Source organism: Amblyomma americanum, chromosome 10 (assembly GCF_052857255.1).
Source record: "Amblyomma americanum isolate KBUSLIRL-KWMA chromosome 10, ASM5285725v1, whole genome shotgun sequence".
Taxonomy (NCBI): Eukaryota; Metazoa; Arthropoda; class Arachnida; order Ixodida; family Ixodidae; genus Amblyomma; species Amblyomma americanum.
The window spans coordinates 58,443,379-58,584,681 of record NC_135506.1 but is presented as its reverse complement, the minus strand read 5'-3'; the positions used below and the strand labels follow the sequence as shown (position 1 = coordinate 58,584,681).

General features: G+C 45.8%; 1 protein-coding gene and 1 long non-coding RNA gene across 2 annotated transcripts; both read left to right on the top strand.

Moving 5' to 3' along the window:
- Positions 1-29,148: 29,148 nt before the first annotated feature.
- On the top strand, positions 29,149-30,210 carry LOC144108336 (kelch domain-containing protein 3-like). Its single transcript, XM_077641594.1, has one exon. The coding sequence runs from the start codon at positions 29,149-29,151 to the stop codon at positions 30,208-30,210; it is 1,062 nt and encodes a 353-aa protein (XP_077497720.1).
- A 10,467-nt stretch (positions 30,211-40,677) lies between these two features.
- LOC144106802 (uncharacterized) lies at positions 40,678-133,218 on the top strand. Its single transcript, XR_013309118.1, has 10 exons — positions 40,678-41,076; positions 43,768-43,885; positions 44,127-44,282; positions 47,747-47,854; positions 52,247-52,291; positions 62,212-62,282; positions 126,330-126,433; positions 129,129-129,246; positions 129,488-129,643; positions 133,108-133,218. It is a non-coding gene; the product is annotated as an uncharacterized LOC144106802 (long non-coding RNA).
- The last annotated feature ends 8,085 nt before the right edge of the window (positions 133,219-141,303 follow it).

Genomic DNA, 141,303 nt, shown 5'->3' with positions numbered 1-141,303 from the left:
ACGGAGAAACATTGTGTAATCATTATCACGATTTTTAAAGGGAGCTGTAACTACAGTAATGAGTACTTAATTATTACTCTCGTCATGTATTCTTGTTGGTTGGTTTGTTTGTAGCTGAAAGACCATCCATTATTCCCTCTGAATGTTTAGTCTGTTCGTCGTTTTATCGAATCAATAAAAAAATTACTCGGGAGGTGATAGCATAAAGAAGCACTTGATATTTCTAGACACCGTGCTACTATTCAAGAATGCTTTGTAGTCTGTCATGCAAAACTAGCGGGAAGAAGAAAAAGAGAAATTTCTGAAAATCACCCCCGCATCAAAAGTATGTAAAACGATCAAGAACGTATGTCCACCAACTAATCTATGACACAAATGAGGGGGAAATAAAAAAATTAACGGGTATTTACTCTTGGGTCCGTTTTCCGGAATTAGTTCATCCCTAGTCAATTTAAAGTTTGAATGAAACGCGGAGAGTGTTTCCTGTTTATTCCTAGCCTTCTCTACGTTGTGCACTTTGGAGCAGACAAGAAAGTGGTGCTCTTCAATGCGAAGAGTCGCTCCCTCCACGAGGTGTTTGAATTTTTTGCTGGCTCGGTAGTGAAATAAGAAAAATGCGTTGTGGGTTAGGCTTTCGCTATTTATCAGCTTTTCGGCACTGTAAAGTTTTCAGAGAAGGTATGCCGGAAAATTAAGCTCTCGCTTTCATTTGTTTCGAAACCACGCACAGGTTAAATCTACCCCAAGAGATAAACTGCATTGTAATGGGTCCTTGTACCACAATAAAAAAATTTGAAACATCAAACCTCTGTTTTTTTTACATTCGGATGAGTACAAGACCTCAATGAAGCATGCAGACCCTTCACTTGAACATTATAACGAATATTTGTTCCTTAGGAACACAACCTAGAAAGGTGAAAGGCAGACACCCTTCCATTTTGATTATACAGGTAAGTGGACAGAGCTGTTGCACTACAGCACCAATTTTTTTTCAACAGTTCTTGAAAACATATTTGAATAATAGCCTCAAGAAGGCTTCGAATGTCTGCTTGGATTGGTTTCTCTGTACTCCCTTTTGCGGCTCACGTTTTTGATAGCATCGACGCCAACTGATGAGCATCTACTGCAGCCTTCCCACAGGGTACTGTTCTCGTAATATATTGAAAGAATATTTAGAAGCGTATTCTGCGATTTTGGGGACTTCATTTCATTGAAAGGCGTGAAATAGGCAGTAGCCTGTGGGGTGACAGTTATTGTTGGAGTAAAAGAAAAAATATCAAACTAATCAATAAACTGCTTCCAGTATTACAGCTTACCCTTTAATCACGTAAAACCAAAAATATTATACTCAGGACTTGTGTCGCAAAAGTAATCCCTATATCGACTCGTAAGCTTTTAAAGATGCCGCAATGTTTGAAACGACACAAAAAAGGCCCGCAAGATGAAAGAAAAACAAAATTTTAGCTAATTAAAATCACCAAAACTCTCCTTGGGGCATTACTAACGTCATATTCTTTTTAATTCATGCAAATTTCTTAAAACAATGAAACTGAAAGAATTAAAAACAAATATGACGTTAGATATGTCCCCAGGCCCAGTGAGCTTTCATACATGACCTACCAAAAAAAAGAATGAATCGTAGGAAGTGTCATCTTTTTCGGACAAAAAATTTCTATTACAGTAGTGGCATAACACGACCATCGAAACGTATTCCATTTCTTTGTTCCTGCTGTAGTGTAGGTCCCTCGAACGATCATCACGCAGCCAAACATTTCATCACCGCAGCTGTTCGCATTGCTTTTCTTTGCCATGAAATGTCTGTACAACGCGAAAAGTAATCTCAAAGACAGCAAGAACCTTTTGGGAAATTTGACAGCCCAACCGTATTTTCTTCGGTGCATTTGGAAATTATCAAGGGATCATTTTTTGAAACGAAATTAACAACTAAACAAACATAACTGAAAATTGCTTCTCGTTTTCTTCACTGCTTCCACAGTCGTTCTCCCTCGTTTTTTTCCGCCAGAAACACTTTAGGCTTCACAGAAGCAATGCTTGAGAATGATAATAATAATTGGTTTTTTGGGAAAGGAAATGGCACAGTATCTGTCTCATATTGTTGGACACCTGAACCACGCCGTAAGGGAAGGGATAAAGGAGGGAGTGAGAAGGGGTGCCGTAGTGGAGGGCTCCGGAGCAATTTCGACCACCTGGGGATCTTTTAACGTGCACTGCACAGCACACGGGCTCCTTAGCGTTTTGCGTCCATAACGCAGCCGCCGCCGTCGCGTTCGAACGCGGGAACTCTGGATTAGTAGCCGAGCGCCATAACCACTGAGCCACCGCGGCGGGTTGCTTGAGAAGGCAAATGCATAAGAAACGAACTTGACCTTCCCCACTTTCATTTCCGTTCCTGATCTTGCTTCTCTGCATGGGGAAGGAAATGAGGGATATGAAGACGGAAGGAGAGCTTTTAAAGGGTATCTTTCTCTCTCCCCTGATCTAGGTCAAGCAAAGATGGCGAAGTTGCTGGATACCTCGAGCCCATAGCAATTTTTCCAGCCATTAAGCGTCCTAACAGTCGAGGAGCTGAGGTCGTTATCACATTTTGGAAAAGGAGGGCGAAAGCAAAGTGAAGCAATCGAAGCATACGCTATGGTTTTTGCGGTGCCCGGACACGTTGTCTTTTTTTTCTAAAAAAATGAAAATTGGTTTTTGGGGAAAGGAAATGGCGCAGTATCTGTCTCACATATCGACGGACCCCCGAATCACGCCATAAGGGAAGGGATATAACGGAGGGACTGAGAGAAGAAAGGAAGAGGTACCTTTGTGGAGGCTCTGCAATAATTTCAACCACCTGGGGATCTTTAACGTGCACTGACATTTTTTCTGCAACATTTTCTATTGATTAATGAACTCATTAGCACAGAGCAGCTCAGTATTTCCATACCGCTTTTTAGCTACATTTTCAGCTCATTTCCTGTTTTAATTTGCGTGTGCCTTCTTGATGTTTTCTTTCAGATAGTCGGTGCGAGCTCTTCGCCGCAACGCAGAAACCATGCAGTTGTGTTTTTCACTGCTGGTCTCTGTTCTTTTCCTCCTCTTTTTAGTGAGCAAGAAAGTTCGCTTCCTTGAAGCGATCGCAAGGATAAAAAATAGATTGCATCGCATTGTGAAGATCACTGACCTTCAGTGGGTGAGTGATTAACCGAATCCAGGACTGTTCGAAGCAGGATGCCCTTAGGGAAGCACACAGCAGGCACCAACAATGCGATTTGAACGCCATGCACCGCTTAATTCATTTATTTAACCATACTGCAGGCCAATGCTTTGGCCCTAGCAGGAGGGGCATTTTTTACAAAGAATGCAAAGTAAAAAGGCTACACAAACAAAAGAAAAATGTCCAGAAATTCAACACCAGTAAGTCTGGCAACAAATGAATACTTGTCCACAATAAAATTTGGAACAAAACTATACAAGAAAAAGGACATCAGTCCAAGATACAAAAGTACAATTCATGAAGGAGGCGACCACTCGCTCTTCATGTACATAAATACCGCACCGTGCGCATTCAGCTATACTTCTACGTACAGCAGCATGTCGCTGAATGGAGTAAAGGCTAGGAAACTTTATATATTTTTTGGCGATGGAGCCTTGTAGCCGGTGGTTGTAACGTGCAACGTGTGTATAAACACGGGCAGGCAGTACGGCGTGCCTGCTTCGTCTCAGACGACGTGCTGGGGGGCTCTTTTGCCACTTATTGACATGCAAAGGTTCCATTTTACGTAAACCAGGGTTCCACCAATTTTCCACATAACTGAAGCAATGGAGTGAGCCCCCGCCTCGCATGCCGGAGGTGTGGAGCTGAATCTCTGGTGCCGCCGAGGGCCTACCAATTTTCCTAGCGCTTCGCTTCTCGGGCGGTTTAAAATGCTTCAGAACATTGGCCCTTGGCACTATCTTAGTGTTGGCCTCAAAAATGTTAGTTGCGGCATTTTCTTGCTTTGTGCCATTCCGCTTGAAATCATCTTCGAATTTATCGCAAATTTAAAAGACCGTGCTATTTACTCTCCATATTCCGGCAGCGTCGTCATATGAAACAAAAGAGGGTTTGCAAACAGTGTACTTTCGAGACAGTATAAAATTGGAACGCGCAGATTTCCTAACGGACTCAAACATGAAGACTGAAGTTAGAAACAGAATTGAATAAGAATCGACAAGGGATAAAACTGAATTGAATATTGTCACCGATAAACGATCGAAGCACAGAGACCGGGTTTAACTATGTTCAACGTGCTGGGCGAGAAAGACAGCAGGGCGCTCGAGCTAGGAAGATGAGAATCATCTAGCCCCTAGAATGCGCAAGGCATGGCAAGTCCCAGCTAAAACAGTTCGGCCGCGGTATGACGCCACTGGATGGATTGGTAATGTGGCATTACTCTTCCTCTCTGAAGGGCAACGACTCGGTGCCGCAGCAATAAGAACCAGGAAGGCAAAGTACACCGCATGTGTCTTGCGGCTGGTGTAGACACGCCTTAAGCGCTAGCGGCCGTGGTACGGCTTCATCCGTGCGACATGGACAACTTGGACGTCGGCCGTCTAGAGGAGCGAACTGTTCCCTGGGGAAGAGCTTCATGCAAAGTTCACCTCACTGGCGCATAAGCTTTTCGGAGCTCCCTCGCTTGCGCATTGGGCTCCAAACCTAGACTTGTTCGCCATGATGGTAACTAACAGCTCTGTGGCGGAGGTTACAGCGGCGAGCGTCGAGGGTTTGCTGGTGCCGGATGCTCTGTCGGGCGAGTTGGCGTGAAGAGCGAATTGGGCAGCACCCATAACAGATGAAGTACTAGTCGGAAGCAACATGGCGCCCAGCATGGTTGTGGCTTCGCGACCATTCACTAAAGGAAATGCAGTGAAGTGCGTCGTTTCTTGTAGAGCAGTGTTATACGCAAATGTGATGGAAGGGAGTATGGCGTGCCAGGTACGGTGGTCGGCGTCGACATGCATAGAAATCATGTCGGCGGTCGTTTTGTTGAGCTTTTAGGTGAGTCCGTTCGTTTGAGGGTATTAGGCGGTTGTTTTGCGGTGACTTAATTGTGCCGCTAAGGCGCATAACCTCCTGCGTAAGGGCCGAGAAGAACGCCGTTCCCCTGTCAGTTACAACGATGATGGGTGCACCGTGACGAAGCACAATATTTTGAACAAAAAAGTTCCCAATTTCGTCAGCGGTACTACGGGGAAGAGCTTTTGTTTCACAGTACCGGCTGAGGTAGTCGGTGGCGACCACAATGTAGCGGTTACCCAGCGAGGACTCCGGAAATGGGCCAAGTATGTCCATGCCGACTTGATAGGCTGGAGAAGGACGGCTGGCTTAGTCGGCGGAGTCTTGCGACGCTGGCCCTCTCATCAAGTTCTGACGTAAAGCTGGGCTACTGCAGCAACTCTGGGCCAGTAGTACTTTTGGCGTATCCGCGCCAAAGTACGGGAAAAACTCAGGTGACCAGAAGATGGTTCGTCATGGCACGACTGCAGGACTTCGTCGCGGAAGACCGCAAGTACGACGAGCAGATGGCAGCTTCCGTCGGGTTGTAGTTTATCTTATACAGAACTCCATCCCGCAAATAGAATGACCACAGTCCACGTGACAATATTCGTGGGGGCGACTCAGCGCTTCCTTCAAGATACTCAATGAGAGGCCGTAGTTCACTGCCGTCTCTTTGGTGTCGAGCGAGGACGGACGTGCAGATGGCGCCGAGAAAGACAGAATTGGCGTCGAGATCAGCTCGGTTGTCCTCGATAGGAGCACGAGACAGACAGTCGGCATCACTGTGCTACCTACCGGACTTATAAACAGTTGTGACATCGAACTCTTGAAGGCACAGGCTCCAGCGTGCAAGCCGTCCCGAGGGACCTTTGAGGTTCGCCAGCCAACACGAGTGGTGATCACTGACGACTCTAAAATGGGCGGCCATATAAATAGAGCGAAATTTGGTCACTGCCGGCACAATTGCCAGGCATTCTTTTTCAGTGGTAGAATAGTTCGCCTCCGAGCGTGACAATGTGCTGCTTGCGTATGCGATGACGCGTTCGAGACCATCCTGCCACTGCACAAGCACCGAACCGAGGCCGATGTTGCTGGCGTCTGCAGCTCAGTGTCGGGTGACTCGTCGAAGTGGCCAAGAATGGGCGTACTTTGGAGACGAGTGCGGAGATTTTCGAAGGCCTGTTGTTGCTCCTGGCCCCAGGACGGTTCGGCATCTTTCGTGAGGCGGGTGGGGCTCAGCGACTTAGGGAAGTTCGGCACAAAACGACGATAATAGGCGCAGACCCAGAAAGCAGCGCACACTTCACTTATCGTTTGGCACGGGAAAAGCAGCGACGGCGGCTGTCTTATCTGTGTCAGGGCTGACTCAGAGCTCACAATGTGTCCGAGAAGCTTCAACATCTTGGAAAGTGAAGTGACACTTTTCGGACTTGACGGAAAGACCGGCAGTAAATGTTTGCCGGTGGTGTTGGTCCGGTGATTTCCAGAAACTGGATGCACCGCTTGAAGGCTTCTCGATGATATGACTTGCAGGCGAAGCGATTTAGTGAGCAACGAACTTTTATACAGGCTATTTACAGATGGGTACAAACAAAAGTCCGTATACGGCCACAACTATCCGCGACCGGCCTAGCCGACCGCCTGCACAGAGGCGAGGGACACCGCGTCCCAACAGTCAAACTGGCGCGCCTCGCACCAGCTCTCAACGGTCACTCCCTCCGCACTCGGCCAGACCGAGCTCCTGCCAGCTAGGAGTCGCTAGAGACAAAAGCACACGGGCGCGGCTCCTTTCTCGGGTACACCCCGAAGATGCCCGCGCCCCTTTCTACACGTAAAAATAAACTGCTAACTGCGGCTCATCAGTTTTGACGAATAGGAAAGCTCAGAACTGATGTCAGCGTTTTTCCTTACCCACGAGTTGCTCCCTAGGTGGTCTCGCAATCTTTCGCCAAGGGGACAGGGGTCCAAGGTCGAGGCCGGCAGATAGCCCCGCCGTCCGGAGAGGTGAAGGAAACCGCAAGGACGAATGGGGAGACTAACCAAAAAGGCATGAGTGCCCTTCTAACGGCGTGCACCAAAGCAAAACAAAATGAAACAAAACCGGACGCGCAGCCTAGGTCACTGCCCTCTCGCGGAATATTCGCAACACATGTACAAAAAGATGCGACAGCGCGCCGAACCCTACACCGGCCGAACAAATTGCTGCGAACACAAAGCGCAGGCGCCTTCGGTGCTCTTCGAACGCGGCGGAGATGACTACGCCATCCAGATACACGATGTCTATCACGATGTCTATCAAGCACGGTGTCTATCATCCGCTGGGAGGCGGCAGGATCCGAGCACAGGCCGAAAGGGAGCACCCAGAATTCGTACGGACCATCCGGTGTAATAAAGGCGGTCTTTTTTCGGTCGTGTTCGGCTACCTCGATTTGCCAATAGCCTCTGCGTAAATCTAGCGACGAGAAGTACGTGGCGTAGCCGGTCCAGGAAGTCATCAATGCGTGGCAGAGGATAAACCTCCTTTTTGGTGACTTTGTTTAGACGTCTGCAATCAACACGGAACCGTAGGGTTCCATCTTTCTTCGCCACTAGAACAACAGGCGATGCCCACGGGCTCGTCGGCGGCTGTATCACGTCGTCTTGAACTTGTCGGCGAATGGCATCACGTTCCTTCGAAAAGATCCGATTAGGCGGCTAGCATAAAGGTCGCTGCTTTGCATCAACGATAATGCGGTGCTTTGTAAGCGGAGTGTGCCTATCCTTGGAGGTCAAGGCAAAACAGTCACGGAAAGATCTCATAATGCTCTCTAGATAGCGATTCTAATTAAACGGGAGGTTCGGGTTCACATCGGTTTTTATGGGAGTGGTCGGTGCCTCCACTGATGCCGAGAATTCGTAAAATGCGTGCGTTCCCGCGAATTTGCTAAGTTCTTCGATATACGCAATAGCTGTTTTGCCAGGCAAACACTGAGTTTCAGAAGCAAAATTGGTCACCAGAAGTGCGGTTCGCCCCCTGTTCAATTCGATAATTCCGCAAGCTACACAGACTTCTGCCGTATTTTGCTCATATCGTGCAAACGTCTAATTAAAACATGATCGTAGTGGCGGAGATTTATATTGATTTTTTGGGGAAAGGAAATGGCGCAGTATCTGTCTCATATATCGTTGGACACCTGAACCGCGCCATAAGGGAAGGGTAAAAGAGGGAGTGAAAGAAGAAAGGAAGAGAGAGGTGCCGTAGTGGAGGGCTCCGGAATAATTTCGACCACCTGGAGATCTTTAACGTGCGCTGACATCGCACAGCACACGGGCGCCTTAGCGTTTTTCCTCCATAAAAACGCAGCCGCCGCGGTCGGGTTCGAACCCGGGAACTCCGGATCAGTAGTCGAGCGCCCTAACCACTGAGCCACCGCGGCGGGGTCATTACACAGACTTGCCGACCCAGGTGCAGCGAGATGTTAGTTTCAGCGATGCCACGAGTGCTGGGGCTGTTATCGCACTCTACAGTAACATGTTGGCTCTTGACAGGATCAATACGTGGTCGTCACAGACGCATAACTTAGCCCTCGCGTGGCTCGGTGTCGTCGACAGATCCTTGGATGTAAAACGACACGAATAGCTCCTGAAGGTTGATAACGACACCGTTCTCCTGAAGGAAATCAAAACCGAGTATGAGGTCCTTAGAGCACTCGTGTAACACAGCAAAGCAACCAGGGAAAGCAACACCGCGGATCGGGACTCGCGAAGTGGAGACACCGATCGGAGTTACCACATTGCCACCAGCTGTCCGGAACTGCGGCCCAGACCAAGGGTTCAGAATCTTCCTCAAGGCCGTGGCTAACCGTCTGCTTATTACAGAAAACTCTGCGCCGGTATCCACGAGTGCGGTAACGTCAAGGTTGTCGGCGCATAGCGGAATTTCGGCGGAAACCAGTCGGTCGCAGCGCATCGTCGAGGTCGTGGTCGGTCGGAGCGTCGCGGCGAATCGTCGGGTGGAGGCTCTGGACTCGGTCCACTAGCGGCGACCTTACCCCCTGAGGACGCAGTCTTCAGTTTTCTCGACGTGGGGACGTACCTCTGAACTGGCCAGAGGACAACGGGCGGCCGGGCGAAGGGAACCGCCTTGGGGATGGCGATCGGGACTGGCGTCGCTGCGAGGTCGAGGGCTGCACGTTATCAGCCAGGTACTCCTCAATATCCCGTGGTCGTTCACAGTAGCGCGGTCGAGGTGCGTCAGGTGAGAACCCTCTTAAACCCATTCTGTGGCAGGGGCAGTGGCGGAGGGTGTGGCCGGGCTCCCGCAGTGGTAACAGAGCGGTCGATTGCTTGGCATACTCCACACGTACGCTTTGCTCATGGTGGGCCTGGACTCCTGCGGCACAGAGAGTACTGTTGCAATCCAGTACTGCAGAGGTGGCACAAGAGCGACGGGGGAAAAGGCTCGCATCGCTGGCAAGGGACTTCGTAGCGCGTCGCTGTACGTCATAACGGAGTGCGCCGGGTGTGGAGCTGGGGGTGACTTCACAGCTCGTTAGATTTCTTCACCGACCACGTCCGTTACGGCAGCGACGCTGACCTGTGGAGCTTCAAAGCGAAGTTTCGCCAGTTCCTCGAGCACGAGGCCTCTTACAAGTTCCCGGAGCTCCTCGGCGGGCATCGACGTATGCGTGTACTGGGAAGCAGCAAACAGCTGCTCTTTTACGCCGCGCATTAAGTGGTGTACCTTCTTGGCTTCGGGCATAGCAGGGTCAGCCCGACTGAACAGTCCCGTCATGTCCTCTATGAACATCGCGACACTCTCGTTCGGCTGATGTGATCTCGAATGCAGGGCGAGTTCAGCTTTCTCTTTTCTTTCGCTGCTGGTAAATGTCGCTAGCAGCTCTCTACGAAAAGCCTCACAGGTGGTAATGGAAGCTTCGTGGTTCTCAAACCACATTTTTGCTGAGTCCTGCAGCGCAAACTAGTCGTTGCGCAATTTGCGCTCGCCGTCCCACTCATTGAAACCCGCCACTCGCTCAAAGCTGGCCAACCAGTCTTCGACGTCCTCGAACCTGTCTCCGTGGAACGGTGGCGGTGACCAAGGTTTGTGAAGGACGAAAGGCGGGACATTCCCGGAATGCTGAGTCGTCTGGCTAGCCGTTGTGGATGTCACGGCGCAGTTTAGTCTGCACCGTTTTACACCTTAATGCTAATAACTAATACCAGCTCAAATCACCTGTTTGCTGAATTAAGGCCCGAGTTGCCACTGCTCTTTCTGTTATCAGCTAATCCCACATGTATTAAACAACGTTTAGTCACGGGTCGTTTCTCTTCGCAGGCAGGTCTTCCGTTACGGTGCTCCGGCTCGACGTCCTGGAAGGCGAGCAGACATCGCGGTGGCCTGTCTCGGCCGTCTGGAATCAGTTTGCCACCACTTACCCGTGCAAACACGACCACTCGCTTCAGAATAGCAGTGTCCATTGGGAAGCGAAAAAAGCTTACGCGCTCGTGGCAACAGCTGCCTCCTCAACCCCGGTGCTAGCCGGAAGCACCGGGCTAGTGGATGGCACCCACTGGAAGCAGCAGTCATGGTCGGGGAGGTGTTATTTTATTTGCTCAGCGACCTACCAGCATTGCTGCTGAACTGGCCGGAACGTAGCGACACAGCAAATTTCATCGTCAACGTCACGTACCGCGATGACGATGACAGTGCAAATTTTCCCGTGTCTGGCAACGAGGCTGGGGTTGAGCCATAGACTTTCTTACTATTAACTAGAGGGAAGATAGCGGCGCCGCACCTCAGCCACCATAGGCGCTCAAAGCATCATGGGGCGATGAGCTACTTGGTGTGGGTCAGTAGGTTTTTTCAAGAACACAGAGTGGCGTTAATGAGATGTCCCGTTCCGTCCACGGCGCAGACGATTTTGGCGCAAGCGTAGTGCCTAAAAGCTATAGAAGCGAAAAGGCAACATCACACGACATCAATAAAATGTTTTTGGTTTCCGAAGTGTCATGAAAAAACCTCTTGAAGAGTTTAAACAACATTTTTTTTTGCAAACATGTTTCTTTTTAAAAGTGCGCCTGTTAAGCACGAAGTATTGGTTTTTGTGGTGTGCAATACTTGGCCAATAGCAGAGCAAGCCACCGCTTATTTTGGGCAGATTTTACATTTACATGCTTTTCTGCTCCTTTGTTGCAATTTATAGACAGGATATTGAATGTTAGGACATTCTTTATTATCGAACAACGTTTGTTTTTTCATTATTTGTTAGCCAAAATTTGTGGTTTTGCAGTCGGTAGCTCTCCGCCCCATGATGCTTAGTGCGCCCACAGTGGCTCAGGTGGTCTCGAAGAAGATCGATGCAAACTCCCATACGCGGGGCGCCAGCTTTCCCTCTTGTTAATTGTAAGAAACTCTATGGGTTGAACTCTTCGTCGCAGGTAAGCATATTTTATTTATCGTAAAAACCACCCTGGCCCGCTACAAACCATATCTCACTTGGCCATTACTTCACGTTCTTATTGAAACATGTATTAGTGTGATGATTTGCGCTGTTCGAATTAGAATGAACAAGTGATACACTCTTCGAGAGGTCGTGTACAAAAACATCTGCGGTGCCGACAGCCAACGCAGCCGAATAATTGCGAGTGAACGAGTTTGCCTTACACGCCTTGCCACAGACCGCATTCAGCTGTAGATCTTTCTTTATCAGAGCAAGCCGGTATGATTTCTTAGCTGCTATGGCTTTCGGCGGCATAGTTCAACGTCGTGGTTCCGCAACTTGGCATTGGCGACCGCCTTTCGGTGGAGGTCAAATGTAAAACCTCCTGTGTGCTGTTCGATGTCAGTGCGCGTTCAAGGACCCCGGGTGGTAGAAATTAACGAGGAGCTCTCCACTACGGAGTCCCTCAGTGCGTAAGCGTAGCTTTGCGGTGACGATTATCCCCAAGTACCGTAGCATCTCTTCATTACAAAAATAAAGCCTGATGTCCTCCGTGGCGGCAAGTGTCGTGGTGGCATGTGCATATTTTTACCGCGTACTTTTGCGCAGTGCGTTCGTTGCTCGAACGAAGCCGCAGCCAGTTGAAGCAGGTTGCATAAACTACAAGTCAAGATGACCAATTTGCCTTTCATGTTTCTATGAGTATTCAGCAGAAAGAAAAACATATAAACAGAGTCATTTCTTCCTCTGGTTCGTCTCAGAGTTGCCTTGCGAGCCGAATTTTCTTTCGTTAAAGATGTGCGTGCTATCCATGTAGCAAAATATCTTGAAGGTTTGCTAGGACCGCACTGTGAACAGTTGTATGGCACAGTAAAAAGGAAACCTTTTTTCTTGTTGCAAAAGTGCGAAATTTCTTTCGTATAAAATGGGCTCTCAATCGAACACTACTTCATCACAATGTGGAGCCCGTTCATCTGAACTACGTTTTGGAGAAAAATGGTCTTTTTTTCAGATCAGAATTTTCGTTCTTTGTTTTGTGTAACTTTTCTTTGCATTCCCCTTATATTTGGCGGCTGTCGGGAAGATGAAAGGGCTCTTGTATACAAGAACTTCGAACAAACTGGCCCAAACTGCTGCTGCATGAAAGGGCCATGTTTGAAATTCAGAGCATGATGCCTGCTTACTTCCTACGAATAAAAGTGACGTCAATTTTTTAGAACCTCTCAGGAAGATAAAATTTTTTTGCTGCTATTCAAGTGAAGATTACGTTCTCAATTTCTTCCATTCCTGGCGGTTTTTTTTCTTTGGAGGGTCTTCTTTTTCAGAGGCACATGTTGAGCTGGTTATCGTTTTGTTCTTATGGGATTTAACGCCCCAAAGTGACTCGGGCTACGAGGAACGCCGTAGTGGAGTTCTCCGGATTAATTTCGACCAGCTGGGGTTCTTTAGCGTGCACTGACACTGAATGGTACAAGGGCCTGCAACATTTCACCTCCATCGAGATCGAACCTGCCTCTTTCGGGTCAGCTGCCCAGCACCATAACCACTGAACCACAGCCGCGACTATTGAGGCGGTTACTGAGGAGGTTTTTGCTTCTAGCCTTCTCTACGTTTTACACTTTGTAGCAGATTTGGTGAAATGTTTAGAGAAAACCACCAAGGTGGATTGTATTTGTAATAAGAGAGTAATTACTCATTGGCATCCACCCGAGCGCAGCCATACGGCTACAAAGAAAGCTATGTAGTTTTCTCAGAAACTTCGTAGTTAAAGAAATTCGTCTTGGTCCGGGGTCTTAGAAAGTACGAGGTTTCTGAGAAAGCTGTATAGCTTTCCTTTGTAGCCGTATGGCTGCGCTCGGGTGGATGCCAATGAGTAATTACTCTCTAATTACTTTGTAGCAGAGAGAAAAGTTGTGCTCTTCAATGCGAAGAGTCGCTCCCTCTTCGAGGTGCTTAATGTGTTCGCTGTCTTGGTTCTGATATAATAAAAATGCATTGTGCGTTAGGCTTTTGCTCTTTATCCGCTTTTCTGCACTCTGAAGTTTTCAGAAAAGGTATGCCGGAAAACGTCCCAATTTCATCTGTATCTTTAAAGCATAAATATTTGGAATAATGTCCTCAAGAATTAAGGCTTCGGGTGGCTGCTTCGATTGGTTGCTCTGCCCGCCCTTCTGCGGCTGATGTTTATGATAGCATAGACGCCAACTGACGAGCAGCTACTGCAGCCTGCCGGCAGGGCACAGTTCTCGTAGTATATTGAAAGTATATTTAGAAGCGTATCCTGCGAATATGGGAACTTCATATTATTCAAAGGCATGAAATAGGCAGTAGTCTTTGTGGTGAGAATCTTTGCTGGAGTGAAAGCAAAATTATTAAATCAATCAATAAATTCCATGCAGTATTAAAGCTTACGCTTTAGTCCCGTAAAACGAAAGATATTTCACTCAGGATCGCTATCAGAAAAGCATTGTCATCAACACGTAAGCTTTTCAAGGGTGCCGCAGAACTTTAAAGCGACACATAAATAGGGCCACAAAATGAAAGAAAAGCAAACTCTTTCTAATTGTATCCCCGCCGTGGTGCCTCAGTGGTTAGGGCGCTCGGCCACTGATCCGGGGTTCCCGGGTTCAAACCCGACCACGGCGGCTGCGTTTTTATGGAGGCAAAACGCTAAGGCGCCCGTGTGCTGTGCGATGTCACTGCACGATAAAGATCCCCGGGTGGTCGAAATTATTCCGGAGCCCCCCACTACGGCACCTCTTACTTCCTTTCTTCTTTCACTCCCTACTTTATCCCTTCCCTTACGGCGCGGTTCGGGGGCCAACGATATATGAGGCAGATACTGCGCCATTTGCTTTCCCCAAAAACCAATTATTATTATTATTATTCTTACTAATTGCAATCTCGAAAATTCTGAACTGTCCTTGGGATATATCTAACACCATAATGTGTTTAATTCACTGAGACAGTGAAGCTGCGGGAATAAAAAAAACGAATATGACGTTAGATACGTCCCCAGGACTGATGAGTTTTCAGGCATGACCTATGAAAAAAAGACTTAGTCAAAGGAAGTGTCAACTTTTCCTGAATAAAAATTTCGATTACAGTAGTGACCTAATACGACAAGCGAAACATATTCCATTTCTTACCTCGATCCCCGCTAATGAGCGTGTTCATGCGCTGACCCGAGAACTCTCCTCCCGGACCCCTGACGATCAGGCACTAAACCCTGCGCAAGAGGCCCCATCAGTCTTTTATACATATCATCAAATCACCACAATCTACAAACTCAGCCGCATGACATTACTACCAGGCCAACAGTACCTTGTCGCCCTTATATCCAGCGCCACATGGCGACAATTACAGACGGGCTGCTTTATTTCACCTTACCGGCTCTCACGCTTTCACCCCACCTTTCCTCCTCATTGTAACACCTGTGGCGTGCCCAGATCCACACTTTTCCACTACCTTTTGGAATGTCCTTTACCACAGGCAGTCCCCCCCCACCCCTAATCCCACTCATTTTTCCGGGGAGGCTGCTTTATGGACCGCTCAGCCCGCCGGCCACAAATGGCTGGTGGATCGCGCTTTATCTGAAGCACAAGCCCGTGCACTCCTGGACCAGTAGAGGACCACCCTGGAAGATTTTTTTTCGTCTTATAAAAGTTGTTTCCATCCATCTGTATGTCCTTTCTATGTTATTCCCCTAGTTTAGGTTCGTCGAACGATCATCACGCAGCCAAACATTTCATCGCCGCAGCTGTTCGCACTGCTTTTCTTCGCCGTGAAATGCCTGCACAATGCGAAAAAATAATATCAATGATGAAATATCCTTTCAGTGCATTTAGCATTTATGAAGGGATTTTTTTCAACCCAATGAACAAGTAAAATGCATAATTTAAAATTGCTTGCCTCTCGTTTTCTTCACTGCCTCCACAGTCGTTCTCCGAATTGTTTTTTTCGTTAGAAACACTGTTTACGTTTGAAAGGCACAGTGTTTGAGAACACAGCTAGATATGAAACGAACGAGAGCTTTCATTTCGTTAAAGAAGCATGTAAGGCTTCTTTACGCAGAAGGTTACGGCCGGCTTTAGGTTTCCGATCTCGTTGCGTCCCACCTCTTCTGCCTCCTCGAGAGCCTGTTCTTCCTCGCGCCGGCTTCGGTGACCGGTCACCGCGTGTCCGGCCTGGTTGACCACCTTTTGTCCGCAGGCTTCGGCAACCATCGTGTTGTAGTCGTCCACTTCTTTGTTGCTGAAGAAGAGACGCACGGCCGTCGGGCACATCATGGCGGCCGTTTCTAGGGTGACGAAGCGAGCGGGGCGCATGCGGAGTTCCTCGTCGACAACAATGCCATGAACATGAAAGCGACGTCGAGGTGTGCCCTGACCGAGGGAGCCAGCTGTGTACCTTTACTTTCGTGAAAATGAACGGCTCTGCAACCCAATGAATGTCCGCGGTTTGCTTGTTTTGTTTGGTATTTGAGGAAAAGAAGTGGCTCATTAAGTGTCACATCTTGGTAGGCACCCGAACAGCGCCGTAAGAGACGGGATAAAAGAGGGAGGGAAAGAAGAAAGCTGGACAGAAGAAATTTAGATGTAAAAATAGGTTTTTGAGAAAAGACGCGGCGCAGCGGCGGAAAACCTGTGTAAGTGAGCAGCTGGTTGTCATCGTTACGGTGCATGCGCAACTGTGGCCTCGGACAGACGAAACTAAAAGCAAAAGGTTTTTTTAAAGCTAAATCTTTACTGGCCGCGTACTTGCGATTTCGCTGTGGCGGTGCTCCGAGGAGGCACATGACGCCACAACGCGCGCCTCGCCGCGTATATTATTGCGAAATCTTTACAGGCCGCGAACTTGCTATTTCACCTTGGCAGTGCTCTGAGGGGGCACATGACGGCACAACGCGCGCCTTGCCGCGGAGCCGAACCGGTCTGGATGGGCCGGCAGCGGCTGGCGCACTCGGCGCGAAATATAGACATGCTCCAAGTCTCCGTCAGTGCGGTCAGAGTGCGCCGAAGCCGCCGAACGCGTCGGCGGTCAAGCGCAGTTGGAGTATAGAGGGTCTTGCTTTAGCCGACGTGACGTCGCCGCGCAGCGCGCGCGCACGCGTTGCGATAGAGTATAAACGCGCCTTAACAGAGCCTGCGCTTAGCCGCTAACCAACGTATTCTGTGGCGGCATCTACTAGAGCCACTGAAAGCCCACGCTCACACACTGAATAAAAAAAAAAAACTTGTGCCGAGGCTCGGAACCAAACCAGGGCCTTTGGCGCTTGAGGCGGAGACGCTACCACTCCGCCATGACGGATCAAGCTTTAGCCACGAATAAAGGCGCATCTAGTAAAAGCACTCCTCCGATTCAGAAGTCGCCGCGCTTTCGCTACGTATATCCTGGCCTAACAGAGCTAGTCAAACAGCAATTTTTTCTTCATAAAACATCAGGCGCAGGATGTCAGCATTGCACTGGTATGCCGCCTAAGCTTCGCAACGCGGCGCTTCACTGCGCAAGAGGGGGAAGAGGAGGAGGTAGGAGCGCGAGGACTCGGGCTGTGACTAGCCATCGTTTTTGACTGTGGCTGTGGAAGTGTGGTTGTGTGCACGTGAGGACGTGAAGGATCGTCAAACTTACCTTCAGCAGTTTTCCGAGGGTCGACCGACGTGGACTGCTGTCTTCCTTCTTCGGTGAGGCCGTTACATGTGTGGGGTTTTGGCCTGGTTTTTTTATTTTTGGTGCTGTACCGATAGTTAAGGGCAATGTCCCCTTAGGCCTAACGGCATGTCAACTTCCCTGCGTGGGTTTCCGGCACCCTGGTTCGCCAGCCTGCCGGCCCAAAGTTTGCCCTTAAACGCTTTTGGTAGAAATGGTGTCACGGACATCCCAGTGGCGCTTGTACTCTTTGGAGACGGGGAAATTAAACTGAAAAATTCAAAATTGATCCAGGAGCAGCTGAAGGCTGTAACCAACCGCCACTTATAAATCTCCGAAGTGCGTCCTTTCGGCCGTAGAGGCATATTGTGCCGATCATCGGATGTGCAGTGCGTGTCAGAGTTGCTGCAATGCACATTTTCGCGTCATTGCCAGTCAAACCTTTCATACCAGAACAACTTGCACGTTCGAAAGGAATCATCCGCGAAGTGGACCCATCGGCGTCTCCTCAGGAACTACTTGATGACCTTCAGGACGCCGTTGTTGGCGTAATATCAGTTTACCGCTGCACCAGGGATGCTAATGGCTCACGTGTACCTACGGAATCTGTGATCGCTACATTTGCAGGATCTTTGTGCCCTTCTGAGCTAAAGGTGTGGCCTATAGTGTACCGCGTCGACCCGTTACATCCTCGTCCGTTGCAATGCAAGAATTGCTGGCGCTTTGGTCACAGCGGTAAAGCTTGCAAATCTGCGACGCGTTGCCGACTGTGCGGGGAGAACCATTCCGCAGACCACTGGGCATCTGAAAGTCCCATTTGTACTCTATGCGGCCGCAGTCATTCGGCTGATGATGCTGGCTGTCCAAAGCGTTCAGAAGAACAGAATGTTCTGGACATCATTCAACAGAGAAGGTGTTCTAGAGCGGATGCTTATGCACAACTAGACAGAAAGAAGCATTCTTATGCGGGCATGGAAAAATCAGCTGGTTCTGAGGCAGAAGCGTTGCTGACAAAGTCCGTGGTGTCAGTGGTCGAGAAGGCGCTTGCAGGTGTTGTGGACCGTATGCTGACTACATTCACTGAAGCTCTGTCCCAGGTTATTGCAATTCAGGTTGCTCATCCAACTGTTGACATTACTGTTCCATCAACCAGTTCTTCTCATTGCTTCCCTGATGTCTCCCCCATGGCTCCTATGCCTGCTGAATCCTCGTCTGTGTCTGTACGTGGTACCGGGGATACCAGCATTTCTACGGCTTGCACTACCGACGTAAAGATGCGGAATCCTTCCCACAAGCGTCGTGCTGCGTCTTCTCCTTCGAACTCTGCCCTCCCAAGCAAGAAAGGTTCCCCTAGAATTCCACATAAAGCTGATTTGTTACAGGAGGCTGTCACGGCCTCTCTGCTTTTACAGTAAAAATGGCGGGGTTAAAAGTACTACAGTGGAATTGCCATTCAGTGGTATCTTCTTTTCACGATTTACACCACCTTGCCTCACAATTAGATCCCGACATAATTTTACTTCAGGAAACTTGGCTTACTTCTATTAGGTTATTCTCTCTAACAAATTTCCAGGTATTCCGAGCCGATCGCAATTACGGTCGGGGTGGTGGCTTGTTAACACTAATTTTTTCTAAATTTGTTCATCGGGTGCAGGTAGCACACCAAATTCAAACACCTGACTGCGAATTGTTGGCTGTTGATATCGCAATTCCACAGTGTGCTCCCCTTACCGTTGCTAATGTTTTTCTTCCTTCAGGTGTACACAACACTTATCATTTAAATGTTCTTTTGCGGTCCAACAATAGAGTGGTGATTGCTGGAGATTTCAATTCACACCACGTAATTTGAGCTTTTCATACTGATGCATGTGGCCAGCCTCTATGGTCATGGTTGTCGGCAAGGAACGTGCGTTGCTGTAACAGTCCAGGAGTAACTTTCTTGCGTTCCGACTCTCGGTCTGTCATTGACCTAACACTGTCTGTGGACGGGGCGCAGGTTTCTTCGTGATCTACAGTGGACTGCGGTACTTCCACTGACCACTTTTCGATATCTTTCACAATAGCAGCTTCTCCCCCAAGGACGACTGCGTCTCCACAAAAATTCGTAAACCACACACTTTTCAAAAAACTTGTGCAATCCTCTTTCTCCTCCATTGCATCATCGGATAACTTGGATCGCGCTAACCAAGTTCTCGGTTCTGTGTTAGGGCCTCTGAGCGTTCTGTGTTCACGGTGCAGTGTACGGTCAAGAACAAACAGCCCTCCCTGTGGTGGAATGATGACGTGAGAGAGCATATCGCCTTAGAAAAGCTGCTTGGAAAACCCTCTCTCATAACCACTGCTCGCGGAATTGGATAAATTACAAATTTCTATCGGCTTCATTTAAGAGGACCATTGGTAAAGCGACGGAGGAGTTCAATGAGAAATTGAACAGTTATCTTTCCAGCCCTAATGACCGCAAAGCTCTTTACCGATTCATGGAATGTACCCATAAAACACCGACCTCTCATGTTACACAGTCCGTGGTGCGCGAGCGAGCACTTCAGTCCCTGGGCGGGCACCGACCTGGCACCTTGCAGGAATGGGTCGATCCACCATTACACATCGGATCATCGGACGCACTCCGGCTCTGGCGGGCTTTTCTCCTATACTTCAAGGAAGAAGAAGGGCCTGGCCGTTTCTTCGCAGAGCCGACCACAGGACCACCCCACTTCGAAGAAGAAGTGGAGACCGGCCCTCATCCAGCTCCCCACCTTCACCCCCTTCATATGAAGCCCCTCATTTCTGCCGCAAGGCTAGGCCTATTTTATGCAGAAATAAAGACGTTTAAAAAAAACACCAGAGGATGCAAAAAATCAACTTGACCAGATAGCACAAGGCCTTGCTTTGCACTTTCAGGCGCGGTTGGTGCACGGTTCCATTCGTACTACCCCCTCCGCGCGCAGACTTCACTGCGGTTACACCCTATGAAATATTTGCCATTGTGAATGGCCTCAAACCTGCAGCTCCCTGATGCGATGGGATCTCTATCGGAATGTTGAAGTCGCTTGTAGAAGAATTTACCTAGGATGTATTGCATATGGTTAATGTGTCCCTGGAGAAAGCATGGCTCCCTCCTGAATGGAAAATTACGAAAATAATCTTACTTTTCAAGGATCCAAAAAAGGGTTTAGAAATTGACAACATTCGGCCCATTTCCCTCTTGTCTATTTTAGTTAAAATTATTGAACGAATTGTGCACAGCCGTCTTACAGATCATGTTCTAGCGGTACAAGCCTTCAGTGCTTCTCAGATAGAGTTTCGTCGGGGGTGCTCGATTTGTTCCGCACACTTGGATTTCGAAAGTAGAATTATGATGGCAATGGAGAAGAAAGAGGTCGAGACGTTAGTCACCTTGGATATCGCTAAAGCGTATGACAGCGTAGAGCATTCGATTTTATTGCACAAGCTGGACGAAATTCGGCCGCCTTTTTATATTCTTGCATGGGTTTAGGAATTCCTGAAAGAAAGGCGGTTCTTCTGTTCGGACGGTTCCTTTACCTCCGGGTCTTTTTCGCAGACTAGAGGTGTGCCGCATGGTTCCGTGCTGTCTCCGTTACTTTTTAACATACTTGTGCGAGATATACCTATTCAGGGTGACGTCAAGGTGTATGTCTATGTGGACGACATCGCCTTTTTCGCTTCTTCCAGAGACATACATTCATTCTACCAGCTTTTGCAGACCTACCCAAATGCACTGGACGTATGGCTGGGCAAGTTGCACCTAACTCTAAACGTGAACAAATCTTCAGTTCTCATTTTTCCTCCAGCGTCTCCTATTTATATAAGTCTACATTATTGTGGCGCCCAAATCCCGCAAGTGGAGTCCCTAAAGTATCTAGATGTCATTTACGACCCTCACCTCGACTGGCGACCTCATATCAAAAGCATAGTCTTAAATGGTGAGCGAGCTCTCGGTCGCCTTATGCGAATCAGCAATAAGAAGTTTGGTATGCGCAGAGAATAATAATAATTGGTTTTTTGGGGAAAGCAAATGCCGCAGTATCTGTCTCATATATCGTTGGACACCTGAACCGCGCCGTAAGGGAAGGGATAAAGGAGGGAGTGAAAGAAGAAAGGAAGAATAGGTACCGTAGTGGAGGGCTCCGGAATAATTTCGACCACCTGGGGATCTTTAACGTGCACTGACATCGCACAGCACACGGGCGCCTTAGCGTGTTTCCTCCATAAAAACGCAGCCGCCGCGGTCGGGTTCGAACCCGGGAACTCCGGATCAGTAGTCGAGACACTCTCTTATTTCTTTATAAAACTTACGTAAGACCAATTTTGGAGTTCGGTTGCGTTCTATTCTCCGGTTGCCCTAGATATAAAATTCAACCGCTGATTCTTTTGGAGAGGAGTGCTCTACGGCTATGCCTGGGTTTACCAAAATCAGTGGTGAATTGTGTCCTCTTTCTGGAAGCTCGCATACGGGACTCTCGCTTCCAACTTCTCACAGTGCACACCTTCTTACGGGGACTTGAGCCAATGCCTGGAGTGGCTCCTCCAATTTTTTTGACAACCCCAGCATTCTTTCTAGATAAACACTGGCCCATTTACAAACTGCATCAATTTGTGTTTGCCGAGCACCTTCTGTCTAGAATTGCAGTCTCGCTTAGGTCTGTGCAATGCGTCAGCAATTTGCAGGCTGCACCAGCTGTTTGTTTCGACCATGTGCTGCCACATTACGCAAAGCAACTACCTGCCAACGTGCTAAATGGTCTCCTGGAGGAATATCTATTGCAGTATCCGAGCCATGCTGCAATTTTCACAGATGCCTCTCAACAAGCCGAAAAGGCAGGAGCAGGTGTTTATTCACAAACACTAGATTGGCGTTATTCTCTCCGGATCCCTGATTATACACCAAATTTCACTGCTGAATTTCTCGCTATTGGTTTGGCCTTTCAAAATATTCTCAGCAATATTCATCACGTCATCATTCTCTCGGACAGCCGCTCACTCTTGGCTGCACTAAAAAGCTCGCAAACTACTCTCCTGTACCGATCCCTTCTGTACTTTGTGCCTCGTCATGTCCTAGAGGTACGTTTTCAGTTGATCTCAGGACACTGTGGCATTTCTTCAAATTCTATGGCGGATTTGTTAGCGAAATCTGCTATCAATGGCCCTGTTGCCCAGGGCGTTCCAAACTTCACACTTCTGACCACGTCCCGTTATGAACGTTTCCAAATTCACCATTACCTGAGCCATGAGCCCAACCTTGGTACAGCGGATTTCGAACATTTGAAATTCGCATGGAATATACGTTACTGCGCACGAAGACAATGTGAGGTTTCTAGGACGCTGCTGCGTTGTAGGATTCCTCGCCTTAATCTATATTTATGCCGTATGGTGTTCACGCTGTCGACTCTGTGTGCTTCATGCGGGGACGTGAATCAATAGCTCATTTCATCCTCTACTGCCGCAGGTTTGCACGGCAGAGAATTCAGTTTGTGGTAAATCCTCTCGCTCAATTAGGTCTGCCGTTTACTCTTCCCGTCCTCCTCTCATTCGGTGCAACCGTCAAAGGGCATGCCATTTGGCAGGTGTGTCAGATACTCCACAAGTATATCATTGTAACCGGGAGATTTTTGTGCTAACCTCTCGTTACCTTTTCTTCTCTCTCAAACTTTTTTGCTTTCTTATTAAACCTCAAAATTCAGTAATTCTACTCGCACCGCTTGTTTCCTTGATTTTCAATTCGATTTCTTCATGCTCAATCTGATTAAGGATTTCCTTTTCATTCATAATCTTCTTAATTGATAAGCCGTTTGAGATTCGCTTGGATTAGAACTTCCCTGTTTGGATCTGCACACAACCCTGGCCAATCCCCCACCGTGGGCATGTGCCATCATCTTTCAGGCAACAACAACAACGACTAGCCTGACGCTGGCAGTATTCTGTTCTGGAAAAGGCCCTAATGATGAAATCCTGGGGAACGCGGAACTACCAGTGTGCGGCTAGTGTCAGCCAGAGTCCTCGCGCACCGTAAAAATGTAATTCACATGCTTTTTAAAGGAAAAGCATCACTGGCCTAGTCAAGCCAACGTAATCGGCGCCGCAGTTTGGCCTTGAAGTGGAGGAGCGATGGTGGTATGGCAGCCTCGTGACATTCACGTCATTCCATGCCCAGCCGGGAGAGAGAGAGAGAGAGAGAGAGAGAGAGAGAGAAAACTTTATTGTCAGGAATAAGATTGTTGCGGCGAACAAACGGCTGCCCAGCCGGGAGCTTTGGCTCTGGCCGACCGGGCGTCGAGTGAGTGAGTGAAAACTTTATTGGATCTTCCAAGGGTTTCGCGGTTATGAAGTCTCCGTCGTCCTCTCTGGCGCTGGCGACTTGAGGATTCTCGTCAGCAAGGGTGGGCCCCTATTCCAAGGCTCCACTGAGTCGTGCTGCATCATTCGCGTGCTGCACTAAGGCCCTTTGGGTCGTGAGCTCGCCGCTGGTGAGCCGACTCTCCCATTGCTCCGCACCCGGGTGTTCGTGTTGGTGGAATGCTTTGTTGCGTTCGCGCTCCCACGTGATACGGTAAAGTGTAGGTGTGGCATCGCACCAAGGGCATCGAATCGAATTCAACCAGCGTCCCGCCGAACGCGTCAAAGTGCACCGGCGTCCTACGCAGAACCCACATTCATGCTCTGCGCATGCGACACCGCCAGACGCTTTCCCGCTCCACTCGGTCAACGTATGTGACGTCACGTCACGGAGGGAGTAGGCAGCACACCTGGGATGACTCCTTTCCTCTCTCAACGCGGCGACGGAGCACAGATCAGCCAGAGCTCTCCACGGCGGGCGTTGCATCGAACACAACCAGCGTTCCGTCGAACGCATCAAAGTGCACCTGCGTAGGTTCTGTGCAGAACCCACTTTCATGCACTGCGCATGAAATGCCGCGTCTGTAAGTCTAAACAGTCAGGAACAATCAGGTCTTGCTGCTTCAGAAAGACGCCGCGCGACGCCGCCACCATCGCTAGAACGACCGATCCTCGTTTCTGATAGTGTTGTCTGCCTGCAGGGTCCCTAGAAATACTTGCTAGTATGGCGCACGCCGGCTGCGGTGGGGTCTGCTGCAGAATGACCGCTGCGGCGGCGCTGCGAGCAATCGGTGTGCCTTGACAGCCACGGCGTCTGTGGTAGGCGCGCGCGTTTCGCCCCGCGAAACGAATTCCCTGCGTGTTTTCAGATGACTTGTGCATGCGATTGCACTGATTTTTTATTTCAGCTTAGCCGTGGTTTTTCAATGCGCAGTTCAGTCATCGGCGTAGCGACGCAAACGATTGTTTTTGCGAACAAATTTTGTGCGCGTACTCCAGAGTCGAAGGCGAAACGAACCCACTTATTTTTACACCCTATTCCCCTTTCTGAATACTGCTTCCATGCCGTATTATATACTGTCTTCTGAAGAATTTAAATAAAAATATTATTGCATCAAGAACGTTACCCACGATTCTAAATCACATGATCGTGTGTTCGCGCAAAGAGTGCTATTGACAGCGGCATTTTCATTCATACTATTGATCCGAACTCAACTTCTACGGACTCTGAAGCTGAAAAAGACTGAACACTGGAAACTTCTAGATGCACGCACAATTAAAACATGTGAGATGAGAACCTGAGTCCTGTAAATCATGTGCTTTAGGCAAACTGCAGGAACGCATTCCTTAGTGCTTAGGCAACCGAGTTACAGAAGTAATGAACACAAGCATGCATTTTAGTAATAATAATAATTGGTTTTGGGGTGAAAGGAAATGGCGCAGTATCTGTCTCATATATCGTTGGACACCTGAACCGCGCCGTAAGGCAAGGGATAAAGGAGGGAGTGAAAGAAGGAAGGAAGAAGAGGTGCCGTAGTGGAGGGCTCCGGAATAATTTCGACCACCTGGGGATCTTTAACGTACACTGACATCGCACAGCGCAGGTGCGCCTTGGCGTTTTTCTTCCATAAAAACGCAGCCGCCGCGGTCGGGTTCGAACCCGGGAACTCCGGATCAGCAGTCGAGCGCCCTAACCACTGAAGCATTTTAAGCAGTTCTTAGAATCCCGTGCTTCGTAAAATAGCATTATTAGCCCATGCTGTGTAGGTCACATGACCTGTCAGGGAAAAGGATACCAAAGCATCTGTAATGTATAGCACAAAATAAAAATAATTGTTAAACACATTTATTTCCATCACTTTGCACTCAGGCTGCCCACATTTTTGTTTGCACCACCTCCTGGCATCTTCTCATCTTTAACTGCTTCGGCTGCTCTTTTTTGGCAGCCCTCTCAACATTGATTGACTTCATGTAGAAGCGCAGGCGAAGCAGAATATAAAATTTGAATATGGCGTTAACAATTCCACGTCCATGTTTCACACAGCCCAGAGGTGGAAAATGTACATGTGTTAAAAAATCAGCGAATTCAACTATATGCTTTTCTCGTGCAACTTGTTCAGACTAAAATAAGTGGTGAAGCTGTCTTCAAGGACGGTGATAATTATGTTATTCAAGGGGTCAGACGGATACAGTAAGCCACCATTATCAAATTTTGCAGTGAAAGCTTCAACCTGATCATTTTCTGTATAGCCACTGCTTTTAAGTCATCAAGGTGGAAGCATAGTCTATGCACTGGCTTTTTTTCAGTGCTTTTATAGCCCGAGATACCATAAATTAACATCTCGTGGCTTTTTCCTGTCACACAGGCACTGTCGTCAGAGGTAATACTTGTACATGGCGCACAAGAAACCAATGCAGTTTTTACATCATGAGCGCTCCTTTATCAATTAGTCTGTCGAGTATAGGCAGCATATTCTCGCTGCACGGCTGTTTCTTCGCCACCGAAACTGAGGGAGTGACCACTTCTGGAGCACAGTTTCCCGATGGTGGTAGTTTCGCAAGATTGTAGAATGTGATTACATTAACAGTAACCAAATACTGAGCGGCATTCAGATAGTCAAAGATCCTGATTATTGCCGAACAATGCTAAATACGCTTTCAAGTCTGTCTTGGCTCAAGTTTGCAGTCATCATTTACTTAAAATGATGCGTGCTGAGATCTGCATCTGCGACTAAGTGTGCTCTGAATTGAAACACGAAGTCTTTCACTCCCTCCTTTATCCCTTTCCTTACTGCGCGGTTCAGGTGTCAAACCATATATGAGACAGATACTGCGCCATTTCCTTTCCCCAAAAAACCAATTATTAATATTATTATTAAGTCCCTCTGCTATGCTGTTGCTCAAAAACCCGCCGATTGTGGCCTTTGCATGAATTTCCGACTTTGTGAGGTGTTTAAGGAACTCCTTTAAAATAAAAAGTTTATTGACTGCGGGTATATAACGCTGCTTTTGGCACACGCGCAGTCATTATCCTGATAAGCTTATTTATTCTTTTGTAAAAGATTCAGTGCCTTCCACGAAATCATAATAGTGTCCTAATGGGGTGCAATAAATAAAAAGACCTTTAATTATATGATCACCAAATAGCTGGAATGCTGGAGCAACTCTCGTTTTCTCAAAAGAATTGGGATTCAGGTGCATGCTGGTGATCTTCGGCATGGCTTTAAGCGAAACACTCTGGCTGTCCATTTTCCAAGCTTATCGGATCGGTTTGAACGTGCACCCGACCCTTAGGTGCGTTAAACCATTTGCCTGAAAATGCATTTCGCACGTTTTTAACTAGATGGTGGAAATCAGAAGGAAAGTCAGATGGCGAATTGAGCTGGCAAGATGTGGCACTTGTCACGTTGTCTAGACATGACGCGATCACACATATATAAGAACACACACACCAACACACAAGAGAGTCAGCTTTCATGGATTTCGCAAAAAAAAAAACACCAGTATTATGGGCTCGCGACCAAGAAGCAGCGCGCAACACTACCGCAGCCACGGCACGACCGCTCCAGCAGGTACGACGTGGATGGATGGATGGAAGGTAGGAGCATCCCCTTTGAAACGAGGCAGTGGTTGTTGCCACTATGTTCAATTTTTTTCCTTTATTTTTGTTTACTCTGCTGTAAGTTGTTAATACAATTCGCCATTTCCTTTAAAAAACCGTCTTCCTACACTTTAAAACTTATGTCACCTCACTGCTTTTGTACCACCAATCCTCCAATCGCTTTGCTAATTTCCACCGCAGATTTATCTACATGCCTATTGTTATATCTAAACCCTAAGACCTCAGGAAGAGTGACGGTGCCTGCATCGACATCGGGATGGATACCATCGCATTTTAGGATGAGGTGTTCTATTGTTTCTACAGATTTACCACACACAGCAGATGTGTCATCTTCTTCGTTAAATTTTTTTTTCTGTAGCTGCGCGTTCTAAGACACCCTGACCTAGCTTCAAAGAGGAGGGCGCTGCCTCTTGAGTTATCATAACACGTTTCCTTCCTGATCTGCCTTTTCCAGTATCGATATAGTTCTACACTATGCTTCTTTTCCATTGAACCTATCCAATTTTTACCTTCGACGTTTTTAAACTGTCGTTTAATGCTCTTTCTTTCTCCTTCCTCGTCTCCGGCAAACTTACTGGTCAGCTTTCTTGTTCGTTTCCGCCACTGCGTGTCAACGCTCTTTCTGTACAGGTATTTAAATACCTTAGCTGCCCACCGGTTATCATCCAATTTCCTCAGGCGTTCTTCGTATAGTACTTTACTCTGAGCTTCTCGTGCTTCGAACGTTGCCCAGCCCATGTCCCCCTGTACTGCCTCGTTTGTGGTTTTCCCGTGGGCACCTAGGCTGCGTTCAAATAGTCCCAAGTAGACGGCTACTTAGACGTCTAGCCGGACAGCCGCCATCTTGGGACGCGTTCCATTTCTCGGCGAGCAGTCTCATAAGACTGCTTCGCCGAAGTCCACATCGATGCAGGCCAACTTGCTGTCTAAAGATGGCGGAGCTGATGTACGCGGATGAGCGAGTCGTGCTCTAGCAGGCGTCGGACTGTACACGAAGTATAGGAAAGGAAAAATGTGAGTAATTCCATTATGTTATTTGGTACGCAAACTAGAGGCTAATTAATCTTCGTGGACGTGCGATTCCTAGCAGTGAATCACGCAGGAGAAAATCGTGCAGTTGAGAGCTTTGCTACAGCAGCGGACGCTGTAGGTCTGTTTACGTGAGCCGGCATCGTTAGCACCTTGATTTTAGAGAATACTCGTCGCTGTCGTTGGTTTCCTCGACGGGCGTTAAGACGGCTGGCGTGACGGTTAACAAATGTGTTCTTCTGTTGTTGTATTAGTTGCATCAACTCTTTCGCGTGCATTCCATTTTATCTCTACACTCTCAGAACAAATACACCGGCATGTTGCGAATTGATTTTAGTCTTTGCAGGATTAAAGATCGCTGCTGTATTTAGGTCTCTCGCTGTCTCCGAGGCCACGTACGGCAGACAGCAGGTTTAATGTCACGTATGTGTTTTCCTGTTGAAGTGTATATTAGCCGTATCACATTTCGCGCATATTGATTACAGTCTTTCGTATTCTTTCTTATGTTTACAGGACCGTCTGGACGAGCACGTTCGAAGAGCATGTACAGTTTAGCATCAATAATAAAAGAAAAATCGCATATCTCTTAAGCGTCGTCTTCGGAAAGCGGCCCCGTCTGCTACAAGTAGACTGACCGATAGGCACATCCACCAGTCCGGTTTACGCGCAAAGTCATTGCAGAAGAAATGTGTAAACTTGTTGAAAACACGTTTTTAATTATCGTTATTGCTCAGTTTGTGAAAAATAGTAGTACAACTGTTCATAAGCTTTAGTTCCATTATTATGCCGCGAGGCGGCGTGAGCAGTAGACAAGTTCCACTACATGGACATGTAGACTGCTTCCTAGACGTCACACTAGACGCCTTGTCTAGAGCATTGGAACGCAGCCCTAGTGCTAATCTTCCGGCGTTCCGAATGTGTGCAGCGCCCCCTGCGCATTCATCCGAGGCGCGGCCAACCGGTTCTGTAGAGAGCTCCACGCGAACGGCAGACTAGCAAATAATTTAGGGACCCTACTGCCCGTGTTGGATAAGATGTGGACTGTGCGGCTTCACGGCGTTCCAGAGCGCGTTACTCAAAGGGTTGTCGCCATCAACGGCAAGCTCTACTCGTTCCGTAGCTCCCTCGCGACCAGGAATCACAACTTACAGAACCGCGTCGACGTGTTCATATTCGACACCGCATCATACCGGTGGCATACAGTGCAGACGCAACTCCCCGACGGCGAGCCGACTGACATTTCCAGCCACACCGTTACAGCTTACGGCCACTGCGCGTACCTGTGGGGCGGCCGATGCATCTCGGCGCGGAGCCACGTCTACCGCTTCGACACCAACACCTTGACATGGAGCCGTCCGCAGGTGTTCGGTGGGCAGCCTCCATCGCTTTACGGCAAAGCAGCATGCGCAGTAGGTAACCGCATGCATATCGTTGGGACCTGGAACCGCAGGTTAGACATGTGGTTCCTTGACTTAGACACAATGGAATGGCATCGTGTCCCAACCAGTGGACAGGCTCCGGCTCGTTTCTTTTTCACTGCATCTGCCATTGGAACCCGCATATATGTTTGGGGTGGTGTCCAGATTCAGGAAAACCATTCTCTCGGTGGTCGTGTCTGCGACAACTCGTTGTACTACCTGGAAACGACCACCTCGACCTGGGTGCGCCCACGCGTACAAGGCACTCCTCCCGTCGGACGGATAGGGCATGCAGCCTTCGTGTACAAAGAAGAGCTGTATATTTTCGGAGGGAGCACGTTACAGCAGGGCCCTTTTTTTGCAGACATGCACAAGTACGAACCCGAGACTTCGTGCTGGACCGAAGTGAGGCCATTTGGCTCAGGCCCGTCGGCGAGGTGCTTCCCCGGCTGCGCTACTACTGGTGAAAGAGTGTTTGTCTTTGGTGGGTGTGGTCTGATACTCAACCAGGAAAATGGAGAGGAGACCGGATGGCTGACGAATCTGCACGTATTGCACTTGGCCCCGACACTGGAGAACTTGTGCCTACTTGCAGCCATCGATGCACGGCTTGATGTCAGCAACTTACCAACAATCATAAGAAAGAAGATTAGCGACATCACTTCACACCAACCGTAGTCGATGCGAAGATGCTGCAACTCAAGCCAATGAAGTGCTTTTGACGAAGCCAGTGAGGTGGGGCGATGATAAGATTTCGACGCCGCTGCTTAGCACGAGAATAAACATTTGTCCTACTCCGATACATTTTGCTTCCCGATCAATTTTCACATGAACAACACAGTCGATAGCGTTTTCTTCACGTTCCTGTCGCAAAGGTGCTTTACTTGTTTCTTGAATAACTCGAACTAATGTGCCTAATATGTAGTCCCTCATAGACGTTTGAAGGTTCAACAACGTGATGGTTTCTTCAAACGACTCACATTAATATCACTTAAGCTTCCAGCAACTGATCTGTTGTAGGTCGTCACGTAGCACTTTCTCGTGACCTTTTCACTGCAGAATGCAGATACGCCTGCTCGAGGTGGCTGTAGACATAGATTTGAGGGCGCAGCCAGGAAAATGTGCATCTGCAATAGCTTCAGAAAGCCGCATGGTTTGCATTCGTTTCTGCCTTCCTGCTCTTAGGTTGACGCTGTTTGTAAATTTTCGTTCATTTAAAATACAGTATTTTCTCTAATTTTTCTATATGTATATATATATATATATTGCAACATCAGGTGTATTTCGTACTGAAGGCAGCCGAAAGCATGCTTGCCATAACAAGAGTCACTTTATTTCTGGACATCGCATTTGCATGCACCTTATACCGCCCCAGGTGCCCTGCCCATGCCAGATACATTCTCGAGAAATCATCACACGGTCGTGATAAAAGTCAGCCGTGGACTTGATGGGCAATGCGATCCGATGTAAGAAGACAGACATACAGGGCTATTTGTGTTTGGTTTAGATGCCACGGTGTGAACGTAAATAGAATGTGCGTGTATCGTGGCTCGTGGGAACCACTTCTTCATTGTTGCTTGTCTTTACTTTATTCCTAAGGTTCGGAACTAAAACAAATTTTATTTCTGATCAAGACTAGTGTAAGAAGAGATAAATGGATCCCCTCTCTTTATAATCAATACAGTTATCATGTCACTGATTAGGTATGTCCGAGACCAATTAATGTTAATCACGCATTGTAAAATGTAGCCCAGTGGTGTGAAGGAATGAGGCGGTGGCTCGTTAAAACGCCTACGCTGGAATTACTTCGAGTAGCACCTACTGCTTTCTTCTAAATTTGACAACCGCCCCCACTCCGAGGTTTCATTCTGTTTGTCTAAAGCTATTTGTCCTAAAAATCATATTCGAACTAAAAAAACACGGGTATAATTATCGACGTTAGCCAGTGGTTGGGTAGCGACAGCGACGACTGCATCGCTCCGACGTTTGTTCCTTCTCCTCCTCATCAGTCTGACAGCACCCACTGTACTGCAAACGCCTCTTCCATGTCTCTCCAATTAACCCAGACCTTTGTAAGCTGCACCCACCCTATGCCTGCAAACTTCCTGATCTCATCCACCCACCTGACCTTCTGCTGCCCCATGCTACGCTTGCCTTGTCTTGGAATCTATGAGCATGTCTAATGTGATTAACACCATGTGCAAAGTTGAAGATCCGAGTAAGGGTGATAACGCATTATGTTGCTTCAAGGTTGAGTGATTGGTAAAAATTGTGAGCAACGTTAAATAACAAAGGCCTTAATTTGTTATAATGTTAAAAGTTGACATGATAAATGTTTTTGCTATGTTGCTAGCCACATCACAGAGTTATGTTTATAAAAATTTTATGGCAACATTTGCATTCTGTGAGAAATGCTGCATAATGAGGTCAACTGTTAGAAAACATTTAGACACAGACAATGGTTACACAACTTCTCCAAAGTGAAATTGAACACCAGCTGAAAGTACATTGCAAACATGATGAAAGTACACAATTTGAAGGCCGAATTTCCATCTGCCATTTGGTAAGGAAACGAACCACTGAGAAGACAAAAAACACGGGCAAACAAATCTGTGAATGCAGTGCAATGTAGCAGTTGCATCTTTGCTACACAACCACTAATCAATACCGCTAACTCCTTCATGGAAAATAAAAGCACAGGCACAAAATATTGTTCACTGCAATGTTTAATTTAGTAGGTACATATTGCCACGAATTCATGCCTGCTCTTCCTGCAGATAAATGAAACACTGCCAAAAAGCAGCGAGCAGCCATAATTGCTGCAGTGACAAGGAGGATGTGCACCATCAATGCTGTTCTTCCATCCTGAGTAGGAAATAAAAGCTGTTTTTTCTGGAAATACTCTGAAAGTATGAATTTTCTATCCATCTTTTACTTAGCTTGCACTGACACGACCCATTGTGTACTTGGCAGCTTTGACAAACAAGTGGGCCAGCCAATAGGCATAGAAGACTGTAGAACCTTGCTAACTTGCAAAAGATCAATGCTCAAAAAGAAAAAGCTGACAAAAAAATGAGGAATTCCTTATTTTCGCTACATTGTATAAGGTACTAAGAATATGGCTCAGATATAGCATGAACATTTTTTTCTGTTCACTTACAAACTTTCTAGCCAGTGCTAGCATATTACTGCGATGTAAATAATGAAACATGCCAGCACTGTACAATATGCTGTAACATTTATGAAATACTCCCCCTACAAGGGTACCACATGCCTCCTGCATGTGGTAAAGTTTACATCTGCCAAACTAGATAGTCTGTAGGATGAGGCACCAAGCCTCTGACATCTGGAGAAGTGTACCTCCCATGCAATTAGTGACTGGAGATGCTCCTTTTTGATGGCATTTTAGTTGCTGGGTGTGGAAGGACGAGATAAGAAGGGGAACCACTAGACATCAACTTTTTAGGCAACATCACAATAAGCAATGTGCCAGAGCTTTCCTTCTGTCCAAAAAGGTGTTTCTTTTTCCATGTTCTTTGTTCACATAACTGCTTGCATGTGCTCATTTCGGCTTGCAGGGAAGTTTTAACTCTGGCCTCAGTCCTCTGCGCCTTCTTAACTTTTTGCTAGCGTTCACATTAAGTCGTGTACAAACTCATGCAGATCTCTACTTTTCTACGTTTCCAACTGTGACATCTCTGCTTTCATCGTGTCCATCTCTGCATCCGATGCCTTCAAGTCAGCTGCGTATAATCATCTTAATTAATCAGCGTACACATGTATTTATTTTAGTAACCCACTCCTCAGTTTGATGCCGATCGGCCCTGAGAGTAAATAAGTGAAATGTAGTCTTAAGCCAGCTCTGAGCAAGCACGCATTATGTTCAGTTTATTTTACCATGTTGACCAGAAGAGAGTGGAGGGAAAAAAGCTGTTAAGTGGAGCTTGACATGCGTCTCGCCCCTACACTGGAAAGCAGCACGCGCCCCCCCCCCCCCCCCCCCCAAGGCATACGTAACCACAACAGAACAGGCCAAGTGTGAAGTAATTCAGTAACATTCCTCACATTTACCACAGTGCATACTTGCTGCTCAGTAATTTATTACCCCATTAGACATTCTGCAAGGAAGTGTACAATCATGTGTTTTATTTGAACATGGCACCACAGTACGACAATCAATAACCTTGTGCCAACACAACAGCAAATAAACTTCTGCCCAATAAATGCATTGCTTACAGTGCAACCAAGAGGTGAGAATGTGCCACCACGGCAGAAATTTAGAAAATAAGCTCAAAATAATAGTGACATTAAATTTGAGCAGACGGTAATTCCACCCCACCCCTCCCTAAAAAAAAAACGAAAAAGGGTGCTCTTCAGACGGTACGTTTAAACGATGCGGCTGTAATATTTGCGATAGTTCAACTACGTGTGACATTCAGATATAATTAACGCCACAGCATGCGGTTGAATGCGAGGCGCCAGGGCGCGCACAATCAGTAATCGTTGTCAGGTATCCACTGGTGCCACGCCCTGTGGGCCGCTGCTCGACGAATACCACTCATGGCAACGTTCACACCCAACAAGCTTGTAACAAACATCGCACAGGTGCTTATCATGATGCAGCAGCAGCTCATCAGTGCTGAATACTTTGGCGTGATAAACGGAATCATCCACCGAAACGCGCGTCGACTGTTACTCGTCAGATTCTTGCAGTCCTACGAGGGAGAGCAGCTTTTCCGTCGGCTTCAAGTCTCCTCTTTCGTGCAGGGCCACTGGCATTGTAACGCACATTCTGCATGATCGTTTTACTACGCACCGATGCTGTATGGGACAGCAAGCGGTTGTACACTCCAATGCAGCGTTCGGGCCACACAAACACACACACTAACGACATACAACACGCAAGACGCACGCAGCGAACACAGAAGAACAAAAACCATTCCAGAGCACCTGTTCGTTCATTTCCACACTGCGCTAACTACGCACATGGTTCCGACTTCGGGCTTGGCTAGCGCTTCGACTTCGCCAGGCTAGTCATGGCCAAGCTGCGCTGCAGCTGGTGGTAATAACGTTCATGCAACGAAAAGAAAAAAAAAACTTAATATATCAAATCATTCAGGGTGTCAGCTAAAAAAGCTACCGTAACATTAAATACATCTTATATGTTTTTGCCGTTGTGCGCCTTTTCGACGTGGGTGACGTGAGCATAAACGCGAATACGCGAATGGCACTATGAATTTCCCGTGCCACTCTGTAAAATGCAAATAGCGTGGATGCGCGCTTAACTTGTTGACATGCTTGCAGAGGCGAATAATTGTAAGTTTAATCGACTGAATTTTGCTCAACGAAAGTCAGCGGCACTGCATTTTTATTGTTTCTGTGCATTGCGAGTGACATTGGCGGCAGCCACTCGGCAACGTCTCCGGTTTGGCGAACTTGTGAGAATGTCAGCCTTTCTCAAATTTTGAAAGCGGTTTTTTGTTTGTTTTGTAACTCGGCGTCTCGTCGGATGTAATGTGCACGATAACATCAGTACAACGTGCATGCGCTTTCTTTCTCTATTTGAAGTAACATTGGTCGATCAGCGTAAACGTTTGGATTCAATTAAGCACAAACTGGCCATGTTGGTACTGCGTGTCGAATGTGTTTTGAGATGATTCTGCGCACGAGATGGTCCTTTGATAATTTGTTTACTACCAGATATTGTCTACAGATTTGAAACCATCTCACTGAAACAACGTTGGCAAACTGTTGTGTTCATGCATCTGCTGCCTAAACTTAGCTTTTCGGCAATCATTTGCATGGTTCCTTTGGATCTGGACAATGGGCTACTGTTGCTAGGGGCGCCTGGAAGCAGAGCCCCTGGGGACGCCCAGTGGGTCTGCTGTTAGTCCAAGTGCCGAGTACCAAAGGTACCATTCCTTACTTTTTTTCACAGTCCATTAACCTCATATTCCTTGCAAAGATTACAGTATGTAATCAGGTAGTAAAAAAAATTTGTAACTTCCGCATATTTCAGAACAGTTCAGAGAAATGTACATGCAGCATCAGTATTCTCTCGGTAGATTTTCTGAGACCTGGATTCATTTCTTCTAGGACAGTGGCAAGCAGTAGGTCAACTGTACACAAATATTTTCTCCTCTGGTGCAAGGAAAAGAGTGCAAACATAAGACAAGTCTCTAGTCTTGTTTCATTCTCACTGCATTTGGCCAAAGCGTAATATGAAATGCTGTATTTTTTATACCCTAGTTTCCTTTACCTTGAGCAGTAGATATTGACAATGAACAGCAAGGCAACTCCACTCGCTGACGTTTTTGCCTTCGGCAGCAAAACAGGGAATACCTTACCCTATGTGTTATCTCGCAGACTCAAAACTGCGATGGACATGTGTCCACAGCTGCTATCACCTCTCAAGTACATGCACTCGTAAGACACATAATAGTCATTCAGTCTATAAATTCCTATTCTTTGTCCAGTGAATCCTCTTACCTCGTTTTCAAGCCACTGAGTCATGGCTCCTTTCCCTCGGCCGCCCCAGACCAAGACTACAGTGTTTGTCATCATCAGCAACAGCGGCCTGGCTACTTTCACTGCAGGACAAAGGCCTCTCCCATACCTCTCCAGTTAATCATGTCCTGTGCCAGCTGTGGCCACCTTATCCGGACAAACATCTTCATCTTATCCACTTAGTTATCATGCTTTCTTTCATGATGCAGATATTGATTGATATTTAATGTGTTCAGGTACCGCGAAGTGTCAGGGGATAGATTAATGGCAAACAAGTGCCACATCGTCCTGGATGCTGTGAGTTACTTCTTAGTACTTTGACATGGAAGTGCTTTGAGGGCTGATCACAGTTTAGAGTGAAGCCACCAGTCATTCTAATGCCAGGGACAAGGGAGCTAGAATAACTTCCTCCCTTTCAGTTACTCATAAAACTTTAAGCTATAGCTAGTTTAAGCAGCATTGACTATAACTGCCTGTTCTTTTGATAGAAAAAATGAAAAATAGTGATTTTTTTTCTGTGGCCGCACATGATACTCTTCATGATGATATTTCGAGCATTCATCTCAGCATGAAGGAATTCTGTAGAGCTTCTGCGATGGCTTAGTGGTTATGGCACTTGGCTGCTGACCCAAAAGACTTGGGCTCAATCCCAGCTGCAGTGGTCGAATTTCAATAGAGGCGAAATTCTAGAGGCCCTTGTACTGTGAGATGTCAGTGCAAGTTAAAGAGCCCCAGGTGGTCGAAATTTCTGGAGCCCTTCCCTACGGCGTCCCTCATATTCTTAGTCGCTTTGTGATGTTAAATACCCATAAACCATAAACGAATTCTGTAGCCTTCTGAGAACAAAAAAACCTAGTGGTTTTTAAACTTTTTCGTTATGTTCTCAATCAGTCTTTAACACCCATCTTTCTTCGTTACTGATGCCTTGATGTTTGTGCACAGGCAGTGGCCAGAAAAGGTCACTGTACAAATAATATCGGGTGAATGGAATGAGCAAGAAGCATGAACTCTCAGGAATATTGAAAATCACTGAAGTGACCCAGTATCACAGCATGGCAAATAAAATTTGATTGATAACCTGATGCCTTATCATAGGGTGCTGAAAGGACTATAGACACTTAATTTTATTGAGCATTTTTTTCTGTCAAATGATTTGTTGGACATAATACATGGATTACTGTGTGGTAGTTTCATACAATTGCTAAATAATTTATAATTGAATTTCTTCGCTTATGCTGTTTTGATTTCGTCAAGTGAAGGACGACTGTGACATCAGGTTGATATTTTGGTCGCGTGATGCACTAGAAAACTAATATAAGTGCCAATATGTTGTTTTAATTCACTACGACATTTAAACCATCCTCTTCCAGTACCTGGAATGGCGAAAACTGAGGTGTCAGCAATTATATAGCCCGTTTTTTATGCCCCATGTGACCTAAACACCAACTACGTGTCACAGTAATTGTTCGACTGATTAAACCGAAACAGCGTTCAGAAGAAATTCAATTATAAATGATTTAGTGGTCATACACGAATACCACAGGGTACTCCATGTATACGAATTCCTAACGCATCGTTTGTAAGAAGAAAACGCGCAAGGAAAAATTTGGTGTCTATAGCCCCTTAAGAAGTGAAACAATGTAACCATCAAATTTGTCCTCTTTTACTTCACGTGCTTACTGTTGGTTGAAAGATTCAGGCTACTTTTAGCACTACCTTGGTACTGGGCATAGTGCTGGACTTGCAAGGGGTAAAGCTATTCTGCTTCAGGTATGATTGGTACAGTATCATTTTGTTGCTAAAGTAATGACGGCCATTCCACTCAGATCCCAGACTAGGTCTCAATTGAATTGCGCTTCTGATTTTCTGCAACTCTGGATTGCAATTTACATAGCGTTGCTCATTGCAGTTACCGATAAACACCTCATGAGTGGTACTGTCAGGCACTCTTTTCTTTGGCACTATGTATGAGCTTCTGTTCTCGCGCTTTCTAGAAATAATGCATGCAATTTTTAAGTGCGAAAAGGGAATTTACGTTTAACTAGATTGTCATGTTAGGGCTTGTATGTTGCAGCTTGTATGTTGCAGCCAAATTGTACATTGATGTCAATGCTGGTGGTTTCTTTTCATTATTTTAGGAGAATGTTATAATTTTTCCTTTAGCAAATAATAGGCCTCACTAACTAGCTGTTTTTGTCATGTCCAGTATTTTGATATACTAAGCCACCAAAGCATGATTCAGAATGTGGTCAGTACTAAAGGCAATGAGTCTTTCGTGTCACATAGAAATGTGCTTTATACCCCTGGCGCACGGCATTCCTCGAAGGCTTTTCCAGCATAGGCACCATTTTTCACCAAAGGAGTGAAAGCTTAAAGGAGCAGTGACGCAGCTGCACGGTACAGCCTAAGGGGGAAACAGTCGTTCAGGCTTCGTACCTGCTGCTGTGCTCGAGGTGGCTGAAGTGAGTGTTTTAAAATTAAAGTGCCGTATTCTGTTCATTCATTGAGCTTAGACAATTTTTTAAATTCTGATTGCTTCTTTAAATCTACTGCAACAGCTACTCTCATCAGCAGCAGCAGGTTTTGTACGTGTATTGCATTGGCCACTAAGGTTGCTAGATTTTGCTGCACTTTCACTGTCTTGAAATCTGAACATATAACATAAACACCCATACAAAAACCAAAGCCAGACACACCTTTCATATTTAAAAAAATTATTTTCAAACATTATTAGCTGTATCTATTTTTTTATTGCTTTTACATTCCGACGTTGGATGGCACTGCAATCACAGGTTCTCGAAGGCGCCTTTCCGCTCGAAAGGTCTTTGACGAGCGCCTTCGCCTCCAAAGCCCTTAGGGGCAAAGGCGCAACATTTGTGCCATGTAGCTGCACTCCTTAATCCTTTGGATATAAGGACCTGTTTCTCAAAGGCCTTTGCAGTGCCCGTGTGACGGGTATTAGTGTGGTATGGCTGCTTGAACACCTATTCCTGGTATCTCACAAACTGAATAAGGGAGGGAAAAGCCTCGGTGCTTGCTGACGTTTCGACAAGAGGACTTGTCTTTGTCTGGAAAAGCGTTCATCATTGGTGGAGTTCAAATAAGGTTTTCACTTCAAGGAGAAAGGCCTGGTGTGTGTGATGAGGGTGCGATATGGGAAGGGCGTTAGGATGGGGAGTGTGAACCTAGTCCAGGCATGATGGCTGCTAAAGAAGATTAACCGGCTGACCTGCAAAACTGTGAAAAGAAAAGGCCAGCTCAGTAGAAAGGAATTCCGGGGTGTTGAGCGTGGAGATAGTGGGCTTGAAAGGATTTGTGTCCAGCCGCTACAGGTGGCTTGGTATGGCTGGCTGCCTTTACCTGAAAAACTAGGATAAAGGAATTAAGCAGCATGGCAGAATAAAATACCATGGGGGGGGGGGGCAAAATAATTTCAAGGAAACAGAGAAAATGAGGGCAGGTTCGCAGAAAAGGCAAAAAAAAGGGGGGGGGGGGGGGAGTGGGGAAGCCAAGTTTTGGAGAAGTGGCATCAGGAGGTGCAGGGCGTAAGGTTAAAGTATAACAATAAATTAAAAAAAGCAGGATTGTAGGGGGAAATTATGGGTTGGGAAACCTGTGACCATGTGCAAGGCCTTTTTAAATAATTACGCCAATTCCGGAATGTGCAGCGCTGGCCACATTTAGTGCAAACATGCGAGCACATGGCTGCACTCTTTAGAGGTCCACTGCGTGCGACACAGCCACTCGTCGCTGCAGAATGGCGCAGGAGGAGATGCACCTGGATGTGGTGCTTCGTGTCATCTGTTACTTCACTTCGATGTGCGGCAATGTCAGACGCAGTTGCGCTGCAAAGAGTTCAGCCATGTGCTCGCATGTTTGCACTAAGAGTGGGCAACCCTGTACTTGAGGGATTCTAAGTTTTCTCTGGATATGTTGATCCCAGACAAAAATAATTCGGCTTGTCAAAACGTCGGCAAGCAAGCACCCTGAGATTTTTCCTTCCCTTGTTCACTTTGTGAGTGTCAAGAAACCATGAGCCTACTGTCTACCATGCACTCCACATCTTGTACGGTTATCTTTGTATGTATACACCAGTGATAAATCATGAAGGAAATCAAAGGAATTGTATTTGTATTGCTTAACACTTACTTTAAAGGTACATCATTAGCGTATAGTTGAAAAAGTGCTATGGGGGCTTGGTTGTGCGTCGTGACTGGTTTCTGTTTATCAGGGCTCCTTGACAGCAGCCATGAAACGCAGGCTTTTGAAAAGTCGTTCCTCAAATAAGAGATCGTTTCCGTTGTTACAATGGAAATGTTATTTCCTGAAACTTCAATCATTGCAGGTTGGGGATTGATATTTTTCAAATAACTAGCCTGAAGTTCAAAACCTCAGAACATACTTTGTAAATTCTTTCCCACCTTAAAAACCCAGTATTTATTTGTTGGTTTCTGCAAGCAGAGGTGTGTTTTATGGCAGATACTTTTCACTACCTTTCGTAAAAATTGTGCAATACAGACCTACCATAAAACTTGGGGTATAGTATACAAATTGCTTGTATGCAACTACTTTTGTGTTAGAGCATGCATAGCGTGGTCTTAAAGTCAGATTCTTTACATTTGCAACTGGTTCATAAAAGGCCTATTCTGGCAAATGGCATTTAACACAGTTGTCTTCCTCTGAATGCTCCTAAGGATAACTTTAGTTCATTCAGGAGAATGTGTATTGAAAATATCTCTTAAAGGCATGATTGTTCATATTAGCTCTTGTTACGTCACAATATTTAGTTTTGTGCCTGCAGCATCACTGACCTCCATGATATGTTAGAGTAGTAAAATGCTCGCTATTAGTTTAAACCACAACTCATCATGGGGCTGTGCACTTTTTGTTGTGTTGCATGAAATATACTTATGTATGAAACAATTTCTTTCAGCTGCACTTCACATGATTCAAATTCCTCCAGAAAAAAGGCTGCAATACATTGCTCACCAACTGTTTCTTTCACAGCACATAACAGTCCATGACAGCACATAGCAGGTAAGGTATGAACAAAAACAGGGCATGCATCTGTTCTGCACATGCATTTCGTGTACTACCAACACTATGATACGATTGACTGATGTCATGTAAGAGAGAGCACAAAAATAATTTTCTGTATATACTGGAGCATGTTTATTTCAAGTTTTAAACTGGCCATTTAAACGACCCATTTCTCAAGCATTTCACCCTAAATAAGCCGAGCACCAGATAAGGGGAAAGCTTGTACCCACTCTATCACCGCTGGTTACCCGGTGGCACTGGGGATCGAACCCCACACCTCCCGCTTGCGAGGCAGATGCTGATACCACTAGGCCACTGCTGCGGTCCCACTACTGATGTTGCTTACACCAGGTGCTGTTAAAGCCCCTGTATGTATGTTAAATGCATTTTAGAAAGCCATTCACTTCCCAAGTATCATTTCATCTTTATTGCAAAACCACAATTCACCTACCTAGACAAACCTGCTGCATACAAGCCAGCAGAAGGGTTGCAGGTATATGCTACATTTGGAAAACAAAAATCAAGCAGAGCCTACCCTTCATGGTGCATTATACTCTGATTTCGAGCAATGATCAAGATGGGCAGATGGTCATTTCATTGAACACTTGCGTGTTACATTCGTAGAGTCGAAAAGACAAGTATTATTTCAAAACCCTCTAGCAGTGTTTATTCTTAGAGAAAACACGAAAAAAGTGTTGGATTAGTTATGGTGTACCTTGTATGGTGAAAGGGGCTCCCACTTTTTGAAAGGCTTAATTTTGGAATAACGGCAGTGTTTACGCTAGTTGGGTAACCATGTTTAGATCGTGGACGAGCTCAAAAAGACACTGGAAATAAGCGCACTGTGTGGCCATCTCTTTCTGTATGCTTGTCTTTTTGAGCGCTTTCACGATCTAAACATAATTTTGCAAGGGAGCAAGGAAAACAAACATATTTAAATTCTGATAAGGATAAAAGGTCATGTTTTGCTGTGTTGCTTAAAGTACATTCTGTTGCTGTATTGCAGCACTTTTGTCGTGACATTGCATTGCAGCCTCTTGACTGTTGTTTATAAAATAGGCAGCCGTTTTTTTGCATTCGATTGCAACACTTTAGGAGTTATCTCAGAGTTGCGTGCTAGCAAACTCTCAGGTTAACGGTTTGCATTATTAAGCCAGCATAATTGCTAAGTGCTTCACTGCAGTCTTGTTACTAGAAGAGCCTCTTGAAAGCATTCAGCATCGTGGTCATTGAGGGTTACTGTTCACATATCAAAATGCCGGATCAACTGTATACTCTTTACAGCTACCAGAAATAAGGTACATTTCATGACATGCTGGCTGATGAGTGCTGGAGCACCAGACTGGGGATTTGGGTGAAACAATTTTCAAATGTGTGCTCGGTATCACCTCGTTTGCTTCCAGTTGTGGAAAGGTTTTCTTTTCATTTTTGTTCTGTCAAACATTTAAGTTTTTGGCAATTTGTGATTACATTTTTCTTGTGTTCTCTTTGTTGTTGAGGATTAGTTTTAGTGACACAAACACTCCACTCTATTACTTTTCAGTATACTTAAAAACTTGTAGGGCACACCATGAACAATAAAACTTCTACTTGAGTAGCCTGCATTTGTGATTAAGTTCTTCATTGTTGCTATAGAAACTAAGTTGAGGCAGCTTGTAGTTTAGCTCTGGCTATAATGTTTAGGAGAGCCTCACTAACGTAATCACATGACCAACACACACTGGGTATAATTGTTTGTGCAATGAAAAACAGTTTTAAAATATTTAAGAGCTGTCAGTGTAGGATTGGCCTAAAATGCTTTGTGCTCTATGTAGCTCTTCTCTGAGGCAGGGTTAATTCATCTGCACCTGCAGCCTGATACCGTAAGATACCAGTTCTTCGGTGAACTTATATTTTTTTTTCTCGCACTAAGCAAACTTGCCTCTTTTTGAAGCACGAAACATGAGCTGATTCTGAACAGCTCGAGCAGGAGTGTAGCGAATTTCATTATCCTCATCCCTTAGTTTACATTCACCTCATGACAATGGCCTCTTCCAGCTTAGTGTCTGTGTCTTGCACCAGCTGCATGCCACACTATCCTAAGAAATCTCCTAATCTTATCTAGGGAGCGTATAATCAGCTAGATCCTGCTATACTTTTTTCGGGTGAAATTCATTTTGTTGCGATAAAATGTGTGCAAGCTGTTTCCAGGCCTGGTGCTCGGCTTACCTGGATTGAAATGCTTGGGAAATGGGTCTCTGATCTCACATTGAGTTGACGAAATTAACTTGTGCTGGGGCACTCCTTGGCCACAGATGCCCTTTTGCCATTAAAATCCATTGAAGTCATTCTGTTGCCCTATGATACCATTGGTGATTGATTCTCTGCATCGTATGCCCTGGAAAGTCCATTTTCTTCTTTTAATTTCTATATTGACTTCCCTGTTCATCCCTATTTTGGTTTCGCTCGGTCAGTTATGCTATTAATAATTATAATCACTTTATCGCACAACTATATTGAAAACATATTTTGGGCTAAATGACGTCAAGTTTTCTACTCTGCACAATGATATATATGGTTTGTCCTGTGTGTCTTTACTTGTGTGGTAATGTTTATTTTGTGCTTACTGTCTAAACAACCTTATTTGCCTCTCATATCTTAAGTCCTTCTATACCTATCTTCCTTCCCCCTGGCTCTTTCTCTTTTCAGTCATTCGTCCTCTTTCCTTTACACTGGCCATTGGTCACAAGCCTGCTGTGGGAATGACACGGAGCAATGGGGCCCCCTTTTTGTCATGGAACCTGCACTGCTACTATTAACACTAATAGTACTGTATCAGTATTTTTGTGATACTGAATTTTTGTTATTTATGAAGTAGTTGGCTAAGGCAATGGTAGCAGTGTTAAATATCACAATATATCATGCATATATCTTGCATGCAATATATCAGTGTGTTCACAATTACACTACCCTCTATTTCTTTCAGTTCAGTTATTTTGCTATATATATTTTGTGCTTCTTTCCTAGTTTAGTTCACTCAGACTGAAACATTGCTTTCTGTGTCGGAGGTAGAATCTACAATGAATGCTGCTCTGTGTCTTGTAAGCAGGATGCAGTGTTAAATGGAGCCATGAACTTTTCTTGGAATTGGCAAGCCTTTGCTGTATTATGCGCTGAACCTCGAGTGTGAAGAGGAAAATGTCATGTCTTGGATTTCTGCAGATGTGAGTCATCGCGGTGAATCTACCAGTGCGAAAGACAGGGACGAGAAAGGAGACAAGACAGGCATTGACCCACGACTTAAGTTTATTGATGTGAACACAGAATATATATAAAGCCAAGCAACACCACAAAACCACACAGTTACAGATAAGCATACAGGACTACATGAGTCAAAAATCGCCCTCAACATTTTCCTGATTGAGATAGTCCAACTCAATTGCATGTTTACACGATAGACAACACACTCACACATTCGTCATGGAGTCATAAGATGTGTCTAGCCTTGATAATCTCCCATTTTATCTCTCCAAATTTACTTCCAAAATGTGTGTTGCCAAAAGGAAAGGGTAGCAGCCTTCACATCCCTTACAATGTACAGGCAAGTTAGCCCCTACCCTCTTGTGCTCCTGTAGTCTTACATTCATACACCTTCCAGTTTCACCTACGTAAACCTGACCACAAGATGATAGTATGATACCACATTCATTTTACAAGGTACATATACATTTCACTCTACACGTGTACTTTTATTTAGCCACATTGACTGAATTATTCTTAAAATTTTACATATTTTAGACAACATAATCGGGGCGGTGAAAGCCACTTTTACATTGTACGTCCTCGCCACATTTTTCAAATTGTGCGACAATCTATGTACACAGGTAACACAACCGGTCTTTTGGCATCTCGCTGGCTGGGCCCAGCCTGATTGTGCCGGTCATTGCAAAATTGTTTCAGCTTTTTAACAATTTATCATATGCTCTTGCAGTAACATGGTTGGGAAATCCTGCGTTCATTAACTTTAAATTCTGCTCTTGGAAACTTGTTGTCATGCTGTGAAAGGATAACTTAATCAATTCTGAGCCCAGGCTAGAAAGTGCAATGCTATCTTTCACTAGCTTGGAATGCTCGACCTGTAGCCAAGTAGCAACTTAACACTCCTAGGTGAATATGCAAGTTCTTGACGAATATTCTATCCACCTTGCTTAAGAACATATCGCTTAGCACAAGGCCAACATTCCAACCACTACATATAGCAGATTTTAGAACACGTGCCGCACTGCGATACTCTACAGATATGCTCTTCAAATAAATGCTATACAATAACATGCTCTTCAGAAAAATTTCAGAAAAGGGTTCATGCAAAGTTGTTTCCGCTTATTAGCAAAAGCATCTGTCTATTTCGCGTCTTGAAGATCCATTTCATGTACTTAATTCGCAGTGTGGTTGAGTATCTTAAGAATGAGAATCCAGCGGATTGTCTTGCGATTAGTGTCGGTGTAGAACTGTTTTACTCTATCCCGTATGAAGACCTTGTGAAAGCTTATGAATGTGTATATCGGAGGACAACAATAAGCTTGTCTTTAGGAACGGGTGTCTAATATTTTTTATTTGAAGTTAAGAGCATGTTTGTGGAGTATGGCTGTGCGGCATAGGTTCAAAAGTCTGCTAAATGTATCGATTCGAAGGTTGCCCCTGTGCTAAGCAATATTCTCTTAAGCAGGGTGGATGGAATGATTGCCAAGAAAATCTTTCGCTACATCTATGATTTTCTGGTCTTTTACAAAGGTTGCGATAGTGTGGGACCTGTACATATTGTGAAGTTGTTTAAGGAGCAAGGCCTTTGTCTTAGGTTTACCTTGGAGAAAATATCCCAACAAAAAAAGCTGCGGTTTCTGAACCTTAACTTGATGTTCTGCACATGCCATTTGTGCTGGCGATATTCACCCAGGAGTGTTTATTAGCTACTTGACTTGGTCGAACCATTCTAAGCTAGTGAAAGATAGCATTGTGTTGTCAAGTCTAGGCTCGGTATTGGTGAAGCCATGCTTTCACAGCATGACAACTGATTTTCAAGTTAAAATTTTAAGCTTAACGAAAGCATGATTTCCCAACCATGCTGTTGCAGGAGCATTCAATAAATTGTAAAAGCTGAGCTTATAAGATTGGGCAAGTTGGTCAGACATGCTAAAGGTAAGAATGGCACTGCATCAAGTAACGAGGGCAACAGGAGAGCACACCCATGCACAAGTGCCAACCTTGGAGCGGATACAGAATCCAAGAGCGCGTGCTTGACATCCAGCGTTGGCAGCCAAGGATCAGGCTCGTTCAATCTTGAGTGTTCAAATCCGTGTTTCCTCGTTTCCTTGACTATCAACGCTGAATGTCAAGCACGTACTCTTGGATTCTGTATCTGCTTCATGGTTGGCACTTGTGTGTGTGCGTGCTGTCCTTGTTACCTGATGCTGCGCCATTATTTCCTTTAGCATGTTAAAACTGAAAAACCCCTTCGCAGAGACTGGCAGAATCAGGCTGGGGCCAGCCAGTGAGATGCCAAAAGACTGACTGTGTTACTGTACCTATATAGACTGTCGCAAAATTTGAAAAATGTGGCCAGAAGCTATGACAAAAAAAAAATGGTGTTCTCGGCGCCTAATAAGTTGTCTAGAATGTGTAAAATTGTTAATAACGTTTTTAATTTAATTCGGGAAAAGCACGTGTAGAGTGAAACATGGCAACATATATGTGCCTTGCTAAATGTATGTGGTGTGTTGGATACCATTATCATGTGGTTGGGTTTATGTTGTTGGAACTTGAAGGTGTATCAATGTGAGACTACAGGAGTACAAGAGGTATTTGGATATTAGTAGCTTTTCTACCTTATCTGTATATTGCAAAGGGGATGTGAAAGCTGCTAGCCATTCCTTTCGTCAACATGCATATTGGCGATACGTTCAGAGCAAATTAACCGGAAATTCATTGAGGCTAGACACGTCTTATGACTCGGTTTAAAATGTGTGAGTGTGCTGTCATCCATAGCGTTAACACGTAGCGAGTTGGACTATCTAAGTGAGAGAAATATTCAGTGCAATCTTTTACTTACGTTGTGATGTAGCTTATGAGTGATTGTGTGGTTTGTGGTGTTGTTTGGCTTTTCTGTATACTCCCTGTTCACTTCAATAAACTTCAGTTGCGAGTCAGTGCCTGTTCTGTTTCCTTTCTCGTCCCTGTCTCGTGCTGATAGATTCACGTACTTGTAGAGTAGATTCACTGAGCTGTGCACTTGCAGAAGCTTGTGAAAAAAACCAGAGGAATTTTATTTCCTTTATACATGATTGAAGGTTGAAATTTTTTTCACCTAGATGTTTGCAGCATGAAATTCCGTTCGTAAAAGTGAAACCCGCTAGATTGTACATTTTGTGCAACTGAAAGTATTTGTCCAGGTTATCTGGCTAGGGTCTTTCGTTATGCCAGATTTTCTGAAATAATATTTTGTCACGTTTATGTCAATCAGAATTTCTAAGAACATATTAATTACACCAAATTTTCTGATCATATAAGAATATTTTCAAAGCGTGATGATCATTGGTATTGTTTTGTCTGTGGCAGTACAATGATAAGTACGTAGTGTATAGTAAAATTAAATATGACCAGTCTAACGTAAACAAAACTACTCTTTTTTTAGAGGAAAATTGCTACCAAAGTGCTGGAGTGGCATGGCATGATGAAGACGTGGGTAGTGTGCTCTGTTCATGATGGCACGAGAACTTGTGCACAGTTCTTCAGGCAATTGGTGAGTACCTTGATGCTGTGCTTCTGCTTATGTAGGCAAATTATGTTTTAATCTAAGGGTGTATCTTAAAAATTTAAGCAAAATGTGAGTAGCATTTAGATATTGCATGAGATACCGCTGTGAGAATTGGTTATTAATGATGTGTCTCACATGTACACTTATCTACTGAATATAGTAAGCAATGCTTTCGAGCTGAGTGCCTCCGATGAATGAAAAAAATGGCCAGGTTACTGCACGACGCGTGGAGCTGCCCAGTGTAGCACATTCAGGCTTCATGAAGTGGAGAATGACGGTAATAAATATTTTAATAGTAGAAAACACAGCAGGAATTACGGGAGCAGGAAGCTAACAGAACATACTGACCCTGATGACACTCTGTGCCTGAAGGGTGTTATAAAGTTGCCTGTCATGTAATGCAAGACGGTCGTACAGGTTGGGTGTTTAACATGAGTTGATGCAGACACCTTCTGTCATTACGTAGTACTCACTGTAGAACTCGAGCTAGAAGCAAAGGCAACGGCTAAGCATGGCCAGACTTGTTCTTTTCTTTGCAAGAAATCTGGAAGTGCACTTAGATAACCTTTGAAAGCGCTGCGACAGGGGACACTAAGAGAAAGACACGAAGGACAAGCGCCTTCGTGTCTTTCTCTTTGTGTCCCCTGTTGCAGCGCTTTTGAAAGTTTGCAAAGAAGTACCGACTAGCTCAATTGTCCGTGTTGCATTTATTAGAAGTTTTTTATGCTTTCGCTTGACATATACATCATTACTGCATGTAGCGAGGAAAAGTACATACCCTTGATGTCAAATGACAGTGCACTCACAGGGCCCGGCAACAGCTCACTGAGGTGTTGTGATATATCTACAGGGCACCTAATCAGAAATTGTTAGGCTTCAACTTCATAGCACGGAGCCCTTGCAGAAATTCTCTCAAAGTTTGTTGCCTCATGGACCTCTTCGTAATCGATGACCATAAAAGGCGAGCCTTCCTTTAGTGTCACAAAAAAAGGCGTAGGATATGGGTCTTTTTTGCTTCTCCATTACTGTCAAAATGTTTGCTAGCGAGATATTTCTCCAATATAACAATTTTTTACAATATGTTTGTAGGAGGATACTGAAACTGCGGCAAGCAGTACCCGTAAAAAACGTATCACAGCTGTTCAAGAAGCAGAAAGACTCATGCCTCCATCCTTCTTTTGTGTCAGACACATGAGGAAACTTCGTCTTTCTGGGTAATCATTTTGAAAAGGTTCACATGGCAACAGCCTTCGGTTAAATTTCTGCAAAGAGCCCTTTCTGGAAACAGCATCCATTCCTCGTGAGGCACACTGCAGAGATATTGGAATGCCTTAGTGAGCTGCAACTGGTACGAGCGACTGCATTTTCACTGACATCAGATATTAGTACATTTCCTTGGACGTTCTGAGATAATAGAAGCTATGAGTGAAAACATAAGGTTGAGGGAAGTGCACTTCCTGGGGCCGTATTCCAAGTTTGTGTCATAATAAAAAGCCTCATAATCTGCCCCAGCAGTCACACCTGATTGGTCAGAAAACCAGAAGCGAATGTTGGTGCAGTTGTGACTGAGCAGTGGAAGGATGTCACTGCGTTGCGGTTGCCGCAGCGAAACGTCCAGTGGCGGTTTTGCTCTTTTCCGAGAAAAAGAATGCGACAGAAGAAACATTCAGCCACAAGCTTGGTTGCGCATCGGATTCCACTGTAAAGGAGTAATATCAAAGCTGCTTTATTTGCCTAATTGAATTCAGCAAATACAAACATTATTGTTCAGGCACTCTTTTCGGCACCGTAAAGGCCGGAGGTGCACGTAAAGAAGAAAATATTGTACGCAACCACGCATGGCTTTTCAGTGACAGAAGTTGGCATCTACAACCATCGATCGCCGATGGTTAATAAAAGGCAGCTAGGTTGTTCGCACAGCACGGCGTTTTACATTTATCTTGAGGAAAAGGAAACGGAGAGGAAAATGTTGTAGCATGCACTTACTCGCTGCATAACGTGCGCTTCGTGCTGGGCTGAAACAAGACTCCCTGACGACTTGCCGTCTGCAACACTGCTGAATGTAAATTGGTGCTGTGATCGGACGATTGTACAGACAGTAATGTTTTCTCATTAGTTTTATGCAGTCCCTGCAAATAAAAAGGATGAGCTGAAAACCTTACTGTGTTTCTATTGATATATGCATTGGGAGACTTCGGAGATTAACTTTTCAGGGGTCTCATAGTTTTCATGGTACGAAGCGCACGCATGCCCATTGACGCCTTAAATCTAACTTGCAATCTAACTCGCGAGCTCAGTGATGCAGAGCCACACCATCGCAGCTATCGAGAACCGTAAGGGACACCAAAAAACCACCTCTGGCATGTCAAACGCTTCGGTGTAGCAGCGCATCTTTGACGACTGAACATCCGTGCACGTTAGTGGTTTCACACTGGTAGACATTATACACGAACATTATGCAGGACGCTTCAACAATAATAGAGAGCTCCTAGAATAGCAAATGCATATTTGTGCACAGTAAACACAAGTATAGAGGGTCATTCTGCTTTATGTTACATCATTCAACATGCTGTTGTGATCGGAGGCCCCGACAGTGGGAACAGACGAGCCCGGCAGGCGCCATCGAACTATGTTTGACCAAAGGTGCTGTCGTCCTGAGAAGAGGATTAGGAACGGCCCTGGCGATGGTGAGCTGTGACGAAAGGCCTCTCATCCCTTCGTCAGGAGTATGGAATGCGGCGTTTCTCCCGAACTGCGCCCTCACATGGACCGGCAGAAAGACCCGAACAAAGACGCCGGACCCGCCTCGCTCGCTTGCACCTGCGCGGCCAGACAAAGCGAGGGCGGACACGGCTGATTTATCTTACCCTCCGGAATTCCCGGAGCCGTCAGGACGCCTTTCCCACGGAGGGGATCACCGCCTGCAAAGCCAACGACCTTATGCACCTGGTCAACCTGTCGGAAACAGCATTCCAGGACCTCAAGGCACCAGGATTCCTTATCGCATGTGCACGTGTTTGTGAGGGCAGAGCGGTCATGGGGTTAGGGAAGAGACTATGAAGAGTGTGTCTGCCCATTGGACGCTTGATCAGCCACTGGTTTCCCTAGCTAGGTACCTAGGAAATATCCACTGTATATAAGCCGTGATTTGGCTGGTTTCATGGCACTTCATCTCTGACTTTTGGTCTCCCAGCTTCTGTTGTAAATATGTAAATAAACCTTCAAGTTTACCAACCCTCCTGAAGGCTTCCCTCCGTCGTCTGCAGAGTTCGTCATGCGGTGAAGACCTCGGTCCCAATACCCAAGCATATCAACGCGCAGACGAGATAACTGAGGCATAACTAGTGGGGCTATCGAGTTTAAATGAAGAGAACAATTTCTGCGACAAACCGGTGCTCGTTATGCCTAGGAGCTACTGAATCGTCCAACGAAATAAGAAACAGGCTGAATTTTTTGTCCATCCAATTTGTTATAGGCAAGACAAGACGATGCGAAAGTCCCGTATACAGTTTATATCCAGTTCACGGGCCGAAAAGCACAGTAACATCGACGAGTTCACTTCGAAGTGAAAGGCTCCACTTCAGAGTGCGCCTCCATGTTGGCTGACGAGCATCTGCTGCGTACGCTGTGTTTGACGTCACTGTTCAGTTTCTTCGACCCTTTTCGATGCATCCGAACCACCACTTGCACTTCCAGCATTACCGACCAATCGGGTGTGCCCGTTGCGGCAGATTATGACGCTTTTATTATGACACAAACTCAGAACACGGACCTTGATTGCTTGTGGACAAGTGCCGGGTACCCACCGCTGATACAATGGGTACCAGCTTTCCCCTGGCCTGGTTCTCAGCTTCTTTAGGGCGAGATGCTTGGGGAATGGGTGTTTGTCCCCACCTTGAGATGAAGAAAATACCTTGTGCCATGGTGCTCTTTGGCCTCAGATGCCCTTGCGCCATAATATATCACAATCATCATCATGCTTGTGGGCACGAGTCTGACCTTTTTCAGATGTTACCAATGTTCCTTGCTCGCTAAGTTGTGCATTGAGTGCTATGTACTGAAAGGCATCTGCATTGAAATGGTATTTGGCACCCATTCTCAGCTACTTTCTATTTACTCAAAATGATAGATAACCGTAAAGACTTTTATGCACACAGTGCCGCCTGGGTAAGCGCATTTTGTCTGCTTCTTTCTGGACCTGTGGTTTTTAGTGTTTACTGCTATGAGAAATTAATTTCGGGCAATGAATCATAACGGTTTGGTTCTCAGTGAATGGCTTTTGCAAGCTTCTACGAAAGCCGATGGTTCAAATGTATTTGTGAAATTTATAACTGGTGATGTGTGACTACTGAATCAGGATTTTTTTATGCTTTTCAGATGGATCTGACAGCAATGTGCAGAGCTATGTCATAAAAATAAAACGTATGTACTTGTACTCACCCAAACACTTACCGCTCTCATTCTAAGCTGCATTCTTTGTACGTATGCAATACATAATATGCGTAAAGTCTTGTACATAATACTTATTTCTTTGGCACCTGGACGGTCATATCTGCAGTGAACATTGTGGGCAGAAGCTATACGAAGACTCATGATCATGTACTACAGAAAGTACATAATTACAGTACAGATAATTTCCGCTCTAGATGCAATGGCTGCCGAGTGAATGGAGAAAGTATGTATACACGTTGCAGAACCTTTAATAAGAACAAAGCAGCAGCATTCATAGTGAAAAAATCATTTCGTTCTAGTGCATAGCATGGCGTAACTTTCTGTTACCAAGAATGTGACAATCGTCATACGGAGTCTGTTTCTGACATTTAGTCCGTACCTCATGTTGCGGAAAACCCTCCGGCAATGCATTACCAGCGAGTTTGTACAGCGGAGCATTTTTGTTAGTGATACAGCTCGAGGTGTGCTCCTTATAGAAGCTTATACCATATAACTTATTCATTACGTAACACAGGTCCGTACTCTAAAATGAGTATTTCAAAGTACCAACCCTCTCGCCGATACCCAGAAAGCCGAAACGGCGGAAACTGCAACGGCTGCGAAAAGCGCCGGAAAAACTTAGCTGTGAAGCGCACAGTTCACCTGCGCTCCAGTAGCAGATGCTCAAAGAAGTATTGCAGCAAGCATGTTAATGCATTTCGCAGTCCTCGCTTTTGCAGTGACCCTGGCGGTTTCACTGCTTTTTTTTCAGTCAGTCAGCTGGTGATGATGACGTCCAATGCCTTCTCTTTGTCTTAACTGGCCTTATAAAACATTGATGGGCTGTAAATTGGTGCTACTCATCGTATTTTGCTAGATTTGGAATGCCTAGGTACAACAGGAGGCACCAGTATGTTGAAAATATTGGTTCACTTTATAAAATTCACTCTTAATGGCAGTGTAGTGCCCGCGAGTTCGGACTCAAGTAATATTCAGTGTGTAATACTCAGCTAAGTGCCCCTAGTTGTGCGGCCCCCGGATGCCCGTTGCTAACGGTAAGCTTCCAGCGTAAAGAAGCACTTAATATTTCTTGACACCGTGCTACTATTGAAGAATGCTTTGCAGTCTGTCGTGCAAAACTAGCGGGAAGAGGAAAAAGAAATGTCTGAAAATCACCCCCGCATCAAAACTATGTAAAACAGTCGCGATCGTATGTCCACCTCCTAATGTACGACACAAATGAAGGGGAAATAAAAAAATTATCGCAGTGGGTATTTACTCTTGGGTCTGTTTTCCGCAATTCGTTCAACCCTAGAGTCAATTTAAAGTTTGAATGAAACGCGGAGAGAGTTTCGTGCTTATTCCTACCCTTCTCGACATTGTGCATTTTGTAGCAGACAAGAAAGTGGTGCTCTTCAATGCAAAGAGTTGCTCCCTCCCCAAAATGTAAAATTTTTCGCTCGCTCGGTATTGAAATAAGAAAGATGCATTGTGGGTTAGGCATTCGCTTTTTATCAGCTTTTCGTCACTAAAGTTTTCAGAGAAGGTATTCCAGAAAATTAAGCTCCCGCTTGTGATAAAGATGAAGTGTGGCAAGTGCGCTGCACGCACTCGCGCGCATGGCGGGAGGGAAGACGACGAAGTATGAGAATACAGATCGGCTCGATCGTATGCTACGTGTACTCTTTCATTGCTAATTATCATTACTACGATACAACATATTTTGGCGACGAGGATGCTGTTTTGATTCGGGACCTTCACGTGGCCTGCTCACCATCCGTCATGAGCTTTTCTGGGCTTCAGCCACCACCACCCTTACTGCGGACTCCTGGTCGTCCTGCCCTTCCATGGGAGCAATGGGAGCTGGCGTTCCGGAATTACATGCTGGCCTCTGGTGCCTCTACTCTGGGCGCAGACAGGCGGAAGGCCATCCTGCTGAATTGCCTCGGACTGGAAGGTCAGCGCATTTTTTATACATTGGCGCCGCCGTTGTCCACTCCAGCGCCTACAGCTGCGGCTTCGCACTCCGGTGACGAGGCGCCCCGTCTTGACGAATTTGATGCGGCGATATCCATCCTGTCGGAGCATTACAAATCGTCCGTGAATGTAATCGCCGCACGTCATCGCTTTCGCCGTAGAGTTCAGGCTCCAGGAGAGACAACCGATGAGTACGTCGCTGTCCATCGCAGCCTTGTCGGCGACTGCGGGTTTGGGACCATGGCGGACGATATGATCAGGGACCAGCTGGTGGAGAAGACCTCGAGTTGCCATCTGCGTGAGCGCCTACTCATGGAAGGCTCCTCCTTGACTCTGTCGCGCGCCATGCTCCTTGCTCGACAGTGTGAGCAAGCTTCCCGGGAACCCAGGGAATTGGCTGAGGAGGACGCTCCAGTACATCATGTGAGATGCGAGCGCGGATCGAGACAAACACCACCTCAGGCCCATTGCTGCAAGTGCCAAAGTCAACCATCACAACCTGCTGCTGCAATACCAGAGCGCATGTGCTACCGCTGCAGTTCTACAACTCACCTAGCGAACAACCCTGCATGCCGAGCCCGCAACCGCAAGTGTCGGTGCGGCAAGGTGGGCCATTTCGACTCTCTCTGCAAGTCGTCCGACCGTCCTATTCAAGTTCAGCAAGTTGCAGATACTGCTGACACATTGTCGATGCCGGATGGCTCCAGCAGTGCGTCTATTCTCAATGTTGAAAGTAAAAAAAAACGTAATTTTCGCCTCAGTCCTGATTGAAGGCAAGTTCATCCGCTTCCTGATTGACACCGGCTCATGTGTGTCAATTATTTCTGAAGATCTATACCACCGATTCTTCGCTAAATGTTTCCCGCTTAAATCAACTGCAGTTCAACTATTGGACTATTCTAAGTCTCGGATTATAGTCCAAGGGTGTTTTGTTGCCACAGTGTTGTTACAGCAAAGTTCCACGACCGTACCGCCTGCATCCTGTTGTACGTTGTCTCGGGAGGCACAACGCTGCTGGGCCTGGATTCCATTGCCGCTCTACAAATGAAGATCAAAGGTGCATCGTTGGAATCTCTTTCCATGACACCTGATACGCCTCTGTTACCTCCTGAGCTACGTCCACACTTCGAACATCTCCAAGGAACTCGGAGTTGCTCGTGGCTACGTGCACAAAGTCAGAGTGCAGGATTCCGTTTCTCCTGTTGCTTGCAAGCTCCGACGGCTGCCGTTTGCCATTCGTCAGCAGGTGTCCGAGGAACTCCAGAAGCTTGAAGCTCAAGACATCATTGAACGGGTCGACGCTTCCAAGTGGATTTCACCCATAGTCGTGGCTCGGAAAAAAGATGGCTCCATCCGAATGTGCGTCGATTTGCGTGAGCCGAACAAGGCTATTGTGGTCGACAGTTTTCCTTTGCCTCAAACGGAAGAACTTCTACATAGCTTGGCCGGGTCACAGCGTTTTTCGAAGTTGGACCTTGCCTCGGCTTACCATCAAGTACCACTTAGCCCTGAGAGTCGGGAATTGACCACATTCATTACCCATGATGGCCTCTTCCACTTCAAACGAGTGTGTTTCGGCCTTGCTTCGGCGCCTTCGGCTTTTCAGAAGATGATGCACTTAATTTTAAAAGGGTGCAAAGGTGTCCTCTTCTACATCGACGACATCATAGTCCATGGCACCTCCCGACAGAAGCACCTGACCAACCTTCGTGCTGTTCTCGAGCGCCTGTCCCAAGCCGGACTCAAGCTCAACCACAAATGTGTCTTCGATGTTCCGAAGCTCACTTTCTTGGGGCATGTTGTCAGCGGTGAACGACTGTTTCCGCTTTCTTCTGCCATCGAGGCGATTACGAAGGCTCCGACTCCATCTAACATCAGCGAGCTTCGCTCCCTCCTTGGACTTGCGGGTTTCTACTCCAAGTTTATCCCGCATTACTCCGACGTCGTTGAGCCTATGCGCGCCCTACTTCGAGGCAGCGACTCCGCGTTCACTTGGACTGCTGCTGCGGATTCAAGCTTCAAACTACTGAAGTCCATGATGACGTCATGTGACGTGTTGCATTTTTTTGATCCTGCCCTTCCCGTGGTCGTAACGACTAACGCTTCCGGATATGGCCTTGGGGCAGTGCTTCAGCAATACAACGGCCATTCCCTGCAAACTGTTGCGTTTGCCTCCCGTACCTTGACACCCCAAGAAAGAATACTCTGTTGGTGAACGTGAGGCCCTAGCTTGCGTTTGGGCGTGCGAACGGTGGCACGTGTATTTGTGGGGCCGGCCTTTTGTTCTACGCACCGACCACAATGCACTTGTCATTTTGCTGTCGACGAAAGGAACGGGCCATCGGCCGTTGCGAATTTCACGTTGGTCGGCTCGCCTGTTGTGCTACAACTACACTGTAGAGTACCGCAAAGGCAATGACAACTCTGTTGCGGATGCTCTGTCTCGCCTTTTCTTACCGACCACATCGTGCAGTGAGCCCAGTGAGTTCGACGCCAGTGACGACGACTTCGTCTGCCTACTATCGCCAGCCGTGACTCTACAAGAGCTTCAAGAGGCAACCATCAGCGACGCGGCAGTTGCTGAAGCCATTCAGTTTACATCGGCGACATGGCCGGACAAGAAATCCCTACCGGAGAACCTTAGGCCATACTATCTCCTGCGCTCGGAGCTGTCCGTCGTGCAAGGCGTCTTGTACCGAGGTGACAGGCTCGTCGTTCCCGAAAGTTTGCGACGACGCCTTATGGACATCGCGCACGAGTCACACCCCGGGATCAGCCGCACGAAAAGTCGACTGCGAGAGCTCTACTGGTGGCCGCGAATGGACGAGAACGTCGAAGAAATGGTACGGACATGCGTCGTGTGCCAGTCCTGTGACAAATCGGCTCGTCCGGTGGCAGCTCCTCTGCAACCTGTCGCCTCCCCAGAGAAACCTTGGGATAAGGTTGCCATTGATATCGTGGGGCCTTTCGACCAAGCTCCCAGTGGCTGCCGCTTCGCGATTACTCTCATGGATTATTACAGTAAGTGGCCAGAAGTCTTCGCTGATGCCATCACAACTCAAACCGTTCAAGAATTCCTGCTTGGCCTCTTCGCTCGTAAGGGCTACCCTCAAGAGATTGTCTCTGACCACGGACCTCAATTTTCATCGATGGCCATGCAAACTTTCCTCCGCGAACGGGGGATACGCCATTGCTACTCTTCAGTGTACCATCCCCAAGCTAATGGACTCGTTGAACGATTCAATCGAGTGCTTAAGTCCTACATTCAGCTAGCTCTGTGCGAGCGACGCGACCTACGTACAGCGATTGTGGACTATTTCGGTGTCTACCGCTGTACGCCCCATGCCTCGACAGGAATTGCACTAGCTGTCCTACTTCATGGCCGGTTGCCCCGCACAAGGCTTAACGTCGTAGGACTGCCGGATCAGTCCTTCTCAATGGATCCGACAAAAGCGCTTAAGCTTTTGCGGCAGAGGCTTGACGAGAAGCAAGCGCAATACAAGCTTTATGCGGACCAGCGGAGTGGCGCCCAGTGTCGTGACTTTCAGATTGGCCAGTACGTGCGTGTCCGCAAACCAAATGTGCGAGGCAAACTGTCAGCTCGGTTTTCGAAGCCTCGGAAGGTTGTGGAGCAGCGTGGACCTGCATCTTATCTGCTGGATCATGGGCGAGTGTGGCACTCGTCCAAGTTTTCTGCGGTTCGCCCAGTAGTTCAGCAGCAGCTGTCCTCCTCAGCTCCAGCGGCCCTTTTCGCTGATATTTTGCCGCCTATCGACGGCAACCGAATGCCGCCGCCCAGTCCACAGTCCGGAACCGTGGTCCAGGGTCCTTCTTCAGACGCGCCTTCAATCCATATGATGCCAGCCGTTCCGCCCACTCCGGAATCGGCAGCAGCTCCTCAACCCTCGTGTAGTAAATCCACAGCGGCAACTGCGGCTTCACCTCCTGCGCCGCCTCGCCGAAGTACTCGCAAAAAGAAGCGGCCCGCATGGTTCAAAGACTATGACATCCGCTAGACATTTTGTTTTTTTTTAAGTGCGGCGGAAATGTGATAAAGATGAAGAGTGGCAAGTGCGCTGCACGTACTCGCGCGCATGGGGGGAGGGAAGACGACGAAGTAGGAGAATACAGATCGGCACGACCGTATGCTACGTGTGCTGTTTCATTGCTAATTATCATTACTATGATACAACACCGCTTTCATTTGTTTCGAAACCACGCACAGATTTAGTCTACCCCAAGATATTAACTGCAGTGTAATGGGTCCTTGTGCCACAAGAACAAAATGCGAGGCATCAAACCTGTTTTTTTTACATTCGGATGAGTAGAAGACCTCAACGAAGCATGCAGACCCTGCACTTGAACATTATAACGCATATTTGTTCCTTAGGAACCTAACCTGGAAAGGTGAAAGGCAGAAACCCTTCCATTTAGATTATACAGGTAACTGGACAGAGCTATTGCACTACAGCACCAATTTTTTTTCAACAGTTCTTGAAAACATTGGGATAATGGCCTCAAGAAGGCTTCGGGTGTCTGCTTGGATTGGTTTCTCTGTACTCCCTTTTGCGGCTCACGTTTTTGATACCATAGACGCCAACAGATGAGCATCTACTGCAGCCTTCCCACAGGGTACTGTTCCCGTAATATATTGAAAGAATATTTAGAAGCGTAGTCTGCGAATTTGGGAACTTCGTTTCATTGAAAGGCGTGAAATAGGCAGTAGCCTGTGCGGTGACATTGTCGGAGTAAAAGGAAAAATATCAAACTTATCAATAAACTGCTTCCAGTATTTACAGCTTACCCTTTAATCACGTAAAACCAAAAATATTTTACTCAGAACTTATGTCATAAAAGTAATCCCTATATCATCGACTCTAAGCTTTTAAAGATGCCGCAAAAATTGATATGACAAAAAATGCCCGCAAGATGAAAGAAAAAAAATCTTTGCTAATAAAAATTGCCAAAACTCCTTGGGGCATTACTAACGTCATATTCTTTTTTAATTCATGCAGATTTCTTAAAACAATGAAACTGGAAGAATTAAAAACAAATATGACGTTAGATATGTCCCCAGGCCCGGTGAGTTTTCAGACATAACCTACGAAAAAAAAAGAATGCATCATATGAAGTGTCATCTTTTTCTGACTAAAAATTTCGATTACAGTAGTGGCATAACACGACCATCGAAACTTATTCCATTTCTTTGTTCCTGCTGTAGTGTAGGTTCCTCGAACGATTATCACGCAGCCAAACATTTCGTCACCGCAGCTGTTCGCACTGCTTTTCTTTGCCGTGAAATGTCTTCACAACGCGAAAAGTGATCTCCAAGAGAGAAAGAACCTTTTGGGCAATTCTCTATTTTCTTAGATGCATTTGGCAATTAGCAAGGGATCAATTTTTGAAACGAAATTAACAACTAAACAAACATAAATGAAAATTTCTTGCTTCTAGTTTTCTTCACTGCCTCCACAGTCGTTCTCCCTCATTTTTTTTTCGCCAGAAACTCTATTTAGGTTTCACAGAAGCAATGCTTGAGAATGATAATTGGTTTTTTGGGAAAGGAAATGGCACAGTATCTGTCTCATATTGTTGGACACCTGAACCACATCGTAAGGGAAGGGGTGAAGGAGGGAGTGAGAAGAGGCCGTAGTGGAGGGCTCCGAAGCAATTTCGACCACCTGGGGATCTTTAAAGTGCACTGACATCGCACAGCACACGGGCGGCTTAGCGTTTTGCGTCCATAACGCAGCCGCTGTTGTCGGGTTGGAACCCGGGAACTCTGAATCAGTATCCGAGCGCCGTAACCACTGAGCCACCGCTGCGGGTTGCTTGAGAATGAAACTGCATAAGAAAGGAACTTGACCTTCCCCACTTTCATTTCTGTTCCTACTCTGCATGGGGAAGGAAATGAGGGATATGAAGACGAAAGGAGAGCTTTTAAAGGGTATCTTTCTCCGCTGATCTAGGTCAAGCAAAGAGGCGAAGTTGCTGGATACCTCGAGCCCATAGTAATTTTTCCACCCACTAAGCGTCCTAACCGTCGAGGATCAGAGGTCGTTATCATATTTTGGAAAAGGAGAGCGGAAGCAAAGCGAAAAAATCGAAGCATACGCTATGGCTTTTGTGGTGCTCGGACACGTTATGTCTTCTTTTTCTAAAAAAATTGTAAAATGAAAATTGGTTTTTGGGGAAAGGAAATGGTGCAGTATCTGTCTCACATATCGACGGACCCCCGAATCACGCCATAAGGGAAGGGATATAACGGAGGGACTGTGAGAAGAAAGGAAGAGGTACCTTTGTGGAGGCTCTGCAATAATTTCAACCACCTGGGTATCTTTTAACGTGCACTGACATTTTTTCTGCAACTTTTTCTATTGATTAATGAACCCATTAGCTGAAATTAGCACAGAGCAGCTCAGTACTTCCATACGGCTTCTTTAGCTACATCTTCAGCTCATTTCCTGTTTTAATTTGCATGTGCCTTCTTGATTTTTCTTTCAGATAGTCGATGCGAGCTCTTCGCCGCATCGCAGAAACCATGCAGTTGTATTTTTCACTGCTGTTTTCTGTTCTTTTCCTCCTCTTTTTCAGCAGCAAGAAAGTTCGGTTTTTTTGGCGATTGAACCTTGTAGCTGGCGGTTGTAACGTACAACGTGTGTATAAACACGGGCAGGCAGTACGGCGTGCCTGCTTCGTCTCGGACGACGTTCTGGATGGCTCTTTTGCTACTTCTTGGCATGAAACGGTTTCACTTTGCGTAAACCAGGGTTCCACTAATTTGCCACATAGCTGAAGCAATTGAGTGGGCCCCCGCCTCACCTGCCGGAGGTGTGGAGCTCAACCTGTGGTGCCGCTGAGGGCCTACCAAATTTCCTAGCGCTTCGCTCTCGGGCAGTTTAAAATGCTTCAGAAAATTGGTCCTTGGCACTATCTTAGCGTTGGCCTCAAAAATGTTAGTTGTGGCATTTGCTTGCTTTGTGCCATTCCGCTTGAAATCATCTTCGACTTTTTCGCCAATTTGAAACAAACTCGCGATATTTACTCTCAATAGTCCGGCAGCGCCGTCATATGAAACAAAATAGGGTTTTCAAACAGTGTACATTCGAAACAGTATAGAATTAGAAAGCGCAGCTTTCCTAACAGAATAAACATGAAGACTGAAGTTAGGAACAGAATTGAATAAGAATCGACAAGAGGTAAAACCGGATTGAATATGGTCACCGATAAACGGTCGAAGCACAGAGACCAAGTTTAACTATGTTTAACGTGCTGGGCGAGAAAGACAGCAGGGCACTCGAGCGAAGAAGATGACAATCCTCTAACCCCTGGGATGCGCAAGGCATGACAAGTCCCAGCTAAAATAGTTCGGCCGCGGTTTGACGCCACTGGATGGATTGGTACTGTGGCATTACTCTTCCTCTCTGAAGGGCAATGACTCGGTGCCGCACTGCATTTTTATTGTTTCTGTGCATTGCGAGTGACATTGGCGGCAGCCACTCGGCAACCTCTCCGGTTTGGCCAACTTGTGAGAATGTCAGCCTTTCTCAAATTTTGAAAGCGGTTTTTTTTTGTATTGTAACCCTGCGTCTCGTCGCATGTAATGTGCACAATGACATCAGTACAACGTGCATGCGCTTTCTGTCTCTATTTGAAGTAACATTGGTCGATCAGCGTAAACTTTTGGATTCAATTAAGCACAAACTGGCCATGTTGGTACTGCGTGTCGAATGTGTTTTGAGATGATTCTGCGCACGAGATGGTCCTTTGATAATTTGTTTACTACCAGATATTGTCTACAGATTTGAAACCATCTCACTGAAACAACGTTGGCAAACTGTTTTGTGTTTATGCATCTGCTGTCCTTAAACTTAACTTTTCGGCAATCATTTGCATGGTTCCTTTGGATCTGGACAATGGGCTACTGTTGCTAGGGGCGCCTGGTAGCAGAGCCCCTGGGGACGCCCAGTGGGTCAGCTGTTTGTCCAAGTGCCGAGTACCAAAGGTACCATTCCTTACTTTTTTTCCCAGTCCATTAACCTCATATTCCTTGCAAAGATCACAGTATGTAATCAGGTAGTAAAAAAATTTGTAACTTCTGCATATTTCAGAACAGTTCAGAGAAATGTACATGCAGCATCAGTATTCTCTCGGTAGATTTTCTGAGACCTGGATTCATTTCTTCTAGGACAGTGGCAAGCAGTAGGTCAACTGTACACAAATATTTTCTCCTCTGGTGCGAAGAAAAGAATGCAAACATAAGACAGGTCTCTAGTCTTGTTTCATTCTCACTGCATTTGGCCAAAGCGTAATATGAAATGCTGTATTTTTTATACCCTAGGTTCCTTTACCTTGAGCAGTAGATATTGACAATGAACAGCAAGGCAACTCCACTCGTTGACGATTTTGCCTTCGGCAGCAAAACAGGGAATACCTTACCCTATGTGTTATCTCGCAGACTCAAAACTGCGATGGACATGTGTCCACAGCTGCTATCACCTCTCAAGTACATGCACTCGTAAGACACATAAATGTCATTCAGTCTATAAATTCCTATTCTTTGTCCAGTGAATCCTCTTACCTCGTTTTCAAGCCACTGAGTCATGGCTCCTTTCACTCGGCCGCCCCAGACCAAGACTACAGTGTTTGTCATCATCAGCAACAGCAGCCTGGCTACTTTCACTGCAGGACAAAGGCATCTCCCATACCTCTCCAGTTAATCATGTCCTGTGCCAGCTGTGGCCACCTTATTCCCACAAACATCTTCATCTTATCCACTTAGTTATCATGCTTTCTTTCAAGATGCAGATATTGATGGATATTTAATGTGTTCAGGTACTGCGAAGTGCCAGGGGATAGATTAATGGCAAACAAGTGCCACATCGTCCTGGATGCTGTGAGTTACTTCTTAGTACTTTGACATGGAAGTGCGTCGAGGGCTGATCACAGTTTAGAGTGAAGCCACCAGTCAGTCTAATGGCAGGGACAAGGAAGCTAGTATAACTTCCTCCCTTTCAGTTACTCATAAAACTTTAAGCTATAGCTAATTTAAGCAGCATTGACTATAATTGCCCGTTCTTTTGATAGAAAAAATGAAAAATAGTGATTTTTTTTCTGTGGCCGCACATGATACTCTTCATGATGATATTTCGAGCATTCATCTCAGCATGAAGGAATTCTGTAGAGCTTCTGCGGTGGCTTAGTGGTTATGGCACTTGGCTGCTGACCCAAAAGACTTCGGCTCAATCCCAGCTGCAGTGGTCGAATTTCAATAGAGGCGAAATTCTAGAGGCCCTTGTACTGTGAGATGTCAGTGCAAGTTAAAGAGCCCCAGGTGGTCGAAATTTCTGGAGCCCTTCCCTACGGCGTCCCTCATAGTCTTAGTCGCTTTGTGATGTTAATTACCCATAAACCATAAACGAATTCTGTAGCCTTCTGAGAACAAAAAAACCTAGTGGTTTTTAAACTTTTTCGTTTTGTTCTCAATCAGTCTTTAACACCCATCTTTTTTCGTGACTGATGCCTTGATGTTTGTGCACAGGCAGTGGCCAGAAAAGGTCACTGTACAAATAATATCGGGTGAATGGAATGAGCAAGAAGCATGAACTCTCAGGAATATTGAAAATCACTGAAGTGACCCAGTATCACAGCATGGCAAATAAAATTTGAATGATAACCTGATGCCTTATCATAGGGTGTTGAAAGGACTATAGACACTTGATTTTATTGAGCATTTTCTTTTGTCAAATGATTTGTTGGACATAATACATGGATTACTGGGTGGTAGTTTCATACAATCGCTAAATAATTTATAATTGAATTTCTTCGCTTATGCGGTTTCGATTTCGTCAAGTGAAGGACGACTGTGACGTCAGGTTGATATTTTGGTCGCGTGATGCACTAGAAAACTAATATAAGTGCCAATATGGTGTTTTAATTCACTACGACATTTAAACCATCCTCTTCCAGTAATTGGAATGGCGAAAACTGATGTGTCAGCAATTATATAGCCCGTTTTTTATGCCCCATGTGACCTAAACACCAACTACGTGTCACAGTAATTGTTCGACTGATTAAACCGAAACCTCGTTCAGAACAAATTCAATTATAAGTGATTTAGTGGTCGCACACGAATACCACAGGGTACTCCATGTATACGAATTCCTAACGCATGGTTTGAAAGAAGAAAACACGCAAGGAAAAATTTGGTGTCTATAGCCCCTTAAGAAGTGAAACAATGTCACCATCAAATATGTCCTCTTTTACTTCACGTGCTTACTGTTGGTTGAAAGATTCAGGCTACTTTTAGCACTATCTTGGTACTGGGCATAGTGCGGGACTTGCAAGAGGTAATGCTATTCTGCTTCAGGTATGATTGGTACAGTATCATTTTGTTGCTAAAGTAATGACGGCCATTCCACTCAGATCCCAGACTAGGTCTCAATTGAATTGCGCTTCTGATTTTCTGCAACTCTGGATTGTCATTTACATAGCGTTGCTCATTGCAGTTACCGATAAACACCTCATGAGTAGTACTGTGCAGGCAAGTTCAGAACCCCTACCCTCTTGTGCTCCTGTAGTGTTACATTCATACACCTTCCAGTTTCACCTACGTAAACCTGACCACAAGATAATAGTATGATACCACATTCATTTTACAAGGTACATATCCATTTCACTCTACACGTGTACTTTTCTTTAGCCACATTGACTGAATTATTCTTTAAATTTTACATATTTTAGACAACATAATAGGGACTGTGAAAGCCACTTTTACATTGTACGTTCTCGCCACATTTTTCAAATTGTGCGACAATCTATGTACATCGGTAACACAACTGGTCTTTTGGCATCTCGCTGGCTGGGCCCAGCCTGATTGTGCCGGTCATTGCAAAATTGTTTCAGCTTTTTAACAATTTATCATATGCTCTTGCAGTAACATGGTTGGGAAATCCTGCATTCATTAACTTTAAATTCTGCTCTTGGAAACTTGTTGTCATGCTGTGAAAGGATAACTTCATCAATTGTGAGCCCAGGCTAGAAAGTGCAATGCTTACTTTCACTAGCTTGGAATGGTCGACCTGTAGCCAGGTAGCAACTTAACACTCCTAGGTGAATATGCAAGTTCTTGACAATTATTCTATCCACCTTGCTTAAGAACATATCGCTTAGCACAAGGCCAACCTTCCAACCACTACATATAGCAGATGTTAGAACACGTGCCGCACTGCGATACTCTACAGATATGCTCTTCAAATAAATGCTATTCAATAACATGCTCTTCAGAAAAATTTCAGAAAAAGGGTTCATGCAAAGTTGTTTCCGCTTATTAGCAAAAGCATCTGTCAACTTCGCGTCTTGAAGATCCATTTCTTGTACTTAATTGGCAGTGTGGTTGAGTATCTTAAGAATGAGAATCCAGTGGATTGTCTTGCGATTAGTGTCGGTGTAGAACTATTTTACTCTATCCCTTATGAAGACCTTGTGAAAAGCTTATGAATGTGTATATCGGAGGACAACGAGAAGCTTGTCTTTAGGAACGGGTGTCTAATATTTTTATTTGAAGTTAAGAGCATGTTTGTGGAGTATGGCTGTGCGGCATATGTTCAAAAGTCTGCTAAATGTATCGATTCGAAAGTTGCCCTTGTGCTAAGCAATATTCTCTTAAGCAGGGTGGATGGAATGATTTCCAAGAAAATCTTTCGCTACATTTATGATTTTCTGGTCTTTTACAAAGGTTGCAATAGTGTGGGACCTGTACATATTGTGAAGTTGTTTAAGGAGCAAGGCCTTTGTCTTAGGTTTACCTTGGAGAAAATGTCCCAACAAAAAGAGCTGCGGTTTCTGAACCTTAACTTGATGTTCTGCACATGCCATTTGTGCTGGCGATATTCACCCAGGAGTGTTAAGCAGCTACTTGACTTGGTCAAACCATTCTAAGCTAGTGAAAGATAGCATTGTGTCGTCAAGTCTAGGCTCGGTAGTGGTGAAGCCATGCTTTCACAGCATGACAACTGATTTCCAAGATAAAATTTTAAGGTTAACGAAAGCATGATTTCCCAACCATGCTGTTGCAGGAGCGTTCAATAAATTATAAAAGCTGAGCTTATAAGATTGGGCAAGTTGGTCAGACATGCTAAAGGTAAGAATGGCGCTGCATCAAGTAACGAGGACAACGGGAGATCACACCCATGCACAAGTGCCAACCTTGGAGCGGATACAGAATCCAAGAGCGCGTGCTTGACATTCAGCGTTGGCAGCCAAGAATCGGGCTCGTTCAATCTTGAGTGTTCAAATCCGTGTTTCCTCGTTTCCTTGACTGTCAACGCTGAATGTCAAGCACGCACTCTTGGATTCTGTATCTGCTCCAAGGTTGGCACTTGTGTGTGCGCGTGCTGTGCTGCTGTCCTTGTTACTTGATGCTGTGCCATTCTTCCCTTTAGCATGTTAAAACTGAAAAACCCCTTCGCACAGACTGGCAGAATGAGGCCGGGGCCAGCCAGTGGCTCACATCTCAACCCTCACACCTCAAATTGTTTAAGACCTTCAGAAATAAGTTAACTAAAGAGTTAAGAATAGCAAGAGACGCGTATTATATTCAGGAATTTGTATCCTGTGCCGGACAGACGAATAAACTGTGGAACAAGGTAAATGCTCTTACAGGACGGAAACAGAAGGGAGAACAACCACAAGAGATTTCGTTAAATGGACGCTTAGTGAGAGACCGGGAGCTTGCTGATGCATTTAATCAGTACTTTGTAACAAAAGATACTGATCAGAATGCTCGTCCTAGCAATGACCTCACTGCACCTAGAAACAATAATTCCATTTTTTTCGCGCCAACTGACAGTGATGAGGTGGGCTCCATTTATCTCAACCTTAAAAATTCACGCAGCTGCGACATAGACGACCTACAGATACGGCCTGTTAAATATGCCATACATGAACTCGCCCCTATACTGGTGTACATTTATAACATGTGTATCTCTTGCGGGGTTTTTCCCGACAGAATAAAAACCGCAAGAGTAATTCCTATTTTTAAAAAAGGCGACAAACAGAATATAAAAAATTACCGTCCAATATCGATTCTCCCCATTTTTTTTAAAGATTTTGAGAAAATTATCCTCAATAGGCTGTCTTCATTTTGCAGTAAACACCAGCTTATAACCGAAGTACAGTATGGATTTCAGAAAAAGAAGTCCACAGAACTAGCGCTTTTAGATCAGAAAGAGCACATATTAAGAAACTTTGAAAACAAGGTTTTAACTCTCGGTATATTTGTTGATTACACTCAGGCGTTTGACCATATCAACCACAATATTCTCCTCAATAAACTAGAATGGTACGGCGTAAGGGGCAAACCACTCGCTTTATTATCTTCCTACCTCAAAAACAGGCACCAATGTGTCTCATTAAGCGAATTCAAATCGCAAACCAAGGGCATAATCTCAGGTGTACCACAGGGAAGTATTCTCGGGCCGCTACTTTTTAACATTTATGTTAATGATATAGTATCGATTTATCAAGAAGCAAAATTTATAATGTACGCAGATGACACGAGTATTTTTTCCAGAGCCGCTCTGCACATCAGCCGAACTTCTTGTAGACATCGTACTTGATCACGATTTAACTCAATTAGTAAAGCAAGCAACGCGTATACAAAAGGATAAGAAATCTATTCTTGATCTTTTCTTCGTTAGTAACAGTGTCTTTCGTCGCGGTCCTCTACTTCAATATTTCGAAGGCATATCTGACCATGTTATGGTATCTTTAAACATTCCATTGCTTCTTCCGAAAAATAAAAAGAAAGAGGTGCGTGTTGTGCCAAACTTCTCGCGTGCTGATGATGTTGCAGTTTTAGACTTACTTGATATTTCATTCTCAGATTTTGTGGTTCTTTACGAATCCTGCGACTGCTAAGTAGAAAATCTCTGGGTTTTCTTTAAGAACCTTGCTCTGAATTGCATTTCGCGTTTTGTGCCTACTCGGGTAATTACCCTACGCGCCAGCAGCCCTTGGATGACGAGGGAACTTGTACACATGGGACGAAAGATTAAGAGAGTTCGCAAAAAACTTCGGCGAAGCCAGTCGGCAGTTGATGCTGCTAAACTGTCTGATGTGCGCTTGAACTTAAAACAAAGTATCAAAAAAGCAAAAGAGTATCACTTTAGCGTATCTATGAAAAACTTTCTTGTTTCGTCCCCTGCAAAGTTCTGGCGGCAGTTATCAAAGAAAAAGAAACCTGTGTACAGCGTTGTCGTTGACGGCGAACTGATTACTGATGCGACACAGATTGCTTCGTCTTTCAACCGTTTCTTTTGTACTGTGTTTACGCACGATGATGGTAGAAAGCCTCATTTTAACTCAGCTTGTCCGCCTATTACTGATGTTTCTGTAACTGAAGAAGGTGTTTTCTCTCTGCTTCTCAGTTGTGACGCAAAAAAGACGCCGGGAATTGATGACATACCAAATACGTTTCTTGTGAGATATGCCGAATGGTGTTCCAAGTACTTAACGCTCATATTTAAGAAGTCTCTGTTAAACGCCGACCTCCCGGAGGACTGGAAGCACGGAAAAATTATTCCTATTCCCAAAACTGAAAATTCATCTCTACTTAGCTCATATAGGCCAATATCTTTACTGTGTACTTCTTCAAAAATACTTGAACATATACTTTTTGGGCATATATCAGCCTTCCTGGAAACCAATCACGTAATTGACGACCGGCAACACGGTTTTCGCAAAGGCTTCTCTACAGTGACCCAACTTCTAGAGACGATGCAGGATTTTGCCGCAGCCATTGATAACCAGTGTCAAATTGATGTCATTTTTTTTAGATTTCGAAAAAGCATTTGACCGCGTCTCACACAGAAAGTTCTTGCTAAAGCTAAATACTATTTTTAAAAACGATCTACTGTTGGCGTGGGTACAAGCATATCTATCGTCTCGATATCAGTCCATATCAATCGGCAATGCATGTTCGAGCCCCGCTTTGGTAAGCTCCGGTATCCCACAAGGCTCAGTACTTGGGCCATTGTTCTTTTTAATTTTTATAAATGACATTGTTAAAGAAATTCCTGTCAAAATCAAGCTGTTTGCCGACGATTGTGTATTATATCATGAAATACGAACTCCTGCTGACCAGCTTCTTCTTAATGACGCCTTGGCTAAAATTCATGATTGGTGCTCAACGTGGCAGATGAGTATTAATACTAAAAAAACAGTTTCAATGTCTATTACGCGGAAGAAGCGGCCATTAAGTTTTGCCTATACTATTAATAACCATCCCCTGTCTACCGTGGACAGCTACAAGTACTTGGGATTAACGATTAGCTCTGACCTACGGTGGAACAAACACATTTCTAATATTAAAAATAAAGCTATGAAAAAACTTGGCTTTTTAAGAAGATCTCTCCGGTACTCTACGCAGGAAATTAGGTTACTAGCTTACAAAACTTTTATCCGACCTGTTTTAGAATACGCCTCTGTTGTGTGGGACCCTTATACTAAAGAAAACATTAAAACACTCGAAAATATTCAAAGAAAGTCAGTGCGATTTATTTATAATATATACAGCTGGCAGACGTCCCCTACCATGCTACTTGAGAAAGCAAATTTGGATTCTTTGCAGCTCAGGAGATACCGCGAGAGGCTTAAATACATGTTCATGATTGTTCACAACAAATTAGGAATTAACAGCAGCAAGTACATTGAGCTCGTCCCGGGTCGTTCGACACGATCCTACCATTCTTTAAAAGTGAAGGAATACTCATGCCGCACTGAAACATACAAGAATTCTTTCTTCCCCCGTACTGTACGGGAATGGAATGTCCTCAAAGCGAATATTGTAGAGGCTTCTACTGTGGAGTCATTTACGGAGTCGCTTAGGAATTCGTAACAATTTTGCAGCATTCAACATTTCCTTTTTTTTTTCCAGTGCTCATTTTGACGCCAGGCGTCGTCTAATATTGTATAATGTTGTTTCTTTTCGTCTTTCATTTTTTCGGTATTGTGTGCTGAGTTGCGTGTACCTCAGGGAGGTTTTCTTTTTGTCAAAGTGTATTTTACACCCACTCCTGCTTAAGGCTTTGCAATAAAGCCAGCAGTCTTCTGTAAATAAATAAAATAAATAAATAAATAAACTTAATAAGAATGGCAAATGAACTCCTCGGGAGACTTTCGATTTGGTCGAAAAAAAGTTGCCTACAGGTTAATTGCAGTAAAACAAAAGCAGTAATTTTCCGAACTCAAGGAAAAGAAATCCCACAATACCATAATATAATGTTCGAGTCTATGCAAATTGAGGTTGTTAACTCAATTAAAATTCTTGGTTTAACCTTCTCCAGCAGCCTACAATGGGACGAGCATGCAGATTCAGTCCTCAAGAAGCTAAGCAGTACGGTTGGTATGCTAAGTCGCAATCGACACATTTTTCCTACTTTTGTTAAAATACTTTTGTATAATGCCTTGTTTGCCTCGCACATTAATTATGGTCATTTAGTATGGGGTACAACGACACAATCAAATCTTAATAATATATTAATCATGCAGAAAAGGGCTCTACGTATTATTGCCAATGTATCCTTTACGGAACACACTGAACCACTCTTCGAGAAGTATAATATAAGAAAGATTCACGACATTTACACATACAGACTTCTGCGGGATTTTTACTATAGCAGCAGGAAACATAATTTTACATTAGTGAAAATCGTGAACCTGCATCAGAATGTACCTGCCTACACTACACGCCGTACAGAAATATGGAATGTTTCGAGATACAGAACTAATTATAGCAAACAGATGCTTGAGAATAATTTACCAAGGTTGTTGAATACCCTAATTGAAATGGGTATCGACATTCTAAGCATGAACCCGTCAAACTTTAAAGCCTTCATGCATTCCTATACTGCATAAAATGTAATATATTTTTGCCTTTATTATTTCTTTAATACGTCTGTCTCTCCTTCATACATATTTGTGAATGTTTCTATGTTTTGTTTTGGGCTTTCTTTATTCACTTCTTGTGTTCTGATGAGCTGACTGCCACCGCTGCTCTGCCAAGTGTACACCAGGATGCAGGACCGGTCAAGCCTCCAGGAGGCTTTTTGCCTGCCATCCTCGACATTATATCTGTATGGTGTAATGTTGGAATAAATATTTGAAAAAAAGATGCCAAAAGACTGATTGTGTTATTGTACCTACATAGATTGTCGCAAAATTTGAAAAATGTGGCCAGAAGGTATGACGTAAAAATGGTGTTCTCGGCGCCTAATAAGTTGTCTAGAATGTGTAAAATTGTTAATAACGTTTTTTAATTTAATTCGGGAAAAGCACATGTGTAGAGTGAAACATGGCAACACATATGTGCCTTGCTAAATGGATGTGGTGTGTTGGATACCATTATCTTGTGGTTGGGTTTATGTTGGTGGAACTTGAAGGTGTATCAATGTGAGACTACAGGAGCACAAGAGGTGTTTGGATATTAGTAGCGGTTCTACCTTATCTGTATATTGCAAAGGGGATGTGAAGGCTGCTAGCCATTCCTTTCGTCAACATGCATTTTGGCGATACGTTCAGAGCAAATTAACCGGAAATTTATCAAGGCTAGACACATCTTATGACTCGGTGAAAAATGTTTGAGTGTGCTGTCATCCATAGCGTTAACACGTAGCGAGTTGGACTATCTAAGTGAGAGGAATGTTAAGTGCGATCTTTTACTTACGTTGTGATGTAGCTTATGTGTAATTGTGTGGTTTGTGGTGTTGTTTGGCTTTTCTGTATACTCCCTGTTCACTTCAATGGACTTAAGTTGCGAGTCAGCGCCTCTTTCGTTTCCTTCCTCATCCCGGTCTCATGCTGATAGATTCACATACTTGCAGAGTAGATTCACTGAGTTGTGTACTTGCTGAGGCTTGTGAAAAAAAAACCAGAGGAATTTTATTACCTTTATACAGGATTGAAGGTTGAAATTTTTTTTCACCTAGATGTTTGCAGCATGAAATTCCATTCGTAAAAGTGAAACCCGATAGATTGTGCATTTTGTGCAACTGAAAAACATTCGTCCAGGTTATCTGGCTAGCGTCCTTCTTCCTTGTGCCAGATTTTCTGAAATAATATTTTGTCAGGTTTATTTCAATCAGAATTTCTAAGAACATAATAATTACACCAAATTTGCTGATCATATAAGATGAATTTCAAAGTATGATGATCATTGGTATTGTTTTGTCTGTGGCAGTACAATGATAAGTACATAGTGTATAGTAAAATAAATATGACCAGTCTAACGTAAACAAAACTTCTCCTTTTTTAGAAGAAAATTGCTACCAAATTGCTGGAGTGGCATGGCATGATGAAGACGTGGATAGTGTGCTCTATTCATGATGGCACGAGAACTTGCGCACAGTTCTTCAGGCAATTGGTGAGTACCTTGATGCTGTGCTTCTGCTTATGTAGGCAAATTATGTTTTAATCTAAGGGTGTATCTTAAAAATTTAAGCAAAATGTGAGTAGCATTTAGATATTGCATGAGATACCGCTGTGAGAATTGGTTATTAATGATGTGTCTCACATGTACACTTATCTACTGAATATAGTAAGCAATGCTTTCGAGCTGAGTGCCTCCGATGAACGATAAAAATGGCCAGGTTACTGCACGACGCGTGGAGCAGCCCAGTGTAGCACATTCAGGCTTCATGAAGTGGCGAATGAAGCTAGTAAATATTTTAATAGTAGAAAACACAGCAGGAGCCATGGGAGCAGGAAGCTAACAGAACATACTGACCCTGATGACACTTTGTGCCTGAAGGGTGTTATAAAGTTGCCTGTTATGTAATGCAAGATGGTCGTACAGGTCGAGTATTTAACATGAGTTGATGCAGACACCTTTTGTCATTACGTAGTACTCACTGTAGAACTCGAGCAAGAAGCAAAGGCAATGGCTGAGCATGGCCAGACTTGTTCTTTTCTCTGCAAGCAATCTGGAAGTGCAATTAGATAACCTTTGAAAGCGCTGCGATAAGGGACACAAAGAGAAAGACACGAAGGACAAGCGCCTTCGTGTCTATCTCTTTGTGTCCCCTGTTGCAGCGCTTTCGAAAGTTTGCAAAGATGTGCGGACTAGCTCAATTTTCCGTGTTGCACTTCTTAGAAATCTTTTAAGCTTTCGCTTGACATATACATCATTACTGCATGTGGCGAGGAAAAGTACATACCCTTGATGTCAAATGACAGTGCACTCACAGGGCCCGGCAACAGCTCACTGAGGTGTTGGGATATATCTACAGGGCACCTAATCAGAAATTCTTAGGCTTCAACTTCATAACACGGAGCCCTTGCAGAAATTCTCTCAAAGTTTGTTGCCACATGGACCTCTTCGTAATCGATGACCCTAAAAGGCGAGCCTTCCTTTAGCGTCACAAAAAAAGGCGTAGGATATGGGTCTTTTTGCTTCTCCATTACTGCCAAAATGTTTGCTAGCGAGATATTTCTCCAATATAAAATTTTTTCACAATATGTATGTAGGAGGATACTGCAACTGCGCCAAGCAGTACCTGTAAAAAACTTATCACAGCTGTTCAAGAAGCAGAAAGACTCATGCCTCCATCCTTCTTTTGCATCAGACACTTGAGGAAACTTCGTCTTTCTGGGTAATCATTTTGAAAAGGTTCACGTGGCAACAGCCTTCGGTTAAATTTCTGCAAAGAGCCCTTTCTGGAAACTTCAGCATCCGTTCCTCGTGAGGCACACTGCAGAAATATTGGAATGCCTTAGTGAGCTGCAACCAGTACGAGTGACTGCATTTTCACTTACATCAGATATTAATACATTTCCTTGCACATTCTGAGGTAATAGAAACTATGAGTGAAAACATAAGGTTGGGGGAAGTGCGCTTTCTGGGGCCGTATTCCGAGTTTGTGTCTTAATAAGAAGCCTCATAATCTGCCGCAGCGGCCACACCTGATTGGTCAGAAAACCAGAAGCGGATGTTGCTGCGGTTGTGACTGAGCAGTGGCAGTATGTCACTGCGTTGCATTTTCCGCAGCGAAACATCCAGCGGCGCTTTTGCTCTTTGCCGAGAGAAAGAATGCGACAGAAGAAACATTCAGCCGCAAGCTTGGTTGTGCATCGGATTCCACTGTAGAGGAGTAATATCAAAGCTGCTTTATTTACCTAATTGAATTCAGCAAATACAAACATTATTGTTCAGGTACTCTTTTCTGCACCGTAAAGGCCGGAGGTGCACGTAAAGAAGAAAACATTGCACGCAACCACGCATGGCTTTTCAGTGACAGAAGCTGGCATCTACAGCCATCGATCGCCGATGGTTAATAAAAGGCAGCTAGCTTGTTCGCACAGCACGGCGTTTTACATTTATCTTGAGAAAAAGGAAACAGAGAGGAAAATTTGTAGCATGCACTTACTCGCTGCATAATGTGCGCTTCGTGCTGGGCTGAAAGAAGACTCACTGACGACTTGCCATCTGCAACACCGCTGAATGTAAATTGGTGCGGTGATCGGATGATTGTACAGACGGTAATTAATGTTTTTTCATTAGTTTTATGCAGTCCCTGCAAATAAAAAGGATGAGCTGAAAACCTTACTGTGTTTCTATTGATATATGCGCTGGGAGACTTCGGAGATGAACTTTTCAGGGGTCTCATAGTTTTCATGGTACGAAGCGCACGCATGCCCATTGACGCCTTAAATCTAACTTGCAAGCTAACTCGCGAGCTCAGTGATGCATAGCCACACCATCGCAGCTACCGAGAACCGTAAGGGACACCAAAAAACCACCTCTGGCATGTCAAACGCTTTGGTGTAGCAGCGCATCTTTGCGACTGAACATCCGTGCACGTTAGTGGTTTCACGCTGGTAGACATTATACACGAACATTTTGCAGGACGCTTCAACAGCTAATAGAGAGCTCTAGAATAGCAAATGCATATTTGTGCGCAGTAAACACAAGTATAGAGGGTAGTTTTGCTTTATGTTACATCATTCAACATGCGCAGACGAGATAACTTAGTGATAACTAGTGGGGCTATCGAATTTAAATGAAGAGAACAATTTCTGCGACAAACCGGTGCTCGTTATGCCTAGGAGCTACCTAATCGTGCAACGAAATAAAAAACAGGCCGAATTTAATGTCCATCCAATTTGTTATAGGCAAGACAAGACGATGCGAAAGTACCGTACCCAGTTTATATCCAGTTCACGGGCCGAAAAGCACAGTAACATCGACGAGTTCACTTCAAAGCGAAAAGCTCCACTTCAGAGAGCGCCATTATGTTGGCTGACGAGCATCTGCTGCTTACGTTATGTGTTTGACGTCACCGTCCAGTTTCTTCGACCCTTTTCGATGCATCCGAAGCACCACTTCCACTTCCGGCATTACCGACCAATCGGGTGTGCCCGTTGCGGCAGATTATGACACTTTTATTATGACACAAACTTAGAACACGGACCCTGATTGCTTGTGGACAAGTGCCGGGTGCCCACCGCTGATACAATGGGTACCAGCTTTCCCCTGGCCTGGTTCTCAGCTTCTTTAGGGTGACATGCTTGGGGAATGGGTGTTTTTCCCCACCTTGAGATGAAGAAAATACCTTGTGCCATGGCGCTCTTTGGCCTCAGATGCCCTTGCGCCATAATATATCACAATCATCATTATGCTTGTGGGCACGAGTCTGACCTTTTTCAGATGTTACCAATGTTCCTTGCTCGCTAAGTTGTGCATTGAGTGCTATGTACTGAAAGGCATCTGCATTGAATTGGTATTTGGCGCCCATTCTCAGCTCTTTTCTATTTGCTGAAAATGATATATAACCGTAAAGACTTTTATGCACACAGTGCCGCCTGGGCAAGCGCATTTTGTCTGCTTCTTTCTGGACCTGTGGTTTTTACTGTTTACTGCTATGAGAAATGAATTTCGGGCAATGATTCATAACGGTTTGGCTCTCAGTGAATGGCTTTTGCAAGCTTCTACGAAAGCCGATGGTTCAAATGTATTTGTGAAATTTATAACTGGTGTTGTGTGACTACTAAATCAGGATTTTTTTATGCTTTTCAGATGGATCTGACAGCTATGTGCAGAGCTACAGTGTGTGTAGTTTGTCATAAAAATAAAACGTATGTACTTGTACTCACCCAAACACTTACTGCTCTCATTCTAAGCTGCATTCTTTGTACGTATGCAATACCTAATATGCGTAAAGTCTTGTACATAATACTTATTGCTTTGGCACCTGGACGGCTATATCTGCAGTGAACATTGTGGGCAGAAGCTATACGAAGACTCATGATCATGTACTACAGAAAGTAGATAATTACAATACAGATAATTTCCGCTCTAGATGAAATGGCTGCCGAGTGAATGGAGAAAGTATGTATACATGTTGCAGAACCTTTAATAAGAACAAAGCAGCAGCATTCATAGTGCAAAAATCATTACGTTCTCGTGCATAGCATGGCGTAACGTTCTGTTACCAAGAATGTGACAATCGTCATACAGAGTCTCTGTTTCTGACATTTAGTCCGTACCTCGTGCTGCGGAAAACCCTCCGGCAACGCATTACCAGCAAATTTGTACAGCGGAGCATTTTTGTTGCAGTGATATAGCTCGAGGTGCGCTCCTTATAGAAGCTTATACCGTATAACTTATTCGTTACGTAACTTAGGTCCGTACTCTAAGATGAGTATTTCAAAGTACCAACCCTCTCGCCAATACCCAGAAAGCCAAAACGGCGGAAACTGCAACGGCTGCGAAAAGTGCCGAAAAGACTTAGCTGTGAAGCGTGCAATTCGCCTGCGCTCCAGTAGCAGATGCTCAAAGAAATATTGCAGCAAGCATGTTAACGCATTTCGTAGTCCTCGCTTTTGCAGTGACCCCGTCGGTTTCACTGCTTTTTTTCAGTCAGTCAGCTGGTGATGAATGACGTCCAATGCCTTCTCTTTGTCGTAACTGGCCTTATAAAACATTGATGGGCTATAAATTGGTGCTACTCATCGTATTTTACTAGATTTGGAATGCCTAGGTACAACGGAAGGCACTAGTATGTTGAAAATAGTGGTTCACTTTATAAAAATCACTCTTACTAGCAGTGTAGTTGTGCCCGCGAATGTGGACTCAAGTAATATTCAGTGTAATTCTCAGCTAAGTGCCCCTAGATAGTTGTGCGGCCCCCGGATGCCCGTTGCTAATGGTAAGCTTCCACTAGAGTGAAAAAGTGTTTCCATTCTGATAGCTTCGGGATAGGTTCACGAGAGAGTGATTTGTGTTTTTACCGGCGACAAGGATCGCAGCTTAGGTGAAAAGTTCCCTGTTATGTTTCAGTATGTCTTACGTATAAGAACCCCGGTTTAGGAAGAGCATAATTTGTGTAAAGATTGACGCTTCTGGAGTGTTAGGAACTGAAGCCACTTTATATTTGTAATTAATGAGTTTCATTTTTGTTTCTGCATTTATTTTGCTTTACACTATAATTATGTAAATAGCAACAGTACGAAGAACGTAACCAAATGTGCGTTTTTTATGCCATTTTGCATTTTAAGCCCCCAAATGAACATTGTTATGTGGAAATATTTTGTGCAGATACAGTAATTTAATACACAGAAGGAAAGTTTCGGAATATTTACGGCAGAAAAGACCTTTTACTGGGAAGATAAATGGTTACAACACGCTGCAGTGAAAAGCTGGGTTAATTTTATTTCAGAATTATTACGTGAAATCAGCTGCGGTCACCGCACACTAGGCGCTGTGTCAGAACAGTCTGTAGTGGAGGGTTTTGCAATATGCAGTGCTTTGCAATTTATTCATTCTTAGAATGGTCTTGTGCTCAGCACTGTGCGTAGTTGCAGTGAGAGGTACTTTGCAGTGCTTGCAGTTCATCCCAACTAGCCTTGCGACGAACGTCAAGATTTTTAACAATCTTAATAGTGTTATTCTAGAGCAGAAGTGAATTCGAAGTTTGTTTGAACGGAGAAACATCGTGCAATCATTATCACGATTTTTAAAGGGAGCTGTAACTACAGTAATGAGTACTTTATTATTACACTCGTCGTGTATTCTTGTTCGTTGGTTTTTTTGTAGCTGAAAGACCACCCGTTATTCACACTGAATGTTCACTCTGTTCGTCGTTTTATGGAATCAATAAAAAAAAAAATTACTCGGGAGGTGATAGCGTAAAGAAGCACTTGATATTTCTTGACACCGTGCTACTATTGAAGAATGCTTTGCAGTCTGTCGTGCAAAACTAGCGGGAAGAGGAAAAAGAAATGTCTGAAAATCACCCCCGCATCAAAACTATGTAAAATGGTCACGAACATATGTCCACCTCCTAATGTACGACACAAATGAGGGGGAAATAAAAAAAATTATCGCAGTGGTTATTTACTCTTGGGTCCGTTTTCCGCAATTAGTTCATCCCTAGAGTCAATTTAAATTTTGAATGAAATGCGGAGAGTGTTTTGTGCTTATTCCTACCCTTCTCTACGTTGTGCATTTTGTAGCAGACAAGAAAGTGGTGCTCTTCAATGCAGAGTCGCTCCCTCCCCAAGGTGTAAAATTTTTCGCTCGCGCGGTATTGAAATAAGAAAAATGCATTGTGGGTTAGGCATTTGCTTTTTATCAGCTTTTCGGCACTGAAGTTTTCAGAGAAGGTATTCCGGAAAATTAAGCTCCCGCTTTCATTTGTTTCGAAACCACACACAGATTAAATCTACCACAAGAGATAAACTGCAGTGTAATGGGTCCTTGTGCCACGAGAAAAAAATGCGAGGCATCAAACCTGTTTTTTTTTTACATAGGGATGAGTACAAGACTTCAACGAAGCATGCAGACCTTGCACTTGAACATTATAACGCATATTTGTTCCTTAGGTACCTAACCTGTAATGGTGAAAGGCAGACACCCTTCCATTTTGATTATACAGGTAACTGGACAGAGCTATTGCACTACAGCACCAATTTTTTTTCAACAGTTCTTGAAAACATATTTGAATAATGGCCTCAAGAAGGCTTCGGGTGGCTTGGATTGGTTTCTCTGTACTCCCTTTTGCGGCTCACGTTTTTGATACCATAGACGCCAACTGATGAGCATCTACTGCAGCCTTCCCACAGGGTACTGTTCTTGTAATATATTGAAAGAATATTTAGAAGCGTAGTCTGCGAATTTGGGAACTTCGTTTCATTGAAAGGCGTGAAATAGGCAGTAGCCTGTGCGGTGACATTGTCGGAGTAAAAGGAAAAATATCAAACTTATCAATAAACTGCTTCCAGTATTTACAGCTTACGCTTTAATCACGTAAAACCAAAATTATTTTACTCAGGACTTATGTCAGAAAAGTAATCCCTATATCATCGACTCGTAAGCGTTTAAAGATGCCGCAAAGTTTGAAACGACACAAAAAAGGCCCGCAAGATGAAAGAAAAAACAAAATCTTGGCTAATAAAAATCGCCAAAACTCCTTGGGGCATTACTAATGTCATATTCTTTTGTAATTCATGGAAATTTCTTAAAACAATGAAACTGGAAGAATGAAAAACAAATATGACCTTAGATATGTCCCCAGGCCCGGTGAGTTTTCAGGCATGACCTATGAAAAAAAAGAATGAATCATAGGAAGTGTCATCCTTTTCTGACTAAAAATTTTCGATTACAGTAGTGGCATAACACGACCATCGAAACTTATTCCATTTCTTTGTTCCTGCTGTAGTGTAGGTTCCTCGAACGATCATCACGCAGTCAAACATTTCATCGCCGCAGCTGTTCGTACTGCTTTTCTTTGCCGTGAAATGTCTGCACAATGCGAAAGGTGATCTCCAAGAGAGAAAGAACCTTTTGGGCAATTCTCTATTTTCTTAGATGCATTTGGCAATTAGCAAGGGATCAATTTTTGAAACGAAATTAACAACTAAACAAACATAAATGAAAATTTCTTGCTTCTAGTTTTCTTCACTGCCTCCACAGTCGTTCTCCCTCATTTTTTTTCGCCAGAAACACTATTTAGGTTTCACAGAAGCAATGCTTGAGAATGATAATTGGTTTTTTGGGAAAGGAAATGGCACAGTATCTGTCTCATATTGTTGGACACCTGAACCACATCGTAAGGGAAGGGGTGAAGGAGGGAGTGAGAAGAGGCCGTAGTGGAGGGCTCCGAAGCAATTTCGACCACCTGGGGATCTTTAAAGTGCACTGACATCGCACAGCACACGGGCGGCTTAGCGTTTTGCGTCCATAACGCAGCCGCTGCCGTCGGGTTCGAACCCGGGAACTCTGGATCAGTAGCCGAGCGCCGTAACCACTGAGCCACCGCGGCGGGTTGCTTGAGAATGCAACTGCATAAGAAACGAACTTGACCTTCCCCACTTTCATTTCCGTTCCTGATCTTGCTTCTCTGCATGGTTAAGGAAATGATGGATATGAAGACGGAAGGAGAGCTTTTAAAGGGTATCTTTCTCCCCTGATCTAGGTCAAGCAAAGATGGCGAAGTTGCTGGATACCTCGAGCCCATAGCAATTTTTCCATCCACTAAGCGTCCTAACCGTCGAGGAGCTGAGGTCGTTATCATATTTTGGAAAAGGAGAGCCTAAGCAAAGCGAAGAAATCGAAGCATACGCTATGGCTTTTGCGGTCCCCGGACACATTGTCTTCTTTTTCTAAAAAAAAAATGTAAAATGGAAATTGGTTTTTGGGGAAAGGAAATGGTGCAGTATCTGTCTCGCATATCGACGGACCCCCGAACCACGCCGTAAGGGAAGGGATAACGGAGGGACTGAGAGAAGAAAAGAAGAGGTACCTTAGTGGAGGCTCCACAATAATTTCAACCACCTGGGTATCTTAACGTGCACTGACATTTTTTCTGCAACTTTTTTTATTGATTAATGAACCCATTAGCTGAAATTAGCACAGAGCAGCTCAGTACTTCCATAGCGCTTTTTTAGCTACATCTTCAGCTCATTTCCTGTTTTAATTTGCATGCGCCTTCTTGATTTTTCTTTCAGATTGTCGGTGCGAGCTCTTCACCGCATCGCAAAAACCATGCAGTTGTGTTTTTTCACTGCTGTTCTCTGTTCTTTTCCTCCTCTTTTTCGGCAGCAAGTAAGTTCTGTTCCTTGAAGCGATCGCAAATAAAAAAAAATAGATTGCATCGCAGTGTGAAGATCACTGACCTTCAGTGGGTGAGTGATTAACCGAATCCGGGACTGTTCGAAGCAGGACGCCCTTAGGGAAGCACGCAGCAGGCAACAACAATGCGACTTGAATGCCATGTACCGCTTAATTCATGAAGGAGGTGATGACTTGCTCCTCATGTACATAAATACCGCACCGTGCGCAATCAGTTATCCTTCCACGTACATCAGCATCTCACTGAATAAAGTGAAGGCTAGGAAGCTTTTTTATATATATTTTGGCGATTGAACCTTGTAGCTGGCGGTTGTAACGTACAACGTGTGTGTAAACACGGGCAGGCAGTACGGCGTGCCTGCTTCGTCTCGGACGACGTCCTGGGTGGCTCTTTTGCTACTTCTTTGCATGAAACGGTTTCACTTTGCGAAAACCAGGGTTCCACTAATTTGCCACATAGCTGAAGCAACAGAGTGGGCCCTCGCCTCACATGCCGAAGGTGTGGAGCTCAATCTCTGGTGCCGCTGAGGGCCTACCAATTTTCCTAGCGCTTCGCTTCTCGGGCGGTTTAAAATGCTTCAGAAAATTGGTCCTTGGCACTATCTTAGCGTTGGCCTCAAAAATGTTAGTTGTGGCATTTGCTTGCTTTGTGCCATTCCGCTCGAAATTTTCGACTTTCTCGCCAGTTTGAAACAAACTCGCGATATTTACTCTCAATAGTCCGGCAGCGCCGTCATATGAATCAAAATAGGGTTTACAAACAGTGTACATTCGAAACAGTATAGAATTGGAAAGCGCAGTTTTCCTAACAGATTAAACATGAAGACTGAAGTTAGTAACAGAATTGAATAAGAATCGACAAGAGGTAAAACCGGATTGAATATGGTCACCGATAAACGGTCGAAGCACAGAGACCAAGTTTATGTTTAACGTGCTGGACGAGAAAGACAGCAGGGCGCTCGAGCGAGGAAGATGACAATACTCTGGCCCCTAGGATGCACAATGCATGGCAAGTCCCAGCTAAAACAGTTCGGCCACGGTATGACGCCACTGGATGGATTGGTACTGTGGCATTACTATTCCTCTGAAGGGCAACGATTCGGTGCCGCAGCAATGAGAAGCAGGAAGGCAAAGGACACCGCATGTGTCTGGCGGCTGGTGTAGACACGCTTCAAGCGCTAGCGGCCGTGGTACGGCTTCATCCGTGCGACATGGACAACTTTGGACGCCGGCTGTCTAGAGAAGCGAACTGTTCCCTGGGGAAGAACTTCATGCATGGTTCACCTCACTGGCGCAGAAGCTTTTCGGAGCGCCCACGCATGCGGATTGGGCTCCAAACCCAGACTTGTTCGCCGGGATGGTAACTAGCAGCTCTTTGGCGGAGTTTATAGCGTCGAGCGTCGTGGGCTTGCTGGTGCCGGATGCGCTGTCGGCCGAGTTGGCGAGCGGCCTCTGCGTGAAGAACGAATTGGGCAGCACCCATAAAAGATGGGGTACGACTTGTCCGAAGCAACATGGCTTCTAGCATGGTTGTGGCTTCGCGACCATGCACTAAAAGAAATGTAGCGAAGTGCGTGGTTTCTTGTAGGGCAGTATTATAAGCAAATATGACATAAGGGAGTATGGCGTCCCAGGTCCGGTGGTCGGCGTCGACATACATGGAAATCATGTCGGCGGTCGCTTTGTTAAACCGTTCGGTGAGTTCGTTCGTTTGAGGGTGGTAAGCGGTTGTTTTGCGGTGACTTGTGCCGTTAGGGCGCATAACCTCCTGCGTAGGGGCCTAGGTGAACGCCGTTCCCCGGTCAGTTACAACGATGATGGGTACACCGTGACGAAGCACAATATTTTGAACAAAAAAGCGATTTCGTCAGCGGTACTACGGGGAAAAGCTTTTGTTTTACAGTACCGGCTGAGGTAGTCGGTGGCGACCACAATGGAGCGGTTACCCAGCGAGGACTCCGGAAATGGGCCGAGTATGTCCACGCCGACTTGATGGAAGGGGGACCTGAGGTGGATCGATAGGCTGGAGTAGGCCGGCTGACTTAGTGGGCGGCGTCTTGCGATGGCACTCGCGGCAAGTTCTGACGTAAAGCTGGACTATTGCAGCAACCCTGGGCCAGTAGCACTTTTGGCGTATCCGCGCCAAAGTGCGGGAAAAACCCAGGTGACCAGAATATGCTCGAGGGGATGCTTGTAGCGCGATAAAAAACACAAGGGACAGAGATGAACGGGACAAGCGCCCTACAAGCATCCCCTCGAGCAAAATGAACCAACTCGCCCAGCAAAATGTTTTATTGTCCAGAATATGGTTCATCATGGCACGACTGCAGGACTTCGTCGCGGAAGGCCGCAAGAACGACGAGCAGATGGCAGCTTCCGTCGGGCTGTAGTTTTTCTTATACAGAACTCCATCCCGCAAACAATGACGGCAGTCCACATGAGACGATTCGTGGGGGCGACTCATCGCTTCCTTCAAGATACTCAATGAGAGGCCGTAGTTCCCTGCTGTCTCTGGTGTTGAGCGAGGACGGACGTCGAGATGGCGCCGAGAAAGACAGAATCGGCATCGAGATCAGCTCGGTTATCCTCGATAGGAGCACGAGACAAACAGGCATCATTGTGCTTCCTGCCGGACTTATAAACAGTGGTGACATCGAACTCTTGAAGGCGCAGGCTCCAGCGTGCAAGCCGTCCCGAGGGACCTTTGAGGTTCTCCAGCCAACTCAACGAGTGGTGATCACTGACGACTCTAAAAGGGCGGCCATATAAATAGAGCGAAGTTTGGTCGCTGCCCACACAATTGCCAGGCATTTTTTTCAGTGGTGGAATAGTTCGCCTGCGACCGTGACAAGGTGCGGCTTGCGTATTCGATGACGCGTTCGAGACCATCCTGCCACTGCACAAGGACCGCACCGAGACCGATGTTGCTGGCGTCTGTATGCAGTTCAGTGTCGGCTGATTCGTCGAAGTGGCCATAATGGGCATACTTTGGAGACGAGTGCGGGGTCTTCGAAGGCCTGTTGTTGCTCCTGGCCCCAGGACGGTTCGGCATCTTTCGTGAGGCGGGTGAGGAAATCAGCGACTTGGGAGAAGTTCGGCACAAAACGGCGATAATAGGCGCAGAGACCCAGAAAGCGGCGCACACTTCACTGATCGGTTGGCACGGGAAAAGCACCGACGGCGGCTGGCTTATCGGGGTGATGTCTGACTTCCTTAGCGCTCACAATGTGGCCGAGAAACTTCAACTACCTGGAAAGCGAAGTGACACGTTTCGGACTTGACAGAAAGACCGGCCGAACAAATTGCTGCGAACACAAAGCGTAGGCGCCTTAGGTGCTCTTCGAACGCGGCGGAGGAGATGACTACGTCATCCAGATACACGAGGGAGGACTGCCATTTTACAACGGCAAGCACGGCGTCTATCATCCGTTGGAAGGTGGCAGGGGCCGAGCACAGGCCGAAAGGGAGCACCCAGAATTCGTACGGACCATCCAGTGTAATAAAGGTGGTCTTTTCCCGGTCGTGTTCGTCCACGTCGATTTGCCAATAGCCACTGCTTAAATCTAGCGACGAGAAGTTAGTGGCGTAGACGGCCCAGGGAGTCATCAATGCGTGGCAGAGGATAAACGACTTTTTTGGTGACTTTGTTTAGACGTCTGTAATCAACACAGAACCGTAGGGTTCCATCTTTCTTCCCCAATAGAACAACAGGCGATGCCTATGGGCTAGTCGACGGCTGTATCACATCGTCTTGAACTTTTCGGCGAATGGCATCACGTTTCTTGGAAAAGATCAGATAAGGCGGCTAGCATAACGGTCGCTGCTTTGCATCAACTATAATGCGGTGCTTTTTAAGCGGAGTCTGCCTAACCTTGGAGGTCGATGCAAAAAAGTCAAGAAAGATATGATAATGCTCTCCAGACAACGTTTCTGATTAGACGGGAGGTCCGGGTTCACGTCGGTTTTTATGGGAGTGGTTGGTGACACCACTGATGCCGAGATTTCGTTCAGTGCGTGCGTTCCCGCGAATTCGCTAAGTTCTTCGAAATACGGATTAGCTGTTTTGCCAGCAAACACTGAGTTTCAGAACCAAAATTGGTCGCCAGAAGTGCGGTTTGCCCACTGTTCAATTCGATAATTCCGCGAGCTACACAGACTTGCCGATCCAGGTGCAGCGAGATGTTAGTTTCAGCGACGCCATGAGTGCTGGGGCTGTTATCGCTCTCTACGGTAACAACATGCTGGCTCTTGACGGGAGCAATACGTGGTCGTCACAGACGCATAACTTAGCCCTGCGTGGTTCGGTATCATCGTCGGCAGGGCCTTGGATGGAAAACGACACGATTAGCTCCTGAAGGTTGATAACGGCACCGTACTCCTGAAGGAAATCCAAACCGAGTATGAGGTCCTTGGAGCACTCGTGTAATAGAGCAAAGCAACCAGGGAAAGCAACACCGCGGATCGGGACTCGCGAAGTGGAGACAGCGATCGGAGTTACCACATGGCCACCAGCTGTCCGGAACTGCGGCCCAGACCAAGGGGTCAGAACCTTCCTCAAGGCCGTGGCTAGCCGTCTGCTTATAACAGAAAAATCGGCGCCGGTATCCACGAGTGCGCTAACGTCCTGGTTGTCGGCAGATACCGGAATTTCGGCGGAAACCAGTCGGTCGCAGTGCATCGTCGAGGTCGTCGGGTCAGGTCGTCGTCGGTCGGAGCGTCGCGGCGAATCGTCGGGTGGAGGCTCTTGACTCGGTTCAGTAGCGGCTACCTTACCCCCTGAGGATGCCGTGTTCAGTTTTCCCGACGTGGGGACGCACCTGTGAACTGGCCAGAGGACAACGGCGGCCGGGCGAAGAGAACCGCCTTGGGGATGGCGATCGGGACTGGCGTCGCTGCGAGGTCGAGGGCTGCACGATATAAGCCAGGTACTCCTCAATTTCCCGTGGTTGTTCACCGTAGCGCGGTCGAGGTGCGTCAGGTGAGAACCCTCTTAAACCCATTCTGGGGTAGGAGCAGTGGCGGAGGTGTGGCCGGGCTCCCGCAGAGGTAACCGAGCGGCCGATTGTTTGGCATGCGCCACACGTGCGCTTTGCTCATGGTGGGCGTGGACTCCTGCGGCACGGAGGGTACTGTTGCGATCGGGTACTGCAGAGGTGGCACATGAGCGACGGGGTAAAAGGCTCGCATCGCTGGCAAGGGACTTCGTAGCGCGTCGCGGTAAGTCATAACGGAGTGCGCCGAGTGTGTAGCCGGGGGTGGCTGCACAGCTCGCTGGATTTCTTCACGGACGACGTTCGGTACGGCAGCGGCGGTGACCCGTGGAGCTTCAAATCGAAGTTTGGCCAGTTCCCGGGTTCGAACCCGACCGCGGCGGCTGCGTTTTTATGGAGGAAAAACGCTAAGGCGCCCGTGTGCTGTGCGATGCCAGTTGACGTTAAAGATCCCCAGGTGGTCGAAATTAATCCGGAGCCCTCCACTACGGCACCTATTTCTTCCTTTCTTCTTTCACTCCCTCCCTTATCCCTTCCCATACGGCGCGGTTCAGGTGTCCAACGATATATGAGACAGATACTGCGCCATTTCCTTTCCCCCAAAAAACCAATTATTATTATTATATTATTCCTCGCGCCCGAGGCTTCTTTCAAGCTCCGGAAGCTCCTCGGCGGGCAGCGACGTATGCGTGTACTAGAAGCGGCTGCTACGGTTGCCTGACGTCCGTAGAGCACGCCCCATTCCTGAAGAGACCGCTCGATACCCATTGCCTCCGTGGTGAAGTCGGACACTGTTCTTGGTGGGTCACGGACCAGTCCGGTGAACAGCTGCTCTTTTACGCCGCGCATTAAGTGGCGTACCCTCTTGTCTTCGGGCATAGCAGGATCAGCCCGACTGAACAGTCGCGTCATGTCCTCTATGAACATCGGGACACTCTTGTTCGGTTGCTGTGATCTCGAGTGCAGGGCTATTTCAGCTTTCTATTTTCTATCGCTGCTGATAAATGTCGCTAGCAGCTCTCTACGAAAAGCTTCCCAGGTAGTAATGGAAGCTTCGTGGTTCTCAAACCACGTTTTTGCCGAGTCCTGCAGCGCAAAGTAGCCGTTGCGCAATTTGCGCTCGCCGTCCCACTCATTGAAACCCGCCACTCGCTCAAAGCTGGCCAACCAGTCTTCGACGTCCTCGAACCTGTCTCCGTGGAACGGTGGCGGTGACCAAGGTATGTGAAGGACGAAAGGCGGGACATTCCCGGAATGCTGAGTCGTCTGGCTAGCCGTTGTGGATGTCATGGCTCTTACCGGCGCTGTCAGTTGGCCGAACTCCGCTTGTACGCCTCGCAAACGGCGGCTCGCCTTGTGGACGGGTGTTGAGTCCACGTGTGGAGAGCAGGCGTCAAGAGTGTCTTCGTAGTAAGAGTACATGGGACGCTACCCAGCTTCTCCACCAAATATGTCGCCGATAAACGGTCACAGCACAGAGACTAGGTTTAACTAGGTTTAACTAGGGAGGGCTTTGCAAACCCTACTTGATACTTTTAACGAAGTGTGGCTTTCTGGCGTCATGCCGGGAGACTGGAAGCACTCTATTGGGGTTCCAATACCCAAGGTCAGCCTCCAGTATCTCTCTCAGCCCTTCGCCCAATTTCCCTTACGCCTACCATCTGCAAGCTTTATGAGAACATTCTAGCCGCACGCTTGTCGTGGTGGCTGGAATCCTATGATTGTTACCCAGATTCCCAAATTGGTTTCCGCCCACAAATGGGAACGGAGGACGGCCTTGCTACTTTGGCTGCTGACGTGCTTGACCACTCTCCGCAGAGTCACCTTGTACGAACCGTAATCGCTACAGACATAAAAAAGGCATATGATAACATTCTTCACTCTGCCATTCTTGCCTCCCTTCAAACTCTTGGTCTCCCTCCCCGGTTCCTCCTCTCTATTCACGCCTTTTTAGCAAATCGAACCTTCAGCGTGCGTGTCCACGGAAAGCCGTTTGGTAACTTCACTTCCGATAGAAGAGTGCCGCAGGGCTCCGTTCTCGCCCCCACATTATTTAATGTGGCCTTAATTCCTCTTGTTCGAGCCCTAGAGTCCATTCCTTCTATCCGCGTGCCTGCGTATGCCGATGATATAACCTTGTGGTGCTGTCATCCAGATGCGTCTATTCACCAGTCGGTCCTTCAACACGTGCTGGATGTATTGACATCTCGCCTCCCACCTCTGGGTCTAACACTCTCTCCTACTAAATCATGTTTCATTCGAATTGGAAATAAAGCCGGCTTACGGAAAGCTCCCCCTTTAAACTTTACGGTACATAATTCTCTGATTCCTCAGGTAGAAACTGTTCGTATTCTTGGTCTTCTCCTCTATACATCTGGGACTGGCACCCCGTGGCTGGCAGCCACCCGTAAATCGGCTCACACTACTCTAGGTATGATTCGTCGCATAGCTATGCGCTCTGGTGGCGCACGTGCTCATACGGCCCGCCAGCTTGTGCGCTCTATCCTTCAGCCACGGATAGTATATCAGGCACAATTTCAACGTCTCATCCGCACAGTGGGACTCTCTTGAAGCTATCAATCGTGAGGCTATGCGCGTCATAACATATCTGCCTCGTTTAACACCCATACCTGTGCTACAGGAGTTCGCACAACTTAATACACTCAGTGAAATCATCGACCAACGGGTGGCAAATAGAGCTCGAAAACAGTCTCCCAAACTTCATCGTTTAAAGACACTTCCACCGTGGTCCTATTGCCAGCTCACTGACAATCGTCCCACTGTTTCCTCGTCGGTATCAGCAGCGTACCTGCCTGAAGGGTGCATAATATACACGGATGCATCACATTCTGCAGAAAGGGGAGTTACTGCTGTGTATAGTCCATCTCATCCGCATCTCAACTCTCGAGCGACTTATACTGCGGATACGTGCACTCCCCTGGCATTGGAACTTCAAGCCATTTATAATGCCATTGCTTCCCTTCCGCTCGTTCCAACATTCAATACAGTCATATTTACACCGACTCCCGCGCCGCCCTTAAACAGCTTAAGGCTGTTCGACGAACGTTCCAGATTTCACAATCAATTCATGTGCTGTGCGCAAAGTATCCATGTCCTGTGCGCATACACTGGATTCGCGGCCATGCCCATGATCCACAACATTCAAGCGGATGCTATGACTCATCTTCATACATTAGACGATCCGACACCTTCCCCTCTTCCCCCAGACCCGTTCCTGTCCCATGTTTCCGATTCCGAAGTTCTGCGCCAACGAACACGCGCTCTAATTCCTCCGTGTTCGCACCCTCTCCCCCGTAGTGTTACTCGGCAGGAGGAGGTATCCGTGCGCCGGATTCGGGCAGGGGTGGCTCTGACACCATCTGTCCGTCATCGGCGGCGTGCCAAAGAACTGCCAGCACCTGACAGGTGCCCTCACTGTAGCGCTGCACCGGACATTTGTAATGTGCAGCACTTGTTTTGGACGTGCCCAGCGACGGCTGCTATCAGAAAACGGCTCCTCAGGGAGGTGGGCCTGCGCTGGAACCGCGAAAGTGACTACGTGAAGTGGACTATGGACAACCGTTTCATTAGCAACCTGTGCGACTACCTCAGCGCAACGGTTCTTCACTCCTTCTTTTAACTTTCAATCCCGTGCATTCCTTCCCCCCCCCCTTCCTTTTTCAACTTATGCCTCATTGCACACTTCTCGAATAAAAAAAAAACTAGGTTTAATGTGCTGGGTGAGAAAGAAAGCTGGGCGCTCGAGCGAGGAAGATGACAATCATCTAGCCCTTCGAATGCGCAAAGCATGGCAAGTCCCAGCTAAAACTTCGGCCGCAGTATGGCGCCACTGGATGGATTGGTACTCTGGCAATATTAAATAAAAACCTTGCTGTACCGGAATAATCACATTAAACACCGACGAAATAGTGGGAGCCTGCCGTATTGTGCTTTTTTTAAATGTTATAGCTATAGCAGTCTAAACAAGCCACACTTATGTGCACTAAAGGTTAGTAACACGATGTGAGTAATGGATCTATGAACGCGTGAAAACATACATGAAAATTACTTTTTGCTACTTATATTGAAATGAATAAACTGGTGCCATATCTAAGAAGCTGACAGGGACATGCTGTAAGAGCCATGGAGGTCAAGTATCACTTGAACCCTCTGGCGGGGCACAATCATGGAGGCCATATCTGCGAATTTTTATCGTCGTACGAATGAACCGTGTCCCGGCCCTGTTTCGGAACCAGTCATAGAGGAAACCACGGGGTGCCTCGCTGAAACTTCGTGCAAATTACTGGGAAATTCTTTTCACAACTTCGTAACAAACTCAATTTGTTTCGAATGATGTTTAACAAGCATAATTATATTCTTTCATTGAATGTGCACACTTAAAGTGTAAGAACAGAGCCGCGACTAAGAGAGCACAAGAAACACTACTCATGCCCTGTTCTAGTGCTCTCTGCTTCTTGCGCTCTGTTAGCTGCGCAGCCGTTTCTTTACACCATGCATCAAGTCGCCCAACAATCCGTTACACTTAAAAGTGATGGTTCATTGCCTACCCCACGAACAGTGTCCCTGTTTTACATGTTAGCAGTTAATTGCACTTGTATTAAACAACGTTTAGTTACGGGGCGTTTCTTTTCGAAGGCAGGTCATCCGCTACGGGGCTCCGGCTCGACGTCCTGGAAGGCGAGCAGACATCGCTAACATGGCGTCGCGGTGGCCTGTCTCGGCCGTCTGGAATCAGTTTGCCACCACTGTCCCGAGCAAACACGAAGACCACTCGCTTCAGAATACCAGTGCCGTTGAGAAGCGAAAAAAGCTTACGCGCTCGTGGCAACAGCTGCCTCCTCAACACCGGTGCTAGCCGGAAGCACCGGGCTAGTGGATGGCACCCACAGGAAGCAGGAGTCATGGTCGGGCAGAGCGTTATTTTATCTGCTCAGCGACCCACTACCATTGCTGCTGAACTGGCTGGAACGTAGCCACACAGCAGGGTACGTCGGCAATGTCACGTACCGCGATGACGATGACAGAGCCAATTTTCCCGTGACTGTCACCGAGGCTAGGGTTGAGCTGTTCGTCGCAGGTAAGGACATTTTTTTATCAGAAAAATCACCCAGGCCCGCTATAAACTGGATCTCACTTAGCCATTACTTCACGTTCGGATTAAAATCTGTATTAGTGTGATGATTTGAGCAGTTCAAATTAGAATGAACAAAGGTTACACTCTTCGAGAGGTCGTGTACAAAACATTTGTGGTGCAGACAGCCAACGCAGCCTAATTGCGAGTGAACAAGTCTGCCTTGCATGCCTTGCCACCGACCGCATTCAGCTGTAGATCTTTCTTCATCAGAGCAAGCCGGCGCGATTTCTTAGCTGCTATGGCTTTCGGCGGCATATTTCAAAGTCGCGGTTCCGAGTCTTGGCATTGGTGACCGCCTTTCGATGGAGGTCAACTGGAAATCCTCCTGTGTGCTCTGCGATGTCAGTGCACGTTCAAGGACCGCAGGTGGTTTGAAATTACTGAGGAGCTCTCTACTACGGAGTCCCTCAGAGCGTAAGCGCAGCTTTTCGATGAATGTTATCCCCAAAGATCATAGCATCTTTTCATTAGAAAACTAAAGCCGGATGTCCTCCGTGACGGCAAGTGTCGTGGTTGCCGCAGTGCTCGTGGTGGCATGTGCATAGGTTTACCGCGTAACTTTGCGCAATGCGTTCGTTGCCCGAGCGAAGCCGCAGCCAGTCGAAGCTGGTTGCCCAAACTACAAGACAAGATGACCAATCAGCCTTTCCCGTTTCTCTGCGTCCTCAGTAGAAAGAAAAATATATAAAACATCCATTTAATCCTTTGGTTCGTTTCAGAGTTGCCTGACGAGCCGAAATTTCCTTCATCAAAAATGTGCGTGCTATCGAAGGAGCAAAACATCTTGAAGCTTTACTAGGAGCGAGCTGTGAATTCTTGTTGGGCACAGTAAAAAAGGGAGCCTTTTTTCCTGTTGCGAAAGCGCGTATTTTATTTTGTAAAAAAATATGCTCTCAATCGAACACTACTTCATCACAATGTGGAGCCCGTTCATCTGAACTAAGTTTTGGAGAAAAATGGTCTTTTTTTCAGATCAGAATTTTCGTTCTTTGTTTTGCGTAACTTTTCTTTGCAGTCCCCTTATATTTGGCGGCTGTCGGGAAGATGAAAGGGCTCTTGTATACAAGAACTTCGAACAAACTGGCCCAAACTGCTGCTGCATGAAAGGGCCATGTCTGAAATTCAGAGCATGATGCCTGCTTACTTCCTACGAATAAAAGTGACGACAATTTTTTAGAACCTCTCAGGAAGATAAATTTTTTTTGCTGCTATTCAAGTGAAGATTACGTTCTCAATTTCCTCCATTCCTGGCAGTTTTTTTTTTGGAGGGGTCTTCTTTTTCAGAGGCACATGTTGAGCTGGTTATCGTTTTGTTCTTATGGGATTTAACGCCCCAAAGTGACTCGGGCTACGAGGAACGCCGTAGTGGAGTTCTCCGGATTAATTTCGACCAGCTGGGGTTCTTTAGCGTGCACTGACACTGAATAGTACAAGGGCCTGTAACATTTCACCTCCATCGAGATGCGGTGACCGCGGCTGAGATCGAACCTGCCTCTTTCGGGTCAGCTGCGCAGCACCATAACCACTGAACCACAGCCGCGACTATTGAAGCGGTTACTGAGGAGGTTTTTGCTTCTAGCCTTCTGTACGTTTTACACTTTGTAGCAGATTTGGTGAAATGTTTAGAGAAAACCCCCAAGGTGGATTGTATTTGTAATAAGGGAGTAATTACTCATTGGCATCCACCCGAGCACAGCCATACGGCTACAAAGAAAGCTATATAGTTTTCTCAGAAACTTCGTAGTTAAAGAAATTCGTCTTGGTCCGGGGTCCTAGAAACTACGAAGTTTCTGAGAAAGCTGTATAGCTTTCATTTTTAGCCATATGGCTGCGCTCGGGTGGATGCCAATGAGTAATTACTCTCTTATTACTTTGTAGCATAGAGGACAGTTGTGCTCTTCAATGCGAAGAGTCGCTCCCTCCTCGAGGTGTTTAATTTGTTTGCTGGCTCGGTTCTGAAATAAGAAAAAATGCATTGTGCGTTAGGCTTTTGCTCTTTATCCGCTTTTCTGCACTCAGAAGTTTTCAGAAAAGGTATTCCGGAAAACGTCCCAGTTTCATCTGTATCTTTAAAGCATAAATATTGTGGAATAATGTCCTCAAGAAGGCTTCGGGTGGCTGCTTCGATTGGTTGCTCTGCCCGCCCTTCTGCGGCTGATGTTTATGATAGCATAGACGCCAACTGACGAGCAGCTACTGCAGCCTACCGGCAGGGCACAGTTCTCGTAGTATATTGAAAGGATATTTAGAAGCGTATCCTGCGAATATGGGAACTTCATTTTATTCAAAGGCATGAAATAGGCAGTAGCCTGTGTGGTGCGAATCTTTGCTGGAGTGAAAGAAAAATTATTAAATCAATCAATAAATTACATGCAGTATTAAAGCTTGCGCTATAGTCCCGTAAAACAAGATATTTCACTCAGGATCACTATCAGAAAAGCATTGTCATCAACACGTAAGCTTTTCAAGGGTGCCGCAGAACTTTAAAGCGACACATAAATAGGGCCACAAAATGAAAGAAAAGCAAACTCTTTCTAATTGCATACCCGCCGCGGTGCCTCAGTGGTTAGGGCACTCGGCCACTGATCCGGAGTTCCCGGGTTCGAACCCGACCGCGTCGGCAGCGTTTTTATGGAGGCAAAACGCTAAGGCGCCCGTGTGCTGTGCGATGTCAGTGCACGTTAAAGATCCCCGGGTGGTCGAAATTATTCCGGAGTCCTCCACTACGGCACCTCTTACTTCTTTTCTTCTTTCACTCCCGACTTTATTCCTTCCCTTGCGGCACGGTTCGGGGGTCCAAAGATATATGAGGCAGATACTGCGCCATTTCCTTTCCCCAAAAACCAATTATTATTATTATTATTATTATTCTTACTAATTGCAATCTCGAAAATTCTGAACTGTCCTTGGGATATATCTAACACCATAATGTGTTTAATTCACTGAGACAGTGAAGCTGCGGGAATAAAAAAAGCGAATATGACGTTAGGTACGTCCCCAGGACTGATGAGTTTTCAGGCATGACCTATGAAAAAAAGACTCAATCAAAGGAAGTGTCAACTTTTCCTGAATAAAACTTTCGATTACAGTAGTGACCTAATACGACAAGCGAAACATATTCCATTTCTTACCTCGATCCCTGCTAATGAGCGTGTTCATGCGCTGACCCGAGAACTCTCCTCCCGGACCCCTGACGATCAGGCACTAAACCCTGCGCAAGAGGCCCCATCGGTCCTTTATACATATCATCAAATCACCACGTTCTACAAACTCAGCCGCATGACATTACCACCAGGCCAACAGTACCTTGTCGCCCTTATATCCAGCGCCACATGGCGACAATTACAGACGGGCTGCTTTTTTTCACCTTACCGGCTCTCACGCTTTCACCCCACCTTTCCTCCTCATTGTAACACCTGTGGCGTGCCCAGGTCCACTTTTCCACTACCTTTTGGAATGTCCTTCCCCACAGGCAGTCCCCACCACCCCTAATCCCACTCATTTTTTCCGGGGAGGCTGCTTTATGGACCGCTCAGCCCGCCGGCCACACATGGCTGGTGGATCGCGCTTTATCTGAAGCACAAGCCCGTGCACTCCTGGACCAGTAGAGGACCACCCTGGAAGATTTTTTTTCGTCTTATAAAAGTTGTTTCCATCCATCTGTATGTCCTTTCTATGTTATTCCCCTAGTTTAGGTTCGTCGAACGATCATCACGCAGCCAAACATTTCATCGCCGCAGCTGTTCGCACTGCTTTTCTTCGGCGTGAAATGCCTGCACAATGCGAAAAAATAATATCAATGATGAAATATCCTTTCGGTGCATTTAGCATTTATGAAGTGATTATTTTCAACCAAATGAACAAGTAAAATTCATTATTCAAAATTGCTTGCCTCTCGTTTTCTTCACTGCCTCCACAGTCGTTCTCCGCCTTGTTTTTTTTCGTTAGAAACACTGTTTACGTTTGAAAGGCACAGTGTTTGAGAACACAACTAAATAAAAACGAACGAGAGCTTTAATTTCGTTAAAGAAGCATGTAAGGCTTCTTTACGCAGAAGGTTACGGCCGGCTTTAGGTTTCCGCTCTCGTTGCGTCCCACCTCTTCTGCCTCCTCGAGAGCCTGTTCTTCCTCGCGCCGGCTTCGGTGACCGGTCACCGCGTGTCCGGCCTGGTTGACCACCTTTTGTCCGCAGGCTTCGGCAACCATCGTGTTGTAGTCGTCCACTTCTTTGCTGCTGAAGAAGAGACGCACGGCCGTCGGGCACTTCATGGCGGCCGTTTCTAGGCTGACGAAGCGAGCGGGGCGCATGCGGAGTTCCTCGTCGACAACAATGCCATGAACATGAAAGCGACGTCGAGGTGTGCCCTGACCGAGGGAGCCAGCTGTGTACCTTTACTTTCGTGAAAATGAACGGCTCTGCAACCCAATGAATGTCCGCGGTTTGCTTGTTTTGTTTGGTATTTGAGGAAAAGAAGTGGCTCATTAAGTGTCACATCTTGGTAGGCACCCGAACAGCGCCGTAAGAGACGGGATAAAAGAGGGAGGGAAAGAAGAAAGCTGGACAGAAGAAATTTAGATGTAAAAATAGGTTTTTGAGAAAAGACGCGGCGCAGCGGCGGAAAACCTGTGTAAGTGAGCAGCTGGTTGCCATCGTTACGGTGCATGCGCAACTGTGACCTCGGACAGACGAAACTAAAAGCAAAAGGTTTTTTTAAAGCTAAATCTTTACTGGCCGCGTACTTGCGATTTCGCTGTGGCGGTGCTCCGAGGAGGCACATGACGCCACAACGCGCGCCTCGCCGCGTATATTATTGCGAAATCTTTACAGGCCGCGAACTTGCTATTTCGCCTTGGCAGTGCTCTGAGGGGGCACATGATGGCACAACGCGCGCCTTGCCGCGGAGCCGAACCGGTCTGGCCGGGCCGGCGGCGGCTGGCGCACGCGGCGCGAAATATAGACGTGCTCCAAGTCTCCGTCAGTGCGGTCAGAGTGCGCCGAAGCCGCCGAACGCGTCGGCGGTCAAGCGCAGTTGGAGTATAGAGGGTCTTGCTTTAGCCGACGTGACGTCGCCGTGCAGCGCGCGCGCACACGTTGCGATGGAGTATAAACGCGCCTTAACAAAGCCTGCGCTTAACCGCTAACCAACGTTTTCTGTGGCGGCATCTACTAGAGCCACTGAAAGCCCCCGCTCACACACTGAATAAAAAAAAAAACCTGTGCCGAGGCTCGGAACCAAACCAGGGCCTTTGGCGCTTGAGGCGGAGACGCTACCACTCCGCCATGACGGATCAAGCTTTAGCCACGAATAAAGGGGCATCTAGTAAAAGCACTCCTCCGATTCAGAAGTCGCCGCGCTTTCGCTACGTATATCCTGGCCTAACAGAGCTAGGCCAACAGCAATTTTTTCTTCATAAAACATCAGGCGCAGGATGTCAGCATTGCACTGGTATGCCGCCTAAGCTTCGCGACGCGGCGCTTCACTGCGCAAGAGGGGGAAGAGGAGGAGGTAGGAGCGCGAGGACTCGGGCTGTGACTAGCCATCGTTTTTGACTGTGGCTGTGGAAGTGTGGCTGTGTGCACGTGAGGACGTGAAGGATCGTCAAACTTACCTTCAGCAGTTTTCCGAGGGTCGACCGACGTGGACTGCTGTCTTCCTTCTTCGGTGAGGCAGTTACATGTGTGGGGTTTTGGCCAGGTTTTTTATTTTTGGTGCTGTACCGATAGTTAAGGGCAATGTCCCCTTAGGCCTAACGGCATGTCAGCTTCCCTGCGTGGGGGTCTGGCACCCTGGTTCGCCAGCCTGCCTGCCCAAAGTTTGCCCTTAAACGCTTTTGGTAGAAATGGTGTCACGGACATCCCAGTGGCGCTTGTACCCTTTAGAGACGGGGCAATTAATCTGAAAAATTCAAAATTGATCCAGGAGCAGCTGAAGGCTGTAACCAACCGCCACTTATAAATCTCCGAAGTGCGTACTTTCGGCCGTAGAGGCATATTGTGCCGATCCTCGGATGTGCAGTGCGTGTCAGAGTTGCTGCAATGCACATCCTTCGCGTCATTGCCAGTCAAACCTTTCATACCAGAACAACTTGCACGTTCGAAAGGTATCATCCGCGAAGTGGATCCATCGGCGTCTCCTCAGGGACTACTTGACGACCTTCAGGACGCCGTTGTTGGCGTAATATCAGTTTACCGCTGCACCAGGGATGCTAATGGCTCACGTGTACCTACGGAATCTGTGATCGCTACATTTGCAGGATCTTTGTGCCCTTCTGAGCTAAAGGTGTGGCCTATAGTGTACCGCGTCGACCCGTTACATCCTCGTCCGTTGCAATACAAGAATTGCTGGCGCTTTGGTCACAGCGGTAAAGCTTGCAAATCTGCGACGCGTTGCCGACTGTGCGGGGAGAACCATTCCGCAGACCACTGGGCATCTGAAAGTCCCATTTGTACTCTATGCGGCGGCAGTCATTCGGCTGATGATGCTGGCTGTCCAAAGCGTTCAGAAGAACAGAATGTTCTGGACATCATTCAACAGAGAAGGTGTTCTAGAGCGGATGCTTATGCACAACTAGACAGAAAGAAGCATTCCTATGCGGGCATGGCAAAATCAGCTGGTTCTGATGCAGAAGCGTTGCTGACAAAGTCCGTGGTGTCAGTGGTCGAGAAGGCGCTTGCAGGTGTTGTGGACCGTATGCTGACTACATTCACTGAAGCTCTGTCCCAGGTTATTGCAACTCAGGTTGCTCATCCAACTGTTGGCATTACTGTTCCATCAACCAGTCCTTCTCATTGCTTCCCTGATGTCTCCCCCATGGCTCCTATGCCTGCTGAATCCTCGTCTGTGTCTGTACGTGGTACCGGGGATGCCAGCATTTCTACGGCTTGCACTACGGACGTAAAGATGGGGAATCCTTCCCAGAATCCTTCCCGTCGTGCTGCGTCTTCTCCTTCGAAGTCTGCCCTCCCAAGCAAGAAAGGTTCCCCTAGAATTCCACATAAAGCTGATTTGTTACAGGAGGCTGTCACGGCCTCTCTGCTTTTACAGTAACAATGGCGGGGTTAAAAGTACTACAGTGGAATTGCCGTTCAGTGGTATCTTCTTTTCGCGATTTACACCATCTTGCCTCACAATTAGATCCCGACATAATTTTACTTCAGGAAACTTGGCTTACTTCTATTAGGTCATTCTCTCTCAAATATTTCCGGGTATTCCGAGCCGATAGCAATTACGGTCGGGGTGGTGGCTTGTTAACACTAATTTCTTCTAAATTTGTTCATCGGGTGCAGGTAGCACACCAAATTCAAACACCTGACTGTGAATTGTTGGCTGTTGATATCGCAATTCCACAGTGGGCTCCCCTTACCGTTGCTAATGTTTTTTTTCCTTCAGGTGTACACAACACTTATCATTTAAATGTTCTTTTGCGGTCCAACAATAGAGTGGTGATTGCTGGAGATTTCAATTCACACCCCGTAATTTGAGGTTTTCGTACTGATGCATGTGGCCGGCCTCTATGGTCATGGATGTCGGCAAGGAACGTGCGTTGCTGTAACAGTCCAGGAGTAACTTTCTTGCGTTCCGACTCTCGGTCTGTCATTGACCTAACACTGTCTGTGAATGCGGCGCAGGTTTCTTCGTGATCTACAGTGGACTGCGGTACTTCCACTGAACACTTTCCGATATCTTTCACAATAGCAGCTTCTCCCCCAAGGACGACTGCGTCTCCACAAAAATTCGTAAACCACACACTTTTCAAAAAAATTGTGCAATCCTCTTTCTCCTCCATTGCATCATCGGATAACTTGGATCGCGCTAACCGAGTTCTCGGTTCTGTGTTAGGGCCTCTGAGCGTTCCGTGTTCACGGTGCAGTCTACGGTCAAGAACAAACAGCCCTCCCTGTGGTGGAGTGATGACGTGAGAGAGCATATCGCCTTAGAAAAGCTGCTTGGAAAACCCTCTCTCATAACCACTGCTCGCGGAATTGGATAAATTACAAATTTCTAGCGGCTTCATTTAAGAGGACCATTGGTAAAGCGACGGAGGAGTTCAATGAGAAATTGAACAGTTATCTTTCCAGCCCTAATGACCGCAAAGCTCTGTACCGATTCATGGAACGTACCCATAAAACACCGACCTCTCATGTTACACAGTCCGTGGTGCGGGAGCGAGCACTTCAGTCCCTGAGCGGGCACCGACCTGGCACATTGCAGGAATGGGTCGATCGACCATCACACATCGGATCGTCGGACGCACTCCGGCTCTGGCGGGCTTTTCTCCTATACTTCTAGGAAGAAGAAGGGCCTGGCCGTTTCTTCGCAGAGCTGACCACAGGACCACCCCACTTCGAAGAAGTGGAGACCGGCCCTCCTCCCCCTCCCCCACCTCCACCCCCATGAAGCCCCTCATTTCTGCCGCAAGGCTAGGCCTATTTTATGCAGAAATAAAGACGTTTAAAAAAAAACACCAGAGGATGCAAAAAATCAACTTGACCAGATAGCACAAGGCCTTGCTTTGCGCTTTCAGGCGCGGTTGGTGCACGGTTCCATTCGTACTACCCCCTCCGCGCGCAGACTTCACTGCGGTTACACCCTATGAAATATTTGCCATTGTGAATGGCCTCAAACCTGCAGCTCCCGGATGCGATGGGATCTCTATCGGTATGTTGAAGTCGCTTGTAGAAGAATTTACCTCGGATGTATTGCATATGGTTAATGTGTCCCTGGAGAAAGCATGGCTCCCTCCTGAATGGAAAATTGCGAAAATAATCTTACTTTTCAAGGATCCAAAAAAGGGTTTAGAAATTGACAACATTCGGCCCATTTCCCTCTTGTCTAATTTAGTTAAAGTTATTGAACGAATTGTGCACAGCCGTCTTACAGATCATGTTCTAGCGGTACAAGCCTTCAGTGCTTCTCAGATAGGGTTTCGTCGGGGATGCTCGATTTGGTCCGCACACTTGGATTTCGAAAGTAGAATTATGACGGCAATGGAGAAGAAAGAGGTCGCGGCGTTAGTCACCTTGGATATCGCTAAAGCGTATGACAGCGTAGAGCATTCGATTTTATTGCACAAGCTGGACGAAATTCGGCCGTGTTTTTATATTCTTGCATGGGTTCAGGAATTCCTGAAAGAAAGGCGGTTCTTCTGTTCGGACGGTTCCTTTACCTCCGAGTCTTGTTCACGGACTAGAGGTGTGCCGCATGGTTCCGTACTGTCTCCGTTACTTTTTAACATACTTGTGCGAGATATACCTATTCAGGGTGACGTCAAGGTGTATGTCTATGCGGACGACATCGCCTTTTTCGCTTCTTCTAGAGACATACATTCACTTTACCAGCTTTTGCAGACCTACCTCAATGCACTGGAAGTATGGCTGGGCATGCGTTGCACCTAACTCTAAACGTGAACAAATCTTCAGTTCTCATTTTTCCTCCAGCGTCTCCTATTTATATAAGTCTACAGTATTGTGGCACCCAAATCCCGCAAGTGGAGTCCCTAAAGTATCTAGGTGTCATTTACGACCCTCACCTCGACTGGCGACCTCATATCAAAAGCATAGTCTTAAATGGTGAGCGAGCTCTCGGTCGCCTTATGCGAATCAGCAATAAGAAGATTGGTATGCGCAGAGACACTCTCTTATTTCTTTATAAAACTTACGTAAGACCATTTTTGGAGTTCGGTTGCATTCTATTCTCCGGTTGCCCTAGATATAAAATTCAACCGCTGATTCTTTTGGAGAGGAGTGCTCTACGGCTATGCCTGGGTTTACCAAAATCAGTGGCGAATTGTGTCCTCTTTCTGGAAGCTCGCATACGGGACTTAAACTCTCGCTTCCAACTTCTCACAGTGCACACCTTCTTACGGGGACTTGAGGCAATGCCTGGAGTGGCTCCTCCAATCTTTTTGACAACCCCAGAATTCTTTCTAGATAAACACTGGCCCATTTACAAACTGCCTCAATTTGTGTTTACCAAGCACCTTCTGTCTAGAATTGCAGTCTCGCTTAGGTCTGTGCAATGCGTCAGCAATTTGCAGGCTGCACCAGCTGTTTGTTTCGACCATGTGCTGCCACATTACGCAAAGCAACTACCTGCCAATGTGCTAAATGGTCTCCTGGAGGAATATCTATTGCAGTATCCGAGCCATGCTGCAATTTTCACAGATGCCTCTCAACAAGCCGAAAAGGCAGGAGCAGGTGTTTATTCACAAACACTAGATTGGCGTTATTCTCTCCGGATCCCTGATTATACACCAAATTTCACTGCTGAATTTCTCGCTATTGGTTTGGCCTTTCAAAATATTCTCAGCAATATTTATCACGTCATCATACTCTCGGACAGCCGCTCACTCTTGGCTGCACTAAAAAGCTCGCAAACTACTCTCCTGTACCGATCCCTTCTGTACTTTGTGCCTCGTCATGTCCTAGAGGTACGTTTTCAGTTGATCCCAGGACACTGTGGCATTTCTTCAAATTCTATGGCGGATTTGTTAGCGAAATCTGCTATCAATGGCCCTGTTGCCCAGGGCGTTCCAAACTTCACACTTCTGACCACGTCCCGTTACGAACGTTTCCAAATTCACCATTACCTGAGCCATGAGCCCATCCTTGGTACAGCGGATTTCGAACATTTGAAATTCGCATGGAATATACGTTACTGCGCATGAAGATAATGTGAGGTTTCTAGGACGCTGCTGCGTTGTAGGATTCCTCGCCTTAATCTATATTGCCACGCTGCTGACTTTCTGCCGGCGCCACCTGGAGGTCGAACTGTGTTCCCGAGCGCGTGGCCGAACGTCTTCTTTGTCCAGAACGAGCGCGGCGGTGTTGGCAAACCTCGCCCGAGTGAACAGTTTGGTTCTCTGTATTTTCGCCGGTGACATTTTTGGTGGAGGTGCTGGGTATCATCCCATGTACGCTGACCGGGACGATAGCCCTGACGCTTCTCCCCGACGAGCAGACGCCACACCTGTCCACAAAGCTAGCCGTCGCCTGCGAGGCCTGCAACCCGAATTTGAGCCACTCACGATTCCTGCTCGGGCCATGACTTCCGCCACTGGCAGCCAGACAGGTCAGTCCTTCGGCAGTGCCCCGCCGTTCGTCTTTCTTGCACCTCGGTCGCCACCATCCTTCCACGGCGACCGGTTCGAGGATGTAGAAGATTGGTTGGCCGGTTTTGACCGTGTGGCCGCGTTCAACCAATGGGACGACGAGCGAAAGCTGCTGAACGTGTACTTCGCACTGCAAGACTCGGCGAAAACGTGGTTCGAGAACCACGAGGCGTCCTTCTCTAACTGGGCAGCTTTTCGCCGCGAGGTGCTCGCCACGTTCAGTTCGAGCGAGCGAAAGGAGAATGCCGAGCTTGCCCTTCGCTCCAGGTCACAGCAGTCCAACGAGAGCGTGGCCATGTTTATTGAGGACATGACCCGCCTCTTCAATCGGGCCGACCCAGCCATGCCCGAAGCTACAAAGGTGAGGCACCTTATGCGTGGGGTAAAGGAGCAGCTGTTCGCTGGCCTCATGCGCGACCCTCCGAGAACTGTCGCCGCCTTTGCCAAGGAAGCGACGACCATAGAACGTTCCTTGCAGGAACGGAGTGCCCAATACGGCCGTCAGGCAAATGTAGCGGCCGCTCAGTACTGCACGTCCTTGCCAGGCCCCGGGGATGAGGCGCTGCGAGCGCTTGTGCGGAGCATTGTCCGCGAAGAACTGCGACACCTCCACTTGAGTGCTCCGTCAGAAAGCGTACCTTCGACAGGCGATGTTCTCCGTGACGAAATCCGGCGAGCGGTGCAGCCACCCCCAGCACCCCTTTCGGAGCCGCACGTAATGTCCTACAGCGATGCCCTGCGCCGACCTGCCCCAGCGCCGCAAGCGTTTCGCCCCGTTGCCGAACCACCACCACCCCATCGTTACGTGCGTCCCATCGAGCAGCAGCAGGACCCGTGCCCTCCATTCCGCAAAGCGTACGTGTGGCGAACGTCCAACGATCGTCCGCTCTGCTACCACTGCGGGGAGCCCGGCCATGTTCTGCGGAATTGCCCGTACCGGCGGATGGGTCTGAGAGGATTCCCACCGGACGCGCCTCGACCGCGCTATGGTGAAAGACCGCGGGACATAGAGGAGTACCTGAACTCTCAAGTGCCGCCCCCGACCTCACAGCGGCGACAGTCGCGATCGCCATCCCCGAGGCGCTTTGCTACGCCTAGTCGGCCCTCAACCTCCGGTCAGTTCGGAGGCACGTCCCCTCGGCGGGAAAACTGAAGACGGCGTCCTCCGGGGGTAGGGCCGCCGCCGCTGCACGAAGTCAACAGCCTCCACCCGACGATTGGACGCGACGGCCCGAGCGTCAACGACCCGATCCGACGACCCCACCGACGTGCTGCGAACGATTAGTTTCCGCTGAAATTTTAGTAACCGTCGACAGTTATGAACTGACCGCACTCGTCGATACCGGCGCTGATTTTTCTGTGATGAGCAGGGAGCTAGCCATGACACTCCGTAAGGTTCTGACGCCTTGGTGTGGACCCGTGATCCGCACTGCCGGTGGCCATGTCGTGACACCAATCGGCGTCTGCACTTGCCGCATCCAAATCCGTGGTCTTACTTTCACCGGCTCCTTTGCCGTGTTAGCTGACTGTTCAAAGGACCTCATACTGGGCATGGATTTCCTTCACGAGTATGGTGCGATCATAAACCTTCAGGAACTCATGGTATCTTTTTCCGCCCAGCGAGCCGTTAACACAACCACCGAGCCCTGTAAAGTAATGTTGCGCATATGTGACGACCACATAACAATCCCTCCGCGAGCCAGCAAGTTCGTCACAGTCGAGTGTACTGACAGCACCGGCGCTCTTGGCATTGCTGAAGCGAACATGTCCCTGCTACTCGCTCGGCAAGTTTGTGTCGCCCGAGGCCTAGTAGACCTTGCCAATGGTCGTACCGAAATCTTAGTCACGAACTTTACTCGTGAACCGCAACATTTGACGAAGTCAGAAGTCGTCGCTTATTTTGACGAGCTTGGAGAGTGTACGAGGCAGTGCTCTTTATCCACCACGTCAGACCTCGCCGACGCGACGGCTACAGCCATTCCGACTGACGTGAACCCGCACCTCTCGGCCAGTCAGAAAAACTGCGTGCAAAGCCTAATCTATTCCTTCCGCGACTGTTTTGCGGAAACTTCCAAGGTCCGACAGACGCCGCTTACCAAGCATCGAATTGTCGTTGCTGACGACCAAAGACCAATTTGCCAGCGTCCTTATCGCGTGTCTTCCAAAGAACGCGATGCCATCCGCCGCCAAGTTACACAGATGCTCCAGGACGACGTCATCCAACCTTCCACGAGCCCCTGGGCATCGCCTGTTGTTCTCGTCACGAAGAAAGATGGCACCCTCAGGTTCTGCGTCGATTACAGGCGCCTGAATACCGTCACGAAAAAAGATGTGTACCCTCTGCCCCGAATTGATGATTCCCTAGACCGCCTGCGCCATGCCACCTTCTTTTCATCCCTCGACCTCCGCAGTGGGTATTGGCAAATAGAGGTCGACGAACGCGACCGAGAGAAGACCGCCTTTATTACGCCAGACGGTTTATACGAGTTTAAGGTACTCCCTTTTGGCTTGTGCTCGGCCCCAGCCACGTTCCAACGAATGATGGACACCGTGCTGTCCGGTCTGAAGTGGCAGACATGCCTCGTATATCTTTACGATGTCGTGATCTTCTCTGACACGTTTGATGAGCACCTGAAACGCTTGCGTGCTGTTTTCGAGGCCATACGTTCCGCTGGTCTCTCTCTCAAGCCAGAGAAATGTCACTTCGCATTTCAAGAGCTGAAGTTTCTTGGTCACATTGTCAGCGCACGAGGTGTTAGTCCAGATCCCGAAAAGACGGCCGCCGTAGCTGCCTTCCCTAAGCCAACAGACAAACGGAGCCTGCGTCGTTTCTTGGGCCTCTGCGCGTACTATCGCCGGTTTGTTCCCAATTTCTCCCGGCTAGCAGAGCCTTTGACCCGCCTGACGAAGGATTCTGAATCCTTCATCTGGGGCCAAGACCAGGACAGCGCCTTCACAGAACTCAAGTCCCGTCTGCAGTGTACGCCTGTGCTTGGCCACTTCGACGAAGAGGCCGACACTGAACTGCACACTGATGCTAGTAACGTTGGCCTCGGCGCGGTCCTTGTTCAGCGGCAGGATGGTCTAGAACGCGTGATTGCTTACGCCAGTCGCACTTTGTCCCGTTCAGAAGTCAATTATTCCACAACGGAAAAGGAATGTCTAGCTGTGCTGTGGGCCGTTACGAAATTTCGTCCGTACTTGTATGGCCGCCCGTTTCGGGTCGTGAGCGACCACCATTCACTCTGTTGGTTGGCGAACCTGAAGGATCCCTCGGGGCGGCTTGCTCGATGGAGTCTTCGGTTACAAGAATTTGATGTCACCATCGTGCACAAGTCTGGCCAGAAACACAGCGATGCTGACTGTCTATCTCGCGCCCCAATCCTGTGCCCCACTGACGAGTCCGACGACGATTCCGCTTTTCTTGGTGCTCTCACCACGTCCACCCTTGCCCAACAACAAAGGGCCGATTCTGACCTGCTGCCCCTCATAGAATACCTTGAAGGAATCGCCCCATCTCCACCTCGGCTCTTCAAGCGCGGACTGTCATCGTTTTGCTTGCGCGATGGGGTACTCTACAAAAAGAACTACGGCCCAACGGACACTGTCTATCTGCTTGCAGTGCCAGCTGCGCTTCGCGACGAAGTTCTGCGCGCGTGCCACGACGACCTTTCTTCGGGCCATCTCGGGTTTTCCCGCACGTTGGCGCGCATACGCACCAAGTACTACTGGCCCAAGCTTGCTGCGGTTGTCCGCCGTTACGTCCGAACCTGCCGAGAATGTCAGCGCCGGAAGACGCCACCGACTAAACCAGCCGGGCTCCTGCAGCCTATCGATCCCCCGCGCCTCCCATTTCAACAGGTCGGCATGGACTTACTCGGTCCGTTTCCGGAGTCTTCCATGGGTAACCGGTACATTGCTGTTGCCACTGACTATCTCAGCCGCTACTGTGAGACCAAGGCTCTTCCCCGTGGTACCGCCGCCGAAGTCGCAAGTTTTTTCATTCATAACATTGTGCTTCGTCACGGAGCTCCAACGGTCGTATTAACTGACAGGGGAACCCCGTTTACGTCGGCACTTACGAACGAGGTACTTCGACTCAGTGGCACCAGTCATCGAAAGACAACGGCTTACCATCCGCAAACCAACGGACTGACTGAGCGGCTTAACAAGACAATTGCCGATATGCTCTCTATGTATGTCGACGATGACCACGCGAACTGGGACCGGATACTTCCTTACATAACGTTCGCGTACAACACTGCGCTTCACGAAACGACGCGCTTCACTCCTTTCCATTTGGTGCACGGTCGCGAAGCCTTGACCATGCTGGACGCCATGCTTCTTCCGGATCCTACTCCCTCTTCTGTCGTGGATGCCGACCAATTTGTCCGTGACGCCGAAGTTGCTCGCCAAGTTGCTCGACAGCGAATCCGGTGCCAACAACAACGCGACGCCGAGCGTTACAACCTCCGCCGCAGGGAGGTGATTTACACACCCATGGAGCCCAATCCGTTTGCGAGGGCGCTCCGAGAAGCTTCTTCGCCGTTACTTTGGTCCGTACCAGGTGTTACGCCGCCTCAGCGCGGTGACCTACGAGGTGCTCCCTCAAGGAACTGCCCGGTCCTCTCGACACCCGACGTCCGAGGTCGTCCACGTGGCGCGAATGAAGCCGTTTTATTCCCGTTAGCCCCGGACCGAACCCCGCCATTACCTTTCGCCTTATTTTTTTTTTCTTCCCCTCGCGTGCGGCATCGAGTCGATGCCTCTTAGATGGGAGGGGCAATGCCACGCTGCTGACTTTCTGCCGGCGCCACCTGGAGGTCGAACTGTGTTCCCGAGCGCGTGGCCGAACGTCTTCTTTGTCCAGAACGAGCGCGGCGGTGTTGGCAAACCTCGCCCGAGTGAACAGTTTGGGTCTCTGTATTTTCGCCGGTGACAATATTTATGCCGTATGGTGTTCACGCTGTCGACTCTGTGTGCTTCATGCGGGGACGTGAATCAATAGCTCATTTCATCCTCTACTGCCGCAGGTTTGCACGGCAGAGAATTCAGTTTGTGGTAAATCCTCTCGCTCAATTCGGTCTGCCGTTTACTCTTCCCGTCCTCCTCTCATTCGGTGCAACCGTCAAAGGGCATGCCATTTGGCAGGTGTGTCAGATACTCCACAAGTATATCATTGTAACCGGGAGATTTTTGTGCTAACCTCTCGTTACCTTTTCTTCTCTCTCAAAATTTTTTGCTTTCTTATTATACCTCAAAATTCAGTAATTCTACTCGCACCGCTTGTTTCCTTGATTTTCAATTCGATTTCTTCATGCTCAATCTGATTAAGGATTTCCTTTTCATTCATAATCTTCTTAATTGATAAGCCGTTTGAGATTCGCTTGGATTAGAACTTCCCTGTTTGGATCTGCACACAACCCTGGCCAATCCCCCACCGTGGGCATGTGCCATCATCTTTCAGGCAACAACAACAACGACTAGCCTGACGCTGGCAGTATTCTGTTCTGGAAAAGGCCCTAATGATGAAATCCTGGGGAACGCGGAACTACCAGTGTGCGGCTAGTGTCATCCAGAGTCCTCGCGCACCGTAAAAATGTAATTCACATGCTTTTTAAAGGAAAAGCATCACTGGCCTAGTCAAGCCAACGTAATCGGCGCCGCAGTTTGGCCTTGAAATGGAGGAGCGATGGTGGTATGGCAGCCTCGTGACATTCACGTCATTCCATGCCCAGCCGGGAGAGAGAGAGAGAGAGAGAGAGAAAACTTTATTGTCAGGAATAAGATTGTTGCGGCGAACAAACGGCTGCCCAGCCGGGAGCTTTGGCTCTGGCCGACCGGGCGTCGAGTGAGTGAGTGAAAAATTTTATTGGATCTTCCAAGGGTTTCGCGGTTATGAAGTCCCCGTCGTCCTGTCTGGCGCTGGCGACTTGAGGCTTCTCGTCAGCAAGGGTGGGCCCCTATTCCAAGGCTCCACTGAGTCGTGCTGCATCATTCGCGTGCTGCACTAAGGCCCTTTGGGTCGTGAGCTCGCCGCTGGTGAGCCGACTCTCCCATTGCTCCGCACTCGGGTGTTCGTGTTGGTGGAATGCTTTGTTGCGTTCGCGCTCCCACGTGATATGGTAAAGTGTAGGTGTGTCATCGCACCAAGGGCGTCGAATCGAATTCAACCAGCGTCCCGCCGAACGCGTCAAAGTGCACCGGCGTCCTACGCAGAACCCACATTCATGCTCTGCGCATGCGACACCGCCAGACGCTTTCCCGCTCCACTCGGTCAACGTATGTGACGTCACGTCTCGGAGGGAGTAGGCAGCACACCTGGGATGACTCCTTTCCTCTCTCAACGCGGCGACGGAGCACAGATCAGCCAGAGCTCTCCACGGCGGGCGTTGCATCGAACACAACCAGCGTTCCGTCGAACGCATCAAAGTGCACCTGCGTGGAATGCCGCGTCTGTAAGTCTAAACAGTCAGGAACAATCAGGTCTTGCTGCTTCAGAAAGACGCCGCGCGACGCCGCCACCATCGCTAGAACGACCGATCCTCGTTTCTGATAGTGTTGTCTGCCTGCAGGGTCCCTAGAAATACTTGCTAGTATGGCGCACGCCGGCTGCGGCGGGGTCTGCTGCAGAATGACCGCCGCGGCGGCGCTGCGAGCAATCGGTGTGCCTTGACAGCCACGGCGTCTGTGGTAGGCGCGCGCGTTTCGCCCCGCGAAACGAATTCCCTGCGTGTTTTCAGATGACTTGTGCATGCGATTGCACTGATTTTTTATTTCAGCTTAGCCGTGGTTTTTCAATGCGCAGTTCAGTCATCGGCGTAGCGACGCAAACGATTGTTTTTGCGAACAAATTTTGTGCGCGTACTCCAGAGTCGAAGGCGAAACGAACCCACTTATTTTTACACCCTATTCCCCTTTCTGAATACTGCTTCCATGCCGTATTATATACTGTCTTCTGAGGAATTTAAATAAAAATATTATTGCATCAAGGACGTTACCCACGATTCTAAATCACATGACCGTGTGTTCGCGCAACAGAGTGCTATTGACAGCGGCATTTTCATTCATACTATTGATCCGAACTCAACTTCTACGGACTCTGAAGCTGAAAAAGACTGAACACTGGAAACTTCTAGATGCACGCACAATTAAAACATGTGAGATGAGAACCTGAGTCCTGTAAATCATGTGCTTTAGGCAAACTGCAGGAACGCATTCCTTAGTGCTTAGGCAACCGAGTTACAGAAGTAATGAACACAAGCATGCATTTTAGTAATAATAATAATTGGTTTTGGGGTGAAAGGAAATGGCGCAGTATCTGTCTCATATATCGTTGGACACCTGAACCGCGCCGTAAGGCAAGGGATAAAGGAGGGAGTGAAAGAAGGAAGGAAGAAGAGGTGCCGTAGTGGAGGGCTCCGGAATAATTTCGACCACCTGGGGATCTTTAACGTGCACTGACATCGCACAGCACAGGTGCGCCTTGGCATTTTTCTTCCATAAAAACGCAGCCGCCGCGGTCGGGTTCGAACCCGGGAACTCCGGATCAGCAGTCGAGCGCCCTAACCACTGAAGCATTTTTAGCAGTTCTTAGAATCCCGTGCTTCGTAAAATAGCATTATTAGCCCATGCTGTGTAGGTCACATGACCTGTCAGGGAAAAAGATACCAAAGTATCTGTAATGTATAGCACAAAATAAAAATAATTGTTAAACACATTTATTTCCATCACTTTGCACTCAGGCTGCCCACATTTTTGTTTGAACCACCCCCTGGCATCTTCTCATCTTTAACTGCTTCGGCTGCTCTTTTTTGGCAGCCCTCTCAACATTGATTGACTTCATGTAGAAGCGCAGGCGAAGCAGAATATAAAATTTGATTATGGCGTTAACAATTCCACGTCCATGTTTCACACAGCCCAGAGGTGGAAAATGTACATGTGTTAAAAAATCAGCGAATTCAACTATATGCTTTTCTCGTGCAACTTGTTCAGACTGAAATAAGTGGTGAAGCTGTCTTCAAGGACGGTGATAATTATGTTATTCAAGGGGTCAGACGGATACAGTAAGCCACCATTATCAAATTTTGCAGTGAAAGCTTCAACCTGATCATTTTCTGTATAGCCACTGCTTTTAAGTCATCAAGGTGGAAGCATAGTCTATGCACTGGCTTTATTTCAGTGCTTTTATAGCCCGAGATACCATAAATTAACATCTCGTGGCTTTTTCCTGTCACACAGGCACTGTCGTCAGAGGTAATACTTGTACATGGCGCACAAGAAACCAATTCAGTTTTTACATCATGAGCGCTCCTTTATCAATTAGTCTGTCGAGTATAGGCAGCATATTCTCGCTGCACGGCTGTTTCTTCGCCACCGAAACTGAGGGAGTGACCACTTCTGGAGCACAGTTTCCCGATGGTGGTAGTTTCGCAAGATTGTAGATTGTGATTACATTAACAGTAACCAAATACTGAGCGGCATTCCGATGGTCAAAGATCCTGATTATTGCCGAACAATGCTAAATACGCTTTCAAGTCTGTCTTGGCTCAAGTTTGCAGTCATCATTTACTTAAAATGATGCGTGCTGAGATCTGCATCTGCGACTAAGTGTGCTCTGAATTGAAACACGAAGTCTTTCACTCCCTCCTTTATCCCTTTCCTTACGGCGCCGTTCAGGTGTCCAACGATATATGAGACAGATACTGCGCCATTTCCTTTCCCCAAAAAACCAATTATTAATATTATTATTAAGTCCCTCTGCTATGCTGTTGCTCAAAAACCTGCCGATTGTAGCCTTTGCATGAATTTCCGACTTTGTGAGGTGTTTAAGGAACTCCATTAAAATAAAAAGTTTATTGACTGCGGGTATATAACGCTGCTTTTGGCACACGCGCAGTCATTATCCTGATAAGCTTATTTATTCTTTTGTAAAAGATTCAGTGCCTTCTATGAAATCATAAGAGCGTCCAAACTGGGTGCAATAAATAAAAAGACCTTTAATTATATGATCACCAAATAGCTGGAATGCTCGAGCAACTCTCGTTTTCTCAAAATAATTATAATAATTGGTTTTTTTGGGGGAAAGGAAATGGCGCAGTATCTGTCTCATATATCGTTGGACACCTGAACCGCGCCGTAAGGGAAGCGATAAAGGAGGGAGTGAAAGAAGAAAGGAAGAAGAGATGCTGTAGTGGACGGCTCCGGAATAATTTCGACCACTTTGGGATCTTTAACGTGCACAGACATCGCACAGCACATGGGCGCCTTAGCGTTTTCCTCCATAAAAACGCAGCCGCCGCGGTCGGGTTCGAACCCGGGAACTCCGGATCAGTAGTCGAGCGCCGTTTTCTCAAAAGAATTGGGATTCAGGTGCATGCTGGTGATCTTCGGCATGGCTTTAAGCGAAACACTCTGGCTGTCCATTTTCCAAGCTTATCGGATCGGTTTGAATGTGCACCCGACCCTTAGGTGCGTTAAACCATTTGCCTGCAAATGCATTTCGCACGTTTTTAACTAGATGGTGGAAATCAGAAGGAAAGTCAGATGGCGAATTGAGCTGGCAAGATGTGGCACTTGTCACGTTGTCTAGACATGACGCGATCACACATGTATAAGAACACACACACCAACACACAAGAGAGTCAGCGTTCATGGATTTCGCAAAAAAAACACCAGTATTATGGGCTCGCGACCAAGAAGCAGCGCGCAACACTACCGCAGCCACGGCACGACCGCTCCAGCAGGTACGACGTGGATGGATGGATGGAAGGTAGGAGCATCCCCTTTGAAACGAGGCAGTGGTTGTTGCCACTATGTTCAATTTTTTTCCTTTATTTTTGTTTACTCTGCTGTAAGTTGTTAATACAATTCGCCATTTCCTTTAAAAAACCGTCTTCCTATACTTTAAAACTTATGTCACCTTACTGCTTTTGTACCACCAATCCTCCAATCGCTTTTTGCTAATTTCCACCGCAGATTTACCTACATGACTATTGTTATATCTAAACCCTAAGACCTCAGGAAGAGTGACTGTGCCTGCATCGACATCGGGATGGATACCATCGCATTTTAGGATGAGGTGTTCTATTGTTTCTACAGATTTACCACACACAGCAGATGTGTCATCTTCTTCGTTAAATTTTTTTTTCTGTAGCTGCGCGTTCTAAGACACCCTGACCTAGCTTCAAAGAGGAGGGCGCTGCCTCTTGAGTTATCATAACACGTTTCCTTCCTGATCTGCCTTTTCCAGCATCGATATAGTTCTACACTATGCTTCTTTTCCATTGAACCTATCCAATTTTTACCTTCGACGTTTTTAAACTGTCGTTTAATGCTCTTTCTTTCTCCTTCCTCGTCTCCGGCAAACTTACTGGTCAGCTTTCTTGTTCGTTTCCGCCACTGCGTGTCAACGCTCTTTCTGTACAGGTATTTAAATACCTTAGCTGCCCACCGGTTATCATCCAATTTCCTCAGGCGTTCTTCGTATAGTACTTTACTCTGAGCTTCTCGTGCTTCGAACGTTGCCCAGCCCATGTCCCCCTGTACTGCCTCGTTTGTGGTTTTCCCGTGGGCACCTAGGCTGCGTTCAAATAGTCCCAAGTAGACGGCTACTTAGACGTCTAGCCGGACAGCCGCCATCTTGGGACGCGTTCCATTTCTCGGCGAGCAGTCTCATAAGACTGCTTCGCCGAAGTCCACATCGATGCAGGCCAACTTGCTGTCTAAAGATGGCGGAGCTGATGTACGCGGATGAGCGAGTCGTGCTCTAGCAGGCGTCGGACTGTACACGAAGTATAGGAAAGGAAAAATGTGAGTAATTCCATTATGTTATTTGGTACGCAAACTAGAGGCTAATTAATCTTCGTGGACGTGCGATTCCTAGCAGTGAATCACGCAGGAGAAAATCGTGCAGTTGAGAGCTTTGCTACAGCAGCGGACGCTGTAGGTCTGTTTACGTGAGCCGGCATCGTTAGCACCTTGATTTTAGAGAATACTCGTCGCTGTCGTTGGTTTCCTCGACGGGCGTTAAGACGGCTGGCGTGACGGTTAACAAATGTGTTCTTCTGTTGTTGTATTAGTTGCATCAACTCTTTCGCGTGCATTCCATTTTATCTCTACACTCTCAGAACAAATACACCGGCATGTTGCGAATTGATTTTAGTCTTTGCAGGATTAAAGATCGCTGCTGTATTTAGGTCTCTCGCTGTCTCCGAGTGCCACGTACGGCAGACAGCAGGTTTAATGTCACGTATGTGTTTTCCTGTTGAAGTGTATATTAGCCGTATCGCATTTCGCGCATATTGATTACAGTCTTTCGTATTCTTTCTTATGTTTACAGGACCGTCTGGACGAGCACGTTCGAAGAGCATGTACAGTTTAGCATCAATAATAAAAGAAAAATCGCATATCTCTTAAGCGTCGTCTTCGGAAAGCGGCCCCGTCTGCTACAAGTAGACTGACCGATAGGCACATCCACCAGTCCGGTTTACGCGCAAAGTCATTGCAGAAGAAATGTGTAAACTTGTTGAAAACACGTTTTTAATTATCGTTATTGCTCAGTTTGTGAAAAATAGTAGTACAACTGTTCATAAGCTTTAGTTCCATTATTATGCCGCGAGGCGGCGTGAGCAGTAGACAAGATTGCTTCCTAGACGTCACACTAGACGTCTTGTCTAGAGTATTGGAACGCAGCCCTAGTGCTAATCTTCCGACGTTCCGAATGTGTGCAGCGCCCCCTGCGCATTCATCCGAGGCGCGGCCAACCGGTTCTGTAGAGAGCTCCACGCGAACGGCAGACTAGCAAATAATTTAGGGACCCTACTGCCTGTGTTGGACAAGATGTGGACTGTGCGGCTTAGCGGCGTTCCAGATCGCGTTACTCAAAGGGTTGTCGCCATCAACGGCAAGCTCTACTCGTTCCATAGCTCCCTCGCGACCAGGTATCACGACTTACAGAACCGCGTCGACGTGTTCATCTTCGACACCGCATCATACCGGTGGCATACAGTGCAGACGCAACTCCCCGACGGCGAGCAGACTGACATTTCCAGCCACACCGTTGCAGCTTACGGCCACTGCGCGTACCTGTGGGGCGGCCCATCCATCCCGGCGCTGACAAACGTCCTTTACCGCTTCGACACCAGCACCTTGACATGGAGCCGTCCGCAGGTGTTCGGTGAGCAGCCTCCATCGCTTTACGGCAACACAGCATGCGCAGTAGGTAACCGCAAGTATATCCTTGGGACCTCGAACGGCTGGATAGACATGTGGTTCCTTGACTTAGACACAATGGAATGGCATCGTGTCCCAACCAGTGGACAGGCTCCGGCTCGGCGTTTCTTCCACACCGCGTCTGCCATTGGGACCCGGATATACGTATGGGGTGTTGTTCTGGAAAACCATTCTCTCGGTGGTCGTGTCTGCGACAACTCTTTGTACTACCTGGAAACGACCACCTCGACCTGGGTGCGCCCACGCGTACAAGGCACTCCTCCCGTCGGACGAATAGGGCATGCAGCCTTCGTGTACAAAGAAGAGCTCTATATTTTCGGAGGGAGCACTGTACAGCGGGGCCCTTTTCTTACAGACATGCACAAGTACGAACCCGAGACTTCGTGCTGGACCGAAGTGAGGCCATCTGGCTCAGGCCCGTCGGCGAGTTACTTCCACGGCTGCTCTACTACTGGTGAAAGAGTGTTTTTCTTTGGTGGCTTTGGCCCGATACTCAACCAGGAAAACGGAGAGGAGACCAGATGGCTGACGAATCTGCACATATTGCACTTGGCCCCAACACTGGAGAACTTGTGCCTACATGCAGTCATCGATGCACGGCTTGATGTCAGCAACTTACCAACAATCATAAGAAGGAAGATTAGCGACATCACTTCACACCAACCGTAGTCGATGCGAAGATGCTGCAACTCAAGCCAATGAAGTGCTTTTGACGAAGCCAGTGAGGTGGGGCGATGATAAGATTTCGACGCCGCTGCTTAGCACGAGAATAAACATTTGTCCTACTCCGATACATTTTGCTTCCCGATCAATTTTTACATGAACAACACAGTCAATAGCGTTTTCTTCACGTTCCTGTCGCAAAGGTGCTTAACTTGTTTCTTGAATAACTCGAACTAATGTGCCTAATATGTAGTCCCTCATAGACGTTTGAAGGTTCAACAACGTGATGGTTTCTTCAAACGACTCACATTAATATCACTTAAGCTTCCAGCAACTGATCTGTTGTAGGTCGTCACGTAGCACTTTCTCGTGACCTTTTCACTGCAGAATGCAGATACGCTTGCTCGAGATGGCTGTAGACAGATTTGAGGGCGCAGCCAGAAAAATATGCATCTGCAATAGCTTCAGAAAGCCGCATGGTTTGCACTCGTTTCTGCCTTCCTGCTCTTAGGTTGACGCTGTTTGTAAATTTTCTTTCATTTAATAGACAATATTTTCTCTACTTTTTCTATATATATATATTGCAACATCAGGTGTAGTTCGTACTGAAGGCAGCCGAAAGCATGCTTGCCATAACAAGAGTCACTTTATTTCCGGACATCGCATTTGCATGCACCTTATACCGCCCCAGGTGCCCTGCCCATGCCAGATACATTCTCGAGAAATCATCACACGATCGTGATAAAAGTCGGCCGTGCACTTAATGGGCAATGCGATCCGATGTGAGAAAACAGACATACGGGGCTATTTGTGTTTGGTTTAGATGCCACCGTGTGAACGTAAATAGAATGTGCGTGTATCGTGGCTCGTGGGAACCACTTCTTCATTGTTGCTTGTCTTTACTTTATTCCTAAGGTTCGGAACTAAAACAAATTTTATTTCTGATCAAGACTAGTGTAAGAAGAGATAAATGGATCCCCTCTCTTTATAATCAAGGCAGTTATCATGTCACTGAATAGGTATGTCCGAGACCAATTAATATTAATCACGCATTGTAAAATGTAGCCCAGTGGTGTGAAGGAATGAGGCGGTGGCTCGTTAAAACGCCTACACTGGAATTACTTCGAGTAGCACCTACTGCTTTCTTCTAAATTTGACAACCGCCCCCACTCTGAGGTTTCACTCTGTCTAAAGCTATTTGTCCTAAAAACCATATTCGAACTAAAAAAACACGGGTATAATTATCGACTTTAGCCAGTGGTTGGGTAGCGACAGCGACGACTGCATCGCTCCGACGTTTGTTCCTTCTCCTCCTCATCAGTCTGACAGCCCCCACTGTACTGCAAAGGCCTCTTCCATGTCTCTCCAATTAACCCAGACCTTTGCAAGCTGCACCCACCCTATGCCTGCAAACTTCTTGATCTCATCCACCCACCTGACCTTCTGCTGCCCCATGCTACGCTTGCCTTGTCTTGGAATCCATGAGCATGTCTGATGAGATTAACACCATTTGCAAAGGTGAAGATCTGAGGAAGGTGATAACTTATTATGTTGCTTCAAGGTTGAGTGATTGGTAAAAATTGTGAGTAACGTTAAATAACAAAGGCCTTAATTTGTTATAATGTTAAAAGTTGACTTGATAAAGAAATGTTTTTGCTATGTTGCTAGCCATATGACAGAGTTATGTTTATAAAAATTTTATGGCAACATTAGCTTTCTGTGAGAAATGCTGCATAATGAGGTCAACTGTTAGAAAACATTTAGACACAGACAATGGTTACACAACTTCTCCAAAGTGAAATTGAACACCAGCTGAAAGTACATTGCAAACATGATGAAAGTACACAATTTGAAAGCCGAATTTCCATCTGCCATTTGGTAAGGAAACGAACCACTGAGAAGACAAAAAACACGGGCAAACAAATCTGTGAATGCAGTGCAATGTAGCAGTTGCATCTTTGCTACACAACCACTAATCAAAACCGCTAACTCGTTCATGGAAAACAAAAGCACAGACACAAAATATTGTTCATTGCAATGTTTAATTTAGTAGGTACATATTGCCACGAATTCATGCCTGCTCTTCCTGCAGATAAATGAAACACTGCCAAAAAGCAGCGAGCAGCCATAATTGCTGCAGTGATAAGGAGGATGTGCACCATCAATGCTGTTCTTCCATCCTGAGTAGGAAATAAAAGCTGTTTTTTCTGGAAATACTCTGAAAGTATGAATTTTCTATCCATCTTTTACTTAGCTTGCACTGACACGACCCATTGTGTACTTGGCAGCTTTGACAAACAAGTGGGCCAGCCAATAGGCATAGAAGACTGTAGAACCTTGCTAACTTGCAAAAGATCAATGCTCAAAAAGAAAAAGCTGACAAAAAAATGAGGAATTCCTTATTTTCGCTACATTGTATAAGGTACTAAGAATATGGCTCAGATATAGCATGAACATTTTTTTCTGTTCACTTACAAACTTTCTAGCCAGTGCTAGCATATTACTGCGATGTAAATAATGAAACATGCCAGCACTGTACAATATGCTGTAACATATATGAAATACTCCCCCTACAAGGGTACCACATGCCTCTTGCATGTGGTAAAGTTTATATCTGCCAAACTAGATAGTCTGTAGGATGAGGCACCAAGCCTCTGACATCTGGAGAAGTGTACCTCCCATGCAATTAGTGACTGGAGATGCTCCTTTTTGATGGTATTTTAGTTGCTGGGTGTGGAAAGACCAGATAAGAAGGGGAACCACTAGACATCAACTTTTTAAGCAACATCACAATAAGCAATGTGCCAGAGCTTTCCTTCTGTCCAAAAAGGTGTTTCTTTTTCCATGTTCTTTGTTCACATAACTGCTTGCATGTGCTCATTTTGGCTTGCTGGGAGGTGCTTTCTTCTGTTAAAATAAAGGTTTAACTCTGGCCTCAGTCTTCTGCGCCTTCTTAACTTTTTGCTAGTGTTCACATTAAGTCGTGTACAAACTCATGCAGGTCTCTACTTTTCTACGTTTCCAACTGTGACATCTCTGCTTTCGTCGTTTCCATCTCTGCATCCGATGCCTTCAAGTCAGCTGCGTATAATCATCTTAATCAGCGTACACATGTATTTATTTTAGTCACCCACTCTTCTGTTTGATGCCGATCGGCCCTGAGAGTAAATAAGTGAAATGTAGTCTTAAGCCAGCTCTGAGCAAGCACGCATTATGTTCAGTTTATTTTACCATGTTGACCAGAAGAGAGTGGAGGGAAAAAAGCTGCTAAGTGGAGCTTGACATGCCTCTCGCCCCTACACTGGAAAGCAGCACGCGCCCCCCCCCCCCCCCCCCCACCAAGGCATACGTAACCACAACAGAACAGGCCAAGTGTGAAGTAATTCAGTAACATTCCTCACATTTACCACAGTGCATACTTGCTGCTCAGTAATTTATTACCCCATTAGACATTCTGCAAGGAAGTGTACAATCATGTGTTTTATTTGAACATGGCAGCACAGTACGACAATCATTAACCTTGCGCCAACACAACAGCAAATAAACTTCTGCCCAATAAATGCATTGCTTACAGTGCAACCAAGAGGCGAGAATGTGCCACCACGGCAGAAATTTAGAAAATAAGCTCAAAATAATAGTGACATTAAATTTGAGCAGACGGTAATTCCACCCCACCCCTCCCTAAAAAAAAAGAACGAAAAAGGGTGCTCTTCAGACGGTACGTTTGAACGATGCGGCTGTAATATTTGCGATAGTTCAACTACGTGTGACATTCAGATATAATTAACGCCACAGCATGCGGTTGAATGCGAGGCGCCAGGGCGCGCACAATCAGTAATCGTCGTCAGGTATCCACTGGTGCCACGCCCTGAGGGCCGCTGCTCGACGAATACCACTCATGGCAACGTTCACACCCAACAAGCTTGTAACAAACATCACACAGGTGCTTATCATGATGCAGCAGCAGCTCATCAGTGCTGAATTTTTTGGCGTGATAAACGGAATCATCCACCGAAACGCGCGTCGACTGTTGCTCGTCAGATTCTTGCAGTCCTACGAGGGAGAGCAGCTTTTCCGTCGGCTTCAAGTCTCCTATTTCGTGCAGGGCCACTGGCATTGTAACGCACATTCTGCATGATCGTTTTACTACGCACCGATGCTGCACGGGACAGCAAGTGGTTGTACACTCCAATGCAGCGTTCGGGCCACACAAATACACACACTAACTACATACAACACGCAAGACGCACGCAGCGAACACGGAAGAGCAAAAACCATTCCAAAACATCTGTTTGTTCATTTCCACACTAAGCTAACTACGCACATGGTTCCGACTTCGGGCTTGGCTAGCGCTTCGACTTCGCCAGGCTAGTCATGGCCAAGCTGCGCTGCAACTGGTGGTATTAACGTTCATGCAACGAAAAGAAAAAAAAAACTTGATATATCAAATCATTCAGGGTGTCAGCTAAAAAAGCTACCGTAACATTAAATACATCTTATATGTTTTTGCCGTTGTGCGCCTTTGCGACGTGGGTGACGTGAGCATAAACGCGAATACGCGAATGGCACTATGAATTTCCCGTGCCACTCTGTAAAATGCAAATAGCGTGGATGCGCGCTTAACTTGTAGACATGCTTGCAGAGGCGAATAATTGTAAGTTTAATCGACTGAATTTTGCTCAACGAAAGTCAGCGGCACTGCATTTTTATTGTTTCTGTGCATTGCGAGTGACATTGGCGGCAGCCACTCGGCAACGTCTCCGGTTTGGCGAACTTGTGAGAATGTCAGCCTTTCTCAAATTTTGAAAGCGGTTTTTTGTTTGTTTTGTAACCCTGCGTCTCGTCGCATGTAATGTGCACGATAACATCAGTACAACGTGCATGCGCTTTCTGTCTCTATTTGAAGTAACATTGGTCGATCAGCGTAAACTTTTGGATTCAATTAAGCACAAACTGGCCATGTTGGTACTGCGTGTCGAATGTGTTTTGAGATGATTCTGCGCACGAGATGGTCCTTTGATAATTTGTTTACTACCAGATATTGTCTACAGATTTGAAACCATCTCACTGAAACAACGTTGGCAAACTGTTTTGTGTTCATGCATCTGCTGCCCTTAAACTTGACTTTTCGGCAATCATTTGCATGGTTCCTTTGGATCTGGACAATGGGCTACTGTTGCTAGGGGCGCCTGGAAGCAGAGCCCCTGGGGATGCCCAGTGGGTCTGCTGTTTGTCCAAGTGCCGAGTACCAAAGGTACCATTCCTTACTTTTTTTCCCAGTCCATTAACCTCATATTCCTTGCAAAGATTACAGTATGTAATCAGGTAGTAGAAAAATTTGTAACTTCTGCATATTTCAGAACAGTTCAGAGAAATGTACATGCAGCATCAGTATTCTCTCGGTAGATTTTCTGAGACCTGGATTCATTTCTTCTAGGACAGTGGCAAGCAGTAGGTCAACTGTACACAAATATTTTCTCCTCTGGTGCAAAGAAAAGAGTGCAAACATAAGACAAGTCTCTAGTCTTGTTTCATTCTCACTGCATTTAGCCAAAGCGTAATATGAAATGCTGTATTTTTTATACCCTAGTTTCCTTTACCTTGAGCAGTAGATATTGACAATGAACAGCAAGGCAACTCCACTCGCTGACGATTTTGCCTTCGGCAGCAAAACAGGGAATACCTTACACCATGTGTTATCTCGCAGACTCAAAACTGCGATGGACATGTGTCCACAGCTGCTATCACCTCTCAAGTACATGCACTCGTAAGACACATAATAGTCATTCAGTCTATAAATTTCTATTCTTTGTCCAGTGAATCCTCTTACTTCGTTTTCAAGCCACTGAGTCATGGCTCCTTTCACTCGGCCGCCCCAGACCAAGACTACAGTGTCATCATCAGCAACAGCAGCCTGGCTACTTTCACTGCAGGACAAAGGCATCTCCCATACCTCTCCAGTTAATCATGTCCTGTGCCAGCTGTGGCCACCTTGCCCCCACAAACATCTTCATCTTATCCACTTAGTTATCATGCTTTCTTTCATGATGCAGATATTGATTGATATTTAATGTGTTCAGGTACCGCGAAGTGTCAGGGGATAGATTAATGGCAAACAAGTGCCACATCGTCCTGGATGCTGTGAGTTACTTCTTAGTACTTTGACATGGAAGTGCGTCGAGGGCTGAACACAGTTTATAGTGAAGCCACCAGTCATTCTAATGCCAGGGACAAGGGAGCTAGAATAACTTCCTCTCTTTCAGTTACTCATAAAACTTTAAGCTATAGCTAATTTAAGCAGCATTGACTATATCTGCCTGTTCTTTTGATAGAAAAAATGAAAAATAGTGATTTTTTTCTGTGGCCGCACATGATACTCTTCATGATGATATTTCGAGCATTCATCTCAGCATGAAGGAATTCTGTAGAGCTTCTGCGGTGGCTTAGTGGTTATGGCACTTGGCTGCTGACCCAAAAGACTTGGGCTCAATCCCAGCTGCAGTGGTCGAATTTCAATAGAGGCGAAATTCTAAAGGCCCTTGTACTGTGAGATGTCAGTGCAAGTTAAAGAGCCCCAGGTGGTCGAAATTTCTGGAGCCCTTCCCTACGGCGTCCCTCATAGTCTTAGTCGCTTTGTGATGTTAAATACCCATAAACCATAAACGAATTCTGTAGCCTTCTGAGAACAAAAAAACCTAGTGGTTTTTAAACTTTTTCGTTATGTTCTCAATCAGTCTTTAACACCCATCTTTGTTCGTGACTGATGCCTTGATGTTTGTGCACAGGCAGTGGCCAGAAAAGGTCACTGTACAAATAATATCGGGTGAATGGAATGAGCAAGAAGTATGAACTTTCAGGAATATTGAAAATCACTGAAGTGACCCAGTATCACAGCATGGCAAATAAATTTTGAATGATAACCTGTTGCCTTATCATAGTGTGCTGAAAAGACTATAGACAGTTGATTTTATTGAGCATTTTCTTCTGTCAAATGATTTGTTGGACATAATACATGGATTACTGGGTGGTAGTTTTATACAACTGCTAAATAATTTATAATTGAATTTCTTTGCTTATGCTGTTTCGATTTCGTCAAGTGAAGGGCGACTGTGACGTCAGGTTTATATTTTGGTCGCGTGATGCACTAGAAAACTAATATAAGTGCCAATATGTTGTTTTAATTCACTACGACATTTAAACCATCCTCTTCTAGTACCTGGAATGGCAAAAACTGAGGTGTCAGCAATTATATAGCCCGTTTTTTATGCCCCATGTGACCTAAACACCAACTACGTGTCACAGTAATTGTTCGACTGATTAAACCGAAACGGCGTTCAGAACAAAATCAATTATAAATGATTTAGTGGTCGTACACGAATACCACTGGGTACTCCATGTATACGAATTCCTAACGCATAGTTTGTAAGAAGAAAACACGCAAGGAAAAATTTGGTGTCTATAGCCCCATAAGAAGTGAAACAATGTAACCATCAAATTTGTCCTCTTTTACTTCACGTGCTTACTGTTGGTTGAAAGATTCAGGCTACTTTTAGCACTACCTTGGTACTGGGCATAGTGCGGGACTTGCAAGGGGTAAAGCTATTCTGCTTCAGGTATCATTGGTACAGTATCATTTTGTTGCTAAAGTAATGACGGCCATTCCACTCAGATCCCAGACTAGGTCTCAATTGAATTGCGCTTCTGATTTTCTGCAACTCTGGATTGCCATTTACATAGCGTTGCTCATTGCAGTTACCGATAAACACCTCATGAGTGGTACTGTCAGGCACTCTTTTCTTTGGCACTATGTATGAGCTTCTGTTCTCGCGCTTTCTAGAAATAATGCATGCAATTTTTAAGTGCGAAAAGTGAATTTACGTTTAACTAGATTGTCATGTTAGGGCTTGTATGTTGCAGCTTGTATGTTGCAGCCAAATTGTACATTGATGTCAATGCTGGTGGTTTCTTTTCATTATTTTAGGAGAATGTTATAATTTCTCCTTTAGCAAATAATAGGCCTCTCTAACTAGCTGTTTTTGTCATGTCCAGTATTTTGATATACTAAGCCACCAAAGCATGATTCAGAATGTGGTCAGTACTAAAGGCAATGAGTCTGTCGTGTCACATAGAAATGTGCTTTATACCCCTGGCGCACGGCATTCCTTGAAGGCTTTTCCAGCATAGGCACCATTTTTCACCAAAGGAGTGAAAGCTTAAAGGAGCAGTGACGCAGCTGCACGGTACAGCCTAAGGGGGAAACAGTCGTTCAGGCTTCGTACCTGCTGCTGTGCTCGAGGTGGCTGAAGTGAGTGTTTTAAAATTAAAGTGCCGTATTCTGTTCATTCATTGAGCTTAGACAATTTTTTAAATTCTGATTGCTTCTTTAAATCTACTGCAACAGCTACTCTCATCAGCAGCAGCAGGTTTTGTACGTGTATTGCATTGGCCACTAAGGGTGCTCGATTTTGCTGCACTTTCACTGTCTTGAAATCTGAACATATAACATAAACACCCATACAAAAACCAAAGCCAGACACACCTTTCATATTTAAAAAAATTATTTTCAAACATTATTAGCTGTATCTTTTTTTTTATTGCTTTTACATTTCGACGTTGGATGGCACTGCAATCACAGGTTCTCGAAGGCGCCTTTCCGCTCGAAAGGTCTTTGACGAGCGCCTTCGCCTCCAAAGCCCTTAGGGGCGAAGGCGCAACATTTGTGCCATGTAGCTGCACTCCTTAAGCCTTTGGATATAAGGACCTGTTTCTCAAAGGCCTTTGCAGTGCCCGTGTGACGGGTATTAGTGTGGTATGGCTGCTTGAACACCTATTCCTGGTATCTCACAAACTGAATAAGGGAGGGAAAAGCCTCGGTGCTTGCTGACGTTTCGACAAGAGGACTTGTCTTTGTCTGGAAAAGCGTTCATCATTGGTGGAGTTCAAATAAGGTTTTCACTTCAAGGAGAAAGGCCTGGTGTGTGTGACGAGGGTGCGATATGGGAAGGGCGTTATGATGGGGAGTGTGAACCTAGTCCAGGCATGATGGCTGCTAAAGAAGATTAACCGGTCGACCTGCAAAACTGTGAAAAGAAAAGGCCAGCTCAGTAGAAAGGAATTCCGGGGTGTTGAGCGTGGAGATAGTGGGCTTGAAAGGATTTGTGTCCAGCCGCTACAGGTGGCTTGGTATGGCTGGCTGCCTTTACCTGAAAAACTAGGATAAAGGAATTAAGCAGCATGGCAGAATAAAATACCACGGGGGGGGGCAAAATAATTTCAAGGAAACAGAGAAAATGAGGGCAGGTTCGCAGAAAAGGCAAAAAAAAGGGGGGGGGGGGAGTGGGGAAGCCAAGTTTTGGAGAAGTGGCATCAGGAGGTGCAGGGCGTAAGGTTAAAGTATAACAATAAATTAAAAAAAGCAGGATTGTAGGGGGAAATTATGGGTTGGGAAACCTGTGACCATGTGCAAGGCCTTTTTAAATAATTACGCCAATTCCGGAATGTGCAGCGCTGGCCACATTTAGTGCAAACATGCGAGCACATGGCTGCACTCTTTAGAGGTCCACTGCGTGCGACACAGCCACTCGTCGCTGCAGAATGGCGCAGGAGGAGATGCACCTGGATGTGGTGCTTCGTGTCATCTGTTACTTCACTTCGATGTGCGGCAATGTCAGACGCAGTTGCCCTGCAAAGAGTTCAGCCATGTGCTCGCATGTTTGCACTAAGAGTGGGCAACCCTGTACTTGAGGGATTCTAAGTTTTCTCTGGATATGTTGATCCCAGACAAAAATAATTCGGCTTGTCAAAACGTCGGCAAGCAAGCACCCTGAGATTTTTCCTTCCCTTGTTCACTTTGTGAGTGTCAAGAAACCATCAGCCTACTGTCTACCATGCACTCCACATCTTGTACGGTTATCTTTGTATGTATACACCAGTGATAAATCATGAAGGAAATCAAAGGATTTGTATTTGTATTGCTTAACACTTACTTTAAAGGTACATCATTAGCGTATAGTTGAAAAAGTGCTATGGGGGCTTGGTTGTGCGTCGTGACTGGTTTCTGTTTATCAGGGCTCCTTGACAGCAGCCATGAAACGCAGGCTTTTGAAAAGTCGTTCCTCAAATAAGAGATCGTTTCCGTTGTTACAATGGAAATGTTATTTCCTGAAACTTCAATCATTGCAGGTTGGGGATTGATATTTTTCAAATAACTAGCCTGAAGTTCAAAACCTCAGAACATACTTTGTAAATTCTTTCCCACCTTAAAAACCCAGTATTTATTTGTTGGTTTCTGCAGGCAGAGGTGTGTTTTATGGCAGATACTTTTCACTACCTTTCGTAAAAATTGTGCAATACAGACCTACCATAAAACTTGGCGTATAGTATACAAATTGCTTGTATGCAACTACTTTTGTGTTAGAGCATGCATAGCGTGGTCTTAAAGTCAGATTCTTTATATTTGCAACTGGTTCATAAAAGGCCTATTCTGGCAAATGGCATTTAACACAGTTGTCTTCCTCTGAATGCTCCTAAGGATAACTTTAGTTCATTCAGGAGAATGTGTATTGAAAATATCTCTTAAAGGCATGATTGTTCATATTAGCTCTTGTTACGTCACAATATTTAGTTTTGTGCCTGCAGCATCACTGACCTCCATGATATGTTAGAGTAGTAAAATGCTCGCTATTAGTTTAAACCACAACTCATCATGGGGCTGTGCACTTTTTGTTGTGTTGCATGAAATATACTTATGTATGAAACAATTTCTTTCAGCTGTACTTCACATGATTCAAATTCCTCCAGAAGAAAGGCTGCAATACATTGCTCACCAACTGTTTCTTTCACAGCACATAACAGGCCATGACAGCACATAGCAGGTAAGGTATGAACAAAAACAGGGCATGCATCTGTTCTGCACATGCATTTCGTGTACTACCAACACTATGATACGATTGACTGATGTCATGTAAGAGAGAGCACACAAATAATTTTGTGTATATATTGGAGCATGTTTATTTCAAGTTTTAAACTGGCCATTTAAACGACCCATTTCTCAAGCATTTCACCCTAAATAAGCCGAGCACCAGATAAGGGGAAAGCTTGTACCCACTCTATCACCGCTGGTTACCCGGTGGCACTGGGGATCGAACCCCACACCTCCCGCTTGCGAGGCGGATGCTGAGACCACTAGGCCACTGCTGCGGTCCCACTACTGATGTTGCTTACACCAGGTGCTGTTAAAGCCCCTGTATGTATGTTAAATGCATTTTAGAAAGCCATTCACTTCCCAAGTATCATTTCATCTTTATTGCAAAACCACAATTCACCTATCTAGACAAACCTGCTGCATACAAGCCAGCAGAAGGGTTGCAGGTATATGCTACATTTGGAAAACAAAAATCAAGCAGAGCCTACCCTTCATGGTGCATTATACTCTGATTTCGAGCAATAATCAAGATGGGCAGATGGTCATTTCATTGAACACTTGCATGTTACATTCGTAGAGTCGAAAAGACAAGTATTATTTCAAATCCCTCTAGCAGTGTTTATTCTTAGAGAAAACACAAAAAAAGTGTTGGATTAGTTATGGTGTACCTTGTATGGTGAAAGGGGCTCCCACTTTTTGAAGGGCTTAATTTTGGAATAACGGCAGTGTTTACGCTAGTTGGGTAACCATGTTTAGATCGTGGACGAGCTCAAAAAGACACTGGAAATAAGCGCACTGTGTGGCCATCTCTTTCTGTATGCTTGTCTTTTTGAGCGCTTTCACGATCTAAACATAATTTTGCAAGGGAGCAAGGAAAACAAACATTTAAATTCTGATAAGGATAAAAGGTCATGTTTTACTGTGTTGCTTAAAGTACATTCTGTTGCTGTTGCTGTATTGCAGCACTTTTGTCGTGACATTGCATTGCAGCCTCTTGACTGTTGTTTATAAAATAGGCAGCCGTTTTTTTGCATTCGATTGCAACACTTTAGGAGTTATCTCAGAGTTGCGTGCTAGCAAACTCTCAGGTTAACGGTTTGCATTATTAAGCCAGCATAATTGCTAAGTGCTTCCCTGCAGTCTTGTTACTAGAAGAGCCTCTTGAAAGCATTCAGCATCGTGGTCATTGAGGGTTACTGTTCACATATCAAAATGCCGGATCAACTGTATACTCTTTACAGCTACCAGAAATAAGGTACATTTCATGACATGCTGGCTGACAAGTGCTAGAGCACCAGACTGGGGATTTGGGTGAAACAATTTTCAAATGTGTGCTCGGTATCACCTCGTTTGCTTCCAGTTGTGGAAAGGTTTTCTTTTCATTTTTGTTCTGTCAAACATTTCAGTTTTCGGCAATTTGTGATTACATTTTTCTTGTGTTCTCTTTGTTGTTGAGGATTAGTTTTAGTGACACAAACACTCCACTCTATTACTTTTCAGTATAATTAAAAACTTGTAGGGCACACCATGAACAATAAAACTTCTACTTGAGTAGCCTGCATTTGTGATTAAGTTCTTCATTGTTGCTATAGAAACTAAGTTGAGGCAGCTTGTAGTTTAGCTCTGGCTAGAATGTTTAGGAGAGCCTCACTAACGTAATCACATGACCAACACAAACTGGGTATAATTGTTTGTGCAATGAAAAACAGTTTTAAAATGTTTAAGAGCTGTCAGTGTAGGATTGGCCTAAAATGCTTTGTGCTCTATGTAGCTCTTCTCTGAGGCAGGGTTAATTCATCTGCACCTGCAGCCTGATACCGCAAGATACCAGTTCTTCGGTGAACTTATATTTTTTTTTCTCACACTAAGCAAACTTGCCTCTTTTTGAAGCACGAAACATGAGCTGATTCTGAACAGCTCGAGCAGGAGTGTAGCGAATTTCATTATCCTCATCCCTTAGTTTACATTCACCTCATGACAATGGCCTCTTCCAGCTTAGTGTCTGTGTCTTGCACCAGCTGCATGCCACACTATCCTAAGAAATCTCCTAATCTTATCTAGGGAGCGTATAATCAGCTAGATCCTGCTATACTTTTTTCGGGTGAAATTCATTTTGTTGCGATAAAATGTGTGCAAGCTGTTTCCAGGCCTGGTGCTCGGCTTACCTGGATTGAAATGCTTGGGAAATGGGTCTCTGATCTCACATTGAGTTGACGAAATTAACTTGTGCTGGGGCACTCCTTGGCCACAGATGCCCTTTTGCCATTAAAATCCATTGAAGTCATTCTGTTGCCCTATGATACCATTGGTGATTGATTCTCTGCATCGTATGCCCTGGAAAGTCCATTTTCTTCTTTTAATTTCTATATTGACTTCCCTGTTCATCCCTATTTTGGTTTCGCTCGGTCAGTTATGCTATTAATAATTATAATCACTTTATCGCACAACTATATTGAAAACATATTTTGGGCTAAATGACGTCAAGTTTTCTACTCTGCACAATGATATATATGGTTTGTCCTGTGTGTCTTTACTTGTGTGGTAATGTTTATTTTGTGCTTACTGTCTAAACAACCTTATTTGCCTCTCATATCTTAAGTCCTTCTATACCTATCTTCCTTCCCCCTGGCTCTTTCTCTTTTCAGTCATTCGTCCTCTTTCCTTTACACTGGCCATTGGTCACAAGCCTGCTGTGGGAATGACACGGAGCAATGGGGCCCCCTTTTTGTCATGGAACCTGCACTGCTACTATTAACACTAATAGTACTGTATCAGTATTTTTGTGATACTGAATTTTTGTTATTTATGAAGTAGTTGGCTAAGGCAATGGTAGCAGTGTTAAATATCACAATATATCATGCATATATCTTGCATGCAATATATCAGTGTGTTCACAATTACACTACCCTCTATTTCTTTCAGTTCAGTTATTTTGCTATATATATTTTGTGCTTCTTTTCTAGTTTAGTTCACTCAGACTGAAACATTGCTTTCTGTGTCGCAGGTAGAATCTACAATGAATGCTGCTCTGTGTCTTGTAAGCAGGATGCAGTGTTAAATGGAGCCATGAACTTTTCTTGGAATTGACAAGCCTTTGCTGTATTATGCGCTGAACCTCGAGTGTGAAGAGGAAAATGTCATGTCTTGGATTTCTGCAGATGTGAGTCATCGCGGTGAATCTACCAGTGCGAAAGACAGGGACGAGAAAGAAGACAAGACAGGCATTGACCCACGACTAAAGTTTATTGATGTGAACACAGAATATATATAAAGCCAAGCAACACCACAAAACCACACAGTTACAGATAAGCATACAGGACTACATGAGTCAAAAATCGCCCTCAACATTTTCCTGATTGAGATAGTCCAACTCATTGCATGTTTACACGATAGACAGCACACTCACACATTCGTCATGGAGTCGTAAGATGTGTCTAGCCTTGATAATCTCCCATTTTATCTCTCCAAATTTACTTCCAAAATGTGTGTTGCCAAAAGGAAAGGGTAGCAGCCTTCACATCCCTTACAATGTACAGGCAAGTTAGAACCCCTACCCTCTTGTGCTCCTGTAGTCTTACATTCATACACCTTCCAGTTTCACCTACGTAAACCTGACCACAAGATGATAGTATGATACCACATTCATTTTACAAGGTACATATACATTTCACTCTACACGTGTACTTTTATTTAGCCACATTGACTGAATTATTCTTAAAATTTTACATATTTTAGACAACATAATCGGGGCGGTGAAAGCCACTTTTACATTGTACGTCCTCGCCACATTTTTCAAATTGTGCGACAATCTATGTACACAGGTAACACAACCGGTCTTTTGGCATCTCGCTGGCTGGGCCCAGCCTGATTGTGCCGGTCATTGCAAAATTGTTTCAGCTTTTTAACAATTTATCATATGCTCTTGCAGTAACATGGTTGGGAAATCCTGCGTTCGTTAACTTTAAATTCTGCTCTTGGAAACTTGTTGTCATGCTGTGAAAGGATAACTTAATCAATTCTGAGCCCAGGCTAGAAAGTGCAATGCTATCTTTCACTAGCTTGGAATGCTCGACCTGTAGCCAAGTAGCAACTTAACACTCCTAGGTGAATATGCAAGTTCTTGACGATTATTCTATCCACCTTGCTTAAGAACATATCGCTTAGCACAAGGCCAACATTCCAACCACTACATATAGCAGATTTTAGAACACGTGCCGCATTGGGATACTCTACAGATATGCTCTTCAAATAAATGCTATTCAATAACATGCTCTTCAGAAAAATTTCAGAAAAGGGTTCATGCAAAGTTGTTTCCGCTTATTAGCAAAAGCATCTGTCTATTTCGCGCCTTGAAGATCCATTTCATGTACTTAATTCGCAGTGTGGTTGAGTATCTTAAGAATGAGAATCCAGCGGATTGTCTTGCGATTAGTGTCGGTGTAGAACTGTTTTACTCTATCCCGTATGAAGACCTTGTGAAAGCTTATGAATGTGTATATCGGAGGACAACAATAAGCTTGTCTTTAGGAACGGGTGTCTAATATTTTTTATTTGAAGTTAAGAGCATGTTTGTGGAGTATGGCTGTGCGGCATATGTTCAAAAGTCTGCTAAATGTATCGATTCGAAGGTTGCCCCTGTGCTAAGCAATATTCTCTTAAGCAGGGTGGATCGAATGATTTCCAAGAAAATCTTTCGCTACATCTATGATTTTCTGGTCTTTTACAAAGGTTGCGATAGTGTGGGACCTGTACATATTGTGAAGTTGTTTAAGGAGCAAGGCCTTTGTCTTAGGTTTACCTTGGAGAAAATGTCCCAACAAAAAGAGCTGCGGTTTCTGAACCTTAACTTGATGTTCTGCACATGCCATTTGTGCTGGCGATATTCACCCAGGAGTGTTAAGCAGCTGCTTGACTTGGTTGAACCATTCTAAGCTAGTGAAAGATAGCATTGTGTTGTCAAGTCTAGGCTCGGTATTGGTGAAGCCATGCTTTCACAGCATGACAACTGATTTTCAAGTTAAAATTCTAAGCTTAACGAAAGCATGATTTCCCAACCATGCTGTTGCAGGAGCGTTCAATAAATTGTAAAAGCTGAGCTTATAAGATTGGGCAAGTTGGTCAGACATGCTAAAGGTAAGAATGGCGCTGCATCAAGTAACGAGGGCAACAGGAGAGCACACCCATGCACAAGTGCCAACCTTGGAGCGGATACAGAATCCAAGAGCGCGTGCTTGACATTCAGCGTTGGCAGCCAAGGATCAGGCTCGTTCAATCTTGAGTGTTCAAATCCGTGTTTCCTCGTTTCCTTGACTATCAACGCTGAATGTCAAGCACGTACTCTTGGATTCTGTATCTGCTTCATGGTTGGCACTTGTGTGTGTGCGTGCTGTCCTTGTTACTTGATGCTGCGCCATTATTTCCTTTAGCATGTTAAAACTGAAAAACCCCTTCGCAGAGACTGGCAGAATCAGGCTGGGGCCAGCCAGTGAGATGCCAAAAGACTGACTGTGTTACTGTACCTATATAGATTGTCGCAAAATTTGAAAAATGTGGCCAGAAGCTATGACAAAAAAATGGTGTTCTCGGCGCCTAATAAGTTGTCTAGAATGTGTAAAATTGTTAATAACGTTTTTAATTTAATTCGGGAAAAGCACATGTGTAGAGTGAAACATGGCAACATATATGTGCCTTGCTAAATGTATGTGGTGTGTTGGATACCATTATCATGTGGTTGGGTTTATGTTGTTGGAACTTGAAGGTGTATCAATGTGAGACTACAGGAGTACAAGAGGTATTTGGATATTAGTAGCTGTTCTACCTTATCTGTATATTGCAAAGGGGATGTGAAAGCTGCTAGCCATTCCTTTCGTCAACATGCATATTGGCGATACGTTCAGAGCAAATTAGCCGGAAATTTATCGAGGCTAGACACATCTTATGACTCGGTTTAAAATGTGTGAGTGTGCTGTCATCCATAGCGTTAACACGTAGCGAGTTGGACTATCTAAGTGAGAGGAATGTTCAGTGCAATCTTTTACTTACGTTGTGATGTAGCTTATGAGTGATTGTGTGGTTTGTGGTGTTGTTTGGCTTTTCTGTATACTCCCTGTTCACTTCAATAAACTTCAGTTGCGAGTCAGTGCCTGTTCTGTTTCCTTTCTCGTCCCTGTCTCGTGCTGATAGATTCACGTACTTGTAGAGTAGATTCACTGAGCTGTGCACTTGCAGAAGCTTGTGAAAAAAACCAGAGGAATTTTATTTCCTTTATACAGGATTGAAGGTTGAAATTTTTTTCACCTAGATGTTTGCAGCATGAAATTCCGTTCGTAAAAGTGAAACCCGCTAGATTGTACATTTTGTGCAACTGAAAACATTTGTCCAGGTTATCTGGCTAGGGTCTTTTGTTATGCCAGATTTTCTGAAATAATATTTTGTCAGGTTTATGTCAATCAGAATTTCTAAGAACATATTAATTACACCAAAATTTCTGATCATATAAGATTATTTTCAAAGCGTGATGATCATTGGTATTGTTTTGTCTGTGGCAGTACAATGATAAGTACGTAGTGTAGAGTAAAATTAAATATGACCAGTCTAACGTAAACAAAACTACTCTTTTTTTAGAGGAAAATTGCTACCAAAGTGCTGGAGTGGCATGGCATGATGAAGACGTGGGTAGTGTGCTCTATTCATGATGGCACGAGAACTTGGGCACAGTTCTTCAGGCAATTGGTGAGTACCTTGATGCTGTGCTTCTGCTTATGTAGGCAAATTATGTTTTAATCTAAGGGTGTATCTTAAAAATTTAAGCAAAATGTGAGTAGCATTTAGATATTGCACGAGATACCGCTGTGAGAATTGGTTATTAATGATGTGTCTCACATGTACACTTATCTACTGAATATAGTAAGCAATGCTTTCGAGCTGAGTGCCTCCGATGAATGAAAAAAATGGCCAGGTTACTGCACGACGCGTGGAGCTGCCCAGTGTAGCACATTCAGGCTTCATGAAGTGGCGAATGAAGGTAATAAATATTTTAATAGTAGAAAACACAGCAGGAGCCACGGGAGCAGGAAGCTAACAGAACATACTGACCCTGATGACACTCTGTGCCTGAAGGGTGTTATAAAGTTGCCTGTCATGTAATGCAAGACGGTCGTACAGGTTGGGTGTTTAACATGAGTTGATGCAGACACCTTCTGTCATTACGTAGTACTCACTGTAGAACTCGAGCAAGAAGCAAAGGCAACGGCTGAGCATGGCCAGACTTGTTCTTTTCTTTGCAAGAAATCTGGAAGTGCACTTAGATAACCTTTGAAAGCGCTGCGACAGGGGACACTAAGAGAAAGACACGAAGGACAAGCGCCTTCGTGTCTTTCTCTTTGTGTCCCCTGTTGCAGCGCTTTCGAAAGTTTGCAAAGATGTACCGACTAGCTCAATTGTCCGTGTTGCATTTATTAGAAGTTTTTTATGCTTTCACTTGACATATACATCATTACTGCATGTAGCGAGGAAAAGTACATACCCTTGATGTCAAATGACAGTGCACTCACAGGGCCCGGCAACAGCTCAATGAGGTGTTGGGATATATCTACAGGGCACCTAATCAGAAATTCTTAGGCTTCAACTTCATAACACGGAGCCCTTGCAGAAATTCTCTCAAAGTTTGTTGCCACATGGACCTCTTCGTAATCGATGACCCTAAAAGGCGAGCCTTCCTTTAGTGTCACAAAAAAAGGCGTAGGATATGGGTCTTTTTGCTTCTCCATTACTGCCAAAATGTTTGCTAGCGAGATATATCTCCAATATAAAATTTTTTCACAATATGTATGTAGGAGGATACTGCAACTGCGCCAAGCAGTACCTCTAAAAAACTTATCACAGCTGTTCAAGAAGCAGAAAGACTCATGCCTCCATCCTTCTTTTGCATCAGACACTTGAGGAAACTTCGTCTTTCTTGGTAATCATTTTGAAAAGGTTCACGTGGCAACAGCCTTCAGTTAAATTTCTGCAAAGAGCCCTTTCTGGAAACTTCAGCATCCGTTCCTCGTGAGGCACACTGCAGAAATATTGGAATGCCTTAGTGAGCTGCAACCAGTACGAGTGACTGCATTTTCACTTACATCAGATATTAGTACATTTCCTTGCACATTCTGAGGTAATTGAAACTATGATTGAAAACATAATGTTGGGGGAAGTGCGCTTTCTGGGGCCGTATTCCGAGTTTGTGTCTTAATAAGAAGCCTCATAATCTGCCGCAGCGGCCACACCTGATTGGTCAGAAGCGGATGTTGGTGCGGTTGTGACTGAGCAGTAGCAGTATGTCACTGCGTTGCATTTTCCGCAGCGAAACATCCAGCGGCGCTTTTGCTCTTTGCCGAGAGAAAGAATGCGACAGAAGAAACATTCAGCCGCAAGCTTGGTTGTGCATCGGATTCCACTGTAGAGGAGTAATATCAAAGCTGCTTTATTTACCTAATTGAATTCAGCAAATACAAACATTATTGTTCAGGTACTCTTTTCTGCACCGTAAAGGCCGGAGGTGCACGTAAAGAAGAAAACATTGCACGCAACCACGCATGGCTTTTCAGTGACAGAAGCTGGCATCTACAGCCATCGATCGCCGATGGTTAATAAAAGGCAGCTAGCTTGCTCGCACAGCACGGCGTTTTACATTTATCTTGAGAAAAAGGAAACAGAGAGGAAAATTTGTAGCATGCACTTACTCGCTGCATAATGTGCGCTTCGTGCTGGGCTGAAAGAAGACTCACTGACGACTTGCCATCTGCAACACCGCTGAATGTAAATTGGTGCTGTGATCGGATGATTGTACAGACGGTAATTAATGTTTTTTCATTAGTTTTATGCAGTCCCTGCCAATAAAAAGGATGAGCTGAAAACCTTACTGTGTTTCTGTTGATATATGCGCTGGGAGACTTCGGAGATGAACTTTTCAGGGGTCTCATAGTTTTCATGGTACGAAGCGCACGCATGCCCATTGACGCCTTAAATCTAACTTGCAAGCTAACTTGTGAGCTCAGTGATGCAGAGCCACACCATCGCAGCTACCGAGAACCGTAAGGGACACCAAAAAACCACCTCTGGCATGTCAAACGCTTCGGTGTAGCAGCGCATCTTTGGCGACTGAACATCCGTGCACGTTAGTGGTTTCACGCTGGTAGACATTATACACGAACATTTTGCAGGACGCTTCAACAGCTAATAGAGAGCTCTAGAATAGCAAATGCATATTTGTGCGCAGTAAACACAAGTATAGAGGGTAGTTTTGCTTTATGTTACATCATTCAACACGCGCAGACGAGATAACTTAGTGATAACTAGTGGGGCTATCGAATTTAAATGAAGAGAACAATTTCTGCGACAAACCGGTGCTCGTTATGCCTAGGAGCTACCTAATCGTGCAACGAAATAAAAAACAGGCCGAATTTAATGTCCATCCAATTTGTTATAGGCAAGACAAGACGATGCGAAAGTCCCGTACCCAGTTTATATCCAGTTCACGGGCCGAAAAGCACAGTAACATCGACGAGTTCACTTCAAAGCGAAAAGCTCCACTTCAGAGAGCGCCATTATGTTGGCTGACGAGCATCTGCTGCTTACGTTATGTGTTTGACGTCACCGTCCAGTTTCTTCGACCCTTTTCGATGCATCCGAAGCACCACTTCCACTTCCGGCATTACCGACCAATCGGGTGTGCCCGTTGCGGCAGATTATGACACTTTTATTATGACACAAACTTAGAACACGGATCCTGATTGCTTGTGGACAAGTGCCGGGTGCCCACCGCTGATACAATGGGTACCAGCTTTCCCCTGGCCTGGTTCTCAGCTTCTTTGGGGTGAGATGCTTGGGGAATGGGTGTTTGTCCCCACCTTGAGATGAAGAAAATACCTTGTGCCATGGCGCTCTTTGGCCTCAGATGCCCTTGCGCCATAATATATCACAATCATCATCATGCTTGTGGGCACGAGTCTGACCTTTTTCAGATGTTACCAATGTTCCTTGCTCGCTAAGTTGTGCATTGAGTGCTATGTACTGAAAGGCATCTGCATTGAATTGGTATTTGGCGCCCATTCTCAGCTCTTTTCTATTTGCTGAAAATGATATATAACCGTAAAGACTTTTATGCACACAGTTCCGCCTGGGCAAGCGCATTTTGTCGGCTTCTTTCTGGACCTGTGGTTTTTACTGTTTACTGCTATGAGAAATGAATTTCGGGCAATGATTCATAACGGTTTGGCTCTCAGCGAATGGCTTTTGCAAGCTTCTACGCAAGCCGATGGTTCAAATGTATTTGTGAAATTTATAACTGGTGTTGTGTGACTACTAAATCAGGATTTTTTTATGCTTTTCAGATGGATCTGACAGCTATGTGCAGAGCTACAGTGTGTGTAGTTTGTCATAAAAATAAAACGTATGTACTTGTACTCACCCAAACACTTACTGCTCTCATTCTAAGCTGCATTCTTTGTACGTATGCAATACATAATATGCGTAAAGTCTTGTACATAATACTTATTGCTTTGGCACCTGGACGGCTATATCTGCAGTGAACATTGTGGGCAGAAGCTATACGAAGACTCATGATCATGTACTACAGAAAGTAGACAATTACAATACAGATAATTTCCGCTCTAGATGAAATGGCTGCCGAGTGAATGGAGAAAATATGTATACATGTTGCAGAACCTTTAATAAGAACAAAGCAGCAGCATTCATAGTGCAAAAATCATTACGTTCTCGTGCATAGCATGGCGTAACGTTCCGTTACCAAGAATGTGACAATCGTCATACGGAGTCTCTGTTTCTGACATTTAGTCCGTACCTTGTGTTGCGGAAAACCCTCCGGCAATGCATTACCAGCGAATTTGTACAGCGGAGCATTTTTGTTGCAGTGATATAGCTCGAGGTGCGCTCCTTATAGAAGCTTATACCGTATAACTTATTCGTTACGTAACGCAGGTCCGTACTCTAAGATGAGTATTTCAAAGTACCAACCCTCTCGCCAATACCCAGAAAGCCGAAACGGCGGAAACTGCAACGGCTGCGAAAAGTGCCGAAAAGACTTAGCTGTGAAGCGTGCAATTCGCCTGCGCTCCAGTAGCAGATGCTCAAAGAAATATTGCAGCAAGCATGTTAATGCATTTCGTAGTCCTCGCTTTTGCAGTGACCCCGTCGGTTTCACTGCTTTTTTTCAGTCAGTCAGCTGGTGATGAATGACGTCCAATGCCTTCTCTTTGTCGTAACTGGCCTTATAAAACATTGATGGGCTATAAATTGGTGCTACTCATCGTATTTTACTAGATTTGGAATGCCTAGGTACAACGGAAGGCACTAGTATGTTGAAAATAGTGGTTCACTTTATAAAAATCACTCTTACTAGCAGTGTAGTTGTGCCCGCGAATGTGGACTCAAGTAATATTCAGTGTAATTCTCAGCTAAGTGCCCCGAGATAGTTGTGCGGCCCCCGGATGCCCGTTGCTAACGGTAAGCTTCCACTAAAGAGTGAAAAAGTGTTACCATTCTGATATCCTCGTTATAGGTTCAAGAGAGAGTGATTTGTGTTTTTACCGGCGACAAAGATCGCAGCTTAGGTGAAAAGTTCCCTGTTATGTTTCAGTATGTCTTACGTATAAGAACCCCGGTTTAGGAAGAGCATAATTTGTGTAAAGATTGACGCTTCTGGAGTGTTAGGAACTGAAGCCACTTTATATTTGCAATAATGAGTTTCATTTTTGTTTCTGCATTTATTTTGCTTTACACTATAATTATGTAAATAGCAACAGTACGAAGAACGTAACCAAATGTGCGTTTTTTATGCCATTTTGCATTTTAAGCCCCCAAATGAACATTGTTATGTGGAAATATTTTGTGCAGATACAGTAATTTAATACACAGAAGGAAAGTTTCGGAATATTTACGGCAGAAAAGACCTTTTACTGGGAAGAAAAATGGTTACAACACGCTGCAGTGAAAAACTGGGTTAATTTTATTTCAGAATTATTACGTGAAATCAGCTGCGGTCACCGCACACTAGGCGCTGTGTCAGAACAGTCTGTAGTGGAGGGTTTTGCAATATGCAGTGCTTTGCAATTTATTCATTCTTAGAATGGTCTTGTGCTCAGCACTGTGCGTAGTTGCAGTGAGAGGTACTTTGCAGTGCTTGCAGTTCATCCCAACTAGCCTTGCGACGAATGTCAAGATTTTTAACAATCTTAATAGTGTTATTCTAGAGCAGAAGTGAATTCGAAGTTTGTTTGAACGGAGAAACATCGTGCAATCATTATCACGATTTTTAAAGGGAGCTGTAACTACAGTAATGAGTACTTTATTATTACACTCGTCGTGTATTCTTGTTCGTTGGTTTTTTTGTAGCTGAAAGACCACCCGTTATTCACACTGAATGTTCACTCTGTTCGTCGTTTTATGGAATCAATAAAAAAAAATTACTCGGGAGGTGATAGCGTAAAGAAGCACTTGATATTTCTTGACACCGTGCTACTATTGAAGAATGCTTTGCAGTCTGTCGTGCAAAACTAGCGGGAAGATGAAAAAGAAATGTCTGAAAATCACCCCCGCATCAAAACTATGTAAAATGGTCACAAACATATGTCCACCTCCTAATGTACGACACAAATGAGGGGGAAATAAAAAAATTATCGCAGTGGGTATTTACTCTAGGGTCCGATTTCCGCAATTAGTTCATCCCTAGCGTCAATTTAAAGTTTGAATGAAACGCGGAGAGTGTTTTGTGCTCATTCCTACCCTTCTCTACGTTGTGCATTTTGTAGCAGACAAGAAAGTGGTGCTCTTCAATGCAGAGTCGCTCCCTCCCCAAGGTGTAAAATTTTTCGCTCGCGCGGTATTGAAATAAGAAAAATGCATTGTGGGTTAGGCATTTGCTTTTTATCAGCTTTTCGGCACTGAAGTTTTCAGAGAAGGTATTCCGGAAAATTAAGCTCCCGCTTTCATTTGTTTCGAAACCACACACAGATTAAATCTACCGCAAGAGATAAACTGCAGTGTAATGGGTCCTTGTGCCACGAGAAAAAAATGCGAGGCATCAAACCTGTTTTTTTTTACATAGGGATGAGTACAAGACCTCAACGAAGCATGCAGACCTTGCACTTGAACATTATAACACATATTTGTTCCTTAGGTACCTAACCTGTAAAGGTGAAAGGCAGACACCCTTCCATTTTGATTATACAGGTAACTGGACAGAGCTATTGCACTACAGCACCAATTTTTTTTCAACAGTTCTTGAAAACATATTTGAATAATGGCCTCAAGAAGGCTTCGGGTGTCTGCTTGGATTGGTTTCTCTGTACTCCCTTTTGCGGCTCACGTTTTTGGTACCATAGACGCCAACAGATGAGCATCTACTGCAGCCTTCCCACAGGGTACTGTTCTTGTAATATATTGAAAGAATATTTAGAAGCGTAGTCTGCGAATTTGGGAACTTCATTTCATTGAAAGGCGTGAAATAGGCAGTAGCCTGTGCGGTGACATTGTCGGAGTAAAAGGAAAAATATCAAACTTATCAATAAACTGCTTCCAGTATTTACAGCTTACGCTTTAATCACGTAAAACCAAAATTATTTTACTCAGGACTTATGTCAGAAAAGTAATCCCTATATCATCGACTCGTAAGCGTTTAAAGATGCCGCAAAGTTTGAAACGACACAAAAAAGGCCCGCAAGATGAAAGAAAAAACAAAATCTTGGCTAATAAAAATCGCCAAAACTCCTTGGGGCATTACTAATGTCATATTCTTTTGTAATTCATGGAAATTTCTTAAAACAATGAAACTGGAAGAATTAAAAACAAATATGACCTTAGATATGTCCCCAGGCCCGGTGAGTTTTCAGGCATGACCTATGAAAAAAAAGAATGAATCATAGGAAGTGTCATCCTTTTCTGACTAAAAATTTTCGATTACAGTAGTGGCATAACACGACCATCGAAACTTATTCCACTTCTTTGTTCCTGCTGTAGTGTAGGTTCCTCGAACGATCATCACGCAGTCAAACATTTCATCGCCGCAGCTGTTCGTACTGCTTTTCTTTGCCGTGAAATGTCTGCACAATGCGAAAAGTGATCTCCAAGAGAGAAAGAACCTTTTGGGCAATTCTCTATTTTCTTAGATGCATTTGGCAATTAGCAAGGGATCAATTTTTGAAACGAAATTAACAACTAAACAAACATAAATGAAAATTTCTTGCTTCTAGTTTTCTTCACTGCCTCCACAGTCGTTCTCCCTCATTTTTTTTCGCCAGAAACACTATTTAGGTTTCACAGAAGCAATGCTTGAGAATGATAATTGGTTTTTTGGGAAAGGAAATGGCACAGTATCTGTCTCATATTGTTGGACACCTGAACCACATCGTAAGGGAAGGGGTGAAGGAGGGAGTGAGAAGAGGCCGTAGTGGAGGGCTCCGAAGCAATTTCGACCACCTGGGGATCTTTAAAGTGCACTGACATCGCACAGCACACGGGCGGCTTAGCGTTTTGCGTCCATAACGCAGCCGCTGTTGTCGGGTTGGAACCCGGGAACTCAGAATCAGTATCCGAGCGCCGTAACCACTGAGCCACCGCTGCGGGTTGCTTGAGAATGAAACTGCATAAGAAAGGAACATGACCTTCCCTACTTTCATTTCCGTTCCTACTCTGCATGGGGAAGGAAATGAGGGATATGAAGACGAAAGGAGAGCTTTTAAAGGGTATCTTTCTCCGCTGATCTAGGTCAAGCAAAGAGGCGAAATTGCTGGATACCTCGAGCCCATAGTAATTTTTCCA

Coding starts and splice junctions, on each gene's coding strand:
- LOC144108336 (XM_077641594.1), top strand. CDS start 29,149: ATGTGGACTGTGCGGCTTCACGGCGTTCCAGAGCGCGTTACTCAAAGG.